The sequence below is a fragment of the Panthera onca genome (genome assembly GCF_046562875.1).
Source record: "Panthera onca isolate mPanOnc1 chromosome E1 unlocalized genomic scaffold, mPanOnc1 haplotype 2 h2.Chr16_ul_6, whole genome shotgun sequence".
NCBI lineage: Eukaryota > Metazoa > Chordata > Mammalia > Carnivora > Felidae > Panthera > Panthera onca.
The window spans coordinates 133,523-255,418 of NW_027675820.1; the positions used below are offsets into that span (position 1 = coordinate 133,523).

Sequence of the window (121,896 nt, forward strand, 5' to 3'; positions counted from 1 at the left end):
AAAGAGGGGCGCCTGGGTGGCGCAGTCGGTTAAGCGTCCGACTTCAGCCAGGTCACGATCTCACGGTCCGTGAGTTCCAGCCCCGCGTCAGGCTCTGGGCTGATGGCTCGGAGCCTGGAGCCTGTTTCCGATTCTGTGTCTCCCTCTCTCTCTGCCCCTCCCCCATTCATGCTCTGTCTCTCTCTGTCCCAAAAATAAATAAAAAACGTTGAAAAAAAAAAAAAAAAAACTGACAAAGATTAATAGAACAGAAGAGAGAATCCAGGAAATAAATATATATGTATATTTATATTATTTGTTACAAAACTACAAAGGAATTTCCGTATAGAAAGTATAGAGAAAATACAATCTTTTCAACAGTGGTGCTGGAACAAATGAAGGTCCATATGCAAAAACAAAACAAAACAAAAAGGAACTCTGATCCATACTTTATTCCACATATAAAGATTAACTCAAAATAGATCACAGAGCTAAAATACAAAACCAGAGGTGCCAGGGTGGCTCAGTAAGTTAAGCATCCGACTTCAGCTCAGGTCATGATCTCCCCGTGAGTTTGAGCCCGCCTCAGGCTCTGTGCTGATAGCTCAGAGCCTGGAGTCTTGCTTTGGATTCTGTCGCCCTCTCTCTCTGCCCCTCCCCCACTTGTGCTTTCTCTCTCTCTCTCTCTCTCTCTCTCTCTCTCTCTCTCTCAAAAATAAATAAAAATATTAAAAAAATATTTTTTAATGCAAAACCAAAACCCATAATACTTTTAGAAGAAAATATAATAAAACATTTGTAACCTTGGGTGAGGCAAAGATTTCATACATGTGACACCAAAAGCACAATATATAAAAGAAAAAAAAAACTAATTAACTGGACTTCATCAAAATTAAAACTAATGCTCTTGACACTTAAGAAAATGAAGACACTCAGAGAAAAATGTGCTCAGTAGAAGACTCGGAGAAAATATTTGCTAAGTATATATCTCATAAAGGACATGTATCCAGAATACAAACAGAAATACAAAAAAACCCATCCAACTTTATTTTTTTTTATTTTTTTTTAACGTTTATTTATTTTTGAGACAGAGAGAGACAGAGCATGAACAGGGAAGGGTCAGAGAGAGAGAGGGAGACACAGAATCCGAAACAGGCTCCAGGTTCTGAGCTGTCAGCACAGAGCCTGACGCAGGGCTTGAACTCACGAACCGTGAGATCATGACCTGAGCCGAGTCGGACGCTTAACCGACTGAGCCACCCAAGCGCCCCAAAACCCATCCAACTTTTTAATTTTTTTTTAACGTTTATTTATTTTTGAGACAGAGAGAGACAGAGCATGAACGGGGGAGGGGCAGAGAGAGAGGGAGACACAGAACTGGAAGCAGGCTCCAGGCTCCGAGCCATCAGCCCAGAGCCCAACGCAGGGCTCGAACTCACGGACCGTGAGATCATGACCTGAGCTGAAGTCAGACGCTTAATTGACTGAGCCACCCAGGCGCCCCCCCATCCAACATTAAAAAAGATCTGTACAGACACTTTATAAAGATACACAGATGACAAATAAGCACATGAGAAGATGCTCAACATCATTAATCAGTGAGGAAACACAAATTAAAACCACAATGAGATACTACTACACACTTATTAGAATGATTAAAATTAAAAAGACTGACTCCACCAAGCACTCCCAAGGATATGGAGGAATTGGACCTCTTCATACACTGCTGGTGGAAATGTAAAATGGTGTGGCCACTCTGGAAACCAGTTGGCAGTTTCTTAAAAAGTGAAACATACACCTACCATGTGAACCAGCCAATCTTTGGTAACTACTCAAGAGAAAGGAAAGCATATATTCATATGATGAATATTGTTGTACACAACTGTTCATAACAGCTTTATTTATAAGAGCCCCAAACTGGAAATAGCCTAACGAGCCGCACCAGGTAAGTAGATAAACTTCAGTGTATCAGCAAAATGGAGTGCTATGCCAGTAATAAATGACAATGAACTGCTGATACATCCTACGTGGATGAATCTCAAAATAATTATGCTGAATGAAAGCATCTAGCAAAAAAGAATATACCCATTTTATAAAAGTCTGGTAAATGCCAATGGATCTATACTGGCAAAAAGCAGATCAGTCGTTGCCTACGGATGAGGAAGAGGATGGGAAAAAGGCAGGAGAGATTACAAAGGAGCATGAGGCAGTTTTGCAGGTCAGGGATGTGTTCATTACCTTGATTGTGATGACAGATTTATAGGTGTGTGCATATGTCAAACTGTGTACTTTTAATTATAAAAATATACAGCTTTTGAATATCATTTATAGCTCACAATACTGTTTAATAATAACAAAAGGCAATGGGAAATATGACCCACCTTCAAATTCAGGAGCTGGCTTATTTGTGTTCAAAGCCTCCAAACTTTGTTTGAGACTTACTTCACTATTTTCTAAAAAGTAAAGTATAAGGATTATAAAATGGCAAGGTGTCAATATTAATAATCATCATTAAAATAACCATGACAGGGAATGGTGTGTGTGTGGGGGGGGGGGGGGGTGGGGGGGGGAGGGGACAAATTTTGTTAATGTCTGAAAATTAGCCAGATAAAAACTAATCAATTTAAAATAATTTTACCACGAATCTATTCCCTTAAAACAAGAAAAAATTCTAACGGTATTATTTGTCTTAATTAAATATTGATGTATACATTTTACAAATGTGATGCCAGACAGAGGGTGACTCTTAAAAATATTTCCAAGAGTAAAAAAATATTAATTTTAATTTGTTCTCAGTATGCCTACATTCTCATTATGTTTCTAAGACCTAGTTTATCTAAAACATACATATATAAAACATATCCCAAGCACACAGTAAAACTAGGACTTCAACAGAGATTGTTCTTTTAAAAAGGACTCACCATCAATAGATGCTTGACCCAGAATTTCCTGGAACGTCTTGTTGCTTAATAGAATTCTAGCCTTCCGGAGTTGGGACCTCAGCTCATTTATAGGCATCTTATCATTTCTGATCTTATCAAGAGTTGTAATCTCTTTAAATAAATCTGTAAACATGTCAAGAATAGAGAAGTGATGAGGAAGTTGAGGCAAAGCCCTTTTTTAGACTTAACACCCTAACCTGCACAGAGTAGATGCATTACAAAAGGAATTCTGAGTTAGAGGGCTTTCAAAACATGTCAGTGGGCTCTGTTTTCAGAAGTCACTTAAACAATAAGCAAAATTTAACATACCCCTAGCCAGCTAAAAGTTGAGTTTCTGCAACATTTTGTAGAAGTTTGCTTTTATTTATTAACTATTTCTCCTCAAAGGTTTTTCTACTACATGCTCCAGTCTTTCATAGACTGTAAAGCATTTCAAGAACAGCTTGATAATAAATAGCTTAGAATGAAGTCAAATATCAAAAATAGAACCCAGCTAGTTGGCAAAAGGAAAACTGAAAAATATAAATCTGTTATACTCTGAAAAACAGTCACACCCTCTCCTAGGCATTAGAAAGCCTCTCTTTCTTGCTAGCCTACCTACTAGTATTACATGCAGTAAATCCTTTTTTTTTTTTTTTTTTGTACTTTTTTTTAACGTTTCACTATAGGTGAGAAAAAGAAGCATATGGAAATTATCGGAGGTGAGAGAAAATTGTATTAGATTCACCAGGGGAGAAAATGTGTACCTTATACTGGAGCATATACTGAGACAAACTATTTTGCTTTAAGAAAGCATATTCTAGGAATGTAATTCTAAATAATTCATTACAGTCAAAGCACAGATTAAATATGATAAGGAATAAGAAAGCAGATTATAACATCTTGATACAGCAAAGAAAACTTAAGGAATTAAAAATACAGGGGAAAACAAACTATATTTTAGAAAAAGAATACCATTGAATGATCTTAGAAATTTACTTTTAATTTTCATTCTTTTACTATACTTACTATTGAATGGTGTTGATGGTTTAGGTGAATTAATGAAAACATCAATTACATCTTTTAAGATCTTTTTACTTTCTGCAAAGTTAAGAAATAAAATGGAATTTAAATAGATTTTAAGCTCATTAAAGCAGGGATCTGGTATTGTTTCAATTTCATTCAGCTTTCAAACTTCTGTGACCATAATGCATGGTAAGAAATACACTTAGATTATGAGCATGTGCGTGTGCACACACACACACACACACACGTACACACACACAAAAAGGGAATGCAAGGAAACACAATCTGGGAATTGCAAGGTACAGTTAGGATTCAGACCTCCCCATCCCCTGCCCCGAGGCAGGTCATAAGACACTCATGTGAGAGATGCCCTTGCTATACCCAGAGGGAGGGTGCATCCTTATCTCTGAAGACTGAGGGTTGGAGGGACACCAAGAGGAATCTGAACGAACAGACCTTACTAAGTTTCCCCTGGTTTACCACGCTCAGCTCATCTCATTTTGTCCTATCACAGTTTTCTACCACTTTCCACACTTCATCAAAGCTAACACCAAAACATTCAGCTTTAACAACTCCTTATGAATATTCCCCTTTCATGTAAAATTTATATTAACTTTGAATGCTTTTCTCTTGTTGATCTGTCTCTTGTTACAGAGCTCCAGCTGGGAACCTAGAAGGGCAGAAGGAAAAGATTGTTTTCCCACTCCTACAGAAGCCTGCTTCAGGGGTCATAGGCTGGTAGCCCACAGACTGAATATAGCTGAGAGTCAGTCATGTCCATTGTCCTAGGGAGTGGTGGGGTTTTCTTTCCATTTGAATTTAACTATCTTCATCTAGGACACATGCTCTCAAGTTACCTTACAGTCCACACCCCTTCCTTTTGTCTTACAGCCAACTCATTTTATTAATTTTGCATTACGTGCCTGGCTACCGCAGGCATTTGAGTTAGCGGACTCTGCAGAGCCTGATTCAAAAGTTACCCTTCTCTATTGAAGTCTATTGTAATTTATCTAAATGGCAAATATTGGAGCTATGGCACTATACCTTTTGAAGTGGCAGGATAATTTGACCCATCTTTCCTATTCGAAGCAGTTAGCTTGGCCTTAAATATTTCCTCACTCCTGAGATTTTTGTAGACTGAGAGTTTTGGTAGGGACTATGTTTGCAAAAACCTAGAATCATTGAAGAAAATATGCCAAATGCCTAAATAGAGAGGAAGAGTTTGTCTGGAGACAGAGACAGAAGGAAAGAGAGGGACAGGGAGGGGTTGAGAGACTAGAGGTTTGATGGGAAAGAGTGAGAATTACCCTGTGGGAGCTTCCCTTCACACAGATGCAGGATTACCACAGGCTCCAACAACAAAGCATCAGTAGAAACACAATGCAAGGAAGTTTTAAAAGCTCTTCCTCTGTCTCCCACATTATGGTGTGACTTTGGAATGGGAGAGGGTGCCAGTAATCAACCACCCTGCCCCCAGGGTCTGATTTAATTTAATTGAAAGAAAAAAATGATTTCAATTTCTGGTATTTAGTAGCCAGATATCTGGATCAGCCCTCCTACTAAAAACAACTAAAAATTCTAAATAAAATTATTGCTATAAAAAAAAAAATCTTGGGGCGCCTGGGTGGCTCAGTCGGTTAAGCGTCCGACTCCAGCTCAGGTCATGATCTCACAGTCCGTGAGTTCGAGCCCCGCGTCGGGCTCTGTGCCGACAGCTTGGAGTCTGGAGCCTGTTTCAGATTCTGTGTCTCCCTCTCTCTTTCTGACCCTCCCCGACTCATGCTCTGTCTCTCTCTGTCTCAAAAATAAATGTTAAAAAAAAAAATTTAAAAAAAATCTTGAATTCATCAATGTGTTGCCAAGAAAGTAAGAAATTCCCAGACCAAACAACTGATGAAAGGCTGTAATCCAGAAACACGGCGACTGTTTTTACCCAAAGAGTGTTTGCCAAAGACAAAACAAAACAAAATTGGATGAATTTTAGTTTGTAGTTTCAAAGGCTCAGACAAAGCCTAAGTTCCTCCCAAAGTGGAGGGGAACGTGGGGTGGTTATCCTCAATTTACAAAAATGTTTCTCTAGATTTCAAGACCCAGAAAAAAATATCAAGAATAAGAAAACGTTCCTCCTTTATAGATAATTTGACTTTTCTCTCTAGCTACCTTTAAGATTTTTCTTTCTCTTTGGTATGTCACAGTTTCATCATGATAACCCTATGTATGGATTTCCTTTCATCCTATGTGGGATTCACTGGAATTCTTGTATTGGTAGGTTTAGGTCTTTCTCATTCTGGAAAATTCTCAGCTATAGTTCTCCAAATATTTTCTCTGCAACCACTCTGTCTCTTCTCTCCTGTGTGGCTATATATCACATCTTTTCATTCTTTCTTTTTCTAGCTTTACTGAGATATAACTGACATGTAACATTATATTAGTTGTAACTAATATATAACGTAATCAGATACACATATATATTTCAAACTGATTGCCACAATAAGTAGACCTCTTCATTCTGCCTTCCTTTTAGCTTCTTCTTCTTCTTTTTTTTAATGTTTATTTATTTGGGGGAGAGAGAGAGAGTAGGAGATGTGCAGAGAGGGAGACAGAGGATCTGAAGAGGGCTCCATGTTTACAGCAGTGAGCCCAATGCAGGGCTCTAACTCACAAACCACAAGATCATGACCTGAGCAGAAATCTGATACTCAATCAACTGAGCCACCCCAGCGCCACTAACCTCTTTCCTATATTCCAACTCTGTCTTTCTATGCTGCATTCTGTATAATTTCTTCAAACTCCTTTGCACTTCATATTTCTCTCTTCACCTATGTTTAATCTGCTAATATTGTTGTCTGCTAATTAATTTTAATTATTATTTTTTTAATTTCTTTAAGTCCTGTTTCTTTCTTTTCAAATTTTAGTTTCCCTTACATGTTTTCAAATTTATCTTTTTTTAGAAGAGTACAGAAAGAGTGAAATTAAAAGAATAGAAAATACATATATATCCAAAAATATACTGTATTGCATATTCGCAGGTTGCTCAGAGAGTAAATCTTAAAATTTCTCAACATAAGAAAAAAACCCCTTTTTAACTATGCATGGTGACGTGTTAACTAGATCTATCGTTGTGATCATTTCATTCTATATGTGAAATATATATACAAAATGTCACAAAATCAATGGTAGAGAAGAAAATGATACAGATGAAAACATAAATTGAGGAAACAATAAACACGATAGAGAGGATCAGAAAGCCAGGAATTAGTTAAGAGTTATTAAAATTGACAAACCGCTAGCATAAATGACCTAAAAAGAAAAAAGATGGGGCGCCTGGGTGGCTCAGTAGTCAAGCGTCTGACTTCGGCTCAGGTCATAATCTCGTGGTCCATGAGTTTGAGCCCCGTGTCAGGCTCTGTGCTGACACCTTAGAGCCTGGAGCCTGCTTCAGACTCTGTGTTCCCTCTCTCTGACCCTCCTCCACTCTCTCTCCCTCAAAAATAAATAAAAACATTTTTAAAAATCTTTAAAAAAGAAGTATCTGATTTTATTTATTTTTTAAAATGTTTGAAACATCTTTTTAAACATTTTTAATGGTTATTTATTTATGTTTGGAGGAAGAGAGAGAGGGAGAGAACAGGGGAAGGGCAGAGAGCAGAGAGAGAGAGAATCCCAGGCAGGCTCCGTCCGTCAGTGCAGAGCACTGTGAGATCGTGATCTCAAACCGTGAGATCATGACCTGAGCCAAAATCATGAGTTGGACGCTTAACTGACTGAGCTACCCAGGCACCCCAAGAAGTATCTGATTTTAAAACCTGGATAAAAACAGTACTTGTTTCTACTAGTCTTCTCCAAATAAAGAAGAGTATCCACACACTTTCCAAAAGGGTTACAACAATTCTCAGTAACCAGTTTATAAACATAGCAGTCCCATAACAATCTTCCTAAACCTATGGTATTAGTATTCTTAAAAAAAAAAAAAAAAAAAAATGAGCCAGCATGAACACGTATAGTCTAAACAGGAAAACTGAGAGGTAACTCAAGAACTCACCATCTGTTTCAGAGTTCAGTAACACCTCAGGTTTTTCTTCATTTAAAGGTTTCTCCAGGCCCTCCAACGCAGATAAAAGGTCTGTAACTTCAACTTTCCTATCAAAGACACTATTAACAACGTTACATGCATCTTCTATTCCTAAACAGAGACATGACAAAATACAAAGATATCTAGTTGGTCAGTCTATCCAGAGAAGCACATAACAACTTGATTTGGGTGAGATGTATTCATTTTCTAGAATACCCAGTCTTGAGAGATTTTGCCTCTCTGAAATATTCTCCAAACTGAAAGCTCTACAACATTTATAGGTTTACAATGCTTATATCAGAAAACAAGACACACTGAAATAGTTTACCTTACTAGTTCAACACAGGAAGGTAAACAAAACAACAAAATACCAAAATTATCTCTAAGAAAATAGTGCCATGATGGGGAAACAAAAGGGGGCACTTGGGTGGCTCAGTCAGTTAAGTGTCTGACTTTGGCTCAGGTCTTGATCTCACGGTTTGTGAGCTCGAGCCCCACATCAGGCTCTGTGCTGTCAGCGCAGAGCCAGCTTCAGATCTTCTGGCACTCTCTCTCTCTGCCCCTTCCCTACTCATGCTCGCTCACTCTCTCTCTCTCAAAAATAAATAAACAAACATTTAAAAAAAGGCAGCCCTTTCTGTCTTTATCTAAACATTTGGAAAGAATGACAGTGTTGTTGATGACATGCCAATAATTTGTTGCTTTACTAACTCAAGTGTTATTCATTTATATCTTTTAATCTCCCTTGTATCCAAGTTACAACTGTCTTCTTTATTATGTCCTCCCTATTTTTTCCCCTTCATCATACTTCCTAAAGAGTTCTTTATTAGTCTTTTGAAAGAACCAACTTTTGGTTATATGGATAAGTGCGTGTGTGTGTGTGTGTGTGTGTGTGTGTGTGTGTGTGTTCTATTTCACTAACTTCAACTTTCCACTTTGTTAGCTCCTGACTAGCACTTTTCAGGGGGATTGTACTGCTCTTTTGTTGTTTATGCTGCTGGTTAGCTCTGTAAACTGAACGTTTAAGATAAATTGTTCTGGAGGCGCCTGGGTGTCTCAGTCGGTTAAGCGTCCCACTCTTCATTTTGGCCCAGGTCATGATCATGTCAGCTGCGCTGACAGCAAGGAGCCTGCTTGGGATTCTGTCCTTCTCTCTCTCTGCTCTTCCCCCCCGTCATATGCACTCTCTCTCCGAAAATAAATAAACTTAAAAAAAGATAAATTATTTTTGATATTTCTTGTTTTCTAATAAAAGCATTTAATGCTATAAAATATCCTGTAAGATTGTTTTGGTCACACTCTACACGATTTGATACATAGTGCTTTCACTGTCATCATTTCTAAAATCTTTCAGGTTTCTTTTATTCTTCCACCAAGGAATTACTTACAAGGCAATTTGTTTTTCATCTTAAAAGCAACACTTTTCCTTTCTGTCACAAATAATTTTAATGTCACAACATCATGGTCAGACTATGTGGTCTGAATGACTTCTGATTTTCAGAATTCACTGAAATTTTTATTTGTGGCTTAAATACATCATCTATTTTTGTGGATATTCCATAAGTATTTGAAAAGAATGTGTATGTTTTTAGCATACAGAGTACTCTAATCTGTTTCTGAAGTCAACTTTGTTAATATTGTCACTTCAATCTCAATCTCTTTCTCAATTTCTTTCAATCCGTCTATTTCAATCTTATCTATTTAGAATTCAGTGTTTACCTGGAAATAGATATAAATATGGTTGTGTTTTATGGGCATTAGTAGAAATCCAACTTATATAAAGCATTCTTTGTTATACACGTATTCCATTTTTTCCTTTCTTCATGGAACCGTATTATTACTGAGGTCTCTCTCTGGTGCAAATGTAAATCTAGTTTACTGTTATGACGTGTATGTATGGACCATATTTTATTCAACCATTTCCCAAATCATGGACTCATAGATTGTTTTCATTTCTTCCCTCCCATAATGTTGCAGGGAGCATCCCTGTACATGTCTCTACAAGAAACTTCTCTGGGCTATTTATCTGACAATAGAATTATTGGATCATAAGAAATATGCATACTGAATTTGACAAGTACTGCTAGATTGCAATCTGGAATGCTGTACCATTTTACCTACTCACTAGCAATTTGTGAGTATTGCCAACTCTCTTCATACACATATTTAGCTATGTGGGTTTCTCCTCCTGTATACTAAGTCTTATATCCTTACTTATTTTTCCAATTGATTTCTTTCTTTCTACTGTTGATTTGCAGAATTCCCTTATATTTGAGATATTAATTTTTTGTTAGTTATCTTGTAATTATCTTCTTCCAGTCTGTTACATGTTTTAGAGTCCTTCATTTACCAGAAATCCTTAATTTTGATGTGATCAAATCCTTTTTTACCCCATGGTTGTGCTTTTGGGGAGTAACATCTTTAAGAAGGCATCCATAACCACAAGGCACAATAGTTTTTCTTGCATTTTCTTCCAACAGCTTTATAGTTTAATCTTTGAGATCCATTTTAACATTCATTTGATTCTTTGAAGGTTATTTTTGTATATGGTATGACATAGGGATTCTACTTCATTTTCTCTGCATTGTAAGGCAATTTTCTCAAATCAGAAGCTAAATAATACATCTTTTCCCCCACTAACTGATGATGTCATTTCTATCACATTCCGAGTTCCCATTAATAGAAGTCTCTACTGGGTTCCATATTGTGATGCACTGGTCTATTTTCACAGGTCTATATTAAAACAGCATTATGCTATGTACTAACATGTGACAAAGCAAGATCTTTATCTTTTTTTTTCCCAAAAGGGTCTTAGCTATTCATAGATCTATAATCTTCTATAATGAATATAGCATTAATTTGTCAAGGTTCCCACCAAACTTATCCTGAGATAGTGAGTGGAACTGCATTCCAAGTACAGATTATTTAGAGAGAATCCACTTATTTCAATACTTCTTTTAAAACCCCAGTTTTAGGACTACAGTTCTCAATCTCAATGTCTGTGGTCCAAGGCTGTTTTAGTGTCCCCATGATAGAACTGTGCTGAAATTTCAAAACAAACCGAAAAAAGTTAAGCATTTAGCCAATGTTTTTCACAAGGAGATAGAGAGCAAATGTAAAAAAATATATATATGAAGAAATAAACAAGAAAGATAAGAATACAGAGGGGAAAAGTCATTAGATGTGATTTAAAAAAGCAAACCTGTTACTTTGATTATAAGATGGATAACCCCATCAGCATTAGTGAGGACAAAAGAAAGAATATAGCAATAAAACACATGACAAGGAAGAAAGAGAGACAACAGAAATTTTTTTAAATAATTCAAGAATATTACAGTATGGAAAATATGCATCTATGTGTGAAAACCTAGAGTTTACAACATGAACTGAGTTTAAATGAGAAAATGCATAAAAGGGGGGTTTGGTAGAGTATATATAAAGTCTATATACACACATACCTATACATACACCAACCCCCAAAAATGAAGTTTCTGTTCATATGCATTTTGAATTTCATACTTACTGTGGCACTCGATAAATTCATCACTGTTGTTCAATTCTCTGATGAAATCCTTAAAACTCACCACTTCATCTTTTTTTAAAAAAGAAAAAAAGAAAGAATTTAGGTATTATTGTAAAAAGGACCATTTGATGTTATAACACCAGAGCTATAAACACAAAAATAATGGAGAGGACTGGTAATCCTATTGTGACACATGTGATATGCAGAATAGACCTAAAATAAAGCTGTCAGAGATGCACTTTGAACATCAATTCCTCTGATAAAAACCCGTAAATTGATAGACAAGAAACAACTTTTAATTTCTCTTTTAAAAGATATATGGCAGTATATTTCCTTTGGCATTTAGAGTGAAACTTCTGAAATATGCAAAATTTGTTATTTTAAATTGAAATAATTACTCACCGTTAGGATTAGTGTTATCCAAAGTCTCCTTTATTTTATCATCTGTTAGATAGATTCCAATGGCATTTAAATTTTGCTGAAGTACAGGAATGTCTTTAAGTTCATTTTTGTAAATGTTGATGTTGTAAAATTGATTTTTATTTCCTGGGAAGAGATAATCACCTTCAGTTAGAAAGGAATTTTCATGTTTCTCCTTTATATTTTAATTTTTTTTAATGTTTATTTATTTTTGACAGAGAGAGAGAGAAAGACAGAGCATGAGCTGGAGAGGGGCAGAGACAGAGGGAGACACAGAATCTGAAGCAGGCTCCAGGCTCTGAGCTGTCAGCACAGAGCCTGACACGGGGCTCGAACTCACAGACCGCGAGATCATGACCTGAGTTGAAGTCAGACGCTCAACCGACTGAGCCACCCAGACACCCGTCTCCTTTATATTTAAAAAAAAGTGGGGAAAAAAATCTCCCAAGATATAAAATTATACTTAAGAGAAAAGGCAGTATTTGTATTTATTTATGTACCTACAATAATTTAAAATAGGTGACAATAGGTACACAGAAATGTATAAATATAAGTAAGGAAACTGGGGGAAAGAAACAGAAGAGCAGCAAAAATAAGACAAAAGAGAGCAACAGACAAAGTACATTTCATAAGGTCATATACATTAAATTTTGCAACAATATCAAATGTGCATGCATCTAACAAGAGCCTTCCAAATATAGCAAAAACTTGCAGAATTAAAGGGAGGAATGCATGAACCCATAATCAGAACTGCAGATTTGAAAATCTTGCACTTAGTAATTAATAGAACAACTAGAATAAACATCAGGAAGAATTAAGGGCGCCTGGGTGGCTCAGTCAGTTAAGTGTCTGACTTTGGCTTAGGTCACGATCTCACAGTTCATGAGTTAGAGCCCTGTGTTGGGCTCTGTGCTGACAGCTCAGAGCCTGGAGCCTGCTTTGGATTCTGTGTTTCCCTCTCTCTCTGCCCTTCCCCTGCTCGTTCTCTCTCTCTCTCTCTCTCTCTCTCTCTCTCTCTCTCTAAAAATAAATATTAAAACAAAAAAAATTTTAATGTTTAAAAAAAATCAGAAATTAGAATATCCAACAAAACTAGCAAACAATCTAACCAAATGATATTTATAGAACACTACCCAACAACTACAGAATATACATTCTTTCAAGTGCACATGGAATATTCACCTAGGTAGACCACATGCTAGTCTTTGAACCAAATCTTAATGAATTTAAAAGAATTTAAATTGTACGAAATAAATTCTCTGACCAAGGTGTATTACATTAGAAATCAGTAACAAGATCCCTAGCACATGTCCAAATATTTGGAAATTAAATAATATAGTTCTTTAATTTTTTTAATGTTGATTTATTTTTGAGAGACAGAGAGAGGCAGAGCGTGGGTGGGAGAGGGGCAGACAGAGAGGGAGACACAGAATCCGAAGCAGCTCCAGGCTCTGAGCTGTCAGCACAGAGCCCGACACGAGGCTCCGACCCAGGAACCATGAGATCATGACCTGAGCCGAAGTTGGACACTTAACCAACTGAGCCACCCAGGTGCCCCTAAATAGTACATTTCTAAATAACTCATGTTTCAAATGAGATATCACAAGGTAAATTAGAAAATATTTTAGGGCGCCTGGGTGGCGCAGTCGGTTAAGCGTCCGACTTCAGCCAGGTCACGATCTCGCGGTCCGTGAGTTCGAGCCCCGCGTCAGGCTCTGGGCTGATGGCTCGGAGCCTGGAGCCTGTTTCCGATTCTGTGTCTCCCTCTCTCTCTGCCCCTCCCCCGTTCATGCTCTGTCTCTCTCTGTCCCAAAAATAAATAAAAAACGTTGAAAAAAAAAAATTTAAAAAAAAAAGAAAATATTTTAAATAAGTGATTATCAAATCACAACATATAAAATTTTGTGAGATGCTGTGAAAGTGCTCAGAGGGAAATTTGTAGTTTTAAATGCTGGAAAGGTATAAAATCAGTAGTACAAAAAGTAGTGGTATGAAATTCTTTTTTCTTAATGTTTATTTTTGAAAGAGAGAGAGCGCGCCTGCGAGCATGAGTAGGGGAGGGGCAGAGAGAGATGGAGACACAGAATCCAAGGCAGACTCCAGGCTGGCACGGGGCTTGAACTCACGAGCCGTGAGATCATGACCTGAGCCAAAGTCGGACGCCTAACCGACTAAGTCATGCAGGCACCCCTGAAACTCCTTTTTAAAAAATTCTTTTTTAGAGTTGTATAATACTCTACTGTACATAGAAACTAAAGTTTATTCAACTAACCTCCAATGTTTACACATTAAGTATTTTCATTCTTTTGCCATCTCAAATAATTCTGTAATGAATAATCTTATGTATCTATATTTTCACATTGTTGGAAGGTATCTTCAGGGAAAATTCCTAGAAGCAGGATTGCTGGGTCCAAAGGTAAAGGCATATGTAGTTTTGTTAGACATTGCCAAATTCCCTCCATTAGACTGGTAGCATGTTAAACGCCCACCAGCTATAGGTAAACGTCTTTTTCTCTACAACCTAACAGTTGTGAAGGTTTTCAATTTTTGCCAATCTAATGGGTGAGAAATTGTATGTCCATTTCAATTTGCATATTTCTTATTATGAGTAAAATCAAACATCTCTTAATATGTTCATAAGCCATTTAAGATCTTTTTTATGATTTATATATCCATGACTTTTGCCCATTTTTCTATTTTTCTTCTGTGATATACATTATAGTTTCTACCATATTGTTATTTGTTCTTTGACTTTACCTATGATATTGTATTAATAGATAAAATTGTTTTTTTTTTAAATTTTTTCCAAGATGGATGTCAGAGAGCTTACTGCCTATGTTTTTTCCTAGATTTTTTTTAAACGTTAAAAAAATTTTTTTAACATTTTTCATTTGTTTTTGTGAGACAGAGAGAGAGAGAGAGAGAGAGAGAGCGAGCATGAGCCGGGGAGGGGAGGAGAGAGAGGGAGACACAGAATCCGAAGCAGGCTCCAGGCTCCAAGCTGTCAGCACAGAGCCCGACGCCCACAGACCACGAGATCATGACCTGAGCCAAGCCAGACACTTACCTGAGTCACCCAGGCGCTCCTCTTCCAGGAGTTTTATGGTTTCAGGTCTTACAAGAGCAAGTATTTAATCATAGTCTAAGATAGGAATCCAGTTTCATTCTTTTGCATGTGGTTGTCTAGTTTTCCCAACACCACTTATTGAAGAATCTGTCCTTTCCCCACTATATATTCTTGCCTCGTTTGTCATAAATGAATTGACCGTATATGCAAGGGTTTATTTCTGAGCTCTCTGTTCTGTTCCACTGATGTCTGTTTTTATGCCAATACCATAGAGTTTTGATTACTATACTTTTGTAATAAAGTTTGGAATCAGAAAGTATGATGGCTCCAGCTTTGTTCTTTCTCAAGATTGCTTTGGCTATCAGGGTTTTCTATGGCTCCATACAAATTTTAGGATTGTTTGTTCTAGGTGTGAAAAATGCCATTGGAATTTTGATAGGGATTGCATTGAGCCCGTATATCGCTTTGGGTAGTATGGACATTTTAACATTATTAATTCTTTGACTCCACAAGCATGGAATATCTTTCCATTCATTTGCATCATCTTCAATTTCTTTCTTCAATGTCTTATAGTTTTCAGTGTACAGGTCTTTCACCTCCTTGGTTAAATTTATTCTTAGGTATTTTATTCTTTTCAATGCAATTGTAATGGGATAGTTTTCTTAATTTCTTTCTGATAGTTTATTAGCAAATAGAAATGCAACTGGTTTTTCTATTTGATTTCATATGGTGCAACTTTACTGAATTTGTTTATTAGTTCTAACAGTTTTTTTTTAATAGGGCCTTTAGGGTTTTCTACATATAATATTGTGTTATCTGCAAATAGTAACAGTTTTATTTCTTTCTTTCCAATTTGGATGACTTTGTTTCCTTTTCTTGCCTAATTGTTCTCGGTAGGACTTCCAATACTATGAACACAAGTTGAGTAAAAGTAGTGAGAAAAATTACGGCATAGGGAATATAGTCAATAACACTGTAATAACATTTTATTGTGACAGATGATAACTACACTTATCATGGTGAGACGTGAGCAATACATAGAATTATTGAATCACTATGTTGTATGCCTGAAACTAATATAACATTTTATGTAAACTATATTTTAGTAAACAAAACAAAACAAAAAAACTGGCAAGAATAGGCATCCTTGTCTTGTTCCTGATCTTAGAAGAAAAGCTTTCAGTTTTTCCCCATTGAGCATATATGTGGCCTTTCGTATATGGCCTTCATTAAGCTGAGGTATGTTTCTTCTGTACACACTTTGTTGAGAGGTTTTTTTTAATCATAAATGGATGTTATCTATCATAAATTGATGTTTGGCAGTTTCTATCAATTTAAATATATATCCCAGCAATCCCATTTCTAGGTATTCAACTAGGAGAAATGAAAATATATGTCCACACAAATACCTGTACATAAATATTTATAGCAGCTTCACTCATAATCACCAAAACCCAGGAAACTTCAATAGTTTATCAATTGGTAAATATACAAACATTACATTCATGTAATGGAATAATACTCATCAATAAAAATAAACACACTGCATGCAAAAAGTTGATGAATGTAAAGTATAATATGCTATGTGAAAGAAGCCAGACTCAAATGAGCTTCATATGTTATGATTCCATTTACATGACAACCTAGAAAAGGCAAAACTTTAGAGTCAAAGAATAGATCAGGGGTCACCAGGAATGAGGGTTAGCGAAATGGATGGACTACAAAAGGACACAAAGAAACTTCTGTGGTGATACAGTCTATGTGCTGTTTAGTAATGGTTACATGACATTATTTTTAAGAATTCAAAAAACAATATACCTAAAAAAAGGTGAATTTTACTACACGCAAGTTATACTGCAATAAATATAAATTTGCTCCTCAAAAATATAGTCAAGAGAGTAGTTGAGAATACATAAAAACAGAAAAGATAGGTATAAAATCCACTTTGCTAGGTTGGTCAAAAGTTTTAAAGTTGTCTTCTTTTTATTTTTCAAATTTTTATTCAAATTCTAGTTAGTCAACATATAGTGTACTATTGGTTTCAGTAGAATTTAGTGATTCATCACTTACATATGACACCCAGTGTTCAACGTAACAAATGCCCTCAATACCCATCATCCTTTTAGCCCATCCCCCGCCCACCTCCTTCCACCAACCCTCAGTTTGTTCACTATAGTTAAGACTCTTCATATGGTTTGCTTCTCTCTTTCCCCCACCTTCCCCTATGTTCATTCGTTTTGTTTCTTAAATTCCACATGTGTGAAATCATAGGTATTTGTCTTTCTCTGCCTGACTTATCTCACTTAGCATAATCCAGTCTGGTTCCATCCACATTGTTGCAAATGGCAAGATTTCATTCTTTTGATGGCTGAGTAATATTCCATTACATATACATATACATACACCATAACTTCTTTATTCATTCATCAATCCATGGACATTTGGGTTTTTCCCATAATTTGGCAATTGTTGACAATGCTGCTATAAACATCAGGGTGCATGTGGCCCTTCAAATTAGTATTTGTATACCTTTTGTGTAAATACCTAGTAGTGAAATTGCTGGGTCATAGGGTAGTTCTATTTTTAACTTTTTGAGGAAACTCCATATTGTCTTCCACAGTGGCTGCACCAATTTGCATTCTAAAAATTATTTTCTCATTGTTTATAATATTCTAATAAATTCAGGTCAGATATACCTAGTGAATAATCTCAGAGAACAGTATATAATCTAATATTTTTCTAGCACTATCAAAGTAAAACCACCCATAACTTTGAGTTTGGGGTAAATTTAGCAGTCTTTGCCATATAATTCAAACACAAGTTATATAAACTAATACTGTATTGTTTTATCTTTAAAAAAATTTAATGTTTGTTTATTTTTGAGAAAGAGAGAGACAGGGAAACCGAGAGCGAGTGGGGGAGGAGCAGTGAGGGAGGGAGACACAGAATCCGAAGCAGGCTCCAGGCTCTGAGCTGTCAGCACAGACCCTGATGGGGGGCTCCAACTCACAGACCACAAGATCATGACCTGAGCCAAAGTCTGACGCTTAAACAACTGAGCCACCAAGGTGCCCCTATATTGTTTTATCTTTATATTGTTTCTTACTTACCTGTGCTTTATCTAATCCTGTGTGTTTTTTAAAAGATGTTTTAAAAAACATCTTTTTTTTAAAAACATCTTTGTTTGTTTGTTTGTTTACTATTTTAGGGAGAGAGAGAGCACAAGCTGGGGAGAAGGATGAAGGGAGAGAGGAAATCTTAAGCAGGCTTCATACTCAGCGCGAATGGATGCAGGTTGAGCCCATGACCCTGGAATCATGACCTGAGCCGAAGTCAAGAGTCAGTTGCTCAACCAACTGAGTGACACAGACGCCCCAATCCTGTGTTGTTTTAACATGAAAACCACTGCCTGTCCTTCCACACAGAGCCAGTAGATACATATTAAGTGGAACTCACCTGAGGCTTTAGGCATGTTCAATGTATCACAGAACTTAATAAAAAAATTCTTCAAAGGTAATCTTGCCATTTTCTGTAATGCAAAGTAAAATGTAGATGAAGGAATTACTGCTTCTGAATTAATCTGTCAGCAGTTAATAGTCAAGTTATAACAAAGGTGAAAAGCCCGGGGGTCAGCCTGTACTGTTCCTTCTTCCTTAACTTCTGCATACATATGATTATCAATTTCTATTCAATTATTTCCAAATACTGCTTGAATATATCACTATATTAGTTAATGCCTATGCTATTACAATAGCATTGCTAAAAATCTATCGCATCAGTCTCATTTCTCTCCATTTATTTTAAACAATGCAGCAAGAGAGGTCTTTCTCTTTAAAAAAAAAATCTGGTTACTCCTCTGAATAAAACCCTTCAGTAGCTCCTACTTGTCCAAAAACTACAAAAGCAAAACAAAACAAACACACGGTGGGCAGGCAAAGAGGCTATAGGCCAATATTCCTTACAAATGTGTTAACATCTAAGTGAAATTCTAGAAAATAGGGTTTAGCAGTATAAGCAGAAACTAAAGTTCTAGATACCTTTAGGACATGCATTTTCACTGAGGGTGATAGGCTTTCAGGAAGGAAAACAGGTTCTTGGAGGGGAAAAAATCTTAGCCATTACAATGGTTTGTGGCCACAGTACATAAGCAAATATTTATTTTTGGCATTAAACATTCATAGCGTGTGGGATGGTGAAAAAGACAAAAATGTCTAAAAAGTCTCCTTAGGGGAGTGATATTTTTTTTTAAAGGTTAAGAAACACCACTTTTAGGATAATGGTAACCACCTAAATTTACTCTGGAGAAATCTAAGAAAAAGGCTTAGAAATCCATAGGACCAAAGATGGCATCTTGATGTGGAACTCAGTGCACAGAATTTGGTGGTGAAGGAAAAGAAAGAAGCAGTTAAAGATGAAGTCCCTACTAAACAGTATCAAAATGTCAGAAGGCTCACTACCCCCACCTCCCACCCTCTGCCCCAAAGGTGCCATTAAAGTAAACGGACTTCATTTACTTCAGTAGAAACTGAAGACAGAGCTCCACACTGAATGTGCCACCCAACACCCTCAACTCTTTCAACAAATCAGGATAGAAATGGACAAAGGAAGATCTGAGATGGGAGCCAACAACTCAGAAAATAGACTGTGTAGAAAGACCAAGTCAGCTCCAAAATAAAGACTCAAGTAAAGTAAAGGTACACAAGGTAGAATGGATATGACAAACTATAGTAAGGGACATAAAGGATAGACATGAAAAGAACCAAAAGGAAAAAAAAAAAAAAAAAAGGAGGGGGAGAGAGAAAAGGAAGAAAAAAAAAAAAACCCAATGCAAAAAAAAAAAAAAAAAAAAGTAGAAAAGTTTACAGCAGAAGTGACAGAGCCCAGAAATAAACCCCACATATGCTCAACTAATATTTGACGAGGCAGCCAAGAACATTCAATGGAGAAAGGATGGTCTCTTCAACAAATGGTGTTGGGAAACTGAATAACCACTTGGGATACTCCCCAAAATTACCTCAAAATGAATTAAAGATTTAATTGTAAGATCTGATACTGTAAAGAAAACATAAGGAAACAGCTTTCAGACATTGGTCTTGGCAATGATTTTTTGGACATGACACCAAAAGCACAAACAACAAAAGCAGAAATCAACAAGTAGAACTAGATGCCATTTAAGATTTTTCTTTTTTTTAATGTTTATTTATTTGAGAGAGAGAAAGACACAGAGCATGAGCAGGGAGGGGCAGAGAGAGAGGGAGACACAGAAACTGAAGCAAGCTCCAAGCTGTCAGCACAGAGCCCGACATGGTGCTTGAACTCAAGAATCATGAGATCAAGACCTGATGTCGAAAGCTTAACTGGCTGTAGTCGGACGCTTAACCGACTGAGCCACCCAGGCACCCCAGAACTACATTCAACTTAAAAACTTTTGTACAGCAAAAGAAACAATCGGCAAAATGAAAAGGCAACCTACAGAATGAGAGAAAATATTTGCAAACCATATATCTGATAAAGGATTATTATCCAAAATATATAACAAAGAATTCACACAGCTCAATAACAAACAAGCAAATGAACTATTTTAAAAATGGGCAGAGCAATAGAATAGGCATTTTCCCAAAGAAGACATCCAAATGACCAACAGGTGCATGAAAAGGTGTTCAACATCACTAACCATCAGGGAAATGCAAATCATAACCACAATGAGATATTGCTCAAACCCGTTAGAATGGCTATCATCAAGAAGACCGGAGATAAGGATTTGTGATGATGTGGAGAATGGGAACCCTCATACACTGTTGGTGGCAATGTAGATTGGTGCAGCCACTATGGACAATAGTATAGAAATTCCCCTCAAAATTAAAAATAGAACTACGATATGAACCATCAATTCCCCTTACAAGTGTATATTCAAAGGAAACGAAAACAGGATCTTGAAGACATACTCCTGTGTCTATTTCAGCATTATTCACAATAGCTAAAATATGGAAACAATCTAAGTGCTCATCAACAGATGAATAAACAGAGGTAGTGTGAAAATAGACAACAGAATATTTTTCAGCCATGAGAAAGAGAGAAATCCTGTCATTTGCAACAAGATGGTAGGATCTTGAAGTCCTTATGCTTAGAGGAGATAAGCCAAAGACAAATGTTGTATATATCGCTAATATGTGGAATCTAAAAAAGCCGATCTCACAGAAAGAGAGCAGAATGGTGGTTACCAAGGACTTAGGGGGTGGGGTGATTGGGGAGATACTGTTAAAAAGTACAAATTTGCAGTTAAAATGAATAAATTCTGGAAATCTAATGCTGTGCTGATCTAATACTGTATTACATAATTGAAAGTTGCTAAGAGACTAGATCTTAAATGTTCTCACCACAAAAAAAGAAATTGTGATAATTACGTGATGTGATAGAGGTGTTAGATAACATTACAGTGATAATTATATTGCAATATATAAATGTATCAAATCAACACATTGGACACTCTAAACTTACATAATGTTATTATATGCCCATTCTATCTCAATTTTACAAAAAGGAAAAGAAAAACTCTGTGGAGGTGGAGTGGGGGGAAAAAAAAGCTCTAAGTCACTAATATTGAGGATGAAAATGAAGGTATCATTACAGATGAAGCAGAAATCAAAAAAGATAAAAAGCAGATGTCAAGGACAACTTTATCCAATACATTTGAAAAGTCAGATGAAGTGGACAAATTCCTATAAAGACACAGCCTGCCAAAATTGACAGGAAAATAGAATATTTTCTTGGTAATACCATACAATTTCAGAAATTAAATCAATAGTCCAGAATTTTTCCATAAATAAAACTCTAGGCCCATAAGGCTTCACCTGTGAGTTCTGCTTAACATTTGAGGAAGAAAAAAAATCTCTTACAGAGAATAGGAAAGTAAAGAATATTCCCCAACTCTTTTGAAAACGTAACAAAAATGATATTCAACAATACCAGTCATTAAAATAACGCAGTTATTTTGTACATTTATAAACATCTGCTTCCTTGAGCCAATGCCGCAGGCAACACCCCCTGAGGTATTCCTGGATATCAGCATAGTTTACCTTCCAAAGGGTTAACACGTGGCGAAGGGCCTCACGGACTCTGTTGTACTCTGTGCATGGCATTCTGACTGAATACTGCCCGTGCCAGTCAGTTCACAAAGTGACCTCATCTCCCAAGTACCACCACCCACAGGGATAAAGTAGGCCCAGACTCACCCATCTGTTCAGTTTCACAGAGCTCAGGCTTGGCACACTATGGTGGCACTGGTGCTCACCAGTCATCTCACTGCAGCGCCCCCCCCCCCCCCCCAGGGTGCCCTCCATTGCTGTATATCCCATCCATACATCTCCCATCCCCACTGGTAGATGATGGCCTTTACAACTAGATGCATTCAGACTACTAACCATGTTCAGGTCCATGTCTTAATACTTCATCAAGTAAAACATTAGCTGCATGAAAGTCATTGTTCATCAATAATGCCTTGAGGCTAGAGACATCAATTAGATCATTCTGGAGAATTTGAATAGTAATGAAGAGTAGCTGTGTAACTGAGAAAAAAAAAAAAAGAGCAAAAACGTGCTTCAACAGCAGAAATAAGAGTACATTGTTCACTTTCACTTAATGGGCTTGAGTTGCATAAAAGAACTTTACATGAAATTACTAGTAGTTTTAAAAACCATTGTGTAGGGGCGCCTGGGTGGCGCAGTCGGTTAAACGTCCGACTTCAGCCAGGTCACGATCTCGCGGTCCGTGAGTTCGAGCCCCGTGTCAGGCTCTGGGCTGATGGCTCGGAGCCTGGAGCCTGTTTCTGATTCTGTGTCTCCCTCTCTCTCTGCCCCTCCCCCGTTCATGCTCTGTCTCTCTCTGTCCCAAAAATAAATAAAAAATGTTGAAAAAAAAAAAAAAAAAAACAAAAAAAACAAAAAAAACCATTGTGTATTGTAACAGCTAGCAGTTACTGAACACTAAGTGCTGGAGACTCTTCTGAGTACTTCTACTTTACCTACTTAAGTCTATTATTACCTATAATAATTCCAAGATAGGCATTATTATCCCCATTTTTCAGATGAAGGAATTGAGGTTAGTGAGATTTAAAAAAAAAATTTAATGTTTATTTATTTTTGAGAGAGACAGACAGACAGACAGACCACGAGCGGGGAAGGGTCAGAGAGAGACAAAGATGCAGAATCTGAAGCAGGCTCCGGGTTCGGAGCTGTCAGCACAGACTCCAACGTGGGGCTCAAACTCACTAACCGCGAAATCATGACCTGAGCTGAAGTTGGGCGCTTAACCAACTGAGCCACCCAGGCGCCCCGAGGTTTGTGAGGTTAAGTGATTTACTAAAGAATACACTGGTATTAAGTGGCAGGGCCAGGATTCAAATCCAGGCACGATATTTCCAAAGCCCATGCTCTTAACTACTGTGCCTTTCAAGTAGACGTATGTAACTGGTCAACCATGATGCCTACAGCTACATAATACTTCATATGTGGACCCTGAAATAATTGTGAAGCATTACAAAGAAGTTTACATCAAAACTTTATTGCCTTATTTCACTTAAAGTTATGTTACAGAGACAAAATAAGAAGAAGAAGAAGGTGCTGTTTCTGTAAGTCGTGCTCTTTATATTTATCTTATAGCCCCACAAATCTTGACAGCCTTGGTCACTTTCCAATGCCTTCAAACAGTTGTGGTTGTTGATGCTGTTTAATTTAATCCACATTTTACTAGCTGTTCTCAGCAGGAGGGTTGGTTTCACATAAGCTACTCCATCATAGTCAGAAGTAGAACCAGGTAACTCAAGCTTTATAGGTAAATTTGATGCCCTGCTCTGGTTGAAAATTACTGTTTAGGTTATTACTTTACTACAAAGCTATAGTGATTAAGACCATGTGGCATAAGAATAAATAAAAATCAATGGAATGGAACTGGGAGTCTAGAAATAAATCCATACATTTCTGATCAATTGATTTTTTACAAGGATGGCAAAACCATTTATTTAAGGGGGAAAAGAATGATCTTGTCAACAAATGATGCTGGGGTAACTGGCTATCTGCATGCCAAAGAATTAAAGTGGACTCCCATCTCACACCACATACAAACATTAACTCAAAATGAATCAAAGATTGAAATTAAAAGGCTAAAACTATAAAATTCTTAGAAGAAAACATTAGTATAAATCTTAATGATCTTGGATTATGTTTAGACATGATATCAAAAGAAGTGACAAAAGAAAATATAAACTGGATTTCACCCAATTTAAAAACGTTTGTGCTTCAAAGGACACCACCAAGAAAGCGAAAAGACCCATAAAATTAGAGAAAAGATTTGCAAATCATCTATCTGATAAAGCTATAGTATCCAGGACATAAGAACCCTAACAACGTGACAAATAACCCAATTTTAAAATAAGCAAAGGGTACATATCTCTAAATGGCCAGTAAACACATGTAAAGATGTTCAAAGTTATTAGCCATCAGAAAAATGCAAAACAAAACCACGGTGAGATACTTGTGAGACTAGGCTAGAATAAAAAAGACAGACAATGTAACAAGTACTGACAAGGATTTAAAAACTTTTTTTTTATTTTTTAATGTTTTTATTTATTTTTGAGACAGAGACAGAGCATGAACGGGGGAGGGGCAGAGAGAGAGAGGGAGACACAGAATCGGAAGCAGGCTCCAGGCTCTGAGCCATCAGCCCAGAGCCTGACGCGGGGCTTGAACTCACGGACCGCGAGATCATGACCTGAGCCGAAGTCGGACGCTTAACAACTGAGCCACCCAGGCACCCCAGTACTGACAAGGATTTAAAGAAATGTACAATGCTGTTGGGAATGTAAAATGGGGCAGCTGCTTTGGAAAATGTTCCAGCAGCTCCTCAAGTTGAATGTAAAGTTACCACGTGACCCAGCAGTTCCATTCCTAGGTAGGTACCTGAGAGAAATGTAAATGTACGTCCACACAAAAACCTGTACTCAAAAAAATGTACACATGTTCATAACAGCATTATTCTTAGTGGCCAAAAAAGGGAAACAACCCAAATGTCTATGAACTGATAAATGGCCAAAGAAAATGTGGTATAACCACAGAATATTATTCTACCACGAAAAGGAATAAAGTACTCATTTATGTTATAATGCAGGTGAACCTTAAAAACAGTATGCTGGGGCGCCTGGGTGGCTCAGTCGGTTGAGCGGCCGACTTCAGCTCAGGTCATGATCTCATGGTTTCGTGGGTTCGAGCCCCATATCGTGCTGACAGCTCAGAGCCTGGAGCCTGCTTCAGATTCTGTGTCTCCCTCTCTCTCTGTCCCTTCCTCGCTCTCTCTCTCTCAAAAATAAACATTAAAAATTAAAAAAAAAAAAAAACAACAGTATGCCAAATGAAAGAAGCCAGACACAAAAAGCCACAAATTATATGATTCTAGTTATATGATGTTCAAAAATCAACACAGATAGAAAGCAGACTAGTGGTTGTCAGTGGCTGGGGAGAGTGGGGAAATAAGCACTACAGGGTACAGGGGTTTTTTTGACGTGATGAAAATGTCCCAGAAGTAGAGTGTGATGGTTGCACAACTTTGTGAATATACCAAAAACCACTGAATTGAACACCTTAAAAGGATGAGATTTGGGGCTCCTGGGTGGCTCAGTCGGTTAAGCAGCCGACTTCGGCTCAGGTCATGATCTCGCGGTCCGTGAGTTCGAGCCCTGCATCAGGCTCTGTGCTGACCGCTCAGAGCCTGGAGCCTGTTTCAGATTCTGTGTCTCCCTCTCTCTCTGACCCTCCCCCGTTCATGCTGTCTCTCCCTGTCTCAAAAATAAACATTAAAAAAATTTTTTTTTTAAAAAAAGGATGAGATTTTATGGTACGTGATTTATATCTCAGTAAAAATGTACATTTGATAAATAATGCCATTGATTATAAAGGTGTTCTAATTTTAGAGATATTCAAACGTGAAGAAAAAAAGACATTTGTTTCCCCAACGCATTTAGAAATACATTGTTGGCAGGGGTGTCTGCATTTGCGGAGAGTTCTTTGGTAGGTGTTCTCTGTAGACATGGGCGTTTAGGGAAAGATGCTGGTGTTGAAATGGTTTCCCTAATTTCAAGGAGCACGAGAGGAACTTTGGGGACAAAGACCAAGCAATTGTCTTTATGCAGCAGGGGCAAAATGATGTGGTTAGGCCACAGAAATGACATGGTAGTAAGAATGATACAGGGATTAATGGCCCAAGCATTTAAAGAAACTAGATAGATGAAGCTAAGATTTCTATAAATGAAATCAATGGCCAGTCCATTTGGGTAAACCTGAAAACTCCAAAGGCCTGTCTTGAGACAGCACAGAGGGTAGTGGTCCTTCACCCAATTTCCACACCTGATTTAATTCATAGATCCAGAACCCCTTGAGTGAAGAAAAATTTATCTCCTCTTGAGGAAGGACTTTATATTAACAGCAAAGGTATTTACTGTGTATCTTCTTCAACCCTGTTTTATTTCTTTTCCCTCCTTTATAACTTTGTCCCATTTTCACTTGTTTTTTTTTTTTTTTTTTATATCGCATAAGCTGCTTGAAATCCTTTTTGACACTATAGAGACTACAAATTAAACACTTGAAATCCATTTAGTGATTTTTTTTAAATGTGATTTCATTATCTTTATTTTACAGTCACTTCTTTAAACTGGAAGTATTCACTTACCTACGGACTCTTTGAAAGGTGGACTTCCTTTAATTCTTTCAAAGAAATCTTTTAAATTCACCTCATTATTATCTGGAAATATCAAAATCAAGCATATTGTCATTAAAACCCTGATACTCAGTCAGTACACAAAATAAAGGCTCTGATTAACAATACCTAAAATCTCATTCTACCTTATTTTCTCTCTCAAATGGCTGAAACTATTTCAATGTAATTTTTCATACTTTCAGGAACCACACCTATTGATCAGTTAATGATATTAATAGTTCACTTTTTTTGACTTCTTACTCAAAAGTAAGAACTTAAAATAACTTTTGAGTTCCTTATGTATACTAAGTATCCTTTTATGATGCTTCACATTTATTAACTAAAATATGCACAAGAATTCATTCTATAACATGCTTGATGTGCCTATCCTTAAAAGATGAAAGCAAAGAGAAATTAAATAACTTGTCTAGGTCACAAGAGCCAGAAAGTGCTCGAGGCTGTATTTGAACTAAGGCAGTCTAAGGCCAGAGGTGACAATGTTAACTATTGGGACACACACACACACACACACACACACACACACACGAAATAAAATGCAGTAATGTAACCACAGCAGAAAATATAGGGCTATACCTACAATGAAAAGACTTTAACTTATAACAAAATGGCAAGCTGGGTAGCACAGGAATGATTACAAATTCCTAAAGATGCTGTATGAAATACTTTATTCTATAAATGCATTATCAAGTTGTATGAAAAGGAAATAATAAAACGTTAAGTGGGCACAGAGATCCAGAGGGGAAAACCAAGTGAATACTAAGCCTACAGCTATTTGGGGATACATATTAGATCCAAAAGCAGCAAGGTGCTTGATTTAAATGTTCATGCATATTCATAAAAGAAATCTTGGGTCCTGCTACACGGAGAGTTTGAATTTAGATACCAAATGAAACTGGGATGCTTAAAGAATTTCAATCCAGTGAAAGGGAGATTAAAATATTATATTCACTGGCCCATGTAAACACCAGGGTGACCTAAATCTTCCCAATTTTGAGAGGCAGTGGGTAAAAAAGATCACCTGTGAAAAATCTCCTGCAACTCATGTGGGCTTAGGGTCTAAATTTATACCACTCTCATGATATGAAAAACTCCAGGTCAAAACATAAAAATTGATTGAGGTCAATAATAATCTATGGCAAAAGCAATAACCAATCAATGCTGGGGAGGTACTCTTAAACCTAAGACATGCTCATGGGATTCCCATAGAAAAAACAAGCTGGTTAAGATAAACCCCAAATAAAAAGCCACCTAAAACTGGTAAAACTCACCAGCTTCTAGAAGTATTCCCACACGATTTGACACTTAAGAGTGGATGTAAATAGGAAAGGAGATCAAGTTCACAATACATGAAGTCAAAGATGGAAAACAAAGATAAATATGTGACCACTTGGAAACAATGATCAAGACTAAATAATTATTCTTCTGAGATGTAATGAAACCTTGGGTATTTCCTTTGGTTAAAAAAGCAGAATGGGACAAGCAAAATAAAAGGTGAAATTGGGTCTCCTCTGAAGAAAGACTGCAGATCAAAATGAAGCTGCTGATGTCATGTCTTTGTTTTATTACATAATGGTATTTTCCCACCCATGCTTACAAGAAATGAATGCTAATTATCTAAATAAGCATATGTAGAGTATGAACAGATAGATACGGTCAGTAAATAAATTAGCAGACTATTTTGGCTCTAATTTATATCAACCTAGGCCTCACTGCGACTGCCTTTAGCATTTTACCTCCATATAAAACACTCTAAAACTGGTTCCTATAAACAGGAAAAAATGAGCAGAATCTCAAGCCAAAAAAAATGCTCACCACCGATGTCACAATATTTAAGGGCTTCACTGACGTCCTCCTCAGCTAAATTAACATTCAAACTTTTCAGGGCATGCTCCAAGTTACGTATGCCAATCTTGCCATTATCAACACTTGTCAAGATATAAGCAGCTTCTTTAACTGCTACAAAGATAAATAAATATATATAAGATACTATTATTTTAAAAAATGCAAAATAGTTTGTCCAGAGTCCACTATAGGTGAACTCTCAATTTAAGTATATATATTTAACTAAAATCTCTGCAGAAAAAAAGCAAAGTATTTTCTACTTGTAACTGACAACCTATTTATTTCAAGCAGCATTTAAAAAAATTAAGGGCGCCTAGGTGGCTCAGTCGGTTAGGCATCCAACTTCAGCTCAGGTCATGATCTCATGGTTCCTGGGTTTAAGCCCCGCATTGGGCTCTGGGCTGAAAACTCAGAGCCTAGAGCCTGCTTCAGATTCTGTGTCTCTCTTTCTGCCCCTCTTCCACTTGTCCTCTCTCCCTCTCTCTCTCTCTCTCTCTCTCTCTCTCTGTCTCTTAAAACTAAACATTTTAAGAAAAGAAAAAATTAAACCAAAAAATTATATGCAGAATATGATGGGTTACCTGAATCCACTCATCCATTAAATACTGAGTAAGCTGTGACCCTTTCTTAAATAATAGTAACATCCTGTACATGTAGATCTAAAGACTTCTATCAACTGATGAAATAAACGAAAAAAAAATGCTAAAATTTGAGATTAAAGCTCTTGATCTCCAGGGCCACTACCAGTCTATATTGTGCTTTTGTGTGAATTGAAAAAAGGCACCCCTCTCTATGTATCAATTACAAAGAGGCATACCTTCCTCTAGGTAGCTGCAATCTAGCATTGGTGGTCCTAGCCTGGAGAGCACAGTGGAATGTAGAATGCATTTCAGTCTCTACTTGTACCCTCTCAACCAGGCATCTTTGTGCAAGCACAACCCATACAACCAAATGTAGTCCTGTTGATACCACACCAATTTAAAATATAAAACATGATCATTACTGGGAGTTTCAATTTTTTGTCAATACCATTTCTCACCCCATTTCTCTCTCAACCCCAAAACGAAGTTGTCATGTATGTTTCCACAGTCCGAAAATCGTTGCATTATACTAACAGATCTAAACCTTCAGTTGGAAAGAATACCATAATACCATTTTAGACCTATATTCATTTTTACTAACATTTATTTTATAGCTACTAAGACCAACAATGAAAATTTCAGCCCTCTTAAAGAGTTTCCTTTAAATTCCTTGAAGACAGGGACTGAATTTGTCATGTCTGTAAATAAAATTATAATACATTATATAGTTGGTACTATGAGAAAAATGTGTGCCAGATATGAGCACTGAGCACTCAGATATAAAGCACTGAGACAGTTCACCTAACCTATAACTCTGAAAAGTCTTATGGGTTGAGGAGTGATGTTTGAGCTGAGTTTGGGGGGAAAATGTGAATTTGTTTGACAGAAAATATACAGAAAGGAAACAGCACATGCAAATATACGGAACCAAAAGCACATGGAAGATATGGAACCAATTTAAATTATAATAAGTAATATGGTTACAGAATAAATACAAATGCAGAAGTGATGAGAGATGAGGCTAATGAGATAAGAAGACAGATTTATTGTCATTCTTTAATTCCATAAATATTCACAATTATATAAGTCAATAATATAAAAGATTTGAAACAATGCCTAGCACAGTAAATATCATCTAATATTAGCTATTAAATTAGCTATTAATAAGGGGCTTCTGAAAGCCAAAATTGTGCTAGGATCTGGAGAAACAATGCTAGGACTTGTAGCAAAATGGAAACATGGTTCTTGGCCCAATGATGCTTCCAGGCACGTAAGAAAAAGAATCATTAACCAAATAATCAAAAATGTGACTAGAAAACAACCAGATTTTAACATGGGCAGAAGACCTAAATAGACATTTTTCTGAAGAAGACATACAGATGGCCAACAGACACACGAAAAGATATTCATCACCAATCTCAGGGAAATGCAAATCAAAATAACAATGAGATATCACCTTACACGTGTCAGAATGACTAAAATCAAAAACATAAGAAGTAACAAGTGCTGGCGAGGACGTGGAGAAAAAGCAGCCCTTGTGCAATGTTGGTGGAATGTAAATTGGTACAGCTGATGTGGAAACAGTATGGAGGTTCCTCAAAAAGTAAAAACAGAAATACTATTTGACCCAATAATTCCACTACTGGGTATTTACCCAAAGAGAACAAAAACACTAACTCAAAAAGGTATATGCACCCCTATATGTTTATTGCCGCATTATTTACAACAGCCATGATATGGAAGTATCTCAACTATCTATCAATAGGTGAATGAATAAAGATGTGGTATATTATGGAATTTGACAAAACCATGGAAAAGAATGAGATTTTTTTTGCCATTTGCAACAACATGGATGGACCTAGAGGGTATTATACTAAGTGAAATATGTCAGACTGAGAAAGACAAACACCATATGATTGCACTCATATGTGGAATCTAAAAAACAAATAAAAAAAAGAAAAGCAAAATCAGACCTATAAATACAGGAACAAACTGATGGTGGCCGGAGAGAAAGGGGGATAATGGGTAAAAGGGGTAAAGGAGAGTAGGAGATACAGGTTTCCAGGAATGTAATGACTATGTCATGGGAATAAAAGGCACAGGAAAGGGAATATAGTCAGTGATATTGTAATATTGTTGTATGGTGACAAATAGCTATGTTTGTGGTGAGCATAGCAAAATGTATAGAGAATCACTACACCTGAAACGAATATAACATTGTGTGTCCACCGTACTCAAATAAAAAAAGTTTAATGAGAAATTATATTATTTTGGTCTTAATGAATTAAGATAATTCAAAGTTCTCTAATATTTTTGCTACTTTTTTTCCTAAGTAAGCTCTACACCCAACATGGGGCTTGAACTCATGACCCTGAGGTCAAGAGTTGCATGTTCTACCAACTGAACCAGTCAGATGCTCCTACTTTTGTCACTATATAAGCTAAAATATATTGAGCATTTCTAGTGTCATTTAAAAAAATATTAATGGGTATTTATAGTATGAAGTAAATGCTATGAAAAAGACATAGTTTAATGAAAGCTTATAATAAAAGAAGCTGACCTCGACTAGCAGATAATGACAGGCTCCCTAGAGGAAATTGACATTCATTCAATTTTTTTTTTAATGTCTATTTTTGAGACAGAGAAGGAGACACAGAATCTGAAGCAGGCTCCGTGCTCTGAGCTGTCAGCACAAAGCTCAGCACAGGGCTCAAACTCACAGACTACGACATCATGACCTGAGCCAAAGTGAGACACTTAACCAACTGAGTCACCCAGGCACCCCATCACTCATTTGAAAGATGAGTAAACATTAACTAGGCAAAGAGTGTCAGGGAAAACTATTCCAGGGAACAAAATACGCAAAAGCTTTGTAGTTGGAGTTCTAAGGAAATGAAAGAAAGCCATTGTACTTGAAAATGCAGAAAGCAAGGGTAATGGTACAAAATTATACCAGAGAGCTAGGACATGCAGGATTTTGATCTTTAACAACAATGAAAAATGTTTAAAGAGTTGAAAATAGGGGGACATCACACAATCAGATTACTTTTTTGAAAAAAAAAAAATTACTCTGGCTGGAGTGGGAAGAATGGACTAGGAATCCATTGGCACCTGGCAATGATCCTAAAAAATAACTCCTTCATAGGGAATGCTTTCTTGTATACATATATAAAGTCCTTACCATCTGCTGTTGGTAGTTTCAGATTTGAAGACAAAGCCTCTTTCCTAAAGTCTGCAAATTTAAATAGAGAGATTATGCCATAAGGAACAGCATCCTGATTTTATCCAGTTTGGAAGAAAACCAATGGATAAATTACATACTTCATTTCTCAATAACATTTAGCATTGACCATCCCCTTCTTCTCAAAATCCTCCACTAGCTTCCAGAATAACGTTCTCTACTCATCTTCCTCTTACTTCTTAGACTCCATGGATTCGTCAAGCTCCACCAAGCTTCTTAAATGTGGCTGAGATTCTAATGTTACAAATGCTTCCTTTATCCCTAAGAGAACAGCTTAATCCCCAGGCTCATATATTCAATAAGGTGTTTAATTATTAGTCTGAATTGTCCTTTTTTAGTCCTGCCTGCCTACCTATCTATCTAATTCTGGAGCTTTTCCTAAGGACAAGGTGCAGTTATACGCTTCATCCTATACATTTTCTACACAAATGCAAATTGATACAGAGATCTATTTGAGGGACAAGTGATAGAAACAAAATATGTCCATTTGCATAGATGGACCACATCGCAGTTAGAGAGCAGTTTAGAATAACTCACAACTAGTACAGGTATTACCTTGAAGCAAAAGGAGGTTAGAATCAAGATACATTATATTTACATTAATTTTTAAAATGTGATCCAAGCAGGATTAAAAAAATATAACTAACCTATTAAAAAGTACTTTCAAAATAGTAGGTTTGGCAATTTTACAAGATAACTCTAAAACAGAATTTCTCAACCTGAGCAAAATTACATTTGGGGCCAGCTAATTATGTGGGGGAGTGCTGTCCTATACATTATAGGGTGGTTAGTAGCATCCCTCACCTCTACTCACCAGATCCCAGCATTCCTCCCCCATCAGTTTTGACAATCTAAACTGTCTTTGCAGATTGCCAGTTTTCCCTGAGACACAGATCTGATCTCATTTTTTAGCTGAAGTTAAATTTAAAGGCAGGGGATGGCTTTCCAAGTATTGATAAAACCCATCTGGGTATATCCCAGATAAGAATATGGATGGATCAGGTAAATTCTTTGTAAATAGAGCAAATAGCCAGATCAACACTTACACAGAATGTTATATAGACCAATGGTTTAATTGTTCAACAATAACTTGTATTTTTCAAAGAGCCTGTCACCTAAAAGAAAAAGAAAGCTAGACAACTATTAGGACCTCTCTAAAATTCATAAAAGGAAAGGGATTAACTTTGAAATGAAATTACTCTAGAAAGAAACATTTTAAAGCCATATGACAACATATATAAATACTTTCAGACCAAGTTTACAATGCAGTCCAAGAGATCATCCAGGAATTTGATACTGTAATAACTAAATCTCCGTGAATATAGAATATAAGATATATCTCTAAATCTGATCTGTAGTAAATTGCATTTCAATACATTTACAGTAGTATTTAGGAACTAAGTATTAAGATTTAATTAATTAGTATTTGGTAAAATATTTTAAAACCTTGGATAAAATTTTAGAAGAAATTTTTATTACAAGTTGCTGGTTATCTGCTCAATCAACTCACCGTCGAGCAAGGAATCATCCAACACTTCTTGAAAACTATTATCAGTGAAATAAATTCTATTGGTGTTTCCAAGTACATCTGCATAGTTGTCCTTGCCAGACTGATCACTTTCTTCCATACATTCCAATGTACCGATGATGTCATTCAATACTACAAACACAGAGAATATACATGCAACATGTAATTCAGTCCATGGATCTAAATTTTTGGAACATAACAGTAAAACTGATGGATTCTTCCAGTTTTGCACTGTCCAAAATGGCAGCCACTACCCACATGTGGCCATTTAAAAAGGTAGAGCAATCCGTTCTCCACTATAGTTTTCTATAGCCCCTTATCTTTATTCTTAAAATTATTTTGTTAAAACTCTGGGTTCTGCGTGGGCTATTCCTTTATGAACAAAAAAGTATGCCAAAGTTTCTCTAGTGATTCTATTAACGAGCTCACCATTTCATAAAAAATACCCTCCATTCGTCACACCTGCTCCCAAACTCCAATCCTTCCCTTTCTACTTTCTTTCCCTACACCCCTTGCTCCTGTCAGCTCACTTTACCCAATTTAGAGAATCAGCAAAGCCTATTATGTTTAGCATGATAATATCAAACATCTGAACTAGGAAATCCATGACTGACCACCCCCCCCTTAATTAAAACAAACAAAAACCTCTTCACATTTCTAAAGTACATGTCTAAAAAAATAATCTTTCAGAATTCATTAAGAGAAATATATAATAAATTACTTTAAAATTAGCTAATTTATGTGAAAGTATAATTTAATATATTATGTTGTTCCATGAGTTAGTCATTAGTCATTGGTAAGAAGTTTCAAAAATAGGCCATGTGAGGAATGGTTGAAAGGAAATCTGAGTCCAGAGAAAAGATGATTCAACATAAAAGAAAGAAAATATAAGAGCTCTCCTCCCATCCCTGGAGGGCTACTGACGGGGAAGAGTCCAAATGTTAAGTTTGGGAATGGAATTATAAGGCAGGATTTCCATCAAATATGTGGAACAATTGACTAGTTCTACAGCTGTCCAAAAATTATGGAATGCGCTGCTTCAAAGAGTCATAAGGATTTCCAAGACAAACAGTAGGATGAGTGTCCCTTACGATTAGCCTGTCCCTGAAGCCCACTAATGTGTTTTTTTAATTTTTTTTTAATGTTTATTTCTGAGACAGAGAGAGACAGAGCATGAGTGGGAGAGGGGCAGAGAGAGAGGGAGACCCAGAATCTGAAGCAGACTCCAGGCTCTGAGCTGTCAGCACAGAGCCCGACACGGGGCTCGAACTCACAAACCGCGAGATCATGACCTGAGCCAAAGTCGGACGCTCAACCAACTGAGCCACCCAGGCACCCCTAATGCGGTTTTTAAATAAACATGTAAAAATCGAAAAAACTCCGTATCTAATTAACACAGAAACTATCAAATCCTCTACTATAGACCTCATTCTCTGACCACAGTAAACTAAAAATAAACAACAAAGAGAGGACAATAATGAAATTCAAATTCAAATTCAAATTTAAAATTTTTAAATTCATTTAAAATTTTTCAAATAATTGCTTTCAAATTTAAGGTTTTTCTCTTAGGCAACTCTTACATCAAGGAGAAAATCAAAATACAACTGAATATGCTTAGAAAAAAACAAGAATAAAGACTTTGATAAACCAAAGTCTTACTGAAATGAAAATTGATAGTCTTAAACATTTATTTCTCAGTAAGAAGAAAAAAGTAAGTTCATAATTTAAACAACTTAGAAAAACTACAAAATGGACAAAAGGGAACAATAGAAAGGACATCCTAAAGATAAAAGCAGAATTTTTTTTTTTACTACAAATAGAAACACTAAAGATAAATCTAAGATGTAGAGCTTTAAAAAGAGAGATAATTAAAAGATCTGCTAGGAAATCTAGAAGAAGATATATATATATATATGTGTGTATATATGTGTGTATATATACACACATATATACACACACACACACACACACAAATATATATATACAAATTTAAGAATGAGAAAATAACCAGACACAAAAAAATCAAAAGAATTATCACTGCATAGGATTGTACTAATATTCCCAAAAAACACTTGAATAAAATAAATTTCCTAGGAGAATAAAAATTACCAAAACTGACAAAATAAAACAGAGGATGGCAATAAGCAGTCCACCAAAATCAAAGTCAAAGATGAATAATAAACTAGAAAAAAAATGGCAATAGACAAGACAGAACATTAATGTCCCTTATATATAAAGAGCTATTTAAAAAAAAAAAAGAGCTATTTATAAATTCATATGAAAAAGACAATCTAATTAAAATAAAAGAAAAGCATATTCGACAATCATATGAAAAATGTTTTACCTCACTAGTCATTAAAGACATGCATATTAAAACAATAATAGAATTCTTTTACCAGCAGAATTTTCAATAAATAATATCCATTACTGATAAAAGTGTGAATTTTTACAAACTTTTTGGAGGATAATTAAGCAGTAGCTGTTAACATCTCACATCTGCATATATTTCAGTCTAGCAGTGTGACTTCTGAGGGTTTTATCCCCCAGGAGAACTTTATGCACATATATACATACAACAATGCTCATCAAAATGTTTCAGTGGTGAAAAATTGGCAAATTTTCAGATTTTTAATTGGCAAATATCATCAAAAGTGTTGTGGATAAAATGACAGTACATCCCCCAAATGGAATATTATTGCAGTCTTTAAAAAGAATGAGGTTGCGGGGCGCCTGGGTGGCGCAGTCGGTTAAGCGTCCGACTTCAGCCAGGTCACGATCTCGCGGTCCGTGAGTTCGAGCCCCGCGTCAGGCTCTGGGCTGATGGCTCGGAGCCTGGAGCCTGTTTCCGATTCTGTGTCTCCCTCTCTCTCTGCCCCTCCCCGGTTCATGCTCTGTCTCTCTCTGTCCCAAAAATAAATAAAAAAAAAGTTGAAAAAAAAAAAAAAAAAAAAAGAATGAGGTTGTTTATGATACAATGGAACATGGAACAATATCTAAGATACACTGTTAATTTCTTTAAACCTGCAAGTCGTGGAATATTATGGACATGGTAATTTTATTTTAAATTTTTTTTTTAACGTTTTATTTATTTTTGAGACAGAGAGAGACAGAGCATGAACGGGGGAGGGGCAGAGAGAGAGGGAGACACAGAATCGGAAGCAGGCTCCAGGCTCTGAGCCATCAGCCCAGAGCCTGACGCGGGGCTCGAACTCACGGACCGCGAGATCGTGACCCGGGCTGAAGTCGGACGCTTAACCGACTGAGCCACCCAGGCGCCCCCATGGTAATTTTATTTTAATTAGTTAATTATTAATTAATTGATTGATTTATTTAGAGAACAAGCAGGGGCAGAGAGAGAAGAAAACAGAGGATCTGAAGTGGGCTCTGTGCTGACAGCAGAGAGCCCAATGTGGGGCTTGAACTCACAAACCATGAGATCATAACCTGAGCCAAAATCAGACATTTAACCAACTGAGCCACCCAAGTGCGTCTAATTTTTAAATAATATCAGAATACACAAATATTCATAGATTCAAATAAAAAAGGCTAAAGGGATATTTACCACACTTTAACAGGGATATTTCCAGAAGGTGACATTACATGAGCCTTGCACTTTATATCTCTTACATTTCTGGTCACTAAATTTTTTTATAACAGTTTCAAAATTACCATTATTATATAATAAAATGTCCTTACTTTAGCTATTGGAAAACATCATAACCTTGTCATTTTCCCAATCTTTTCCATTCAAATACAAATTCTTAAATGAAAAACAAATGTAATCAAGTTTGCCATAACTGGAAGAGTTCAAATGTAGATGAAACAAACATTTGGCACAGATACTACAAAGAAGATCTGAGCACCAAATATAATGTTTGGCTACGTGACCTCTGAATGAGTCCTGTGTTGTTTGCCATTCAACAGTTTTACCATAAAGTTCTTACCAACAAAAGTGGAAAATTTCTGAGTGTCCTTCAAAGCCCTCATACAGTCTTTAACATTCACCACGTTGTCATCTGTAAGAGAGAGAGGGGAGGGGAACAGACAAGAATCCCTGGAAAACGTAATATTAAAAAGCTCATATGAAAATCAAAACCAGCATACAATTTCTTTACTTTACATACAAGATACTTGGGATTCATTTTCACCCACTGTGCCTTGCAATTAACCTTACAAGATTGTAGATACGCTAGTTCTGATTCTACCTGTAAGGCAACTAACCTACTAAGAAAGTTGTAAGTCCAATAACTTTACTTGGTACAAACCAGCAAAGCTAGGTTTTCTATTCACAGAGCTGGAATTTCCAAACTATGTGTTAGTCACTAAATCAAGATCTATCTAAAGAGAGTGGATACCAATGAGCCCACTCCCCCACAAAATTTCTACCTGCTTGCTAAGAGTATTCTCATTAACTGTAAAAAAGGACTTTAAAAGAAAGTCTCCTCTTTAAGGACATTTACAGCAATACAAGCAAATACCTATAGATATTAGCTCAAAGGAGCCCTATTCGCTTGAACAAAAACCTTGCACACTTTCTTCAGTTACTCCTACCCAAAACAAAAAAATGGATAATAATATTTAAATGCTTACCAGAAACAAGATCTGACTGAAGAATTTTCTCTACCTCTTCTTCAGGTGACTTAATCCCAATATTGCCTAGAAAGCTCTCCAAGTTCTTCCCAGATATCATGTCACCTTCAAGCCCATCAAGAGCTAAGACAATGTCTTGTAACTCTAGAAACAGAAAAAAGTGATTCGGTAATTGAACTAACCTCTGACTTAAAAAACAACAGTAGCCATCACTCAAGACTTTTGTCAGTGGTAGTCCATGATTTATGATCACCTCTTGAATAAGAAATCTCAGTGAAGAATCCAGCCCTCAGGAAATTCTAAGTCCAGCAAAACAATATGCTTGGTCTGCCATGTTTCTTTGGTGCTAATATAAAATTGGCACAACCAAAATGGTTGCTATGGCTGAATTTTTCACTGCAATGACACAAAGTAGTTATTTTAAACTAGAGCTCTAATGGTAGCAAACAAAATTAACTCATCCTGGTGGAAGTGAAATAGATTTCAGAATCATGAGAAATGTAAAATTGTAAACACAAGTATCACAAAGACTCACTCACCTTTTCTTTTCAATTCTACCAAGATCCAGTTGTACTCTGGCATCTGGAATTTTGCTTTATTTCCAGCCCTTTCAAAGGAGGCGGTGTTAAGTACATTCAAATCCTGGCTCCAGGATTTGTGACCTGAAACTATCTGACCTTGAGCAAATTATTACTATTTAACCCCTCTATCAAATTCAGTAGTCTTATATCTAAAATAATTTAATAATACTATCTACCTCACACAGTTAATATGGAGATTAAATATATGATGTATGAAAAACACTTAAAACAACATTAGGTATATAGCAAACACTAAGTGTCATATTAATAGCAATAAAGTTACTATTATTATTATTATTATTATTATTATTATTAAGCCTTCAGGAATAGCTGCAAACAGTAATCACAGCTTCTTAGTACCTTCGATCCCGCTTCACTTTCTGTCCCCCTAACATCTCAGCGAGGCAACTGCAAATGACAGTCACCTAAAAACCTGTATCAGCTCTGCTTGTTTTACCTAAAGCTTGGTTCCCTTTAAAATATGGTTTCTTTGCACAGACACCTTAAGAGGAGTCTGCTCATCCTCCCATGCTCCACATAGGACCAGGAAGCAGAGAAACACTCCTAAGATTCTGCTGTCTGGCTATTTTAGTTCCACCTTCAATCAAACCTATCCCTCCCCTGAGATTCAGGCCTGTCATTGACCTACACTACCCTCCGGACACCATCATCTACTGACTTTCTGATCACTCTTTCACCTTCTTGGAGGATCTTTGGTCACCCTGCTCATAATCCTCCCTTAGCCCCATTTCCCATTATCATCTGATGACAATAAGAATGACCTTGACCTCTCAACTCCAAAAACTTTCACTTCCTTTCCAAAGTCATCCAGATCAATGGCTATCCTTAATCCTCATCAATACCTAGAACTGCCTGCCCAACCTCTAAAATCTTCAACTACAAGATCAGACACTGACCATAATCCCTTAAAACTGTGTGTATACTGAAGGAAAGCATAGAACTTGATCCACAATATGCCTGTTTTCTCAGCCCCTCCAAGTTTGTCAACAAATAGTCCAGGCACAGTGAACTAACCTTATCAGTCAGTAATGAAGGGAACAGTCTGAGCATATGACAGTCAACCTTGCAAGGAGACTTTTCTAAAAAGAGCAGTTTCAGGCCTGCTATGTTAACACTTTTCTTCCAGGGTGGCCCTTCCTCACTCTTCCCTGTAATTATTGGCCTTTTCTTGCACTGGCTGACAGATTCCAGTGTCAACCCCCAATCATTATGACCAGCTCCCAGATTCAGGTACCTAAACTACACCTTTCTCCTTTTTCACTGTTCTCCTTTCTCAATGGTTTAGTTTCCATTTTTTTTTTCCTTCCTCCACATAAAAAGTTATCTGTCCTGAATACCAGTCTTTCTGAACTCTGTTTTCTGATTTCAAAATTAACTACCATTTACCAAGTATATAGTATGTGCCTAATAATTAGATTATGTGCTTTATATGTGTTTTTGCAGTTGATCCTGACAACTCTAGGAGAAACGTGATTTTATTAGCTTCCTTGTTTTAAAGATGAGGAAACCAGAATGACCTACAGAGACTACCCAGCTGGTAAGTCAAAAACCCACAAACCACCATGTATCAAACTCCATAGCCCATGTTCTTTTCTACCTGTGTGCATTGTTTCCTATAGCACGGCTAATCTATTTCACTATACTATATTGATGCTAATTATGTTACGTGACCCAGGTAACATATTTATATGTCAACAGGGAATTATTAAGTACTTTTCTTAACCTAAAAGAGAAACAATGATGTTAAAAATTTTATACCAGGGCAGAGTGGTTATGAAAAATCTGAAAAGTATCTATCTACTTCTTTACACCCAGAAATGACTCCGCTTCCGTTTTCCTAAACATATACCTATGTTGTTATTCTTCTCCTGACAGCGCTCATTGACCAAACAGTCATTTGAATGTTATTCAAATAAATTACCAGTGATAATTAAGTTTTAAACTTATTTTCCCAATAGAAAAGTACACAAACTCCATGAGTATGATCTCCATTGGTTTTAGGTCTATGATTTAACTTTTAAGCAAAAATGGAAGTCAAGTGGTAGGAAATAGCCATGGTACCAAAATGCACATGGTCACTCTTGTATGTTAACAAAATCCAAAGAAAGGAACATGAGGAATGTCTACTAAAGGAAGAGGTAGAAGATTTCTGAGAAATTCTATAATATATAAGCCTTTACACAGGGTAGAGTCCTAAGTCTGAGGCTAAAAATGGTATAGAAAATTTTCATATCTGAAAAATTGTAAAGCTAGTATCTGACTTTACATAAAGTCCAGAACAAAACACACACACACACACACACACACACACACACACACACACAAATAACAACAACAAAAAAAGGGATTTAAAATAGGTTACACAGGCCCCATTCCAGAAAAAGGCATTTTTCTTTCATCATGGATGCTGCCAACTTTTAATCAAAATCAAGTTTTGCCTGCCTTAAAACAGATCAATGCCAACATGGTAAGCAGAAATTAACAGAACTAGAAATTCTAAAAAACAAAACACAAAGACATCCATTCAATAAAAGTAAATTTAACAGTCACAAATAATTTACTAGTTACCTTTTAACCTGGAGGCATCACGAATATCCTTTACCACTTGTCCAAATTCTTCTATTTGTACTTCATCATCTTCTGCAAGAAAAACATTTTTTTTCAGTTTATTTATTTATTTTGAGGGGGGGGGGAGGGGAAGAGAGAGAGGGAGAGAGAGAATCCCAAGCAGGCTCCATCCTGTCAGCACAGAGCCAGACAAGGGGCTCGAGTCCACGACTGTGAGATCATGACCTGAGCTGAAATCAAGAGTTGGACAGTTAACTGATTGAGCCATTCAGGCACACCCCCACCCTCCCAGCCTTTTTCCTTTTTTAACATACACCATGGTCAAAAAGAGGATCCTAGGTCGGGAATGCTTACGTTCTTTCTCACGTTTCTAAAGCTCTGTTGAAATACTTAAGCAGTTCACTTGGTCATTTCCCCCACTTTATTCAGAGAAACTCAACTTTTATGATTTATATATTGAGGGACTCTGTAAGATTTCATTTAGAAGAAAAGGATTCTACTGCTTTACCAGCACCAAATATAAATACAAAACCAAAAATAACAAGGTTCAAAACTTTGCAAACCACTGCATTAAAATAGGAATTAAATCACATTGTACTGAAGGTCCAATAAAAGGTCTCAGTAAAAGAGAGGGAAAAAAATCGCTATTATCAGGTAGTATCATATTTTCATCAACCCTCTTCATCTCAAATATGTTAATAAACAAAACAACCAACACACTTAAAGTTCAAAATTACCAGTCTCACTTAAACAGGAGCTTAATGAAGAAAAAGGGGTAAGTAATCCTCACAGGGAAAGACAGTTCTTTGACAAAGACCGTAGACAGCATGCTCTTGTTACGAGGCTAGTTTTGCATAAACATTTCACATAAAAGAGTGTAACAGTACATTTGTAACTTCAAGGTATGAAAAATACGAAGGAGTGGAAATGTTCACCTGTGGTTGTGTACTACCTGTCTCCTACATGCAGAACATCAGCAGTAAATAATAGTCTTATTTGAAAAACTGTAGAGGTGCCTGGGTGGCTCAGTTGGTTAAGCGTCCGACTTCGGCTCAGGTCATGATCTCATGGTTCATGAGTTTGAGGCCCACAACGGGCTCTGTGCTGACAGCCCAGACCCTGGAACCTGCTTCTGATTCTGTGTCTCCCTCTCTCTCTGCCCCTCCCCCCACTCCTGCTCTGTCTCTCTGTCTCTCTCTCTCTCAGAAATAAATGCTAAAAAAAAATTTTTTAAGAAAAATTATAGTCCATGGTCTTTGTTTTACTTTGTAAACTCATTTTTGTTTTGTTTGAATCTTTTTTTACTTGCTAACTTAGTAGTGGTGGTGGCCACCACAAAGTCTATTTTACAGTATGGATATCTGAAGTCATGTTAATAAAAAAACGGGAATAGATCTCTTAACATTTCCTAACAGTCCCCTCTGTGTTCACGGGATATGCCATTTTCCAGTTACATGTTACACAACTTGAAGGTAATCAATGCATATTTGATCAATTTAGAGTAACAATAAATTAGATATTAACATTTTTTCTGTTGGACAACCAAACAATCTGAGGTTTCTTTATATTTTCTAAGTGTATATATTGGCATATCAACCAAGTACAAGATACAAGGAAAAAAAAAAGATTGACGAAAGGCAGACCGACAGTCTTATGTATCTTTTAATTGTAATATTTGGAATACTTACCATCCACTGTTGTTAATTTCAGCACAGCTAGGAATTCATTTTTTTTCAAGTTACTATTCAAGTTAGACAGAGTGGTCCACAGGTGAGAAATCTTCATCTTCCCTTTGCTGAGATTATGGAGGTTTTCAATAGCATCAGGCAATACTGAAAGGTAGATCACACACAAGTTTTACAACACCCTTGTCCAAGAAGTTAGTACAGTTAAACTATTACCTGGAACAGTCAGGAATTAAGGTTTTTATGGCTAAGAAGAATAACAAATACGTTATAAATGATTGCCAATTTTCAAATATTAAAACACAATAAAATATTGAACACCAAAATTAGTGTTTCTTTGAGGATTCTGAAATATTTCAAGAACTTATAGTGACCCACTGCTGAATAACCAATATAAAGAGTCATTTTCATTGACTTATAGATTTACAGAAGTCTGAATTCATAAACAACTCCAACTGATTAAACCATGAATTAAACCATAAAACCAAAATAGCTTTTGCTCTACATCTCCCCCGAACATCGTTCCCTGGATCTTACTTTCTCTTCAATCTACTACTGCAGACCATGGAAAGAAATTTTGTGGGGTTTTTTGTTTTGTTTTGGTTTTGGTTTTAATTCCAATGGAAAACCTTTGGAAGGTTTAAGGGGCAGGGAGTGAAATTATCTCATTACCAATGTGTAAAAGGATCACTCTACTACTGTATAGAGAACAGACTCTCTGGAAGATCAAGCAGTTAGGAAGCTAGTTCAGAGAAAAAGATGACAGTGGCTTCAGCAAGGGTAACAGTGATGAGAACAAGAAGTGGACAAACATAGGACGTGTTTGGAGAATAAAACTGGAAGTATTTTTAAAATTTTTTTTTAATTTAAGATTTTATTTTTAAGCAATCTCTACACCTGATTGTGGGGCTCAAACTTACAACCCAGAGATTAAAAGTCGCTCGCTTTATCAACTGCACCAGCCAGGTGCCCCAAGACTGAGAGTATTTACTGATGAATTGAATGAGAAGCTGGGGCCATGAAGAACTCCTAGGTTTAGAACTTAGCAGCTGAGTGGACAGTGGTGTCGAAAACTGAGGTAAGAGAGCCTAGGTAAAGAATAAGATCGTTGGACAGCAAGAATTCTTTTTTATACATATTAAGTATGAGATACATGGGGAGTCAAAAGAACAGCAATATTATTTAAAGCAATAAGATGATTCGGGAAGAGGCTTAGAGAATGGGACTCAGAATGGATCCTGGGATCATGCTAATATAAAATCCAGTCAGAAAAGAAGGAGCCAGAAAACAAGACCAAAAAAGAGCTAGGTCTACAATGGAATATTATTCCGTTATGAGAAAGAAGGAAATCCTGACATTAGGGACAAAAGAGTGACAAGCACTATGCTTGGTAAGATAAATCAGAGAAAGACAAATACTTATAAGGTCTCACATCTGAAAAAGCAGAACTCAGAAACAGAGTAGAATGGTGGTTACCAGGAAATTAGGAAGAGGCTGGTCAAGGGTACTAATTTACAATTAGAAGATGAATAAATTCTGGGCATCTAAGGCACAGCATTGTGATTATAGTTAGCAATACTATATACTTGAATGTTGCTAAGAGAATAAATCTTGGTGTTCTCACCACAAAAAAAGAAATGATCATTATGTGATGTGATGATGCTGTTAGTTAACACTATGGTGGTAATCGTATTGCAATATATAAGTGTATCAAATCAACACTTTGTACACCTTAAATTCACACAATGTTATATGCCAATTATATCTCAATTTTAAAGAAAAAAAAGGAAGAGCCAATAAGGTGGGGAAAAAATGAGATGACGGTGTCACAGAAAACATAAGGAGAAGAATTTTGAAGAATAAACATATTAAATTAAAAATAATGGTTGAATCATTATGCTGCACACCTGAAACTAATGTAATACTGTATGTTAATTACACTTGAGTTAAAAAAAAACTATAGAGGTAAATAAGATGAAAATAGAAAATTGGCAAATGGAGTTAACAAAGTGAGATTTAACTTTTGTAAAAAGCTAAGGTGGAATGTCAAGGTCAAAAACCTGAATGAGTGGGTTTTTTTAAGTTTATTTTATTTCTATTTTGAGAGAGACAGAGAGAATGAGAGCAGGGAAGGGACAGAGAGACAGTGGGAGACAGAGAGACAGCAGGCTCCATGCTGTCAGTCAGCACAGAGCCCAACATAGGGCTTGAACCCACGAAACTGTGAGACCATGACCCGAGCCAAAATCGAGAGTTGGATGCTCAACCAACGGAGCCACCAAGGCACCCCATGAATGAGTGTTTTTATTTTTTATTTTTGAATGTTTATTTTTGAGAGAGAGAGAGAGAGAGAGAGAGAGAGAGAGAGAGAGAGCATGAGCTGGAGAGGGGCAGAGAAAGAGGGAGACACAGAATCTGAAGCAGGTTCCAGGCTCTGAGCTGTCAGCACAGAGCCTGACACAGGGCTCAAACAGCTCAAACAGCACAGAGCCTGACACAGGGCTCATGAACAGCATGATCATGACCTGAGGCAAAGTCCAACGCTTAGCCGACTGAGCCACCCAGGTGCCCCCTATAAAGAGAGAACTGGCAATATAGAATGACAATAGCCAGATTCCCCTTCAATTTCCAATGCAAAACACACTCTATACTGAGTTAAAATATCAATAAAAATAATATTTGGTGATGAATTGAATCAGGGAAGTGGAAGTGGTGGAGCTAGGGCCATAAGGAAAAAAAAGACCAAGAATGACTCCTAACTTTTCAGCCTAAACAACTGAGTGATAAGCTCAATAGAAAGGAAAATCACCAGATGCCAGAAGTGAGGAAGAATTATTGTGTGTGTGCCTGAGCTGACGCCATGGCAGTCAGATGGTATAATGCATAAGTAGAGAACATAAGCTCTGAGTTGCTTTTTTTAAAAATTAATGCACTTATTTTGAGTGAGAGAGAGGGCATGCGGAAGGAGCAGAGAGAGGGAATCCCAAGCAGGCTTCTCACCGTTGCATGGATCCTGATGCAGGGCTTGAGCTCACAAACTGTGAAATCATGACCTGAGGTGAAATCAACAGTCAGATGCTTAACTGACTGAGCCACCCAGGCGCCCCATGAGTTGCCTTTTTTTTTGAGAGAGAGACAGAGTGTGTGCATATGGGAGAGGGGCAGAGAGAGAGAGAGAATGCTTTTTTTTTTAAAATATAACTTATTGTCAAGTTAGCTAACATACAGTGTGCTCTTGGCTTTAAGAGTAGATTCCCATGATTCATCGCTTACATACAACACCCAGTACTCATCCCAACAAGTACCCTCCTCAATGCCCATCACCCATTTTCCCCTCCCCCACAGTCTCCCCATCAATCCTCAGTCGTTCTCTGTATTCAGGAGTCTCTTATGGTTTGCCTTCCTCCCTCTTTGTTTGAAACTATTTTTTTCCTCTTCCCTTCCCTCATGGTCTTTGGTTAAGTTTCTCAAATTCTACATATGAGTGAAAACATGATATCTCTCTTGCTCTGACTTATTTCACTTAACATAATACCCTCCAGTTCCATCCATGTTGTTGCAAATGGCAAGATTTCATTCTTTCTCATTGCCGGTAGTATTCTGGTGTGTGTGTGTGTGTGTGTGTGTGTGTGTGTGTGTGTGTGTGTATCACATCTTTTTTATCCATTCATCAGTGGATGGACATTGGCTCTTTCCATAATGTGGCTATTGTTGATAGTGCTATTATAAACATTGGGGTACACGTGCCCCTATGAATCAGCACTCCTGCATCCTTTGGATAAATTCCTAGTAGTGCTATTGCTGGGTTGTAGGGTAATTCTATTTTTAATTTCTTGAGGAACCTCTACACTGTTTTCCAGGGAGGCTGCACCAGTTTGCACTCCCACCAAAAGTGCAAGAGGGCTCCCATTTCTCCACATCCTCACCAACATCTGTTGTTTCCTGAGTTGTTAATTTTAGCCACTCTGACCTGTGTGAGGTGGTATCTCAGTGTGGTTTTGATTTGTATTTCCCTAATGATGAGCGATGTTGAGCATCTTTTCATGTGTCTGCTGGCCATCTGGATGTCTTCTTTGGAAAAGTGTCTGCTCATGTCATCTGTCCATTTCTTCACTGGTTTGTTTGTCGGGTGTTGAGCTTGGTAAGTTCTTTATAGATTTTGGATACTAACCTTTATCTGATATGTCATTTGTAAATATCGTCTTCCATTCGATCAGTTGCCTTTTAGTTTTGTTGATTGTTTCCTTGGCTGTGCAGAAACTTTTTATCTTGATGAGGTCCCAATAGTTCATTTTTGCTTTTATCTCCCTTGCCTTCAGAGACGTATCAAGTAAGAAGTTGCTGTGGCTGAGGTCAAAGAGGTTGTTGACTGTTTTCCCCTCTAGGGTTTTGATGGTTTCCTGTCTCACATTTAGGCCCTTCATCCACTTTGAGTTTATTTTTGTGTATGGTGTGAGAGAGTGGTCCAGTTTCATTCTTCTGCTTGTTACTGTACAGGTCTTCCAGCACTATTTGCCAAAGAGACTTTCTTTTTTTCCTTGGATACTCTTCCCTGCTTCATCAAAGATTAATTGGCCATACCTTTGTGAGTCCAATTCTGGGTTCTGTATTCTACTCCACTGGTCTATGTGCCTATTTTTGTGCCAATACCATACTGTCTTGATGATTACAGCTTTGTAGTAGAGGCTGAAGTCTGGGATTGTGATGCTTCCTACTTTGGTTTTCCTGTTCAACATTACTTTGGCTATTCAGGGTCTCATGTGGTTCCCTACAAATTTGAAAGATTGTTTGTTCTAGCTCTGAGAAGAATGCTGGTGCAATTTTGAGTGGGATTACACTGAATGTGTAGATTGCTTTGGGTACTATCCACATTTTAACAATATTTTTTCTTCCAATCCATGAGCCTGGAATGCCTTTCCATTTCTTTGTGTCTTCTTCAATTTCTTTCATAAGTTTTCTACAGTTTTCAGCATACAGATCTTTTACCTCTTTGGTTAAACTTATTCCTAGGTATTTTATGGTTCTCGATACAATTGTAAATGGGATCGATTCTTTGATTTCTCTTACTATTGCTTCATTCTTGGTGTATAGAAATGCAACCAATTTCCGTACATTGGTTTTATATCCTGCGACTTTGCTGAATTCATGTATCAGTTCTAGTTTTTTGGTGGAGTCTTTTGAGTTTTCCATGTAGAGTATCATGTCATCTGCAAAAAATGAAAGTTTGACTTCTTTGCCAATTTGGATGCCTTTTATTTCCTTTTGTTGTCTGATTGCTGAGGCTAGGACTTCCAACACTATATTAAACAACAGTGGTGAGAGTAGACATCCCTGTTGTATTCCTGATCTCAGTGGGTAAACTCTCAGTTTTTCCCCATTGAGGATGATATTAGCTTGGGCTTTTCATATGTAGATTTGATGATGTTAAGATATGTTCCTTCTATCCCAACTTTCTGGAGGGTTTTTACTAATGATGCTGTATTTTGTCAGATGCTTTTTCTGCATCTATTGACAGGATCATATTGTTCTTATCCTTTCTTCTATCGATGTGATATACCACATTGATTGATTTGCGAATATTGAACCAGTCCTGCAGCCCAGGAATGAATCCCACTTGATCATGGTTAATAATTCTTTTAATATACTGTTGAATTCAATTTGCTAGTATCTTGTTGAGAATTTTTGCATCCATGTTCATCGGGGATATTGGCCTGTAATTCTTTTTAGTGGGGTCTCTGTCTGGTTTGGGAATCGAGGTAATGCTGGCTACATAGAATTAGTCCAGAAGCCTTCCTTCCATTTCTATTGTTTGGAACAGCTTGAGAAGAATAGGTACTAACTCTGCTTTAAATGTCTGGTAGAAGTCCCTTGGGTAGCCATCTGGCCCATTTGTTGGGACTCATTTGTTGGGAGATTTTTGATAACTGATTCAATTTCTTCACTGGTTGTGGGTCTGTTCAAATTTTCTATTTCTTCCAGTTTGAGTTTTGGTAGTGTGTGGGTGTCTAGGAATTTGTCCAATTTCTTACAGATTGTCCAGTTTGTTGGCATATAATTTTTCACAGTATTCTCTAATAATTGTTTGTATTTCTGTGGTGTTGGTTGTGATCTCTCCTCTTTCATCTGTGATTTTATCTATTTGGGTTCTCTCTCTTTTCTTTTTGAGAAGTCTGGCTAGGGTTTTATCAATTTTGTTTATTGTTTCCAAAAACCACCTCTTAGATTAATTGATCTGTTCTACTGTGTTTTTTGTTTTTTGGGTTTTTTTGGATTCCATATTGTTTAGTTCTGCTCTAATCTTTATTATTTCTCTTCTTCTGCTGGCTTTGGGGTTTCTTTGCTGCTCTGCTTCTAGTTCCTTTAGGTGTGAGGGTAGATTCTGTTTTGGGGACTTTTCTTGTTTCTTGAGATAGGCCTGGATTGCAGTGTATTTTCCTCTTAGGACTGCCTTTGCTGCATCCCAAAGGGTTGGGAATGTTTTATTTTCATTCTCATTTGCTTCCATATATTTTTAAATTTCTTCTTTAACTGCCTAATTGACCCACTGATTCTTTAGTAGGATGTTCTTTAACCTCCATGCATTAGGAGGCTTTCCAAATTTTGTCTTGTGGTTGATTTCAAGTTTCATAGCATTGTGATCTGAAAATATTCATGGTATGATCTCAATCCTTTTATATTTATTTAGGGCTGCTTTGTGACCCAGTATGTGATCTATTTTGGAGAATATTCCATGTGCACTCGAGAAGAATGTGTATTCTGCTGCTTTTGGATAAAAAGTTCTGAATATATTTGTCAACTCCATCTGGTCCAGGGTATCATTCAAGACCGTTGTTTCTTTATTAATTTTCTGCCTAGGTCATCTCTCCATTACTGTAAGTGGAGTATTAAAGTCATCCACAGGGAAGATGGCGGCGTAGGAGGATGCCGGGCTCACCGCATCCTGCTGATCACATAGATTCCATCTACACCTGCCTAAATAACCCAGAAAACTGCCAGAAGACTAGCAGAACGGAGTCTCCGGAGCCAAGCATAGACGAGAGGACCATGGAAGAGGGTAGGAAGGGCGGAGAGGCAGTGCGTGCTACAGACTGGCGGGAGGGAGTCAGGGCAGAAGGGCAGCCCGCCGGGCAAGCAGAGCCCCCGAGTCTGGCTTGCAAAAGCGGAGGGGCTGGACGGAGTGTGTTCAGACAGCAAGCAGGACTTGACATCTGGAAGGTTATAAGTTAACAGCTCTGCTCAGAGAGCGGGAAGGCTGGAGGACAACGGGAGGGAGAGTTGTTGAGCCCCGGACGACAAAGCTCAAATTGGTGGGGAACAAAGGCGCTCGCCAGCGCCATCTCCCTCGCCCATCCCCCAGCCAAAATCCCAAAGGGAACCGGTTCCTGCCAGGGAACTTGCTTGCACCGCGCAAACATCCAACGTTGTGCTTCTGTGGATCCATCCCACTGGCGGCGGGTCTGACTCCCTCCCGGTGCCGCAGGGCCCCTCCAGAAGCTGATCACGGAAGGATAAGCTAGCTGAGCCTGCCCCTCCCGCCCCTGTGCACCTTGCCGATCCACCACAGCTAATACGCCAGATCCCCAGCACCATAAGCCTGGCAGTGTGCAAGTAGCCCAGATGGGCCACGGCACGCCACCCCACAGTGAATCCCGCCCCTAGGAGAGGGGAAGAGAAGGTACACACCAGTCTGACTGTGGCCCCAGTGGTGGGCTGGGGGCAGACATCAGGTCTGACTGCGGCCCCACCCACCAACGCAAGTTATTCAAGACAGCACAGGAGAAGTGCCCCGCAGTTCCGCACCACTCCAGGGACTATCCAAAATGACCAAACGGAAGAATTCCCCTCAAAAGAATCTCCAGGAAATAACGACAGCTAACGAACTGATCAAAAACAATTTAAACAATATAACAGAAAGTGAATTTAGAATAATAGTCATAAAATTAATCGCTGGGCTTGAAAAAAGTGTAAAGGACAGCACAGAATCTATTGCTACAGAGATCAAGGGACTAAGGAACAGCCAGGAGGAGCTAAAAAATGCTATAAATGAGCTGCAAAATAAAACAACCACGGCTCGGATTGAAGAGGCAGAGGAGAGAATAGGTGAACTAGAAGATAAAATTATGGAAAAAGAGGAAGCTGAGAAAAAGATAAAAAAAATCCAGGAGTATGAGGGGAACATTACAGAACTAAGTGATGCACTAAAGAGAAATATTCTACACATAATTGGTATTCCAGAGGAGGAAGAGAGAGGGAAAGGTGCTGAAGATGTACTTGAAGAAATCATAGCTGAGAACTTCCCTGATCTGGGGAAGGAAAAAGGCATTGAAATCTAAGAGGCACAGAGAACTCCCTTCAGACGTAACTTGAATCGATCTTCTGCATGACATATCATAGTGAAACTGGAAAAGTACAAGGATAAAGAGAAAATTCTGAAAGCAGCGAGGGATAAATGTGCTCTTACATATAAAGGGAGACCTATAAGACTTGTGACTGATCTCTCTTCTGAAACTTGGCAGGCCAGAAAGGAATGGCAGGAGATCTTCAATGTGATGAACAGAAAAAAATATGCAGCCAAGAATCCTTTATCCAGCAAGTCTGTCATTTAGAACAGAAGGAGAGATAAAGGTCTTCCCAAACAAACAAAAACTGAAGGAATTCGTCACCACTAAACCAGCCCTACAAGAGATCCTAAGGGGGATCCTGTGAGACAAAGTACCAGAGACATCGCTACAAACATGAAACCTACAGACATCACAATGACTCTAAACCCATATCTTTCTATAATAACACTGAATGTAAATGGATTAAATGTGCCAACCAAAAGACATAGGGTATCAGAATGGATAAAAAAGCAAGACCCATCTATTTGCTGTCTACAAGAGACTCATTTTAGACCTGAGGACACCTTCAGATTGAGAGTGAGGGGATGGAGAACTATTTATCATGCCACTGGAAGTCAAAAGAAAGCTGGAATAGCCATACTTATATCAGACAAACTAAACTTTAAATTAAAGGCTGTAACAAGAGATGAAGAAGGGCATGATATAATGATTACAGGGTCTATCCATCAGGAAGAGCTAACAATTATAAATGTCTATGTGCCAAATACAGGAGCCCCCAAATATATAAAACAATTACTCACAAACATAAGTAACCTTATTGATAAGAATGTGGTAATTTCAGGGGACTTTAACACTCCACTTACAGAAATGGATAGATCATCTAGACACACAGTCAATAAAGAAACAAGGGCCCTGAATGATACATTAGATCAGATGGACTTGACAGATATATTTAGAGCTCTGCATCCCAAAGCAACAGAATATACTTTCTTCTCGAGTGCACATGGAACATTCTCCAAGATAGATCACATACTGGGTCACAAAACAGCCCTTCATAAGTATATAAGAATTGAAATCATACCATGCATACTTTCAGACCACAATGCTATGAAGCTTGAAATCAACCACAGGAAAAAGTCTGGAAAACCTCCAAAAGCATGGAGGTTAAAGAACACCCTACTAAAGAATGAATGGGTCAACCAGGCAATTAGAGAAGAAATTAAAAAATATATGGAAACAAACGAAAATGAAAATACAACAATCCAAACGCTTTGGGATGCAGCGAAGGCAGTCCTGAGAGGAAAATACATTGCAATCCAGGCCTATCTCAAGAAACAAGAAAAATCCCAAATACAAAATCTAACGGCACATCTAAAGGAAATATAAGCAGAACAGCAAAGACAGCCTAAACCCAGAAGAAGAGAAATAATAAAGATCAGAGCAGAAATAAACAATATAGAATCTAAAAAACTGTAGAGCAGATCAATGAAACCAAGAGTTGGTTTTTTGAAAAAATAAACAAAATTGATAAACCTCTAGCCAGGCTTCTCAAAAAGAAAAGGGAGAGGACCTAAACAGATAAAATCATGAATGAAATGGAATTATTACAACCAATCCCTCAGAGATACAAGCAATTATCAGGGAATACTATGAAAAATTATATGCCAGCAAACTGGACAACCTGGAAGAAATGGACAAATTCCTAAACACCCACACACTTCCAAAACTCAATCAGGAGGAAACAGAAAGCTTGAACAGACCCATAACCAGTGACGACATTGAATCAGTTATCAAAAATCTCCCAACAAATAAGAGTCCAGGACCAGATGGCTTCCCAGGGGAGTTCTACCAGACGTTTAAAGCAGAGATAATACCTATCCTTCTCAAGCTATTCCAAAAAATAGAAAGGGAAGGAAAACTTCCAGACTCATTCTATGAAGCCAGTATTACTTTGATTCCTAAACCAGACAGAAACCCAGTAATAAAAGAGAACTATAGGCCAATATTCCTGATGAATGTGGATGCAAAAATTCTCAATAAGATACTAGCAAATCGAATTCAACAGCTTCTAAAAAGAATTATTCACCATGATCAAGTGGGATTCATTCCTGGGATGCAGGGCTGGTTCAACATTCGCAAATCAATCAATGTGATACATCACATTAATAAAAGAGAAGATAAGAACCATATGATCCTGTCAATCGATGCAGAAGAGGCATTTGACAAAATTCAGCATCCTTTCCTAATAAAAACCCTCGAGAAAGTCGGGATAGAAGGAACATACTTTAACATCATAAAAGCCATTTATGAAAAACCCACAGCTAACATCATCCTCAATGGGGAAAAACTGACAGCTTTTTCCCTGAGATCAGGAACACGACAGGGATGTCCACTCTCACTGCTGTTGTTTAGCACAGTGTTGGAAGTTCTAGCATCAGCAATCAGACAACAAAAGGAAATCAAAGGCATCAAAATTGGCAAAGATGAAGTTAAGCATTTACTTTTTGCAGAAGACATGTTATTATACGTGGAAAATCCGACAGACTCCACCAAAAGTCTGCTAGAACTGATACATGATTTCAGCAAAGTTTCAGGATACAAAATCAATGTACAGAAATCAGTTGCATTCAACAGTTGCATTCATCAGTTGACAAATAAAGAAACTGATCCCATTCACAATTGTACCAAGAAGCATAAAATACCTGGGGATAAATCTAACCAAAGATGTAAAAGATCTGTATGCTGAAAACTATAGAAAGCTTATGAAGGTAATTGAAGAAGATATAAAGAAATGGAAAAACATTCCATGCTCATGGATTGGAAGAATAAATATTGTCAAAATGTCAATACTACCCAAAGCTATCTACACATTCGATGCAATCCCAATCAAAATTCCACCAGCAATCTTCTCGAAACTAGAACAAGCAATCCTAAAATTCATATGGAACCACAAAAGGCCCCGAATAGCCAAAGTAATTTTGAAGAAGACCAAAGCAGGAGGCATCACAATCCCAGACTTTAGCCTCTATTACAAAGCTATAATCATCAAGACAGCATGGTATTAGCACAAAAACAGACACATAGACCAATGGAATAGAATAGAAACCCCAGAACTAGACCCACAAATGTATGGCCAACTCATCTTTGACAAAGCAGGAAAGAACATCCAATGGAAAAAAGACAGTCTCTTTAACAAATGGTGCTGCGAGAACTGGACAGCAACATGCAGAAGAATGAAACAAGACCACTTTCTCACACCATTCACAAAAATAAACTCAAAATGGATAAAGGACCTGAATGTGAGACAGGAAACCATCAAAACCCTAGAGGAGAAAGCAGGAAAAGACCTCTCTGACCTCAGCCGTAGCAATCTCTTACTCGACACATCCCCAAAGGCAAGGGAATTAAAAGCAAAAATGAACTACTGGGACCTTATGAAGACAAAAAGCTTCTGCACAGCAAAGGAAACAACCAACAAAACTAAAAGGCAACCAACGGAATGGGAAAAGATATTTGCAAATGACATATCGGACAAAGGGCTAGTATCCAAAATCTATAAAGAGCTCACCAAACTCCACACCCGAAAAACAAATAACCCAGTGAAGAAATGGGCAGAAAACATGAATAGACACTTCTCTAAAGAAGACATCCGGATGGCCAACAGGCACATGAAAAGATGCTCAACATCGCTCCTCATCAGGGAAATACAAATCAAAACCACACTCAGATATCACCTCACGCCAGTCAGAGTGGCTAAAATGAACAAATCATGAGACTGTAGATGCTGGAGAGAATGTGGAGAAATGGGAACCCTCTTGCACTGTTGGTGGGAATGCAAATTGGTGCAGCTGCTCTGGAAAACAGTGTGGAGGTTCCTCAGAAAATTAAAAATAGACCTACCCTATGACCCAGCAATAGCACTGCTAGGAATTTACCCAAGGGATACAGGAGTACTGATGCATAGGGGCACTTGTACCCCAATGTTTATAGCGGCACTCTCAACAATAGCCAAATTATGGAAAGAGCCTAAATGTCCATCAACTGATGAATGGAGAAAGAAATTGTGGTTTATATACACAATGGAATACTACGTGGCAATGAGAAAGAATGAAATATGGCCCTTTGTAGCAACATGGATGGAACTGGAGAGTGTGATGCTAAGTGAAATAAGCCATACAGAGAAAGACAGATACCATATGGTTTTACTCTTACGTGGATCCTAAGAAACTTAACAGAAACCCATGGGGGAGGGGAAGGAGAAAAAAAAAAAGAGGTTAGAGTGGGAGAGAGCCAAAGCATAAGAGACTCTTAAAAACTGAGACCAAACTGAGGGTTGATGGGGGGTGGGAGGGAAGCGAAGGTGGGTGATGGGTATTGAGGAGGGCACCTTTTGGGATAAGCACTGGGTGTTGTATGGAAACTAATTTGACAATAAATTTCATATATTGAAAAAAAATAAAGTCATCTACAATTACCGTATTATTATCAGTAAGATTGCTTATGTTTGTGATTAATTTATAAATTTGGGTTCTACCAAGTTGGGGGCATAAACATTTACGATTGTTATCTCTTCTTGATGGATAGGCCCCTTAATTATGACAATAATGCCCTTCTTTATCATTTGCTACCGTCTTTACTTTAAAATCTAGTTTGTCTGATATAAGTATGGCTATTCCAGCTTTCTTTTGACTTCCAGTAGCATGATATATGGTTCTCCATCCCCTCACTTCCAATTTTCAGGTGTCCTCAGGTCTAAAATGAGTGTCTTGTAGACAGCATATAGATGGAACTTGGTTTTTTATCCATGTTGATACCTTATGCCTTTTGATTGGGGCATTTAGCCCATTTACATTCAGAGTTATGACTGAAAGATATGGATTTAGTGTCATTGTGTTATCTGTAGGTTTCATGATTGTGGCAATGTCTCTGGTCCTTTGTAGTCTTTGCAGCATTCCACTCACAGAGTGCCTGCAGGGTTGGTTTAGTGGTCATGAATTCCTTCAGTTTTTGTTTGTCTGGAAAAGCCTTGATCTCTCCTTTCACTCTGAATGACAGCCTTGATGGATAAAGGATTCCTGGCTGCATATTTTTCCTATTCAGCACATTGAATATTTCCAGCTACTCCCTTCTGGCCTGCCAAGTTTCAGTGGACAGGTCTGCTACTACCCTTGTGTGTCTGCCCTTGTAGGTTAAGGCCCGTTTGTCCCTAGCTGCTTTCAGAATTCTCTCTTTATCTTTGTATTTTGCCAATTTCACTATGACATGCCTTGGGGCTGACCTGCTTCTGTTAATTCTGAAGGGAATTCTCTGGGCCTCCTGGACTTGGATGTCTGCTTCCTCCCCCAGATTAGGGAAGCTCTCAACTATAATTTGGTGAAACAAACCTTCTGCCCCTGTCTCTTTCTTCTCCTTCTGGAATTCCTATGATACAGATATTATTATATCTCATTGAATCACTTAGGTCTCTAATTCTCCCCTCGTGGTCTAATATTTTCCTCTCTCTCTCTTTTTCAGCTTCATCATTTTCCATGTTATCTTCTATTTCACTTATTCTTCCCTCTGCTCCTTCATCCTTGCTGTCTCTGCATCTAGTTTATTTTGCATCTCATTTACTGCATTTCTTAATTCATCATGACTATCTCTTGTGTCCTTGATCTCTGCAGCAATAGATTCTCTGCTGTCTTCTATAGTTTTTTCAAGCCCAGCTCTTAGTCTTATGACTATTATTCCAAATTCTTGTTTAGATATATTGTTTATATCTGTTTTGAGCAATTTTTCTGGCTGTCATTTCTTCCTAGAATTTTTGAGAATTCTTCTGTCTAGTCATTTTGTCTAGTTTTCTGTCTTTTACGTGTTTTAATAGTTTGTTATGTGTCCTGCCCCTGTGAGTACTACTATGTTAAAAAGGGGTCATATACTATCCAGGGCCTGACCCTTCAGGAGGTGTTTTTGGAGTGTGTCACATGCTCTCTGTTGTTGTGACTCTGGTTGCTTTATACCCCTACTCGCACTGGTGGTTTGGACTTTCCACCAGGCGTGCTTTGATTTGTTCATTGAAGTAACCCTGGAAAAAATTAAAAAGGGGAGGGGGTGGAAGAAGCCTTATCCCATAGAAAGAGGGAAATGACAGAAGCAGGGAAAGAGAAAAAAAAATTGAGCAGGCAGAGAATCAGAGAAACTATATGGCTTAATCTAGAGAGAGAGAGAAAAATAAAGAAGGAGGAGATACAGAAGAGGTGTAAAATGCATAGATTAAAAATGCCTGCTTAAACAAATTAACAACCAGAATAGAGAAGGGAAGGAAGAAGAAGAAGGAGAAAAGACAAGAAAAGAAAATATGTATTTCCAAAAATCAAATCAGAAAATGAAAAACTGCCGGACCGTTGTCCGATGGTGCCCTGGAACCAGTGGTTGTGCTGGTCTGGAGGAGGGACCCTCTGGTTGGGTAAGGGTCAATTCTCCCTCCAGCAGATATGCAGTTGCCAGGCATGGTGAGGCAGGGTTTGGTGTAAGCAGTCCAACCTCCACTGGGGGCCTGCTGTCCTGTTCCCTGAAGCCCCACCATGTTGGTGATTGGAGGAAAATGGCATCGTCGCAGTTTCTCCTCCCTAGACCAAACCACCCTGTTCAGGCAGCCCTCACAGCACAGCACAGGCACGATCTGGTCAGTTTGTCCCGCTCCACAGTCTCCTGCACCTCCCAGGCACTCAGCTGGGATTCAAACCCCAACGTCTTAAAGGATCCCACTCCACACACCCGGGTTCTGGGGTGGCACCACTCTGCCAAGCTGACAAAGGGCCTCTCAGGACAGAATCTTAAGCAGGATCCATGCCCAGCACAGAGCCTGATGTGGGGCTCCATCTCACAACGCTGCGGTCATGACCTGAGCTAAAATCAAAAGTCGGACACTCAACTGACTGAACCAACCAGGCACCACTCTACCCGAGTTCTAATCTTAATTCTACCACATACTAGCTATGTGACTTCTTTAACCTCTGGGCTGTGGTTTTCCCATCCATAAAATAAAAATAATAGAGTTGATGTGAGAATTAAGTGAGTTAATAAATAAAAATTATTTAGAACAGTACTGGCACATAGTAAACCCTCAATAAATGTGAGTAATATAATAAGTATTATTGTTATTACTTGATACAGACAAGTCTAGAATTATAGAGGTGCGTACTTAACACCAGGGCCCGGGTAGCTCAGTCAGTTAAGCGTCGACTTCAACTAAGGTCACGATCTCTCAGTTTGTGAGTTCGAGTCCCCCATTGGGCTCTGTGCTGACAGCTCAGAACCTGGAGCCTGTTTCGGATTCTGTGTCTCCCTCTCTCTCTGCCTATCTGCTGCTCGCACTTTGTCTCTTGCTCTCTCAAAAATAAATAAACATTAAAAAAAAATTTAATACAAAACAAACAAACAAAAAAAAGACAGGGCCCAGCTTTGCACAGTGGCAGTATCATAGCCAATGAGGTTTATCCGAGGCGCGATTATTGCTAATTGAAAACTTTTCCCCAAAAAGACAGGGCCCCGGAAAATCTTTCCATCTGAAAATTATTAATAAAAACACTTTAGTCACCTTTTTAGGAATTCAAGAAGAAAGCCTGTTCTCTGCCAGAGGTATGACTAGAAGGAATAAAATCTCCAATGATAACCTAAATCCCAAGGCCATCATGTGTGAGTGTCAGGTTCCAAATCAATTTATATAATACATAAATCTCAAAGAATTAATATAAAACTGTCACCAGCTAATATCTTTATGGAAAAAAATTAAATTGGATCCCAATTTCACTCTAAACATAAAAATCAATTTCAGGTGAATTAAAGACTTAACTATGAAAAAGAAATACTTAAAAACTTTTAGGAGAAAATATTGGGAAATATCTTAACGTCCTCAAAATAGTGACAGGCTTCTATTTTCCTTATAAAGGCTAAGTTATCTGCTAAATGTGAGAAGGGCTAAGGTTGGAGTAGGAATGGAAGTTTGAGAGAATGGAGATTGTTAATTAGTTATTTCAGAGAGTAAAAGAATAAACTAACTGGGAGAGGGTGGGAATCACATAATTCCTAGGTAGTGCTGAGGGCCACCAGACACTGATGGTCAAGATTTCAAAGTGTTCAATCTGCTGAGCTATATAATTTTCTCTAGAAATGATGTCAGCCACGAGGAAAAGCCAGGGTTGGGAGTTTTGTAAGACAGGTGCAACCAAAGGGCAATTTAGGGTACTGAAGACTGTAGGGTATTCGAGGTACACAGACCAGTGATTTTCAAGTGGATAAGGAAGAAAAGTGAAAACAGGGAGACTGGTGGGTAAGGACAAAGTTGAGGGATAAATGGATAGAAGGTCCCAATGAGGTATACAGAACCAATAAGCTGTCTGGTGAAGAAATGAGCAGCCAGATGAAGAAAAAAGGAAAGCAGTGAATATAAATGTGCAATATTTAACAACAAGAAAGGAAATTTAACTATAGATACGAGTAAGATAATATACTATACAACTCCGTGATAATAAAACTTTTTAACTCGGGGTGCCTGGGTGGATCAGTTGATTAAGCATCCTACTTCGGCTTGGGTCACGACCTCACTGTTTGTGAGTTCGAGCCCCACGTCGGGCTCTGTGCTGACAAGCTCAGAGCCTAGAGTCTGCTTAGATTCTGTGTTTCTGTCTCTTTCTGCCCCTCCCCGGCTCGTGCTCTCTCTGTCTCTCAAAAATAATAAAAATGTTTAAAAACAAAAACAAAAACTTTTTATCTCCACGAAACTAAAATTCCTAGGATAAATGAAGTGACTAACAATGCAAATAATCTCTTCATCCAATTAATCTATTATGTTCCACCTTGTATAGAAAGCAAATTAAATTGATTTCTAGTGTAAGGTAAAATAACTGTTACTTAAAATGCACTATTACCCAACAGCTAAGCACAAAATAACAAAATGCTACTTTTCGCTTCAATTTTTAAACTAGCTTCACTCCATTTAAAATGTACATATAAGACCTTGTATTTCTTTACAGTGAGCTTCTGAGTGGCCAAGACTGTCTTTCTCATCTTAACAGCTCATCAGCTTAACAGAAAGCATATATAACAATGGCTCAGTAAATATTACTGAATAAATTGGAAGATGGAAAAAAATATATAAACAAATGAAAGAGGAAATTCTGCATATGAGTACTCAGCGCTAGTCACTAGATGGCATCACTTCCCCAAACTGGGAAGACGTTTTACATCTTCCGAAAAGGAATTTTATATACACGGTTCTAGCTCTTTATAGTAAGTGTGAGGATAAACAGGAAGCTCATAAAAACTTTCAATTCATTTGCACATGGAAGTGCTCGAGATTTAGAAATCATTAACAGAGAAGATTGAAACCAAACATCAGCAGTAAGCCAGGCATCTGTTTGGCTGATGATCTACAGGATGACTACCTCTTCTAGTCTGCTACACTCTTCTAAAGTTTGTCACACCAGTTGGTCCACTAAAAGCACAATATATGTTGGGGTGGGTGGCTCAGTCGGGTAAGTGTGTCCAACTCTTGAGTTCCGCTCAGGTCACGATCTCATGGTTTGTGAGATCGAGCTGTGCACTGGGCTCTGTAACTGACAGTGTGGAGTCTTCTTGGGATTCTCTCTCTCTCCCTTTCTCTCTCTCTGCCCTGCCCCTGCTCTTTCTCTGTCTCTCAAAATAAATAAATAAACTTGAAAAAGTAAATAAAAGCACAAAATGTGATGTTCTTACATAATTTTTCAGAGAAGCGTTCCGTATTGGTCATCATTGTATCAATGAAATCTTTAAAATTCACTTTTTTCGTTTCTAAGGAGAAAAGAATATTTTCTTCAATATCTTCAAATGTTAATTATGACAACTATAGAATTATGTAAAATAAATTATAGGGAGATAACATGATTATAGCCATCAGCTAATACCACTAAAAATATATGGTTCTAAGAGGAAAAAGCAATTCAACACACAAGGAGAAAGTAAAACTGAAAAATGCCAGGAAAGTTAATCAAAATCTTTCTAGTTACAAGCGTACAACATTTTTAATTTTAACTTACATTATCTTGTCTTGGCCTGACAACAACTCAAAGATATGTCGGTAAAGAATTAGTGTATTATTTTATACATTTTAAAAAATACTTAGACATGATATCATGATTTTTTTCCCCAGGTCACAAAAGGAAATACAAGATCAGAGATTAGAAGTGAGCTTTCTTGACCTCTGGTTTCTCCCACCTCAGGCTACCATTCACTTTGTTATCTTTATTCCAGTATGCTTTTGAAACTATTAAACATTTTAATAGTCATTCTATACTTAGAAAATGTCTTTCTTTGATTATATATAATATCCCAATATTAGAATGGATAAAGATTTCTAAGAATTTTCTAAGGCCGCATATAAAGGTTTTATATAAATAGGATGAGCTTTTGATAACACTACTCCTTTGTTTATCCCACTAAAAAAATCAAATTCCAGTTCTAATCTATAAAAGATAAGGCACAGCCTATTGCCTATTTCCAAGATAAAGAATCTTTGAGAAGTTTACTTTAAGGAGCACCAAATTACTTTGTATTCTTAACCAAATATTTAAAGACTTGAAAAAAATGAGACTTTGAAAAATTCTAGGCGAATGTTAGAGTTAATGAAGATTTACATTCACTAACAGGAACATATAACTTTCTAAAGCAATAGATTCCCTATTTTTGATAATGTCTATTTGATACACAAATGTTTTAGCTGAACCACTGAACCCACCTCCCATTTGAAGAACATTATTGTTTTAAGGACAAAATTACTTTTTATTTTTATTATTTTTTAATATAGTTTATTGTCAAATTGGTTTCCATACAACACCCAGTACTCATCCCAACAAGTGCCCTCCTCAATGCCCATCAGCCACTTTCCCCTCTCCCCCACCCCCATCAACCCTCAGTTTGTTCTCAGTATTTAAGAGTCCTTATGGTTTGCCTCACTCCCTCTCTGTAACATTTTTCCCCCTTCCTCTCCCTCACAGTTGAAGAACATTATTAACACCACTGCATCTGCGTCTGTGCTTCCCCCATTCTATTCTACTGCTTCTCTACAGAGAGAACATTGCTGAATTTTTTAAAATTAACCAAGGTCTTGCTTTTTTACATAAAATTTTACACAGGATAAACAAAATATTCCTTAATTTTGTTTTACAGCTCTATAAAAATAATCACACTATAGCAACCTAGACTTGCTTTTTTCATTCAATATATTTCCAAGAACCATCCATATAGTATATTGCTATAGTTCATTTTCACTAACGTACACATTATCAGTATTTCATCATGCATCAGTGGTAAATACCACAATTTATTTATACATTCTATCACCGATCATGTTGTTTCTTTTTGTTCCTTCCTTCCTTCCTTCCTTCCTTCCTTCCTTCCTTCCTTCTTTCCTTCCTCCCTTCCTTCCTTTTTCTATTAGGATCAGAGCTGCTATGAGCACTTTTAACATGTCTCCTTGCACATCAGTGCAGAGATTTTCTGGGATGTATCACTAAAAAATGGATTTTCTAAGCCATGAAGTATGAAAACCTTACAGAATACTACATAATGTTTTTCAAAGTTCTTTCACCACTTTTGCCTTATTTACCAACAATTAAATTAACAGACCTTAATTTTTGCCAATTTGGTCAGCATCAAAAGGTATTTCATTGTGACCTAAATTTTGCATTTCCCTGATTACTATGATGTATAAAAAGACTTCATATGATTATTAGCAACTTATGTTTCTTCATCTGGCAATGGCTGTTCTTGTAATTTGGCCATTTTTCTCTTGGGTTGTTAATTTATAGGGGTTTTCTATTTATTCTCCACAATGATCTTTCGCTGTTATGAGTGTTACAAATAATCTTTACTCTGGAATGCCTGGGTGGCCCAGTCAGTTAAGCATCCAACTTTGGCTCAGGTCATGATCTCACAATTCATGAGTTCAAGCCCCGCTTAGGGCTCTGTGCTGACAGCTGGGAGCCTGGAGCCTGCTTCAGATTCTGTCTCCCTCTCTCTCTGCTCCTCCCCATCTCATACTCTGCACCTCTCTCTCTCTCAAAAATAAATAAACATTAAAAAAAATTTTTTTTAATAATAATCTTTGCTACATTTGTGGCTTGTATTTTCATTCTGTTTGTATTACCTTTTAATAAAGAGAAGTTCTTATTTTTAATGTAGTCAAATGTATAAATCTTTTCTTTTCTGGTTAGTGATTTTGTATCTTAAAAATAATTCCTTGTAACTCTAAGTCAGAAAATTTTTCTTCTTTCTCTAAAGAGAATTTTAGTGTTCGTATCTGGAAATCATTACTGAATATGATATATAGGTAGGGATCCAATTCTATTTTTTACATTTGAATAATTAATTATTCCAGCACCATTTATTAACTGGTGCTTCCCCTCCCCCCCAGTAATCTGCCACCTCATTATATATGTTTCCTTATATGTGTGTAGATATATTTGGAAGTTACTTATCCTGTCCTATCAGTCAATTTCTCTATCCCTGTGCCATTTTCACACTGTTTTACTTACTGTAACTTTATAATGAGTCTTAATATCCAGGGTAGCAAGATCCCTCCAACACCACTCATACACCCTATCCACGTTTTTCTTCCTCAAGAGTGTTTTAGCTACTCTTGATCTTTGTTTATGCATACAAATATTAGAATCAATTCATCAAAAAAGTCAGGGTTTTATTAGAATTGCTTTAGATAAGTAAATTAATTATGAGAATTGGCAGACTTGGGGGTCTCTGAGTCCATTAATATGGGATATATTCCAATTTATTTAGGTATTCTATAATGTCTTTTAACAAAGTCTTATTTTCTCACGTAAGGCACATAACTTCTATTTGTTCTATTCTTTTTTTGCTTTTCATTATGGAAAAATTTTAATACACACAAAATAAGAAATATATTGTAATAAAAGTTCACATACTCTTCCTGTACTCTTCACATACTCTTCATGGCCATTCTTATTTCATCGATAGCCCCACACACTTGTCTATCTCACAACCACCCTTTCTCTTTAGAAAAGATGCTGCTAAGTTATAAGGGTAGAGATACTCAAAACTAGTACCTTCCTTATGAATTATAGGCTTTGGCATAATAAAGAGTCATTTGTCCCATTTAATGACTTCTGTCCTGACCTCTTCCTTGTCAGAAAGCAAAACCACAAACTCTACTTTCTTTTTGTTTGTACTTTTGCCTATAGGAAAAAAATGTCTGGAAAGACTGTTAATACTGGATATTTCTGGATCATGGGATTTTGTGTGTTTTGTTGTGCTTTTGAGTATTTTTCTGTATTGACTTCATTTTAATGGACTTTTTTCTAATCAAAAAAATAAAGTCATTATTCTGAGGGAAAAAAATAGCAAAGTGACCATCTTTTCACATGTGTCAACCCAGTTTTCACTTACTGTCAGCTTCAGTCAACTCTGTGATCTTCTCAAATTCTGGCTTAGAAAGGTAAACTCCAAAATGCTGAAGACAAGTATTCATATCCTCATAATCAATATTTTCATCTTTAATTTTATCAATGGCTTTAATGACATCAGTCAACACTGAAAATAAAGCAGTATGCTAATGAGTATTAAATATAAGTCAAAAAGAAAACACCAATAGTAAGATGAATTTTAGTTCTAACACTAAATAAACAAGCATAGAAAATAACTTCAGAAATGTTATATATGAAAAGAATTACCAGAATCTTTAATACCGAAAACCAACAAAGTACAAAATGAGAGCCAAAAATATATTCTACTTTGCTATAATCTCTGTATCGAAGGAAGTGCCAATTTAATTGCAATTTAAGTGCACAGGAACAAAAATATTATACAATTTCCCCATTTAATTTTCTAACAATTTAAAATTTCTTAGTAGTCTGTTTCTCGGTAGCAGATACAGAAATAAGTAGAAAACTTTCAATCCTGAATAATGAATTGGGGTAAGATTTTGTAGCAATACATGGCTCAGTCCCTGGTTAATCTTAGTTTATCTTCTGTGTACATAAATATTATCACTTGGAAATAACTATCCCCCATGTCTTTTTATGATACTTTGGAATATATGCTTCACAAATTTGGGCAGTATTCCCTCCATTAAATTTAAACAAATTTTTACTGCAATGAAAGCTTTAATGTTTATTTTTGAGAGAGAGAGAAAGGCACAGCATGAGTCAGGGAGGGGCAGAGAGAGAGGGAGACACAGAATCTGAAGCAGGCTCCAGGCTGTCAACACAGAGCCAGACATGGGGCTCAAACTCAGGAACGGCGAGATCATGACCTGAGCCAAAGTGGACCCTCGATCAACTGAGCCACCCAGGTGCCCATGCAATAAAATTTTCTTAAAATAACTTAGAAACACATAGAATTATTAAGGGGGTCGACAGGTATGCATGCGGGTGTGTTTTTGTGTAAATTTTGGAACAAACTAAACTCAAATAGATTTTCTCTAATAGAAGATTAGGATAGGGAAAGTGAGGAAGCTGGGCAGTGGAGGGCATTAAAGCCATTATCAGGAGTTAATCGACTTTAGGCAGTCACTGGATGTCATTATGGATTACTAAACAAAGAAATGATCAAAATGATGTCTGAATTAGATGATTCTTAAAATGATTCTTAAAAAGGTAATTTTTATGTATAAATATGTAGAACAAGATATATGATACTATCTTGTGAAAGGAATTTTTAGATGAAAAAAATTCTCACTTAAAAGTAAATAGCTTTACTGGGCACCTGGGTGGCTCAGTTGGTTGGGCACCTGACGTCAGCTCACGTCATGATCTCATGACTCATGGGTTTAAGCTCTGTGTTGAGCACTGTGCTGACAGCTCAGAGCCTGAAACCTTCGGATTCTGTCTCCATCTCTCTCTGCCCCCTCCCACTCTCGTTCTCTCTCTCTCTCAAATATAAATAAACATTAAAAAATTTTTTTTAAAAAAGTAAACAGCTTGTGAGTGATGTCAGTAAGATGGTTGAGTAGGATGCCCTGGACCCTTCTTCTCCCCACAAACACACTGATTCAGCAGAAATTAAAAAATAAATTCCTTTTGTGAGAAATTAGAAACTAACGGACAGGCTCTTGTATCCCAGGAGAATGCAAAACCAGACGTACTGAAGCTGGTACAGAGATTTGGGACACCCTCCCACAAGTGCTGCCTCCAATGCAGCACCATATGATCCAAAAAAGACTCTAGCTCCCAGCTTCAACCAAGGGGAAGAAGAGTTTGGTCCACATATCCAGAAATTCAGCTTTTCCAAAATGCCTCCCCAGAAGATTGGCGTCTGTTTTGCCAGCCTTGGAGCTCTGATGGGTCTAGCACAGTCCAGTATTTGGGGTAGAATAAAGCGATGGCTTGGGCTGGTAGAAAGCAGTGATCTTCCCCTCTGTTCAGCACAGGATTAGATTAAAATTCCGAGCTGTTAGTTTCCTCCTGGAGAGGTAAAGAGTTTATCCAGCACATCAACTTTTTCAGGGCGTCCCAAAGAACCATCAGCTATCTTGTCAGTCCTAGAGCCTGGGGAAGGAAAAAGGTGGTAGAGGCCTAGGGCCTATCAGGCTGGGCCGATGGGTGGGGGTCTTCTCCTGTATAGGGACAGTATGTGAGGACTGGGAGAGCTGCCTGCTTTTTCTCTTGCACAAACACCAACACAGAAAGTCCAAATGGAGATTTAATGACTAAAAAATATGATGACTGAAATTAAAAGTTCAGTGGATGGACTCAACAGCTAAAAGGAGGAGAGAAAGGTAAGAATCAATGAATTGAAAGCAACTGAAATCATCCAATGAACAACACTGAGAAAATAAACTGAAGAAAAAAATGAACAGTTCCAGAGACCTGTAGGAATATAAAAATGATCTAACATTTGTGTCCATCAGAGTCCCAGAAGAAAAGAGACTTAAAAAGGCACTCAAAGAAATAATGCCTGCACACTTCCCAAATTTTTATCAAGAGACATTAACCTACAGATCCAAGACGAAAGTGGACCTCAAACAGGATAAATCCAAAGAAATCCATGTCAAGATCCATCATAATTAAACTTCTGAAAACTAAAGACAAGGGAACATTTTGAAAGCAGCCTAAGAAAAACACTATAGGGAAAGAAAACCAATTTGAATGACAGAATTTCCAGCAGAAACCATGGAAGCCAGAAATAAGTGACACAATATTTTTCAAGTGCTGAAAGTAAAGAACTATCAACGTAAAATCCCATATTCAGAAAAACTATTTTTCAGGAATGAAGAGGAAATCAAGATGTTCTCAGATGAGAGGAAACTAAAAGAATTTGTTGTCAATAGACCTAAGAATGGATAAAGGAAGTTCTTAAACAGAAAATAAAGGATAAAACAAAAAAACTCTGGAATATCAAGAAGGAAAAAAGAAAATGGTAAGTCAAAATATGGGTAAATATAGTAGGCTTTCCTTCTCTTGAATTTTTTAATCAAGTCTGATGGTTGAAGTAAAAATAATACCACCTGATGTGGTTTTAAATATATATAAGGAAATATTTAAGGTAATTATATCATAAAGGAGGGAGGGATGTATATGGAGATAAGGCTTCTGTATTTCACTTGAACTGGAAAAATGATGACACCAATAGTGTGATAAGTTATGTATATATACCTGAAGCAACAACTTTAAAAGAGATATACTCTGAAACACTATAGATAAATCAAAATGGAATTCTAAATATGGGCAAAAGATTTGAATATATATTTCACCAAAGATATATGAACAGCTAGTAAGCATGTGCAAATAAACTTGACATTATCAGTCATTAGGGAAATGCAAAATTAAAACCATAATGAAATTCCACTACACAATTATTAATTATAATGATTATAAACAAAAAGATAATACCTAAATGTGGAGGATAGGAAGAAACCAGAATCCTTACACATTGCTGGTGAGAATGAAAATGGTATAGCCACTTTGGAAAACAGTTTGGTAATTTCTTTAAAAGTAAAACATAAATTTACCATATACACTAGCAATTATTCTCCTAGGAATCTACCCAAAAGAAATGGAAACATGTCCACAGAAAGACTGCAATGCAAATATTAATTTCAACATTACGCATACCAGTCCCAAACTGCAAATAAGCAAAGGTCATACATTGGTGAATCATCAACAAAATGGAATATACCTATAAAATGTAATATGGACTTATTTAACCATACAAAGGAACAAACTACTGATACATACAACAACATGAATTAGCCTCAAAAAAAGTGAAGTCAGGCACAAAAGACCACATGTTTTATGATTTCATTTATATTAAATGTTTTTTAAAAAAAGGCAACTTTATGGAAACAGAAAGCAGATCAGTGGTTGCCTGGGAATGGAGGTAGAGATTAATGATAAATGGGCACAAGAGAATTTTAGGAGTGAAGGAAACGTTACAAACCTGGATTGTGTCCACTTCTGATTATATATCCCAAAGAATTGAAAGCAGGGGCTCAAAGAGGTATTTGCATACCCACATTCACAGCAGCACTAGTCACAATTGCCAAGAGGTAGAAGCAACACAGGTGTCTATTAATGGATGAATGGACAAACAGAATGTGGCATATACATGCAATGTGATATTAGCACGAAAAGGAAAGAAAAATCTGGCACGTGCTACGACATGGATGAATCCTGAGGGCATTATGATAAGTGAAATAAGCCATTCATTCACAAAGACAAATACTATATGATTCCACTCAAGTATCTGGAGTAGGCAAATTCACAGAAACAGAAAGTAGAATGATGGTTGTCAGAAGCTGGAGAGGCACAGATGGGTAGTTGTTGTTCACTGGGTATAGAGTTTCAGTTTTGCAAGATGAAAAAGTTCTAGAGATTCGTTGTACAACCGTGTGAATATACGTAACCCTAATGTTATTGAACTGTACAGTTACAAATGGTTAAGATGACAAATTTTATGTTACGTGTTAGATACCACCATTAAAAATAAATTTTAGGGGCACCTGGCTGGCTCAGTCCAAAGAGCATGAGACAATTGATCTTGGGGTTGTCAGTCTGAGCCCCATGTGGAGTGTAGAGATTATTTAAATAAATAAAACGTTAAAATAAGATAAATTTTAAAAACAGTATAACGGGGGAAATGGGAGGGAGAAGTCGGCTACAACCACGACACTACTTCACAAAACAGCAATGAAACGGTGACTAAGTTCGTGAATGAATGATTACAAGGTAAAGCACTCAAGAAATTTGCTAATATTGTCTTTAAGAACACCACTTAAGCAATTCATCATAACTGACAAATTATAATGTAGCTTTTTTTTTAAGTTTATTTATTTTGAGAGAGAGAGAGCACACAGGGTAGGGGCGGAGAGAGAAAGAGAGAATCCCAAGCAGGCCCTGTGTTGCCCACAAGAAGTCCAACACAGGGCTTGAACTCACAAACTGTGAGATCATGACCGGAGCCGAAACCAAGAGTCGGACGCTTAATGGACTGAGCCACCTAGGCGCCACAATAATGTAGTTTTTAACATGAGACTTCATGTAAGTATAAGAGAAAAATCTCTTCCTTTGGATTAATTTTTCTCTATCTGAGAAATCCTTTGGGAAGACACAAAAAGCTTATCTTTCATTTTTAGCATATGAATAAACAAAAGGAAATAAAAACAGCAAGGCTTAGTATCTTTCATTTCTCATTTTAATCTTGCTGAAAAATATTTAATTATTTGCATAAAAACCCAAATCATTGCAAGCAAAATTTTTAACAAACTGATTGTGGTGTTGATTGTATGACTCTATACATTTCATGAAAATTAGTGCATGAGTGAGTTTTATGTATGTAAATTATAGCTTAATACAGTTTTTTTAGAAATGTTCTAAAACAAGGGAAACAAAACCAGTATTTCATTCAAACAAGTTCCTTATAAAAAAATTAAAAATCAAATCACCCATCAGTTGCTAAAAATGGGGCTAATCACCTGTTGGAATCCCTCATTACCTTACTATACATTTATGTAGTACTTTACAGTTTTTAAAATCCATCTAACAATTCTGTGAGGGAAGCAAGTTAGCTATCACTACCCTAATACATCAAGTTTTCATGGCTTGCCTGAGAATTTCAGAACTATTAAGTATCTACCCAAAAAGCAAACTCAGTTCAGTTGAACCTCTTTTCAACCTAACCACTTCTTTCCTCCAAATCATTTTAAAATAAATTTCCTACCTACCATCACATTCAGGAAGACTTTGCTCCTTGGAGAGAGCGCTCATAAAGTCATCTAACTTCACCATTCCATTTCCTGTAAAATAAAGACTTTAGATCATGCATTCTTTATATTTTTGCATAAAAGGTAAATTCATAGTTTCATACAACTATGAAAAAAATTACTTCTTCACTTCATCATAATTCTATTTCTCCTTTCATATCCTGTCTCCCTAGATGAGTCTCTGAATTAGGTCAGTTCGTTTCATTTTGATAATTACTCAATAATTTTTAAATACCTATTATAAAGTGCAATGGACTGAGCTAGGTCCTCAATTTTTGATAGATATAGGAAAAAGGAAAGGTGACCATATAGATGGACCATGAGAAACTTAAGGAGTCTATTTCATACCATCATGAAAACCCAGTCAAAATGCTATCCATTAAGACACCTTGACAATACTGACCAATCCTGACAGACCCAAGTGTCCCCATTACTATCAGCTGATCCAATTAACTACCTATTTTTAGATATACACCCTCCACAGTGATCCTACCAATCCTGATAAGCAACATGAAAGGGCTCAATAATTTTAGTAGCACCTACACCTTAGGTTTTTTTTTTTTTTTAATCTTCTTTCCCATTTGCCTTAGCTAAGAAATTTTGCTCAGGTTCTAAGAATTCATTTCTAACATATTCCCAAGTCAGTCTTTCCCCAAAATGTTGCCTCTGCCCTCTCCTCAGCTGAACTTCTGTTGTGGATGGGTCTTACTTAATGATAAAACAACTTCTCCAATACAAAAGCTCTTCCTGGAAACTTAAAATCTGCCTTGAACTTAGGCTGGTGACCGGGATATGCTATTTAACATCTAGATGCTAATCATCTGCCTTGATTGGTTAAGTACCATTAGCCCTAAATTCCTAGTTGTAGCACTTCCTTACCATTTTGGAATCTCCGGTTATTTCTTCTTGGATGCTTTAGGCTATTTGCTCAGAGATTTTTGTACCCCTTGGATTTTGTGCTCTTATTGCCTGAACCTCCCTACAACTGGGCCAGCCTTTCCAGTACCTGTCCCATACGGGAAGGCATAGCTAGGGATAGTGATAGAGTGTTACATAACAATTCTGAGATATAAAAGGCCTAGTCCCTCCAAACCAATGCATTAGGGCAGATTTTCCAGGAATTTTTTTTTCCACTTTCCATTTTTATATCTGTTCTTTTAGAATCTTCTTTAGCATGGCCCATTCTGTTCCATTCCTAGTTGAGAACTTACTCCATCATTTAATACTATCCCATAAAAGTATCTAATTTTTTCAAAAAGTTTGGTATTATCAGTCTCACCATTTTGAGTAGTCTTTGCCACAATCTCCTTGAACTCTTTGTCTGATAAAGTAACTCCTATTGAAGGCAAAATGGATTGAAGTTCTTCTGCAGCAATGTAATTTTCTTGGAGTTTATTGATAGCTTCACAGATGTTTTGTAAATATACAAAATGTAGAAGACTATTCAGCCACAGAATTTATGTGTCTTAAGCAATAATTAGCCCCCAAAGTCTTTAGCAATTAGAAAACAAGTTTTATCTAATTATTATTACCTCATATGACTGCTTTTTTCTTCATATTTCTGTTGTAGCTTACATTATACCTAAATATTTCCCATATAGCTCAAACAGAAAACAATCTTGAAGTTCTATAAATGTTTATAAACTACTTGTTTGGAGGAACAGCCTGTTCCAGTGACCCAGCCAATGCTGCTTGGTTCTGATTAAAATATAATGAACGAGTTCAAGAGATCACAACAACAAAGTGTTTTGTCTAAATTCCAGGATTCCAAGCAAACAATGAGAGTTCTTCCCCTTCCCATCATTTTAGGCTACATGTTTTCAGTTCACAATCTTCAAAATCATAAAATCTTAGCAGTAGATACGCATGGCCGTCATGAGTCCCCTAATATCATGCACTGAGATAGGCATAGTATCACTTCTCTGTAATTCCCACCAAAAATGCATAACCTGAACTTACGAAGAAATATAAGGAAAACCCAAAACGAGGGACATTTTACAAATTAACTAGTCAATACTCTTCGAAAGTGTCATGGTCATGAAACTATCCTAGATCAGAGGAGACTAAGGGACACATGACAACTGAATGTAACGTGTGATCCTAGATGAGACCTTGAACCAGGAAAAATACATTTATGGACCAATTGAAAAAAATTGAATAAGGTCTTCAGATGAAATAGTAAATAATATTGTATCAGTGTCAATTTCCTGATTTAGTTCACTGTACTGTGATTATACAAGATCTTAATACCTGGGAAAACGAGATGAAGAGTATATAGAAATGTCTTTCCCTTTGTGTAATTCTTATGATTTAAAAATTATCATAACATGAAAAGTTAAAAATGTTTTTAAAATGTATATCAAATGACAGTCACATTTCAGAAATGCTCAATTACCATCAATTTATCTTGAGAAGTTATACCAGATAAACTATTTCACACTTCTCTTTACAAAGAATATTAAGTATGGCAAAGGTTGGCGACACCAGCAAGATAGATAAGCACTTTCTTCCACAGGCTGCTTCTACCCATGGGCTAAATGCCTACTATTCCACTGTTCCTTTAACAAGTGTTTTAATCTTACTGGAATATAAAGAACTCAGAATTAGGAATGAGGCACAGAGTAATAGTAGTGTATCAGTAAAGGAATCAGAAAGAACATTGTTGTGCCTCCTTAAAAGAGCACATTTTCTGTTCAACTGAGTTGTTTAAAATTTGTATTACTGTGTAAGAACCACTAGTATTTCACTAAGCACTCATTTTAACAATTACCTTCAATATTAAATGCAATAAAAAGATAAGTTTCTTTCAAGAAAATAAACAACTTGAGTAACTTCAGCCAAGGACTATAGGAAGGAGTATTTAATTAAGTTCCAAACACAGGACTTCTGTGATAGAGGTACCACGGAAGGAGGAAACTATATATTGGTTGGAAAACCTTGCTCATCTTTGAGAAAGACCATAAAGCCCTGGGGACCCAAACTGTAAAATAGTAGTTATTTTATCTTTCTTCATATTCCCATGTCCAAAAGAGATGATATCTGAAGCATTATCATATCATGTTGGATATGGATATCATATATTTAAATTACGGAACCTGAACAAAAATTTCACATAGACTCCTTACATATTTAGTTTAAAAATTATAAAATAAGCATTTCCAAAAGAAAACAGGCCCTCTATTTCTAGGGAACTTGAGTGAGTTGAATTAATCTCTGAATAAACTTCTTGGTCAAAGTTAGGCATCTGAAAAAGGGAACACAACCATCTAAAAAGGCACAACTTAAAACCACTGTGTTGTATACACTGATCTATATACCAGAAGTGGTGATTACTCAATAGCACTGACAAATGAAATGCAAACAACTGTCTAATCAATGGTTAATTCAGCTTGTTTCTGTGATGACTCAAGAACTCAAGGACCTATATTTTGACTTACATATATGATACTGACCCAGAGCATTCACTGCAATCTTTTCTTTCGACGAAACCCGTTTTAGGAGGCTGGAATGCCTTCTCACAGCTGGCTTCTGAAGTTTCGGGATACTAAAATTATCACTTTTATCCAGAGACTTTTTGAGGCTTGTAATGCTCTTCAAGCTATGTGACGTAGACTTTGAGTCATGAATTTCAATCTTCTCTGAACTTTTCTTAAAGTTTATGCCATCCTTTGAATATGGTTCCCAGAATCCTGTATCACTGCTATCAACCCCATTTAGGAATTTTTTTATTTGCAAAGGATTTTTTGATCTTTTAAGTTCAAGGTAATCATTATCCTCCATAATTTTATGATATTGGAGGTGTTTTCCATTTAACTTTGGGAATAATGATGGTTCACGTAGTCTGGAAGAGAAACTGCTTTTCATCCTATACTGTGGATAACATTCTGATATATTTGATAACTTTCTGTTTGAGGTAGATTCATCCAAGGCAGATGATTCCATACCTGCTAAGCAAGAGAAACATATTTAATTATTCTATTTACCTGTACCATTTGTAATAGTTTTTAAAAAGTAACAACTAAGTCCTCATGAAAACTATTCAAGAAATTATCAATTGCTTAAATAAACAAAGTTTAAAAAGTTAAATAAGGTTAATATGTTGAAAAACTAACAGAGCTGATAACTAAGACTGAAATATTAACTAGGTTAAATATAATCTTCTGGTTTAATATATTTAAATTCTTTTATCCAAAGCTATTTGAAGTTGCACCAAATCAAAAGTGATAGCCTACTGAAGGTTGTAGTTCTCATTCCCCACTCTGCCAATTTTGAAAGATTATAGGCTAAATATGCCAATACAGCTACAAATCCCTTAGTTATGAGCATACTGAAGTATAAGGAAGTTGGAGTGGGGAAATTTTTATTTATAAAATCAGAATACAGGGGCACCTGGGTGGCTCAGTTCGTTGGGCATCCCAGTTCGGCTCGGGTCATGATCTCACTGCTCATGGGTTTGAGCCCCAGATTGGGCTCTGTGCTGACATCTCAGAGCCTGGAGCCTGCTTCAGATTCTGTCTCCCTCACTCTCTGCCCCTCCCCCACTCACGTTCTGTCTCCCTCTCTCTCAAAAATAAACATTAAAAAAATTGTTTTTCATTTAACATCAGAATACAAATATTTACCCTCCTAAAGATTCTCAGTACTTGTGGGAAAAAATAGTTTGTATATAAAATAACCTCTTCAGAAAAATATTAATACAATGTCCCACTGGGGCTTCCTTTATAAAATTCATCTGATGGCTCAGAATAGTACCTTACATTTGAATAACACATTTTAAAGTATTTCAAATGTTATAATACTTGATTTTATGATAGACTATTATTCTCCTCTTAGAAGTTTAAAATATGTTTGATCATTGAAGGCAAAACTTATAAAACATTGTCTGAAGTTTTCAGTGTGTATAGTGGTAATACATAATAAAATTACAGCTTAACAGAGGGAGGGTAAAAAGATCTATATAAGGGTAAAACTTCTATATTCCACTTGAAGTGGTAAAATATTTATTTTAGCATACTAGAAAAGGTTAAGTATGTATACTATAATCCTTAAAACAACCACTGGAAAAATACAGAGATATAGTGAAAATACATATAGAATAAATTCACATACTAAAAAAATGCTCCCCAAAAAAGAAGGGAGAAAATGGTTGAAAAACAGAGGAAAAAATAGAAAACAAATAATAATATGGTACACCTGGTCTGAATGTATAAGTAATTACATTACATATGATCTAAACACTCCAATTAAAATACAGGAATTATACAAATAAATACAAAAAACATCACCCAACTCTGTGTGGTTTACAAAATACTTCAAAACTGGTGATATAAGAAGGTTAAAAGTAAAAGGATGGAAAATACTTACCATCTAAGCACTAATCAAAAGAAAACTGGAGTTATATTAGAATCAGAAAAAGTAAACTTGAGAGAAAAGAAAATTACCAGTGATCACATACATATTGCATAATGATAAAAGAATCAGCTCACCAAGAAGATAGAACTATTCTAAATGTGAATTCACCTAGCAACAGAGATTCAAAATGCATGAACCAAAACCTGACAAAACTGAAAGGAGAAATAGACAAATCTACAATTATATTTGGAGACAATATTCCTTTCTCTATAACAGAACTAGTAAAAAAAAATCAGCAAGGATTCAGAAGAATGAATAACATGAATTATTATGCATGGGAGTGGGTATGTGATTATTAGTAATATCTATGTCAGAAAAGAAAAATTAATGAAAAAACTTCCACATCAAAGACAAAATTAGAATTCAAAATAAACTTTGAAACGTTCAGGTAATAATAGCAAATTGAACAGCCTTCAAACACTCCATTTAAACTAAGGAATTTTGGGGATGCCTGGCTGGCCCAGTCAGTTAGGTGTCCAACTTCAGCTCAGGCCATGATCTCGCGGTTTGTGAGTTGGAGCCCCACATCAGGCTCTGTACTAACAGCTTGAAGCCTGGAGCCTGCTTTGGATTCTGTGTCTTCCCCTCTCTCTGCCCTCCCCGGCTCGCTCTCTCTCTCTCTCTCAAAAATAAACTAAAGGAATTTTTAAAACATCACAAATCCATAATAACAAAAAAGAAGAGGAAAAGAAACTACTACAATTAAATTTTGGAATCTGGAAAGCTGATGAACTTAGTAGACCTGAAAAGGCTGAACCATAAGGCAGAATGGGGAAAGCCAAGAAGCAACCCAGTTCATAACACAAAAACTCCAAAAGCTCATAAATTAGTAGCATTTAGGTATCTCTAAAAGTGAGGGTAAGAGTGAAGCTAAAAAGAAAGAACTGGTTAAAATCCCTTTAAGTAGTAATTTGATACCTAGGGTCTCTTCACACGGCCAGATATTCACTTTTATCCACTGGGCACAGCCAGTTATTGATCTTCTCCTACTCCAGCAGGAAAGTGACAATTCATCAGAAAGGGTTAAACACAAGGGCTCTGGATTATGGAATACTAAACACAATAGAGGGTAGGAGTATTACCTGCAAAACTCGGAGGGAGGCTTACACTGAATAATGGGAACTTCAGTCTTTCGTCTTATTTAACACCTGGAATTCTATGAAGCAAGGCTATACCTGCGGGAAGGATATTCAAAGTTTCTTTGAACACTCTGACCATCTCAAAAGGAAATATACCCTAAAGACAGTCATATTAAGGGTTTTCCAGGCAAATAGCCCAGCCAGACCACCCGATAGCAGGGTTTCTCAGTCTCAGCAGTACAGGCATTTTGAGACAGATACTTCTTTATTGAGAGAGCTGTCCTGTGTATTGTAGGATACTCAGAAGCATCCCTGGCCTCTCACCACTTGATGCCAGTAATACAGATTGTGATGACCAAAAATGTCTCCAAATGTTTCCAAATGTTCCTGGGGGAAGGGGAAGTTCGGGGCGGGGGGCGGGGGAAATCTCCGAATCATCTCTGGTTAAGAATCATTATCCTACAATGGAACTGGAGAGTGTGATGCTAAGTGAAATAAGCCATACAGAGAAAGACAGATACCATATGGTTTCACTCTTATGTAGATCCTGAGAAACATAACAGAAACCCATGGGGGAGGGGGAGGAAAAAAAAAAAAAAGAGGCCAGAGTGGGAGAGAGCCAAAGCATAAGAGACTGTTAAAAACTGAGAACAAACTGAGGGTTGATGGGGGGTGGGAGGGAGGGCAGGGTGGGTGATGGGTATTGAGGAGGGCACCTTTTGGGATGAGCACTGGGTGTTGTATGGAAACCAATTTGACAGTAAATTTCATATATTAAAAAATAAAAAAAAAAAAAAAAAAAAAAAAAGAATCATTATCCTACAGCTCATAATCAGCTAGTTTTGCCCTCAGTCTCAGAGCTTCCAAATAGCTTTTGAGTTCACCATTCTCAAATATGAGTAGACAACCAAAGATCACCAGACATTTGAGGAACACTCCTAAAATGAAAAACAAACAGAAAAAAATACCTTGGAGGAGACAGAATATGAATGAAAAAGGAAATCTCAAAAGCATTGCAACAGAAGTTCTTAGTTGCAACAGAAGATATTGTTTGTGGAACAATAGAAATGCTCATGAAATAAGAGGAGGATATTATAATAAAATAACAGAGGGGAAAGAAATTATTGGAAATTTAAAAGTACAAATGAAAAACTAAATAGAAGCATTGGAAGATAAATTTAAGGAACTCTCTCAGAAAACATAACAAAGAGTGGCACCTGGGTGGCTCAGTCAGTTAAGCATCCGACTCTTGATTTCGGCCCAGGTCATGATCTCACAGTCGTGAGATTGAGCCCTATGTTGGGTTCTGCGCTGGGTGTGGAACCTGCTTAAGATTCCCTCTCCCTCTCCCTTTGCCCCTCTTCCACTCTCACTCATGAAATAAATAATAAATAAATAAAGCATAACAAAGAGATAAGAGAAAAAGGTTAAAAAAAAAAGGAATCATCCCATTATGTCACATATCCAAATATCAAGAGTTCCACAGAGACAGAAAAAATAGAGGAAAGGAAATCATCAACAAATTATTTTAATTTTCCAGAATCAAAGGACGCTGTATTCAGCACAATCGTTACAAAGAAACTTCTTTCAAGGAGACTTTCAGAAGACTAGAAAATATCCTATATGCTTGAAAAAAAAAAAAATCAGTGTCAAAGTCAAGAGTCAGAAAATTTTGCACTTCAATGGCAATACTGAAAAGTAGAAAACATAGAAAATTATTTACAATCTAGAATTCTGTACCCAAACTATCAATAAAATATGAAGACAGAATCTGTCATAGGAGGAGAGAAGTGAAAAGTCTCCAGCATGTTAATGAAGAAACATCTCAAGATGACAGTTGCACACAAAATGTAGAGGGCAACAAATTCATACTGAAGAACATCAAAATACTCTAAAGAAGATTTCTTCAAGAAGACAAAACTACTAGAATACCTTGTGCAGACAAACTTACGAAGAGGATATTTAGACAGTTGGCAGAGTCTAAGCTTCAATCAGTAATATATATACTTTTTTTTTAAACCAAGCAAATAAGTAAATAAGACAACTCAAAGAGGGAAAAATTGTACAGAAAGAGAAAGCAGCCACAAGATACTTACATGTGGCTCAGCAGCGAATAGTGTGTACATAAATATATTAACATAAATACAGAATTAAAACTTACTCAATTACCCTATGACTATATTAGGAGGATGGATAGGTATGGGAAGTGGATATGGTGGGGACAGGGAAAATGAAACAGAGCTAAATCCTTATTTTTCATATTAAGGAGTTTACTAGGTCTACCCAAAATTTTAAAAAATCAACAAGAAGCAATACAAACATGTTATTTACAGTCATGAAAACAAATATCAGGTAATCAGCTAAAATGTTTGCCTCTGGAGAAACTGAGGAAAGGATCAGGCAAGAGGCTGCTCTATTTGTAGCAAGTTTATTAGAACTATATAATTCTTTTTTCTAATCTTTTTAAATCTTTATTTATTTTTGAGGGAGGCAGAGACAGACTGTGAGCAGGGGAGGAAGAGAGAGAGAGGGAGACACAGAATCCGAAGCAGGTTCCAGGCTCTGAGCTGTCAGCACAGAGCCCAATGCGGGGCTCGAACTCATGAACCGTGAGATCACGACCTGAGCTGAAGTCAGACACTCAACCAACTGAGCCAAATTGAGCTTAAAATTATACACATAGATAATCTTGACCAAAGGATGTCCGGACAGAGAAAGAAAAGGGAGTGACACCATGTGTAATAGGAAGAGATTTTTAAAAACATACTTAATGGAGAAAAACAAAACTAATCATGAATGATACTGAATAATATACTAAAAACAATTTTTAAAAAATGTTTTAATGTTTATTTATTTTTGAGACAGACAAAGCACAAGCAGGGGAGGGTCAGAGAGAGAGAGGGAGACACAGAATCTGCAGCAGCCTCCAGGCTCTGAGCAGTCAGCACAGAGCCTGATGAGGGGCTCGAGCTCACGGACCATGAGATCATGACCTGAGCCGAATTTGGACATTTAACTGACTGAGCCACTCAGGCACCCCTATATTAAAAATTTTTAACTGTCAATGTCAGGATGTCAGAATGACCCACAAATTGCAAATTACATTTTTTTTCTTAGTGTTATTATTTTGTTTTAAAGTTGACTTCATGTTGCAAAATATTAAGGGAAAGATAAAAGAAAATTATGGTAGTTACATAATCAATACTGATTAGGTATATTTAGGATTTAAACTTTTATCTAAAGAGTTAGAGTAATGGGGGGGGGGGGTGCACACGGGTGGCTCAGTCGGTTAAGCGTCTGACTTCAGCTCAGGTCGTGATCTCGCAGTCTGTGAGTTCGAGCCCCGTGTTGGGCTCTGTGCTGACAGCTCAGAGTCTGGAGCCTGTTTTGGATTCTGTGTCTCCCCCTCTCTTTCTGCCCCTCCCCCGCTCACGCTCTGTCTCTGTTGCTCTCAAAAAATAAGTAAAACATAAAAAAAAATTTAAAAGAGTTAGAGTTAATGGGGTCAGAGAAGGCTTTCAGATTCCATATGATAAAACCTACAAATTAGGATTTAATTTAAAGGCAATTTATTTATAAATAAAACTTGCTGTAGCAACAAGAGCTCACTTACAAAAATCTTCATACTGGTGCTGTAGTTCATCCAAAATAAATAGAATATCTCTAATATCCACCATGTGGTTACCTGTAATAGAAAGAGTAAGTTCAAGTGCTGTTATTTCTTTTTTGAACACAAATCTAGTTTCCATCCCATTCTAATACAAAAACAACACAGAGATGTGTGAAAGTAGGAACAGAGGTTGTGAATAATATCTAGAATTGTTAATAGCTCAGTATACACTGAAACATAAAAGACCATTATTTTCTTTTTCCCTTAATAAAAGAGTTTCCCATCAAAAGAAATTAGTCACATTTTAAGCTCCACAGCTAGGTAATCAGGTTAATATTTCATTCATTTAACAAATAGTGTTTTGAGAATTTACTATAGGTAGAATTTCAAGTTTTAGCTCTTTTGTCTTTCTCACTGGATTGTGAGCTCTTCAAGAGTACAGGATGTCATTTGTTTCCCCAATGCCTAGCAAATTATATACTTCCTAGCACTTAAAAACTAATTTTTTTGAGGGGCACCTGAGTGGCTCAGTCAGTTGAGTGTTTGACTCTTGATTTGGGCTCAGGTCATGATCTCAGAGTTCATGGGTTCGAGCCCCACGCTGGGCTCTGCGCTGACAGTGCAGAGCCTGCTTGGGATTCTCTCTTTCCCTCTCTCTCTGCCTCTCTCCCACTTGCACTGTCTCTCTCTCAAAATAAATAAATAAACTTTAAAAAAATTATTTTTTAAAAATTATTTTTGATAAAACAGGGAGGGGGACAAAACATAAGAGACTTGTAAATATGGAGAACAAATTGAGGGTTACTGGAGGGGTTGTGGGAGAGAGGGTGGGCTAAACGGGTAAGGGGCACTAAGGAATCTACTCCAGAAGTCCTTGTTGCACTATATACTAATTTGGACGTAAATTTAAAAAAATAAAAAATTAAATAAAAAAAATATTTTTGAATGAATAAATATACTAAAGGCTGTAAAGAATCATGCAATGTCTACATTGTGGATAGCAGTAAACCATTTACTTAGCATCTTACACATGTACAGCACTCCCATAATTATAACTTCTACCATTCCTTCCCTTGCCTCTGTCTAAAACCATTTTCCTTCTTGGACAGTGTATGACAGAGAATGGGGTCAGAGACAGTGACCTCAAATAATGTTGTTCCAATTGGACACCCAATAGTTCTTGCCTCCAAATGTCTAACTTCGCTTGACATTCAAGGTGAGAAAGACCAGGTGTTGACTTACCTACTTATAAAAATACTAGGTTTGTTCTTCAGCCTATGCCTAAAAAATCAACTATTCAGTTATAAGCATAAGCAAAGACCCTGAAAAGAAGATGCCAGTTTTTAATGTGCCTTTTGAGTCCAAGAATTATTATATACACTATGGTTTTGGTGTTGGGTAAGATTGATTCATTCTGCTTCTTTGAAAATTGGTAAGCTATGTCAGGTCCAGGACTTTAAATCACTGCAAAGCAAGTAAGTATTTGACCCAACCAAAGAAGTGCTACACCAATTGATGTTAAGTTGCCTTCTGATTAGAACTGCTTCTCACATTCTGGGGGTTTTTTTAATTATTTTTAATGTTTATTTATTTTTGAGAGAGACAGAGACAGAATGCAAGTGGGTTGGGGCAGAGAGAGGGGGAGACACAGAATCTGAAGCAGGTTCCAGGCTCTGAGCTGTCAGCACAGAGCCTGACGTGGGGCTCGAACTCACGAGCCACGAGACCATGACCTGAGCCGAAGTTGGACGCTTAACCGACTGAGCCACCCAGGCGCCACTCTTACATTCTGTTTTTTTATTTTCTTGGTATTTATTCTCATTCTGTTCTTGATTGTGGTTCTAACACCCCAGTGAACTTCTGGAACTTCTGTAGAGTCCATATCCCAAGTTCTTAGATCAAAGCATAAGTCCTAAAATAATTCAAGGCTTCAACCCTCAAACTCGTGAATTTGATCAGTGTAAAGTTTCTGTTGGATCATCCAAAAATTAATCCAATGGAGAAGGCTGTATTGTTTATATCTGGTCTCTACTTAAAGAACTCCCCTTTCTGGAAAGAGGTCCAACATTGACCAGTGAGCATGCAGTAGCCAACCATGTATAGATTTACTAGCTCTCGCTCAAATTTATTCCTTCTTCTATGCAATGACAAATACTTCTCACACACATCTAAGACAAATACTACCCATTTATATAGTCTCTGGTGGCCAAATAAGCATTACAGAATCTGAAATTACTATTTTGACCCCTATCTAGCTTATCAAAACCTCAATGAATAATTCCTGGTTGAGACTGAGACAATCAGTACAGTTACAGGTAGCATTTACTTCATAAGAGAAGTTCAAAACAGCTTCCCACTCTTACATTTGTCCTTCTGGAGGAAGCTCATATTGGAACTTTCCTTTCCATTCAACCTGGAAAATGTAACTATCTAATGTGAAAAAAAAGTATCCTAATCATCAAAGTCATATTCAAGGCAACATTACTTTGAAGGTGTTAAATGACTATTAACACATTTCCATAATCTCCACAATAGCTCCACAATATCAGAGACCTTCTCATCAAAAATCGTACTAGTTACTACTTTTCACCCAATTCAATTACTAGATCGGTAAATACCACGAGAGAAAAAACTACTGCACCAATATCCTATCTCAGAAACCAAACTACCAGAACTGTCATCAAGTGATTTTCCATATTCCTCTTGCCAGATCTTAATGAAGCAAATGCTTATTGGACTTCCTTGCAAATTCCAGCAGCATTCCTCTTCATCATGCATACTCATGAAGATATTCTCCATGTTATCAGTACTGCTCCAAAAAACCAAACCAAATACAAAAACAAGATGTTAAAACAGTACCTATATTGGGGCGCCTGGGTGGCGCAGTCGGTTAAGCGTCCGACTTCAGCCAGGTCACGATCTCGCGGTCCGTGAGTTCGAGCCCCGCGTCAGGCTCTGGGCTGATGGCTTGGAGCCTGGAGCCTGTTTCCGATTCTGTGTCTCCCTCTCTCTCTGCCCCTCCCCCGTTCATGCTCTGTCTCTCTCTGTCCCAAAAAAAAAATAAATAAAAAACGTTGAAAAAAAAAAAAACAAAAAAAAAACAAAAAAAAACCAGTACCTATACCAGGGTGCTACGACTTCTACTAGCAGGATAACCGACTTATATCACTCCTTACTTCAAAATTCTGTTACAGAAGAATCCATATCTCTTACCGGGGTAACCCAAAACTTTTGGCATTCTGAGGGTGTCCTTTCCTTTAATGTTTAAGTAAAATAGCCCCGACCCCACACCATACATTATATGAACAGCAATCAATACTCCCTCCAAAATTTGAAGATTCCTGAGTGTTTTATACTCTGGCAGTTGATTTTCGTTTTTTCTATTCCCGTGGACTCCTGATCTCTCTCACATTATCACATCCTATAGGTGCTATCTTCTCTCCACCCCAAGCCTACCTAACACAGAACCTACAGACCCTTTTCCTTTAAATCCACCCACCACATGACTAACACAAGGCTATTGTATATAACCAACTCTTACTAGATAACTTGAAATTAATGAGAGTAAGGGATTTCTTTATAGCACAGCAAGCACTACATAGTATTGTCCTAAAGTTCTACAGCCACTCTCTATTGATTGCTAGACCCCCATCCAATCTTAGGTTCCCTCAGTGTTCCTCTTCCAGCTGCCGATTAGCCACTGTTGTATTCTAAGTTCCTGTTGTTGTCTTATATAGAGTACTTTACCTTACCTTTTTGCTCAAACTAGGTATCTCCCAATAGGCTTTAGCTCTCATAATCAAACATACCTGTTAAAATGATTTTCCTAGTCAAAAGACAAGGACCTCCCCTATGAGGAATTTTACCTTAAGTCACAACCAGGTTATTAAAAATGACAAAATGAAAAAATCTTATTCTCTCTGGTTGGAGGAGATGGAGTGAAGGGTGAGACTTATTAATTCATTCAACATATATTTGTTGAGCAGTTAATATGTGCCACAAGCACTGTATGGAGTACTGAGGATACAATATTGAGCAAAAGTACACATGATATCTGCTTTCTTGGTATTTAGTCTTATTTGAGATACAGATCTTCACAAAACCATAAGAAATAGGGGTACCTGGGTGGCTCAGTCGGTTGGGCGTCTCATTTTGGCTCAGGTCGTGATCTCGTGGTTTGTGAGTTCGAGCCCCGCATTGGGCTCTGTGCTGACAGCTCAGAGCCTGGACCTTGCTTCAGATTCTGTGTCTTCCTCTCTCTCCCTGCCTCTCCCTCACTCACACTCTGTTTCTCTATCTCTCTCAAAAATAAACAATGAAAAAAATTTTTAAAAATATAAGAAATAAAAATTGCAACTGTGATTAGTGCTGTGAGAGTGTATGAGAACTTGACCTAGTCAGAAAAGTCATGGAAGCATCCTTAAAGAATAGAGTGGAGTTTAGATCCAAAGTATGAGTCGTAATTCACTAGGAGGGAAAGAATGCTCCAGGAAAAGAAAAGAATATATGTAAAGGCTATGGCAGGAGGAAGCCTGGTATATAACTGAAACTCTAAGAGGGCACAGTAAGCAAAGCAGAATGTGGTCTGAGATGACGCTGGAGATCTAAGGTAAAGGCCAGACATTGCAAGTCCTTGTACGTGACCTTAAAGGGCTCTTCATCCCAAGAAGTATTATTAGAGTTTATGCAAGGAGGTAACATGATCAGATGTGTGGGTTTTTTTTATTTTTTTATTATGTTTATTTATTTTTGAGAGGGGAGGTGGGGCAGAGAGAGAGAGGGAGACAGAATCTGAAGCAGGCTCCAGGCTCCGAACTGTCAACACAGAGCCCAACATGGGGCTTGAAACCACAAGCCTGAGATCATAACTTGAGCCAAAGTCGGACACTTAACTGACTGAGCCACCCAGGCGCCCCACAGATGTGTGTTTTGAAAAGATCATTCTGGCCATAGTGTTAAGGGGGATAAGACTGGGTGTGGGTGGGGGCACCTGGGTGGCTCAGTCGGTTGAGCGTCCGACTTCGGCTCAGGTCATGATCTCACAGCTCGTGAGTTCGAGCCCCCCGTTGGGCTCTGTGCTGGCAGCTCAGAGCCTGGAGCCTGCTTCGGATTCTCCCTCTCTCTCTGCCCCTAACCCACTCGCATTCTGTCTCTGTCTCTCTCAAAAATAAATAAACATTAAAAAAAAAAAAAAAAAAGACTGGATGTGGGTGGACTTGTTAGGATGAACAGTGATGGTCCTAAGGAAAAATTATGGTAACTTGGACTAAGGAAATGGTGGAAAATAGAGAGATTTAAGAGATATCTAGAAGTTTAAAATAATAGTAATTCACAACGGTTGCATGAGGAGAACAGAGAAAACAAGAGTTGTCAAGGATAATTCCCAGGTTTCTGCTTCCTATTTCTTGAGACTATTCTAGTGCCAATGGGTTCTATTTAATTCCTACAACAATCTATGAAATCAGCATAATTTTTCAGTTTAGCTCCCCAAGTACAAAGCCTAGAAATCCAGACCAGAATTCCATAAGCCAAAAAAAGAAAAAAAAAAAAAAAAAAAAAAAAAGCCACAGTGGTTTCATATGTAATTTCTGTTGCTTCTGGTAGAGCATGCCCTAAAGGCTATTTAATAATATGACTTGAGATTAAGCTTTAAAATCCCTATTTTATGGGCATCTTTATGCTCCAGAACATCCCTCCACTTATGTCTATCAACCCAGAACTCACCATAAATGACTACCTACTAAAATCCATGCAGCCTGGTTCTATCTTCACACTACATCCCAGCCACCAAAGACCCCCTAAAAGCCACCACTGACAAATGACAAAAACCTGTGGAAGCCCATGGAAAAGGATGCCATGTCTGATAATGTTCCTGCCATATTTACACAAACTGTTCCCTCAGTCTAAAATGTCTTTCTCATTCTTCATTACCACCTTCAACCAACTAACCCCTATTGATCCTTCAAGATTTAGCTCAGACATCACATTCTCTGATTATCTTTCCCTGGTGTTTCCAGTATACATTTGCAGCCTAACTACATTCTGTAACAGTATTTGCTATATACGACATTAAATTTTCATTTTATTTGACTCTTTCCACGCTAGAATGTGAACTCCTTTGGAAAAAGAAATGTGTTCTATTCATCTCTGTATCACCTTGCATAGTTCCAAGCACAGTAGATATTAAATGACTGACTCATTAAATACATGGATAATCAATGAATCAATCATTTATCAATCCATTATTATCAGACACCCCTGGTGACATATAAACATGTAATACAAAACATCTGCTAAATATATTCATAATGTTTTTTTAAAAATCTACATTTTGCAAAGAGTAACTGAATAGCATGAGAAGATTGTGTAATCAAAGCTATCTAATAAAGTTAAAAATTCAAGAAATTTAGGTCTCCTAATTTGTGAAGCCAATGCCCTTGACATTAAAGAAACCATCTCTCCACAAACAAGAAATGGAAAAGAGAGGAAAGTTTGAAAAGAAAATAAATACATTTTTCTCTTAGATTTTTATCAAACATACCAAAATCTAATAATTTTAGAAATTTCTCATTTAATTTTTCTAGACTATCTCTTACCACAGACACCAGTAAGCAACATTGATAGGTGGCAAGAGGTAAGAATCAAGAAGGAGAGATAAAGGATGAATCAGAGCACTGATATCCAAGAAAGGTATATTTACATAGTAATTCAAATAACTCACTGTCTATACTAGCATGTTTTATCACTTCCTGGAAAAGTTTCAGGAATTACAGGAATATCCATGCTATCCAAAACAGCAGCCAGTTCATCAGTCGCAACTCGACCACTTTTTATCCTACAGAAAATCTTCAAGGCATTCTGGAATGCTGCAAAAATATAATAAACAAAGAAGTTATTTTATCATGAGAATCAACAGCTTTTCTTGGAGGGGCTGATTTTGTGTCAACAGCCTACCAGGGTACAATACCTTTACATAGGCATAGGGTTTTCTAAAAATTTACCTGCAAGTAGGCATTTGCCCAATTCCATTTGCCCAATTTATATTAGGACCACATTCCTAATATAAAATGTAATATTTGCTATTATCACTATTGATATAATATTAGCAAAGATAGGTGGTATTTATTGAATGCTATCTATATGCCAAACATTGTGCTAAAAGCTATAGGCATTGTGCTAAAAAGCTCTGGATTATCTGATTATTCTGTATTCACCGCTTAGTTAAGCCTTGTAACTAAAATAATTTCATATCTATCAGTGGTATAATCTATAATAGCAAGGCAGCTTAATCTAAAATTTGAGGGCATCATTGTTTTAAAATGTAATTTAGAAAAAATAGTGTAAAAGAAAGAACAGAATAGATGCAAAATTTCTCTTCAGATTTTTTATATTACAAAGAGTTTAGCAATGGTTTAACCACTATTTAAAGGTCTTCTATTTCTCCACAGAAACTTCATTTTCTTATGCTAACAGTCCTTAACATCAAAAATGAATTGGAAAGATTTGCAACAATATGGATAGAACTAGAGTGTATTGTGTAAGTGAAATAAGTCAGTTAGAAGAAGACAAATATGTTTTCACTCATATATGGAATTTAAAAAACACAACAGATGAACATAGGGGAAGGAAAGGAAAAATAAGATAAAAACAATGAGACTCTTAAATACAGAGAACAAACTGAGGGTTGCTGGAGCGGAGGTGGATGGGGGATGGGCTAAATGGGTGAGGGGTATTAAGGAGGGCACCTGTTGGGATGAGCACTGGGTATTATATGTAAGTGATGAATCAGTGGATTCTACTCCTGAAACCAATACAACACTGTATGTTAACTAATTTGACTTTAAATAAATAATTTTTTAAAAATGAATTGGACAGAACACAGTTAAATGAAAATATTCATATTAATGAGAGAATTTTCCCTAAACAGATGTCCTCCTTAAAATCTAAACAGATTGATACCTGTGTCCTAATGCTAAATTTAAGTGATCCTCCGACTACCGCACCCCTTAATTTGATAAGGAAACACAATTCCCATAATCAACTTCAGAGAGCGAATCACTTTTTGTCAGACTACATTTTCTCAGAATTCAGGATATAACAAGCCTAGTGATCCACAAGTTCTTAGATTTGCACAATCATGGCGGAAGAACTGGGCATTATTCACTCATCCAACCAACCAGTTGTTATTGACCAGGCGAGCAAAAGTAGCAGAGGAAGGACCTCTGGGAATCCTCTCCTCCATAAAAGCTGTGAGAACACGGACGCAAACTGTCAGAATCAACTTTTTTCAAAACTCTGGCTATAAATCAAAGGCTTAGAGTAATCCAAAGAGTGTTTTCTTTCAGAAAAACGGCTGAACTTCAGTAATAGTGAGCTTTGTGGCATTTTAGCTTGCCATTATTCCCATCTTACCATCCCAGCTTCCCAGGAGCCTTGAAAACTAAGAGCCTACCCTCATGATGAAAAACAGCCGCCTGACAGCCAATGGAGAAGAATGAGTTTGGAACTTCTTCAAAGCCCCATTCTCTAAGAACTGTCATTATTAGACCTGTCTTGTGGCTCCCTGGAAGACCCTACTTGCCAAGCTGCCTTATTTGACCGGACTCAAAGCTTGCCCGAGGCAAAGAGCCTTTTCCCTGGAAGTACTCCTCAAACACAATCAGAGGCAATTAGTTAACATTATAACGGTCTGAAGTGGTGGGTAATAGTTGGAGCAAGCACTGGATGTTACATGTGAATGATGAAGCACTAAATTCCACTCCCGAAACCAGTATTATACTATATACTAACTAATTAGTTTAAGTAAAAACTTGAGACAAATGAACAAAAACCAGTCAGATTCAGGAGCCCTGCTCTTAAATGCTATTGCTGCTCTTCCAATGACATACTAATATTTTTTAGGATTAAAAAAAATTTTTTTTTTTTGGAGAGAGAGAGAGAACAGGGGAGAGGGGCAGAGGGAGGGAGGGAGGGAGGGAGGGAGAGAGGGAGAGAGAGAGAGACAGAGAGAGAGAGAGAGAGACAGAGAGAGAATCCCAAGCAGGCTCCATGCTTAATGTGGAGCTTGACTTGGGGCTCGATCCCACAACCCTGGGATTGTGACCTGAGCCAAAATCAAGAGTTAGATACTCCACTGACTAAGCCACCCAGGGGCCCCGACCCACTGATTTTTAAAAATCAAATAAACCCACAACTGTACAAAGAAGAAAGATAAAAGCAACACAAATTTCCCAACCAGGGCATGCAAAAAATGATGCATTTTGATTAATATCCTACTTGGATACCTTTCTATGTCTCTTTACGTTCATCAACGATTGTGAACATTTCACTCAATTAAAACAGTACATATAGTATACTGCCTTTTCACTAAAAATATGCCATGGACCTATTTACAAGTCAATAAATGTAGATTCATGCCATTAAAAAAAAAACAATTGGGGCAAATAATAGGCTAACAAACAAGCTTAAAAGGAAAATCTGGGAAATGAGACGTCTGTAGAGGCCTTTGAAAAGTTCCAACATATTCCTGAGCATCTAGATGGCCACACACATAAACAGGTCTGTACCCAGGAATACCAGAGTAGGTTCTGAACTCTCAGGTCTGGCTTACGTTGAGGATATACACACGCAGGAAGTGAAGGCTAAGGAAGAGTTGAAAACTATCTGTCTGAGTGTTGAAGGCATGCCCCAATGCACACATAGGGGTCCCTCTGGTTCTCCTCTACCTAATAACTGGCAACTAATTTTGCCTTGAAAGGAACTTAAGGACACAAGCACACATATATAAACTATAATGTGAAAATAAATATGTATAAAATATAAAATATAAGAAAAGATATTCATTGTGAAAGTGTCTATAATAGGAAGATAATTAGAATCAATAAAGGATTAGTTAAATAAATTATAGTACATCTACATTTTTCAGACACCATACAGCTATTAAAAAATAAAAGGATCGAGCACCTCGGTGGCTCAGTTGGTTAAGCATCCGACTATTCTGGCTCAGGTCATGACCTCATGGATTGTAAGATCAAGCCCCACATCAGGCTCTACACTGACAGCATGGAGCCTGCTTGGGATTCTATCTCCCTTACTTTCTGCCCTTCCCTCACTTGCTCTGTATCTCTCTCAAAATAAATAAAAATAAACTTAAAAACAATTTTTTTTAAGTAAAAGGCTGACCTACACTTACTGGCATGGGGAAAACTTTCCAAGACATATTACTCAGTTAAAAAAAAAAAAATCATGCTAGACAACAAAGTACATAGCATGATCCCTTTCTCTTAAAGTATAAGATGATCATATTTTTCCCTTTTATTTTCTTAGGGTCTCTTGATTTCTAACTGTATGCTTGATCTTTTCACTTGCCTCTATAAGACCCAGGTACTCTAGTTCTCTTCTGCCTAGTAACTGATAACTCATTTTCTCTTACAAAATATGTAAATATATACATTCATAAATGCATATAATAAAAGATGCTAAAGTCAACATTAACTTTAATATAGGAAGGATTAAAGAGGGTATTTTACATTTATATACTATTATATTGCTTGGATATTTTACTAAAAATAGTGTATTTGAGAATTAGGCATACTGTTTTAAGAGGAAGAAAAGAAATTTGGCACTTCTTGGTTGGTCTCAGAACATTTGACCATAAATAATAAATAAGGTCAAAATAGAAAACCAGAACTTGAAAAACAAAGGAATACATGATAGCTCAACTGTGGCTCGACAAGCAGGCAGTACTTAGGTACCCAAACACACTTACAAATCTAGTCAAGAAAAAGCTATAACCTGAAAACCAAGTAGACAAAGAGGAAACCCAGTGCTATAGGAGTTAATCAAAATGCCAAGTAGGAAGAAATTCAAAGAGGGAAAGCAAGCCAAGCATCACATCTATATTGCTAACTGATGCATACGGTAATGTATTAAATAACATTCACTACATTAATGAATAAACATTAAAGAGTTTTTCTTGCCTCTTGCTTCTTATCCAGGTATATAAAGATTATCACATTCATATATCCTTGATTCCAAGAAAATACAGGCTGGTTGACAGAAATATATAATCCCAAGGACAGATCATAGGAATTTGATCTTGCCTAATGGCAAAACCAAGGAACTGGTTTTTGTTTTGATTTGTTTTAACCCAAAGAACTGTTAAAATTAGGTCACAAACCCTAGAGATCTCAGAATATTGGAAGCACTGTTTCTATCAGTAACATGAATATTTCTTCCAATCACTTTCTTTGCTATTTATAGGAGTGTAAACTAAAAGTTGTTAGGAGATCCATCAGTGTCGGAAATTTTTAGGGAGAAATACAAGCAGATTCCAAAGAGAGCAAAGAAAGTACTATTCACAATGGAGAAGAAAACAGATATGAGATTTCAAAGGGAAAAAAAGAAAAAAACACATGAACAAAGAAAGGCCTGGAAACAAGAATGAAATTGGCATGTATAGACATTTGTGTCTATAACTGGAGCATGGGGTTCTTGCCTGGAAAAGATTCTACCAAGAGGAAAGTGGCAAGAAAAATTATAAGGGGGTGAGGATGTCAAGCATAAGGGTTTGGACCACATTCATTTCATCACAGGAAAAGCATCTAAATTTTTGAGCAGGAGAATGATATGACAAAAATCGTGTGTTAAGAAAATCTAGCAGTTGCATGCAGGAATAAGTGGAGATTATGGATAGAAAATTAGGATACTCATTGGGGTGGACAGGTTTTTAGTGCCTTTTATGAAATAACTCGTGTCTAATTTTTCTCAACCTAGGCTACAGGGGAAAAAACTATGTAAGAGATCTGAAAAAAACATAAATTCATATAACCATCCCACCCTAAAATCAGTGACAATCAAAATCATTCTTTTCTGCAATTTTGAAGAATCGTTTTTTTTTTTACCTGGATCCTGGGAGACCAAATAACAAACATCATTCACAGTCTTAAGGAAATCTGAAAAATCCAGCATTCCATTAACTATAATAATGGTTCAGAAACAGAAGGAAAAAAACTGCATTAGCAAACTCATTAAGAACATAAGATAAAAATGCAAACTAAAAATGTGAATAGAATTAACTGATAGTCTAGAGGAGCATTAACATTAAATATAGAATGTAAAAAGAAAACCTATCATAAAAACATAATTACACATTTTAATTATATAGTAAATAGTGCCCAGCAATAATCAAAATGATATAGATTAGAATTTAAGATACTGCAATATTCTTTACTCAAAGCTCTAATTTTTATACTTGTCATTAGGTGCAAAAAAATCATGCAATTTGTCAATTTTACATATATAATGGTTTTACCTGAAAAGAATAGGACTGATTTCATCGTGTTCTAGCTAAGACCCTCTATACCAGTGGTTTTAGGGGAGATTACAGATCCAGATGAGACTCTAATGAAAGCTTTGCCTCAAATCATTCCATCTCCTTCTCTCCTCTCCTCCTTTCTCTCTCTCTCTCTCTCTCTCTCTCTCTCTCTCTCTCTCTCATTACACACACACACACACAAAATGCATTAAACAAATGCACAAAATATTGCACAATATTAAAATCTTCATCCAAAAAATCATCTCATTTATCACGCAAAAAGTAATGCCTATTTATTAAAAGAAAGAAAGAAATCTAAATTGTACAAATGAAAATTTCAGTAAGAAATTATTGCTTGGTTTGAGTGAGAAGTTGAAATTATGGAGCTTTTTTTTCTGCATGTTAATGCACAGGTCATCTCTGATGAGCAGCTAGAGCTGAAAATCCAGATTTACAAAGTGTGACAAAACACAGAATCAGGATTCTTCTGCCTCATTTTCTAGACAAGCATAGATCTGTGTCAAGCAACATCTTAATTTTTCAAGACTCTTCAAGTTAAATAACTCTAATGTCATTTTCCTCTTCATATAGTAAATGAGGCCAATTTTGAAAGGGTTTATCTGTGTTTGGAAGAAACTTATTATAAATTTACATTTTAAATTAATGTAATCTGAACAAAGTAACTTATAAAAGAACATTTCAGTGCTTCTGGTGGTCTGCAGGCTTCTACGTTCAGAGAAATTGACAAGGCTTAGTTGTTCTCATTTCTAAACCACAGAAACACTTTCTGGATTGGAAAATTTGTCAAGTTGTCTACCTCAAAAATTTTTTTTCAGTGTAATAACTTGAGAGTGGTTTCTCCTTTCCTTCAAAGAAACAATGAAACATTTGTGCAAATTTCAATCAATTATTTTGATTTGTTTTCTGACTTCTATGTGATTTAGGTTTAAACAAAAACCTTATAGATAAAACATCAAGAGCACAATCCATACAAGAAATAGTTGTAGACTAGACTTCTTCAGAAGTATGAACTTAAGTTGAAAGATATTCTTCAAAAATTGGGGTGGCTGGGTGGCTCAGCTGGTTAAATTCCGACTCTTGATTTTGGCTCAGGTCATGATCTCACAGTTGGTGAGTTCAAGCCCCGCATAGGGCTCTGTGCTGACAGGGCAGAGCCTGCTTGGGATTCTCTTTCCTCTCTATTCCTCCCTTGCCTGTGCTCTCTCTCACATATCCAGTAAAGGACTCGTATTCAGAATATATACATTCAAAATGCAATAGTAGGAACACAAACACATTTTCAATGGGCATAAGATATACAGGTAGCAAAAAAAGCACATGAAGATATATTCAAAATCATTTGATCATTCAGGAAATGTAAATTAAAACCACAACGAGAAAACACCATACATCTATTAGAATGACAATTTTTAAAGGCTCACCAATTCCAGGATTGACAAGGATGAGAAGCATCTGAAACTGTCATAAATTGTTCATAACAATGTAAAATAATTCAGCTGCTTTGCAAGCACAGTTTAGCAGTTTCTAAAAAATTCAAATATACCTACCATATGACCCAGTCATCCTACCATCAGGTATTTACCCAAGATAAGTGAAAGTATATGACTACACAAAGACACATAAATGAATGTTTACACCAGCTTTATTTGTAATAGCCAAAAACTAGAAGCAATCCAAACATCATCAATTAATGAATGGATGAACAAATCATGGTACATCCATAAGAGAGAACGCTGCTTAGCAATAAAAAGAAATAAACCTGATATGTACCAAAGCATAGATGAATCTCAGTATAATTAAGCTGAGTGAAAGAAATCAAACTAAAAAAATGAGTACTTACTGCATGATATCATTTATATAAAGTTCTAGAAAATACAAACAATCTGTAGTGACAGAAGCAGGTTAGTGTTTGCTTGGGAAGTAGTGAGGGGGGGTTGTGGAAAGAGAATGGGGGCTTACAAAGGGGTATAATGGGATTGAGTTTTCACAAGTATATACATATGTAGAAATTTTCAAATTGTATACTTTAAATATGTCAAGTATATACCTCAATAAAACTATAAAATATGCAGATAATTTAAAATCCATTGGAATAGCCAATTCCAAAAACAGTACAGAGGTTTTGTCTAAAAATTAAAAACAGAACTATCATATCATCCAGCAAGCTCACTTTTGGATATATACCCAAAGGAAATAAAAGCACTGTCTCAAAGAGCTATGTGCACTTCAAACATTGCAGCATTATGCACAATAGCCAAGAAATGGAAACAGCCTAAATGCTCACCAACAGATGAATAAAGAAAATGTAACCTCTATGTATATGACATATTCTGGAGGGTGGAGGGAATGGGCAGATGTTTGTCAAAGGATACAAACTTTAGGTATAAGATGAACAAGTTCTGGGAATCTGATGTACAGCATGGTGACTATAGTTAATAATACTATATTGTATCTTTGAAATTTGCTGAGAGACTATATCCTAAGAGAGTAGTGTTCTCATCACACACAAAAAAGGTAACTATGTGAGGTGATGGAGATGTTCTTTACTTGATAGCTGGTAATCATTTCACAATGTATATGTATATCAAATCATTATGTTGTACACTTTAAATATATGCAATTTATATTTGTCAATTATATCTCAATAAAGCTGGACAAGATAACATGACTTGACATAAACCATGTTCCTATAGGTATATGCATATCCTATGACCCAGCTTCTTCATTTCTAGAAATCTATCCTATAAAAATATTTACACAAATGTGCAAGAATTGATGAACAAGGATGCTCTTTATAGCATTATTTGTAATAGCAAAAATTTTAGAGGTAACTTCACCATTAATCAATATGAGACCAATTAAAATGTATATAACAAATATCCAGGAAAAATACCTACCAAATTATTAAGTGTGTACTATGAAGAATTGTAGGGAAAGATTGAGGTGAAGAGATAATTTTCGTTTTGTAATTTGTAAACTTCTTTAAGCTAAAAATACTAACTTAAAACAAAAAAACCTTTATATTCAGTTATTAAACTTTTTCTTGTATTTGCAATTTTTACCAAGATATTCAATATAGGTCTACATTTTTTCAATGTAAAAATTAAGGAATAAAAATTTAAACTAACATATGTTATCTAAAATTGTTTGTATGGACACTAATAATGAAGCAGCAGAAAGCGAAATTAAGAAAACAATCCCATGTACAATGGCACCAAAAATAATAAAATACCAAGAATAAACTTAAGCAAGGAGGTGAAAGATCTGTACTCAGAAAACTATAAAACATTGATGAAAGAATGTGAAGATAACACAAACAAATGGAAAGACATTCCGGGCTCACGAATTAGAAGAATATTGTTAAAATATCCATACTACCCAAAGCAATCTACAAATGTAATGCAATCCCTATCAAAATACCAACAGCATTTCACAGAACTAGAACTAACAATCCTAAAATTTGTATGGAAACAGAAATGACTCCAAATAGCCAAAACAACCTTCAAAAATAAAAAGAAAGCTGGAGGTATCATAATTCCAGATTTCAAGTTATATTACAAAGCAGTAGTAATCAAACCAGTGTGGTACTGGCACAAAAATAGACACATAGATCAATGGAACAGAATAGAAAACACAGAAGGAAACATACAGTTAAATGGCCAATTAATCTTCAACAAAGGAGACAAGAATATGCATTTGGAAAAGAGAGTCCCTTCAACAAACGGTGTTGGGAAAACTGGACAGCAACATGCAACAGAATGAAACTGGACCACTTTCTTACACTATACACAAAAGTTCAAAATGGACTAAGAACTTAAATGTTAGACCTAAAACCATAAAAATCCTAATAGAGAGCAGAGGCAGTAATTTCTCTGACATCAGCCATAGCAACATCTTTTTAGATACATCTCCTGAGGCAAGGGAAACAAAAGTAAAAATAAACTACTGGGATTACCACAGAATAAAAAGCTTTGGTACAGCAAAGGAAACAACCAATAAAACTAAACAATAACCTACTGAATGGGATAAGATGTTTGCAAATGACATACCCAATAAAGGGTTAGTATCCAAAATATATAAAGAACCTATATAATTCAACACCAGAAAAACAAATAATCCATTTTAAATGGGCAGAAGACAGGAACAGACATTTCTTCAAAGAAGACCTACATATGGCCAACAGACACATGAAAAGGTGTTCAACATCACTCATCATCAGGGAAATGCAAATCAAAACCACAATGAGATATCACCTCACACCTATCAAAGTGGCTAAATTTAAAAACACAAGAAAAAACAAGTGTTAGCAATGATGTAGAAAAAAAAAAGGAACCCTTGTGCATTGTTGGTGGGAATGCAAACTGGTGTAGCCACTGTGGAATACAGTATGGAGATTCCTCAAAAAATGAAAACTACCATATGATCCAGTAATCGCACCTCTGGGAATTTACCCAAAGAATACATAAACATTAATTCATAGGTATATAGGCATCCCTATGTTTATTGCAGCATTACTTAAAATAGCCAAATTATGGGAGCAGTCCAAATGTCCATCGATAGATGAATGAAGATGTGGTGTGTGTGTGTGTGTGTGTGTGTGTATATATATATATACATATATATATGTATATATATATATATGTATATATACACACACACACACACACACACACATACAATGGAATATTATTCAGCCATAAAAGGAATTAAATCTTGCCATTTGCAAAAACATGGATGGAGCTAGGGAGTATAATGCTGAGTGAAATAAGCCAGTCAGAGAAACACAAATACCATATGATTTTACTCACATGTAGAATTTATGAAACAAAACAAATGAACAAAGTGGTGGGGGGCGGGGGTGGGGAACAGGACAAACCAACAAACATACTCTTAACTATAGAGAACAAACTGGGGGTTACCAGAGGGAAAGTGGATGAGGGGATGGATGAAATAGGTGAAGGGGATGAAAAGTATACTTATCTTGATGAGCACTGTGTAATATAGGGAATTGCTGAATCACTATATTGTACACCTGAAACTAATACAACACTGTATGCTAACTAACTGGAATTAAAATAAAATAAAAACAAATAAAGTAAAATAGGTTGTATGGCTTTGGAGTAGACTTTTATCTTTCTGTCCCTCAGTTTCCCCAACGGTAAATCCAGGTAATTGGAAGAAACTCCATCTGAAGTCTTGAAATCTAAAGTTCTAAAGATTTATTGCTTTGAATTTCTTTTTTTTTTTTTTTAATTTTTTTTTTCAACGTTTTTTATTTATTTTGGGGACAGAGAGAGACAGAGCATGAACGGGGGAGGGGCAGAGAGAGAGGGAGACACAGAATCGGAAACAGGCTCCAGGCTCCGAGCCATCAGTCCAGAGCCTGACGCAGGGCTCGAACTCACAGACCGCGAGATCGTGACCTGGCTGAAGTCGGACGCTCAACCGACTGCGCCACCCAGGTGCCCCTGAATTTCTAATAACAGTATTACTTAAAAGCCTTAAAATGTTCACATCCTTTGACCTAGCAATTTCAATTTTAGTAACCTATCTTTTGCCTGATGAGATAAAGAGAAAAAACCCAGCTTATAACAGCAAAAATATTAGAAATAACATATTTATTTAGATTATTTGTTATATAGCTTATTTTTCAAAACAATTTGTTTTTGTGCTTTGATCTGTTCCACAGAATAATTCACAGCTGCCAAAAGCCAAGCTCTCCAACCAGCCTGATGGCAGGGCCCGGGCGGTGGACGGATCGGGACTGCATGGCGGCGCACCGACAGCGAAGCTTCTCGTACTCCTGCTTTTATGTAATTTGGCCTTAGCATTGGTCAGGGAAGCCCCCCTACCAATGAAAGTACCTGGGGATTTGTCGGTTGGGGAATTGCCCATGACAGGCCCCCTGGGAAAAGGACCACGGGGGAAAGAAATAAGATTCCGCAGGGAAATTATGCGGGCCTATATCCAGCCCTTGCCACCCCCTGTAAAGACTCCCCTACCTAAAGGAAGGATAGCCCCATATATTTCCCAGCCAGGGAGGGGGACAAATGGATTTGAAATCCCCACCCTGGCAACAAAGGAATGTATCTATGGATACAAATTACTCCAACCCTAGGCCCACTTGGCCCCCAGGAGGCATTCCAGATGATAACTGGACCTGGTGGGTTAAGGTACAGAATGGTTCATTAGTTCCTAGGTATACACTGTCTCCCTGGGAGCGCATAAGGCGTGGGTTCCCAGGGCCGTCTTGGCTCCCTCCTGGCACCCCGGACCAAAGCGAATAACTTTTGTTCCTTATACGCAAATGGTTCAAAGAAACAATTAAGAAGTCATGTCCCTGTAAATGTTCCACTTGAGGTGTTGAGAGATAGATGACCTTTCATGAAAATAGCAAAGCAAATGCTTTATAGACTATAAATAAACATAGATACATAATGAAAATAATATGAAGAAATTAATCAATTTCTTGTAACGTTACAAGAAAATAACCATGTTGTCCCTTAATGGGTGATTACACAAAGGAACATTTTTAGAATTAGGTAAAGCCAAGAAACATAGATGACGCACGCTACAAGGAAATTGCTAACAAACATAATGCCACGGTTGCCGCAATAAAGCGGCCAGTCTAACACACTGTTGTTGTCCGTGTCCATTTGTTATTTTCGCCGACACCGTGAATCCTTCAGGAACCCCAGGACCTGCTGGGGCTGGACCCTGGCACACAGCCATTTAAAAAGGCAGTGTTGGGGTGCCTGGGTGGCTCAGTCGGTTAAGCGTCCAACCTCGGCTCAGGTCATGATCTTGCGGTTTGTGAGTTCGAGCCCCACGCCCGGGCTCTGTGCTGACAGCTCAGAGCCTGGAGCCTGCTTCTGCTTCTGTGTCTCCCACTCTCTCTGCCCCTCCCCCACTCATGCTCTGTCTCTCTCTCAAAAATGAATAAATGTTATTAAACATTTAAAAAGGCAGTGTGGATCTGTATTTATTTACATGGAAAGTTGCCTAACATATAAAGTTAATAGAAAAAGGTAACAAAATTGTATGCATGTGAGTCAACATATATTTTTTCTAATTATGTGTTTATGCATATGTATATACCACAGTTACACACATACACGCACACACATGCTTAGAAAAATCCTAGAAAAATATATGTAAAAATACCAAAGTTCAGCTCTGGGTAGTGGGATTACACATAAGTTTTATTTTCTCCTTTCTATTCTCCTATGCTTTCAGAGAATAAAGTTATTTCCACTTTGAATAATTATTTTAATAATAAATCTCCAAAAAATTATATGTCAAGAGAATTAACATATGGATAAATAAACATGTCAGAAAAAATAGAGTTGCTTTTTAGTCTTTCTAAAAGTTAGATTTATATTTATTATTTTATTTTTATACCCTCTGAAAGTTGTGCACAGTAGACACTCAAAAAATGTTGGGGTGACTCGGATAGATAGACGAATGCACGCTATTGTAACTTGTCAATTCCTGTTAGGTTGCTAAGTAACGTTCTATTGGTGGTCCATTTGACTCCTAGTATTCTCCATCTACAAATTTTTTATAATAACCAATCCACATCTTTTATTTGAGTAGCTTGATGCTTTTAACCTCAGAGTATTACTGTGTCATTGTGGGTATTAAGTTTATTTTATTTCTGACCAATCCTTCAACTTATCTATACCATTTTTATTCTAAACTTATCTCTCCTCCTTAATAAGCTTGGAATGATCTGTAAATGTAATCAGTTCTCTATTTATTATTTACTTCTTTAAGTATTGGACACTGACAACAAAAGAACAATTACTTTTCCAGAGGTTTTAAAATAAAATTATTAGGATTTTGATTTGCATTTTTTTGACTACTGAGGATGGAAAATATTTTTATATGATTATTGGCTACATATATTTTCTTTTATGTGATATTCTTATCCATGTGTCTTACTCACTTTTCTATTCCATTGTTTGTTACTAATTTGTATGAGTTCTTTACACATTCTGAAAACTAACCACTAGTCACTTCTGTGAATTGCAAATATTTCCAAGTTCATAACTTGTCTTTTTACTTTAAAGTGTCTTTTGATAAATAAAAGTTCTTAATTTTAACATAAATATATTAATCTGGTCTTTTATACTCAAACACTTTTGCCTTAAGAAATCTTCCCTATCGTATGCAAGTAGCAAAAATTAAAAGTCTAAAAATATCAGATGTTGATGAAAGTATGTCATAATCCAATCTAGTAATCAACCAATCCAATTGTACCGGAGGCCCAATTTTTTAATATTATCGTAAATGTGCAAAAAAAGTTTTTAGAACATATTATAAAGCTTAGCTTTCCTATGATGTGTAATTAATCTGACCAACATAGAACTTACATCCATGTTTGCAAACCTTAAACTAATAATGAAAACACAAAACTTACCATCAATATCAACAGTCTTTAGTGCCTTTTGCATTTCCGAATCACTTATAAAAATCTTCAAGGTGTGATGGATCATTGGCAGATCATTCACATAAATTTTACCACTTTGAATTTTGCTAAAAATTTTACAGGCCTTCTGAAGTGCTAAATACACACGACAAAACGGTTAATTAATTCAAACGAATAATTATCGTCAACCCCGCTACACTCTCTCCCAATGAAAAAAACAACAATGATCAGTAAAGGAAGAAAGAGGAGCAAGTCTTTGTGTTCTAATTCTTTGCTTTAAAATCAATCTCATGATTTCTTTAGGTATGTCTAGAGTTAATGACCTCCAAGTCTACAAGTTTCCTAAACAACTCTCAGAAACTGAGAAAAGTCATGCAAAGCTCACATAGCAAAGGCAGTCACCATTTTCCCTGGGAATGTTTAAATCCTTCTTCCATGCTCCCATATCACTTGGTACATATCTCAGACAAAGCTATTGGTATTGTGATTGCTTGCATGTCAATATCCCTCACTCAACTATCAGGCTCTAGGGGGCAAGATTTTTCATTCTTCAAGTGCCAGTGTCTACTTCAGAACAGATCCTCAAAAAATGTCTGTTGAATTAAACTGAATTTAGTTCAGTGGGTACTACCCTTAGTTTTCAGAAAAAGAGGTGCTAGATGACAGTGCTAAATACCAGAGAAAGACTAACATATTGATAACAATGTGTTTTTTTTAATGTTTACTTATTCTTGAGAGAGAGAGAGAAACAGAGTGCAAGCTGGGGAGGGGCAGAGAGAGAGCGGGAGACACAGAGTCTGAAGCAGGCTCCAGGCTCTGAGCTGTCAGAACAACCTATGTGAGGCTCGAACCCATGAACTGCAAAATCATGACCAGGGCCGAAGTTGGACGCTTAACCGACTGAGCCACCCAGGCGCCCCACGATGGCTTTAATAACAGGAGTTTTAGTAGAGTATTAGGGGTGGAAACCAGGTTTCAGTGAAATAGGAAGTAAATAAATAATTAAGGAAACCAACTCTTTCAAGAAGCTTCTTTGAAAAACATAGAGTATAATATTGACACAGTCCCTGAGGAAGCATAAGAAAATTCAATGAAAGAAAATTAAGAGTGAAGGGATTAGTGACATGAAAGGGACTCTTCTCCAATGAGAAAATAGGGAAGGCTATGGATGTTGTTTACAATCCTAACAGTTCTCCTCATGAGGAAAACTTTTTTTCCTTTTTTTCTGTATCTATATGAGATGATGGATATTAATTAAACTTACTGTGGTAATCATCTCACAACATATGTAAGTCAAGTCATTATGCTATACACCTTAAACTTACACAGTGCTACATCTTAATTATATCCCAATAAAACTGGAGGATAAAAGATGTCTGGGGCACATGGGTGAGTCAGTTGATTAAGCATCCAACTGCAGCTCAGGTCATAATCTCGTGGTTCGTGAGTTCAAGCCCCACATTGGGCTGTGTGCTGACAGCTCAGAGCCTGGAGCCTGCTTACGATTCTGTGTCTCCCTCTCTCTCTGCCCCTCCCCTGCTCACGTTCTGTCTGTCTGTCTCTCTCTCTCAAACATAAATAAACATTAAAAATTAAAAAAAAAAAGGAAAAGATGCCTAACATAGGGGCACCTGGCTGGCTCAGTTAGTAGAACACGCAACTTCTGATCTCAGGGTTGTGAGTTTAAGGCCCACGTTGAGCACAGAGATTACTTATGAAAAAAAAAAATAAAAAGATGCCTAATATGATGATCAGAAAGGAAAAATATGCTAAATGACTCCATAAATATAAAGGAGAGGCCCAAGATACGGGAGAGTTCAGTGTCAAGAAGTGAAGGGGGAAAAAAAAAGAAGTGAAGGGTACTATGTACCAAGAACTAAGTCCTAGTAAAATCAGTGACTCTAGTGCTTACTAATATATTCATTGGATGTAATATTCACACTTTTTTCCCAAAATATTTTAACTAAAATAAGCACATATGTTACATTTTGCCTATCAATATAACAGAAGATATTTCTAAAAAAAGACATTTATGAATCCTTATTTTACCTAGTTTGCTTATGCTTACTCACAGACTACAGCATTTGTCACATCATGTAATATTAGTTGATATCATATGCCATTAGGAGTAAAGAAAGCGACACTAATCACTGAAACAATTTCTAAAATGTACACAATCAGGTAATTTATTCAAGAAGTTCTAGAATCTATTATTACCGCTTAATTCTTGTGAGTGTAAGTGTCCTTGAGGTACTTCATTATATGATGTCTTGCAGAGGCTAGAAACCATTTCCCTTTTCCTGTCAAAGAAACAGCCACATTAGAAAGCAGCACAAAAACGAAACAAAACACCACACACACAAAATATTTATGCCATTTTTCCATTAAAATATTAGCAAACCTATCAACAGTTTGAGATTCTCCAGTCTCTTACTCCATAAAAACCTTTGTTAAAAGACCATCCAAGTGATAGTGAATTATATACTCTTCATCCCAGAATTCCCACCTTGCTTCTTTTAGACATCTCTCTATGGAGCAGAATTTACCCTGGTCAGTAAGCAGTGCCCATGATTCACTATCCTTTGGCTGTCGTCCAATTTTTGCTACTCTTAATTCAAGTCACAGCAAATTTTATAGAAAGTTATTATAGAAAGGAAAAACAAGAGTATCTTTAAATAGCAAAGAATCCCAGATTCCACAACCTGTCAGTAAAAATTTTTTGAAAAGATGATTTATCTAATCACCTAACATGTAAATAACTCAAATCATAGAATGTTAGTGTTAGAAGAAATCTCAAGGGTCCGTCTAGTACAAGATTCTTGTACAGATGTGGAGACTGAGGCCCAGAGATATAAAGTGAATTGTACAAGAGCCTAAGCTAGCAAGTGAGGTCAATAAGGACCCAACGTTAAGTTTTTGAATTCCACATACAGTGATCTTAGCTCTACGCCACCCTCCCTAGAGCATAGTCTTAGTTTGCACAAACTATTTTGCATACTTTATGTGGAAATGATAGATGATTCTGAAAAGAAAAACCCAAATCTTAATGCAACATTTAAGGGGAAAAAAAAAAAACAACAACAATGATTTAAATACCGAATAATTGAGGAAGATGTACAAAGGGGTGATAAAGTCTTGTGAACACTGTACTGATTCGGAAACTTGAGTGAAGACCTTTCTTTCTTAGTCATCTTCTCCTTCAACAGCTTCACTGAGGAAGAGGCAATCTAGAGCCAAATGCAGGAATGTTGGTGCCTGAGATCACACTGGTAAACCAGCATTACTGGAAAATAAACCTCTTAAAAAGATAGCTAATCATATCTGGGTTCCTCACTGATGTAAAATTGCTTTTTGTAATGGAATTAGAGTTTACATACACTAAAATTTTAAATAAACTATAGAATTTTTTTTGCAGAGTCATGTTTTTCTAAGTATGCAACTAAACCACCTTATTAATGTCGTGTCAATTTAAAATAGTGGATTTCACAAAGCAGGGCAAATCTATGGTATAGTGAAGAGAAGACCACCAGATTCTAGGCTACATATATGGGCTTTGACTAGATGAGCAAAATAATGTGGAGAATCAACACAGTTATTCAAATAACACAGGTACTTATGCTTTAAATCATCCTCATGACTGAGAAAATTATCCACTTAACATGTATATGCATAAGCATGATTCAAAAGTGGCAAGTAGCTGGGTAGACAGAAAAGCATCACTTTAGAAAATGAGGACTGTAATAATAGGTGTCTTCAATTTTACGTGGAGCCTAGAACCTTGTTTACATGGAGTCTAGGCCCCTTTTGAAGCACAGAAGTATGCAGAGTAAAATCTGTCTTTGTCTCAGCTCCAGGCTGGAAAAAAAAGAGAGAGAGAGAGAAGAAAGAGTACTCCTCTGGATTAGTTATAGTGATAGATCTACCCACACAAGTACAGAACTCAAATCTACACTAAATATGTGGGGTAGGAGAATAGAAACCAAAAAAGTCATTTAAAGTTGTCCCATGTTCATCACATCTCTGAAGTGCAGTGCAGAAGAGAATTCAAATTCTCTTGGAGGAGAATACTCTAGATCCAGACTCACGTGAGATTCCCACAGATTTAGATCAACAATATATGAGAAAATAAACAAAAAGTACAAAGCACCCAAGGACATAAGTTAATGAGTAAGAAGCAGACAAAGCAATAAACAGAAGATTTAGATCCACCAGGGACTTTATATTATATTTATCAGGTATCAGTCTTGAAACAACTAAAGAACATGACCAAAAAACACGACATAAGGCAGATTATAAGAAGAACCAAATGGGGGTTCCAGGGTGGCTCAGTCGGTTGAGCGTCTGACTTCGGCTCGGGTCATGATCTGGCGGTTTGTGAGTTCAAGCCCCGCGTCAGGCTCTGTGCGCAAAGCTCAAAGCCTGGAGCCTGCTTCAGATTCTGTGTCTCCCTCTCTCTCTGCCTCTCCCCTGCTCATGCTCTGTCTCTCTCTGTCTCTCAAAAATAAATAAATGTTAAAAAAAAAATTCTTTTTAAAAAGAAGAACCAGGGGCGCCTGGGTGGCTCAGTTGGTTGAACGTCCGACTTCGGCTCAGGTCATGATCTCGCGGTCCATGAGTTCCAGCCCCGCATCGGGCCCTGTGCTGACTGACAGCTCAGAGCCTGGAGCCTGTTTCAGATTCTGTGTCTCCCTCTCTCTCTGACCCTCCCCCGTTCATGCTCTGTCTCGCTCTGTCTCAAAAATAAATAAACGTTAAAAAAAAATTTTTTTTAATTAAAAAAAAAGAAGAACCAAATAAAGTTTCTAGAGGTAAAAAATATAAGCACTGAAATTAAATTCTCAATAGACAATTTAAACTAGAGATTATATTCAGCTGGAGAAAGATAAACGAGAAAGCAGATGGGAGAAATTACCCAGATGAGATAGACAGTATATCTAAGTACATCATATAGTGAATGAAGCAGGCTGAATGGTGGCCCCAAAAAGATAGGTCCATGTCCTAATCCTTGGAACCTGTATATGTGACTTTATTTGGATAAAAGGTCTGTGGAGAGGGAACAAAGTTAAGGATCTCAAGATGAGATATACAATGAAGTGTTTATAAAAATGGAAGGAGACTTGAGATATAAACACAGGGGAGAAGACCATATATAGAGCAAGATGGGGGCCAAGATTAAAGTTATGCTGCCACAGCCAAGGAATGCTCAGGGTCACTGTTACAACAGCAGAAGTGTTAACAGAGAGTATAGTAATAAAAATAAAGATCTAATGGAGAAGGAAGGGGAAAATGTCATATTCTTCTGAATGGGTTCCTTGTTACATTTTTTGTAAAAAAAAAAAAAAAAAAAAAAAGAAGAAGAAGGAGGAGGAGGAGGAAGAAAAAGAGGAGGAACAGGGGAAGGAAGAGAAAGAAGAAGAAATATTTAAGATTGTGACATTTCAGGGGTACCTAGGTGGCTCAGTAGGTTAAGTGTCTGCACAAATTTCAGTTAAGGTCATGATCTCATGGTCATGAGATCAAGTCCACGTCAGGCTCCAGGCTGGGTGTGGAGCCTGCTTAGGATTCTCTCTCTCCCTTTTCCTCTGCCCCTCTGCCCCTTTCCCCTGCTCACACTCTCTCTCTCTTCTCAAAAAAAAAATGATTTTGATTGATGTGACATTTCAATACTTGGACTAAAATGTGATGGAATGTTTGAAAGCTAAAAACAATGCTCAAAAGTAAAACATTTTCAGATCATATGTACCTCAGTTCTTTCAGTATGCAACTGTACTTGTAAACTTTTCTTTCTTCTGAACTTTTTCTCTCCTGAAAAATCAGAGGATTTCTCTTCTCCACAGAGGAATATTGATGTTTCATACCTAAATTGCACAGAAAATTGGAATAATTCCTGAGTTGCTTTTTTTCTTACTTTTTCTTTTTTTCATCTTTTACCTATAGAAAATTTCAAGCATATACAAAAGTAGACAGACTAATGTGATGATTGGGGCGACTGGGTGGGTCAGTCGGTTAAGTGACTTTGGTTCAGATCATGATCTCATGGTTCATGGGTTGGAGCCCCGCATTGGGCTCTGTGCTGACAGTCCAGGGTCTGGAGCCTGCTTCAGATTCTGTGTCTCCCTCTCTCTCTGTCCCTCCCCCACTCATGCTCTGTCTCTGTCTCTCAAAAATAAATAGACGTGAAAAAGAATAATGTGACAATCTTCCCATGTACCCATCACCCAGCTTCAATAATAGGCAATCCTATTTCAGCTATATCCCTACTCCAGTTTCTTATTATTTTGAAGCAAATTCCAACATCATATTATTTCATGAGTGAAAATTTTAATATTAATTTCTACAAGGTGCTTTTTCTTTTATTTTTGAAAAAAAAAATTTAATGTTTATTTGTGAGAGAGGCAGCGCACAAGCAGAGGAAGGGCAGAGAGAGAGAGAGAGAGAGAGAGAGAAAGAGAGACAGAATCCGAAGCAGGCCCCAGGCTCCCAACGCAGGGCTCGAACTCACAAACTGCGAGATCATGACCTGAGCAGAAGTCAGACGCTTAATAAGCCACCCAGGTGCCCCAAGGTGTTTTTTCTTTTAAAAAACCACATTTAAAACACAATTATGACACCCTAAAAGTTAACAATAATTTCTTAGTATCATCAAACATGGTCAGTGTTCAAATTTCCAATTGTTTCATAAATGTCAAAATTTATTAACACTCTGCATAAGGATTCAGTAAGGTCACCATTACAGTTTGTTGATTGATGTGTCTTTTAGATCTCTTTTTTTATCTATAGGCTCTTTTTCCAAGTCTTTTATCATCCTCATTATCACTATTGCCAGGCAATTTGTACTATAGATTTTCCAGTCTGGATTTTGCTAATTATATCACCATGGTTGTAGAATTTTAAAGACTTGATCAGATTAACTTCAACAGATTAAGTGTTGAACCACTAAACTGTACACCTAAAACTAGTACTATACTATATGTTAACTGGAATTCAAATTAAAACTTAAAAAAGATAGCCAGGTGATTTTAACGTGTAGATAAATTTGATAGTCACTATGCAAACCACAGGCTTGTTCCTATTCAGAACTCCCATCAATTGGTCTATAACTCAGTATTTTATAAGAAATACCTTATTCTTCCTTATAAAGGAACTAAAAGCAAAACTAAAAGCTCTTTAGCAGAAGTGGCTCCTTTTTAGAGTAACCTGCTATACAAGGGCTACTTAAGTAATACAAAGGACAATGATAGGATTGAATCTATAACATCTTCAGATGAATTTGGCCCCAAGCAAAATTGTGATGTAGAGGTAATTTTTATCATGCACTTACCTCAACTGCCCTTCCTTAGCAGGTACCTTGCCCTTTTGACTCTCTATCCCTTTAAATCTAATCCCATGAATTCCTGCCCTGAGAGTGCCATTACCTTGCTCTTAGCCCCCCTGAATCTGCCCTATTATTAGTCTCCTCTGCAGTCCTCCACTCACAAAGGGAATGACTTTAACTCTTTTGATTACGACCCAGAGTATAAAATACATTTCTATTGAGATGTAGTACACATATACAAAGAGAGAGAACTGAAGTAATTTCACAAAATAATACTTATTATGTGAAAAACACTCTAGTGTCTTCAATATTATTCAAATTTCTTTTTAAACAAAATACCAGTTAGTGACCTCCTAAGTTGATTTTATAACACACAAGTGAGTCATAATCTAGAATCTACTGCTACTTTATATCACCCATCCTCTCCCCATATATCTCCATTGAGATCTTCATATTTCTGGAATAATTATGATTTCCACATTACTACATGATTTTTCAAATCCTTTATTATTTTTCTAAAGTATAAGTGTGTTTATGTTATGAGCTGCCTCAAACATTTTACAGAATTGGGATGACTTACTATAAATAATGAATAAGTGAAAACATTTGTTCTGTATCCTATTCTCCTAGGGCATTGTGTCTCCCAGGTAACCTAGTTTATACAGTGCTAATGAAAGAATGTAAAGGAACACTTCCACCATCTCCCATTCCTTCCTAGGTGACAAGTTTTATTGCGATGTTCTAGAAATAATTATTTTGCCTTTTGTCACTGAACATAAAGGAATAGTGGGATTCTCCATGAGATTATCACCAGATTTGTCAGCAGGAACCTTGCAGGCCAGAAGGCAGTGGTATGGTATATTTAAAATCCTGGGGGCAAAAAAAACCAAAAACAAAAACTTGCCAACCAAGAGTACTCTACCCCCCAAAGCTGTCCTACAGAACCGAAAGACAGATAGTTTCCCAGACGACAAAAAAAAAAAAAAAAAAAGGCTAAAGGAGTTCATCACACTAGATAGACTGACCTTATAAGAAATGTTAAAGTGGGGGTGCCGAGGTGGCTCAGTCGGTTGAACGTCCACCTTCAGCTCAGGTCACGATCGCATAGCTCGTGAGTTCGAGCCCCATGTCAGGTTCTGTGCTCAAAGCTCAGAGCCTGGAGCCTGCTTCAGATTCTGTGTCTCCCTCTCTCTCTGCCCTTCCCTTGCTCACACTGTCTCTCTCTCTCTCTCAAAAATAATAAATAAACATTAAAAAAGAAAAAAGAAATGTTAAAGGGAGTTCTTCAAGCTAAAATGAAAGGATGCTAATTAGTAACATGAAAACAAATGAAAGTGTAAATCTCACTGGTAGAGGTAAACATATAGTTAAATTCAGAATACTGAAATCTTGTAATGGTGGAAGGTAAATCACATATAACTCTCACATAAAGGTTAAAAGATAAATGTATTAAAAACAACAATAATCTGTTAATGGATACACAAATATAAAAAGATGTAAGTGGTGACATCAAAAACAAAATGAGAGTGAGGTGTTAAAATGCTGAACTTTTGTATACATTTGAAGTTAAGTTGTTACCAGTTTAAAATAGGCTTATAAGATGTTTTAAATTTTTTTTTTTTAACGTTTATTTATTTTTGAGACAGAGAGAGACAGAGCATGAATGTGAGTGTCAGAGAGAGGGAGACACAGAATCTGAAACAGGCTCCAGGCTCTGAGCTGTCAGCACAGAGCCCGACGCGGGGCTCAAACTCACGGACCGCGAGATCATGACCTGAGCCGAAGTCGGACGCTTAACCGACTGAGCCACCCAGGCGCCCCAATGTTTTATATAAGCCTTATGGTAACCACAAAGCAGAAACCTACAGTAAATATACAAAAGATAAAAAGAAAGGAATCAAAGTATATCACTAGAAGGGCACCTGGCTGGCTCAGTCAGTGGAACATGTGATTCTTGATCTCGAGGTTGTAAGTTTGAGCCCCACATTGGTTGTAAAGATTACTTAAAAGTTAAAAAATATAATTTTAAGTATATCACTAGAGAAAATCATCAAATCACAAAGGGAGAGAGTAAGAGGAAGAAAGGAACAAAGAAAACAAGCAACCAAGCCAGAAAACAAGCAACAAAATGGCAACAGTAAGTCCATACCTATCAATAATCACCTTCAATGTAAATGGACTAAATTCTCCAATCAAAAGACAGAGTGGCTGAATAGATTAAAAGAAAAAAAAAAAAAGACCCAAATATCTGCTGCCTCCTAGAGACTCCCTGTAGCTTTAAGGACACTTATAGACTGAAAGTGAAGGGATGGAAAAAGATATTCCATGAAAATGGAAACCAAAAGAGGGCAAATCTAGCTATAGTCATATTAGACAAAATAAATTTCAATAAATATTTTTTGTTTTTTGCTTTTTTAATTTTTTTAATGTTTGTTTATTTTTGAGAGAAAGAGACACACAGAGAGTGAGCGGGGGAGGGGCAGAGACAGAGGGAGACACTGAATCCAAAGCAGGCTCCAGGCTCTGAGCTGTCAGCACAGAGAGCAACACGGGGCTCAAACCCATGAACCATGGGATCATGGCCTGAGCGAACGTCAGTCACTTAACCAACTGAGCCACCCAGGCACCCCTCAATACGTGTTTTTTTTTTAATGTTTATTTTTGAGAGAGAGAGACAGAGCATGATTGAGGGAGGGGCAGAGAGAGAGAGGGAGACACAGATTCTGAATCTGAGCTGTCAGCACAGAACCCCATGTGGAGCTCCAATTCACGAACCGTGAGAGCATGAACTGAGCTGAAGTTGGACGCTTAACTGACTGAGCCACCCAGGTGCTCCCATCAATGGATGTTGTTTTTTTTTTAATGTTTATTTATTTTTGAGAGAGACAGAGACAGAATGCAAGTGGGTTAGGGGCAGAAAGACAGGGAGACACAGAACCCGAAGCAGACTCCAGGCTCTGAGCTGTCAGTACAGAGCCTGATGTGGGGCTCAAACCCACGAGCTGTGAGATCATGACCTGAGCCAAAGTCGGACGCTCAACCGACTGAGCCACTCATGTGTCCCTCAATGTATGTTTTTAAGCCAAAAATTACAACAAGAGACAAACAAGAATCATTACATAATGATAAAGGGGTGAATTAATCAAGAGGATATAGCAATTGCAGTGTTTATGTATCCAATATTAGAGCATCTAAACATACAAAACAAATACTAACAGATCTGAAGGGAGAAATAGACAGCAATGCAGCAATAGTAAGGGACACTTAAATACCCCCACTTTCAACAGTAGATAGACTAACTAGAGAAAAATGAAGGAGAACATTGAACTTCAACTATACTGGAAACCAAATGGACCTAACAGACATATAGAGAGCATTCTATCCAACAGCAGCAGCATATACATTCTCCTCAAGCACACATGCAACATTCTCCAGGATAGATAATTTGTTAGGCCACCAAACAAGTCTTTAAAATCTTAAGAAGACTGAAATCATATCAAACATCTTCTGTGACCACAAAGGTATAAAACAAGAAATCAATTACAAGAAAAAAAATGAAAAAAATGACATATGTAGCGATTAAACAATATGTTCCTGAACAACCAATTGGTCAAAGAGAAAATCAAAAGGGAAATAAAAAATACCTGGAGACAAAGTAAATGAAAACACAGTATACCAAAACTTATTGGATGCAGCAAAAGCTGTTCTAAGAAAAATGTTTATAGAGATAAACACCTACATAAAGAAAAAAGAGGGGCACCTGGGTGGCTCAGTTGGTTGAGAGTCCGATCGGCTCAGGTCATGATCTCACATGACAGCTGATAGCACAGAGCCTGGAGCCTGCTTTGGATTCTGTGTCTCCCTCTCTCTCTGCCCCTCCCCCACTCACACTCTGTCTCTGTGTCTCAAAAATGGATAAACGTTAAAAAATAAAACTTAAAAAAAAGAAAAAAGAAAGATCTCGAATAAACAACTTAATTTTATACCTCAAGGAACTGGAAGGGAAAAAGGAACTAAGCCCAAAGTTAATAGAAGGAAGGAAATAACAAAGCTCAGAAATATAGACTAAAAAGACAATAGAAAAGATAAAAGAAGCTAAGAGTTTGTCTTTTGAAAAAATAATCAAAATTGACAAATCTTACTAGACTAAGAAAAAAAGAAAAGTCTCAAATAAAATCAGAAATAAAGAGGAGACATTCAACTGATAACAGAAATACTAAAGCTCATAAGAAATTACTATGAACAATTATATGCCAACAAATTAGATAACCTAAAAGAAATTTATAAATTTCTAGAAACATACAAGACTGAATCATGAAGACATAGAAAATGTGAACAGACCAATTATTAGTAAGGAGATTGAATCAGTAATCAAAGACCTCCCAACAAAGTCCAAGATGGCTTCACTGGTGATTTCTACTAAACATTTAAGAATTAACACCAATCCTTCTCAAACTCTTCCCAAAAACTGAAGAGGAGGGAACACTTCCAAACTTGTTTTATGAGGCCAACACTACGGGTAACAAAACCAGACAAGGACACTACAAGAAAAGAAATCTGCCGTCCAATATCCCTGATAAACATAGATGCAAAAATTCTCAACGCAATATTTCAATAGTACATTATATTAGTACAATATTATTACAATACAATATTAATACTAATTAGTACAATACAATACTAATATTGTACAGTATTAGTACAATATGCTAATATTTCAATTGTACATTAAGAGGATCATAGACCATGATCTAGTGGGATTTACTTCTGGAATTCAAGGATGGTTCAACATAGGCAAAAAGGTATGATACCCCACAATATAGGGAAAAACCCATTCTTCTTCTGTGTTTCTCCTTTACTCCTCCATGACTACCACACTCACAACACTTCTGACACCAGATGTGTGAGGTATTCTTCCCCACCACCAAGCAATTCTCTGCCACACCAACTGGGTGTGGCACCAACTGGGTCCTACAATTTACCTCAATTCTAACACTATCTACCTGGATATACTGTCAGATTCCACAGGTTAAGGGATCAGTCCCACAAGACTGCTCCCACCCCACTTGTGCCAATCACAACTCCAGATTGTGACCTGTGCTTCGGACTCATCACCTATAAATGAGAGGCTCCCAAAAGACCCTCCTTGGATTTGATTAATTTGCTAGAAGAGCTCACAGAACTTAGAAAAATAGTTACATATGTTTACCAGTTTATTTTTTAAAATATGATAAAAGATACAGGTGAATAGCCAGATGAAGGGATACATAGGGCAATGTCTGGCAGGATCTTAGCACAGGAGCTTCTGTCCCCAAGGATTTGGGAGGACATCAGCCTCCTGGTATGTGGATGTGTTTACCAACCTGGAAGATCTCTGAATAGGCCTATACTATTGAGATTTTTATGGAGGCTTATTCATGTAGGTAGGATCAATTATTAATTCCATTTCCAGTCCCCTTCCCCTCTCTGGAGAACTTCTAGGTTGGTGAACACATCCACAGACTAGGAGGGTGACACATCCCAACCCCATGGGGACAGAAGCTCCTGTGCTTGGGACCCTCCCAAACCTCACCCAATGAATATCTTCATGTGACTATTCTTCTGTATACTCAGTCATGTCCTTTAATAAACTGCTGAACATAAATGTGTCCCTGAGTTCTGTGAGATGCTCTAGCAATTAATTAAACCTGAGTAGGGGTCATGGGGACCTCTGATTTGTACCCAAGTCAAACAGATTACAAAATCAATAGACAAAAATCAGTTGTATTTCTATACACTAACAAGAAACTATCAGAAAGATAAATTAAGAAAACAATCCCATTTACAATAGCATCAAAAAACAAAATACTTAGAAACAGATTTAACCAAGGAGGTGAAAGATGAGTACACTGAAAACCATAAAACATTAATGAAAAACACTGAAGAAGACACAAATAAATGGCAGGATGTTTTGTGTTTGTGGACTGGAAGAATTAATATTTTTAAAATGTCTTATACTACCCAAAGTGATTTATATATTAAATGCAATTCCTGTCCAAATTCCACTGGCATTTTTTGCACAGAAGTAGAATAAATAATCCTAAAATTTGTATAGAATCACAAGAGACCTCAAAGAGCTAAAGCAATTTTGAAAAGGAAATAGTAACACTTGTAGAACATAGTAAGCTCTTCGACATTGGACAATAATGTTTTGGATTTGACACAAAAAGCAAAGGCAACAAAAGCAAAATTAACAAGCGGGACTACATCAAACTAAAAAGTTTCTGGACAGCAAAGGAAACCATCAGCAAAATGAAAAGGGAATCTATAGAATGGGAGAAAATATTTGCAAACCATATATCTGATGAGTCAATATTCAAATATACAAGGAATTCATACAACTCAATAACATAAATAATCCAATTTTAAAAGGACTTGAATAGACATTTTTCCAAAAAAAGACATACAAATGGCCGACAGGTATATGAAATGGCTCACAATCGCTCATCATCAGGGAAATGCAAATCAAAACCATAATGACGTATCATCTCATACCTGCTAGAATAGCTGTTTTCAAGGAGGCAAGAAACGAGTATTGGCAAGAATGTGGAGGAAAGGAAACACTTGTGCACTGCTGGTGGGAATGTAAATTGGTGCAGCCACTATGGAAAACAATGTGGAGTTTCCTCAAAAAATTAAAAATATAACTACAATATGATCCTGCAATTCCATTTCTGGCTATATATCTGAAGGCAATGAAAACACTCTCAAAGAGATATCTGCACTCCTATATTCATCACAGCATTATTCACAACAGCCAAGGTATGGAAACAATATAAATGTCAATCAACAGATAAATGGCTAAAGATGTGTCATCACACACACACACACACACACACACACACACACACACACACACACAGGAATACTACCCAGCCATGCAACATGGATGGACCTTGAGGGCATCATGTGAAGTAAAACAGGTCAGACATAGAAAGGCAAATACTGGACGATCTTATATATATGTGGACTCTAAAAAAGCCAAATTCATAGAAACAGAGAGTAGAAGGGTGGTTTCCAGGGATGGAGGTGGGGGAAATAAGAAAAGAGAGAGGCTGGTAAAAGGGTAGAAACTTTCAGTTAAAAGATAAATAAGGTCTGTGGGCCTAATGTATAACATGGCTATAGTTGATAACACTATATTGCACAATGGAAATTTGCTAAGAGAGTAGAACCTAAGTGTTCTCACCAACATAGTAAGTAAATAAGGTAAACATGTGAAATGAGTAAAAGGTGGTAATCATTTCACAATGTAAACATATATTAAATCTTCACATTGTAGACTTAAATACATTATTTTGTCAAAAAAGACAAACTTGCAGGCATATGGATAATTGCTCTGCTGTAACTAGAAGCCCATGGTGGCTTATAGGCTTCCACATAGCTGTGAGAGAAATGAGAAAAAAAATGAAAAGAATGGCTACCTAGGAGTTAAAACTATACCAAAAGAAAGGCCACAAATATGCATGATCCTCCACACTTAGTACCTTATGAGAACACAGGAGCTACATTTTTGGTTCTCTCAAGCTTGCAGCAGTATAATTCCATTAAGTGAGTTCAGAGTTTAACTTACCTTTTTTTGTGCTCTAGCCTCAAACCCCTAATTTCATGTGAAATTGTCTTCTGTGTCATTTGAGAAAACTTGATGTCTTTCTTGTTGTCAATATGTCTCGATGGCAAGTTGGTTGCAAGAGAATTACAGCCTTCATCTGATAAATCGCTATTTTCTTCTGCCTGGGGAGTAACCAAGAGCCACAGTCAACCATGTTCTCTTTGCACAGGTAAGTTCAGTATGACCTTCTGGGTCAAATAATTCATTGTAGATAAATATTTTCTCTAAAGTGATGCTACCAGACAGAATTTTGTTGAAAAGGATTTAATTATCAGTGCATTAGTTCACATTAGGTACATGTTCTAAATGTCACCAACTATCCTTAGTGCATTATGTAGCTATAAAATGCCCAGCATTCGTGAACATAGCTAACGGTTGTGGAATCTAGTTCTTAAGGCATCTTTAAACTTACTTCATTAAATTAAAAACTCTTCTCCATGAACATAAGGGAAGGGAAGTGAAAATAATATAAAAACAGGGAGGGGGACGAAACATAAGAGACTCTTAAATATGGAGAACAAACAGAGGGTTACTGGAGGGGTTGTGGGAGGGGAGATGGGTTAAATGGGTAAGGGGCATTAAGGAGTCTCCTCCTGAAATCACTATTGCACTATATGCTAACTAACTTGGATGCAAATTAAAAATATATAAAGTAAAATTTAAAAAAATAATTAAAAAGAAATAAAAACTCTTCTCTACATCCACTATCAAGAGGATGAGAAGACAAGCCACAGACTGAGAGTAAATACTTAGAAAAGACATATCTGATAATGGGCTTTACTCAAAGTACTGTTATTCTGTATATTCAAAAATATATACAAAGAACTCTTAACAATAAGAAAAAGCACAACCCAACTTAAAAATGGGCAAAAGATCTTAACAAAGAAGACGTGCAGATGGCAAACAAGCAAATGAAAAGATCATTTGCTCAACATCATGTCAATAGGAAAGTGCAAATTAAAACATCAAGATACCACTACACATCTGTTAAAATGGCCAAATCCAAAATACTGACAAAACCAAATGCTGGCAAGGATGTGGAGCAAGAGGAACTCTTATTCATTGCTGGTGGGAATGCAAAATGGTACAACCACTTTGAAAGACAGTACTAAACATACTTATACCATATTTTGCAGCAATTACACCTTACTGGTATTTACCAAAGGAGTAGAAAACATATACCCACACAAAAACCTGCACACAGACGTTTAAAACAGCTTTATTCAGAATTGCCAGAACTTGGGGAAAAAAACAGTGCCCTTCAGCAGATGAATGGCAGTAGACTCAGTACATGAACTGTGGTACATCTAGAAAATGGAATACTATCTGGCACTAAAAAGAAAGGAACTATCAAGCCATGAAAAGACATGGAGGAAACTTAAATACATATTGCTAAGTAAAATAAGCCCATCTGCAAAGGCTACATACTATATGATTCCAACTATATGACATTCTGAATAGGTTAAACTATGAAGACTACAGAGACCAGCGGTAGTCAGTGGAGGAGGGAGAAAATGAATAAGCAGAGCACAGAAGATACGTAGGGCAGTGAAACTATTCTATATACTATAATAATGGCTACATGTCACTATACATTTGTCCAAACTCACAGAGTGCACAATACTGAATCAACCCCAATGTAAAGTATGGACTTTGGGTGATAAAGATATGTCCGTGTAGGTTTATTGATTGTAACAAATGTACCACGGTGGTGTAGGATGTTGATAGCGGAGGAGGCTGCACATGTATAGAGGCAGGGAGTATATGGGAACTCCCCACTCAACTTTGCTGTGAATCTAAAACTGCTCTAAAAAATAAAAGTCTATCGAGAAAAAAAATAAAGCAGCTATATTTCTTCTAAACAGACACCTCCCCCTCCAAAAAAGAACTAGGGCCTACGAGCAATGAACATGTTTAGAAAAAGAGGAATGAAGTGAGAAATATACTCTTTTGAAATGCGGCTGTTTGCAGGTCATCTGGGTAGCTCAGTGGGTTAAGCATCCAGCTCTTGGTTTCAGCTTAGGACATGATCTCACAGTTCATGAGTTCGAGCCCTGCATCGGGCTCTTTGCTGACAGTGCAGAGCCTGCTTGGGATTCTCTCTCTCCTTCTCTCTCTCCGCCCCTCCACTGTTCATCCTCACTTTCTCTCTCTCTCTCTCTCTCAAAAATAAAGAAACTTAAAAAAAAAAAAAAAAAAACATGGCTGCTTGCTTAAAACAACTGGACTGCATCTAGCTGATCAAAGGTATATTAGTTTTTAACCCCTGAACAAATTACAAAGGCCATGTATAAAGCAGATCACTAAGGGAGTTTAGAGAATCTCTATTTCTACACAAAATGTAAATTAAGGGAACTATTTCAGTGACTTTTAGGGTCTGCATACATTCATCTTACAACAGAGGCACACCTTTAACAACCTGCTTCAAAAAGGCAATCTGATTTGCTGCCCTAATATTTATTAGGAATGATGAAAAGTTTCCTAGAGATGTTGAGAAAAATGACTCAAAACAGAAACCAGGAAAATAAAAGGAGGAAGATCTAAAAAGACAGAGAGGCACAAAAACCTGTTATCAAAGACCAGATGAACAGAAGCAGTCAAATAGTGAACAGAAACTTTGATGATACAGAAAAGGAAGAAAATAATCTCTGAAATTCTGTGGTTAAAGGTGAACTGTCTGTGAAGTATAAACTACACAGTCTAAGGAAGACAAACTGGTATGATATATTAATGCTGTTAATTATTTTAACTTTTAAGAATCAGCTCTTCCAAATCAGCTCATGAGGATACAATCAACTAAGTATTAGGTATAAAAAAGTGGAACAGGTTAATAGACATATCACACTTCTTGGTACTTAGCAAGAAGCCTTGAAATTTTTTTTTTTTTTTTGCAGGGGTGGGGGGGCGCCTGAGTGGCTCGGTTGGTTAAACATCTGACTTTTGTTTTTAATTTTTTTAATGTTTATTTATTTTTGAGAGAAAAAGAGACACAGATGAGTGGGAGAGAGGCAGAGAGAGAGGAAGACACAGAATCCAAAGCAGGCTCCAGGCTCTGAGCTGTCAGCACATAGCCCGTCGTGGGGCTTGAACCCAAGAACCATGAGATCATGATCTGAACCAAAGATGGATGCTTAACCGACTGAGCTGCCCAGGTGCCCCTAACTTTTGATTTCAGCTCAGGTCATGATCTCACAGTTTGTGAGATCCAGCCTCACACCACGCTGTCTGCTGACAGCACAGAGCCTGCTTGGGATCCTCTCTCTACTTCTCTCTGCCCCTCTCCCACTCATGTTCTCTCTAGTGCACATGTGCTCTCTCTCAAAATAAATCAATAAACGTTAAAAAAATTTTTTTTTAATTTCTTTCGGATTACAGTATAGGTACATGTCATATGGTAGCACCAGATCCATTGAAAGCGTATATTTAAAAGGTTAAGACTCTCAGTTGACAATGTTGAATTTTTCCTGAGCCTTGTGCTCCTGGAAAACAGTGAAGATTAAAGGAATCCCTTCACCCTTTTGTGTTCTGAAAAATGGCTTGCTGCAAGGAATCACCCTTTTCCCCCATAAGCTTTAGATAAAACTCACAGATGCCACCCTTGTTTACCTATGTCAAGGCCAAATATCTTCAAAATTCCTTTTCTTTGCTCTACGAAATGATTTGCTAAACTGTTTTAACCCCACTGATTAATTAGAACAAAAGGATTATTAGCCAAAATGTGGTTAAGCTTTCCTCCTTCCTCCAGGCCCCTAAAATATTCTCTGATCTGTTTATCTCATCATGCCACTCTTTCATCCCACTTCCCCCAATCCAGTTCCTAGCCTTGTTGACTCCTCTCCATGAAAGAAAAGCCATTTTTGCCTAGCCCTTGAGCTCCTTGAAGATCTTATGGTCACAGCCTTCCCTCTCCTATTTCAATAAATAGTCCCTTAAAAAAAATAAATAAATAAATAAATAAATAAATAAATAAATAAATAGTCCCTTTCCTCCCTTGGAATAATCCTTTCGAATAAAGTCTCTCCTTACTAAGTCCGGGTTTGTTTTTTGTTTGACACAATACTGGCCAATGGATAAGAACATCTCCTGAATCACAGGGGAGAAGGCTAGAGACACTTGGTATCTTTTAGATTACCTTCTGGTTAGACTCCCACATCATTAATTATGTTACCTACAACCATTTATGTAGGTTTAAATCCTTTATTCTCCTAAAAAATTATCCCAGTCCCCTACCCCGCAAAATACTCTCAACATACACCACAGACCTCTTGATATTGCTGGGATGAAAGTTCATTATATGCCCACTAAAAGAACTCAAAACTCACCTTAGTTATTAAAAGATCCTATAATTATATTGCTCTATGAATCTGCTTACTGATTATGGGTGTGAGATAAATATAAACTAATTTTTTAATGTAAACTATTTTTAAAGAAGAAGAAGAAGAAGCAGCAGCAGCAGCAGCAGCAGCCTTTAGGAACTATTTTTGAAAAAAATACCTGGCAGAATAAAGGTACTTTACTTTCCATTTTTCAGTTTAGAGATAAATTCGGCCCTTGAGGACTCAAAGGTCTTGATGAACAAGTATGAATGAGCACAAAAGGATTTCCTGCCAAAAAAAAAAAAAAGATAAGAAAAAAATCATATGCCTGCTTAAGAGACTTAATTACATTTACCTACCTGGTTATCCCTGTAATGTAACACAGTATAATACCAAATAGATATTCCCCAAGCCATATATGTGTACAAAAACTAGAAAAAGCAGTTAGTAGATTGTAATTCGCAGGAGATCACACTGTACCTTAATTTTACCTTTTGTGGTATAAGAAGTAGAGAAATCCAAAACAAATGACATAAAAGGCAGAGAAATCCAGTTATATTTATTTATTCAAATAAACCCAGAGAAACAGAACTACTAACATAGCAGCAATTCCCAATGTTATTTAATGCTTACTATATACTAGACATTATGATGAACACTTTAACATAAATTATTTCATTTATTCCTTACAGATATTTTTTTAAGGAATTATCATTATCTTTATTTTACAGATGAGGAAAATAAAG

General features: G+C 37.0%; 1 protein-coding gene and 2 pseudogenes across 1 annotated transcript in view; 1 reads left to right on the forward strand and 2 right to left on the reverse strand.

The window, feature by feature from the left end:
* The window catches only part of LOC144615252 (EF-hand calcium-binding domain-containing protein 13-like), a 20,216-nt gene extending 1,712 nt beyond the window's left edge, over positions 1-18,504 (reverse strand). Inside the window, exons 1-7 of the mRNA XM_081794831.1 lie at positions 18,465-18,504; positions 11,924-12,067; positions 11,522-11,590; positions 7,969-8,109; positions 3,930-4,001; positions 2,901-3,044; positions 2,361-2,432 (exon numbers count right to left, since the gene is read on the reverse strand). Coding sequence (XP_081650957.1) covers positions 2,361-2,432; positions 2,901-3,044; positions 3,930-4,001; positions 7,969-8,109; positions 11,522-11,590; positions 11,924-12,067; positions 18,465-18,480 — 658 coding nt within the window. The 5' untranslated portion in view covers positions 18,481-18,504. The remainder of the gene's footprint in view (positions 1-2,360; positions 2,433-2,900; positions 3,045-3,929; positions 4,002-7,968; positions 8,110-11,521; positions 11,591-11,923; positions 12,068-18,464) is intronic.
* A 3,920-nt stretch (positions 18,505-22,424) lies between these two features.
* On the reverse strand, positions 22,425-121,435 carry LOC144615253 (EF-hand calcium-binding domain-containing protein 13-like; annotated as a pseudogene).
* LOC144615254 (U4 spliceosomal RNA) lies at positions 59,190-59,316 on the forward strand (annotated as a pseudogene).
* Positions 121,436-121,896: the final 461 nt, after the last annotated feature.